This window comes from Cucumis melo, chromosome 8 (genome assembly GCF_025177605.1).
Source record: "Cucumis melo cultivar AY chromosome 8, USDA_Cmelo_AY_1.0, whole genome shotgun sequence".
NCBI classification, from domain to species: domain Eukaryota; kingdom Viridiplantae; phylum Streptophyta; class Magnoliopsida; order Cucurbitales; family Cucurbitaceae; genus Cucumis; species Cucumis melo.
In genome coordinates this window covers 32,943,176-33,087,354 of record NC_066864.1, presented here as the reverse complement: position 1 = coordinate 33,087,354, position 144,179 = coordinate 32,943,176, and the positions used below count along the sequence as shown (strand labels likewise).

The window sequence follows — 144,179 nt, the reverse complement described above, 5'->3', positions numbered from 1 at the left end:
TTAATAACCTTATATTGACGCTTAAAATATGTCACCATTATCTATACCTTGACACAAATATATTGTCATTAATACCCTTACATTGACACTTTAAATGTGTCATCGTAATCTGTGACTTGACACAAATATATTGTCATTAATATTATTACATTGACAATTTAAATGTGTCATCGTCATCTATCACTCGACACCAATATATTGTCATTAATACTTTTATAACGACACTTTAAGTGTGTCACCTTTCAATATAACTAGACACTAATATATTGTCGTTGTAAATATTTCGTGACACAAAATTGTTATCAAGAAGGTGGGAGTGAGAGAGAAAATTGGGTGAGTTGAGGGAAAATAGGGAAGAGACTGATATTCATTTTCTTTTTATTTTTGTTTTTGTTTTTAAAAAGAAAAAGTTAAATTCAATTTCAAATCCAACTTTCAAAATAAAATAAAAATAAAGTAAATAAATAAATAAAATAAAATAATAAATAAAGGACAAAATGTTGTATCTACAACTTCTTAGAAGATTACCCCTTCCTTGGATCAACAAATATTTCTCGTACACAAAGATAATCAATTGAATTTTGCACTTTAGTTTTCTGAACATAATGTATCTTGCATACTAATTAAACAATAAAGAGCAAATTAAAAGATCGTTTCATAGAGATCACATGGAATTGAATTCGTTTTTGAAAAAAAAATTAAAGAATCAACATGCTAAATTAGAAGAAAAATGAGAGAAACTCTCAAATAAATTAAATACCCATGATCCTCTTACCTCTTTGAAGATTACACCTCTATTGGAATAAAAGATTGATGGAATATCTTGCTAGAATTTTTTCTCCATTGAAATAAAAAGATTGCCGGAATATTTTTTAGAGAAAAAAATGACAAAATGAGATAGGATTCTGAAAAAATGATATTTAAATAGAATTTAGCTAAAAATTGGAGTTGGATTTATGAATGGATCAAATATAACTAAAAATTGATTAAGATTTACGGAAAATGAGTTATATATAAAAAAAGAAATGAAAATAACCGCTTCATGGGTTTCGAACTCATAACTTCAAGGCTAGGCGCGCACTCAATTTGAAAGAAAGGAGAGGATTTTTGGAAAGTTGTTATATATTAACAAGATTGCCATTGAAAATATGTGAGAAAAAATGATTTGCAGGCTATGAGATTCGAACACAGGACATCAAAGGCACGCGCGTGAGGAGAAGACGACACGTGGCATGCGCAGATTGGCTGAAGAGCAGAGAAGGTGTGCGCATGAAGTCTTTCAAAAATGGGGAATAAAGGAATCCGCTTGGCTGGGATTCAAACTCGTGACCTTGAGGTGTTTTATGCGCGTGGAAGTATTGAATCTTTTTGGTTATTTACCAATTGGTCTATGATCTTCGATTTACCCATTTTTGTTTGTTCGAACTTCCTTTAAGTGTTTTTCATTACATTAGGTTCGTAATAGAGTCTAGATTCTAATTCTGTATAAAATTATAAAAATAATGAATATATGCATGATAGAAGTAGAGAGAGCTTAGGCTTTCACGTTTTTTGTAGAGAGAGAAAATGTTGAGAGAAAATATGTTATTGTCATATAATTTTAATTGCGTGAGAGAGGGAATTAACAAATTTTGAAATTTGAGGTTTTTTTATTTCGAAATTTTTAAATGACACAAAAAATTTGTTGATAATTAACGACGCTTTAAAAGTGTCATGAAAAATTAAATTGTCTCAATAGAATTGTGTCAATAAATTATTTTCAATGACACAATTGTACCTCACCTTAACTTTTTTATTTTCAACGACACAATATCTTGATTAGTAGTGTCATTAAAACCCATTTTTCTAGTAGCCGGGGGAGAAGAAAAATCGGAGCAGCCAAGATTCTTCGACGACAGTCTCTTAGATTGGTGGGTTCGACGGCAGTCCCTTAGACAATGTTTGCTTGTTCGATGGTGTGAGATTAATGGGTTTGATGACAGTTTCTTAGATTTGGAGATGAGTTACGTTGTTTCCCATTTTTTGGTAGAGAGAGAGAGAAAATGTTGAGCAAATTGTAAAACTTTTTTTGAACGTCGTGAGAAGAGGGAATTGGAAAATTTTGAATTTTTGGTTTTTTTATTTCAAAATTTATTTAATGACACAAAGAATTTATCGTTAATTAATGACACTTTAAATGTTTCAAGAAAAATTAAATTGTATCAAGAAATAGTGTGTTAGTTCTATTTTCAACGACACATTTTACTCCCACCCTACCCCTTTTTATTTTTAATGACACAATGTTTTGATTTGTAGTGTCGTTAAAACCCAAATTTGTACTAGTGGACAAATAGGACAACATGCCTTGGTTACTATACAAGATGCATCCTATCCTAACTTAATTCATAGATTTATTGTTGGTGTTTTATGTATGTGACTCTATCTAGGCAATAAGACATGGTTATGCTTTAAAAGATGCTAACTATGCCTACGTGTTGCTACTTCTAATGATAGTCTGCGTTGAGTACAAGTTTTCCTCTCGCTTGTTCAAGTGTAAGTAGCAAGAGGTTTTCTAGGTAAGCTAGGGTCAAGCACAGGGAATTTCTTATCAAACCTAATTATAATGCCTAAGTCAATTTCATGCAGTTTGTTTCTATACAATACTTTATATTCATAGCTTCGCATAAAGTAAATTTTATTATTCACACTAACTACCTTAGTAGAAGGGGGAGTGGAATGGATGTGTGGAATGCAAATTAACTTGTGTACAAAGAAATGAAGGAAGCCCTTTAGCTTTATGCGACATGAGTTTTAGGTTATGTCTTTAATGTGATAAAGATAATTTAGTCATCTGTTTAAGGTGAGCAGCCTTCTGGCACCTAAACATCACACTTGTTTTCCTTTCAACTAATGAGAATGTGTTTAAACTATATTTATGTCACATCCCGCCCTAAATGTTACTCCATAAACTATATTTATGTCACATCCCGCCCCTAAATGTTACTCCATAAACTATATTTATGTCACATCCCGCCCTAAATGTTACTCCATGTAACCATATGGCGGCATGCTACCTTGACATCCATCGTATACCTCCTCGCAAGATGATGGGTGAACGCCTAGTAAGCGGAACAACTCTTTCACTTGTCTCTTTGCAAAGCTCATTCCTTGAGCCTTAAAGACTTTCAAAATTTCTTGTAGTGTAAAACAACTCTTCAACTTAGCTTTGTCACCTAGCTCTTAACACTTAACTCAGCAACTTATAGGCGGTAAGCGGAAAGATTTCATTATTAACTTAATACTTTTACAAAGTTCATTCCTTTTCTTTCTCGTATAGAAATGAAACTGAAAAATGGTCTACATGCCCTTCTTCTTCCACAAAGGTGCTGCTCTTCGCACCAATGTTTTTAGGAGTATAAGAACTCTAATCTCAATCCTCTTCCTCAAGTCATCAACAACCAAACTCAAGGACAGCCTTCATCACCTCCTTTTCTTTCTTCACCACTAAACATTACTCTTTGTGGCGGGTATGTCATACCCCCTCCCGGACCACCTGCTGTCTTAGCCCGCAAGACGGCGTGAAGCCAACAGACATCGTCTGCTCTAACGATCCCTACTGACCCTACTGAACGTTAAGCCTGATAAACATACCAATCTTAGATTTAGAATATTCAACATGGAACACCACACAGAGGAAACCACGAAAACCTTCCCAACATACATAAGATGCAACCCTGACATCACTTGGTTTGTAAAATAACCTGATATAAACATCACGACCAACAAAACGTCTGTAGTATCCGGCCAGGCCTAGGAAACTACGTACCTCTGTTGCACTGGCTGGTCTCTGACTCTGCCTCTGATAAGCACTACCTGAACTCATCTACCTCAATGGTTTGCCACCCGATCGACGCTTGAAGTCTTGACAACCTAAAACATTCACTCCAAGTGTGAACCTCCGTTGCTCTCGACCTCGAATACCACTAGTTGTTAAAACTCCTCGACTAAGCTCCATTGCCGACTTTTCTTTTACAATACTCTGCTCCACACGTAAAGCAGTCTCTACTAGCTGGGAAAAATTTGTCCACTTGGCAATAGCAGTCAATGGGGTACATATCTCAAAACGTAGCCCTCTCTTAAACCTGCGACACCTGTCACTCTCAGATGCCACAATCATTTCAGCATACTGCGAAAGCTCGGTATACTTCCTCTCGTACTCGGCCACCGAAAGTAACCCTTGTTTAAGCTCCAGAAACTCATCTCTCTTTGCCTCACAATATGTGGTGGGATAATACTTTTCCTCAAATATGCCTATGAACGTCTGCCAATCTACTGTACGTGCATTATTGCACCTGGCTATAATGGATTTTCACCATCCCTTGGCCTCTTTCTGTAACAGAAATCTGGCTAATCTAACTTTTCGCTCTTGAGGACAACTCATTACATCGAAGCATTTCTCTAGCATATTTAATCAGACCTCGGCGTCAGCTGGATTCGTGGAACCGTCAAAGACTGTGGCTTCTAATTTCTTCAACCGTTCAATCTCATACATCTTTTCCCGATCACTAGGCTCTGCTTTCTTTGGCCTACCGATCTCCTGTGCAGATCTAGCAAATTGCTCTCTCCCTGCCTCATTTTGACCTCTCGGGGTACTAGATCCGCTTTCAGATTGACCTTGGGTAGGATCCTGCGTCCCATCCTGATTCTGCCTGCGTCGTCTGCTGGTACGTGGTGGCATGACTCCTATAACATACCAACATATTAGACATGCTATAGATACTTAACTCAGATATTTGATACTAAACTTGTAACCACATTCTAGTCCTGACTGGACTCTCTCTCAATAATACTCAGACCTTACTTCGCTTGTTCTACCTGAACTGACCCAACGTCTAACTATTTACTTCCTGGATTTTTCTTAACACTAACTACCATGTCTCTTTTCCCATGGAGCTAACTCTTCTGATACCAAGTTTTCACACCCCCTCCCGGAGCACCTGCTGTCTTAGCCTGAAAGACGGCGTGAATCGAACAGACATCGTCTCCTCTAACGATCCCTGCTGACCCTACTGAACGTTAAGCCCGATAAACATACCAAACTTAGATTTAGAATATTCAACATGGAACACCACACAGAGGAAGCCACGAAAACCTTCCCAACATACATAAGATGCAGCCCTGACATCACTTGGTTTGTAAAATAACCTGATATAAACATCATGACCAAAACCTATACAACTAGAGTTTTATAACCACGACCTCTAAGACGATATTATACAAACCTTACAAAACATTTCAACATGGACAGACTCAAAATACAACTCCAACCACGTACTGGAGTTTGATCCGGAACTTTCGCAGACGTTGGCAGTGTATCAGGCACCGGGAGCTCAATCTCTACCTGAAAAGTGGGAAACATTTTGAAAAGAATGAGCTACGAGGCCCAGTGAGTGACTAAATTTAAAACTCTAAATCCGGACGTCAGAACATGTGATAAACCTTTAGACATATAAATATGCTCAAACAAAGCATTTAACATAAACGTGTAATAAATAAGGTTTCCTAAAATATCTTCCAAGTTCATCATAAAACAAAATCTAACAAAGCATAACAAGTACATCAAACGTTTTAACTAACATGATCGATCTACGTGGTGTAGGACACGCCCAATACAACCAACGTTTACTAGTCCTACGATGTAGTGAGGTCCACCTGGCACTCCCATCGTCTTTGTCGTAGTAGTGCCCGCCCAGCACTCACGACATCATCATTGTCACAGAGTACACTCAACGTCGACAACGAAAATATAACCTGTGTGCACACGATACCATATAGCCTCAGGCTCAATATCTCATGAAAACATTTAAACATGCCTGTTTATCATTATACAATATTTGCCAACACATGCTTTACTTTAAAAGATGTCGTTTCAACTACTTTTCATTAAGTCATTAGCCATGTGCTCGAATGTAACCCTCATTAGGAAATTTAAGCTTAAAACTCATGTTTGAAACCGTTTACAAAAACATGTATCATTCATAGAAAAACATGTAAAACATGTAGTTATGAATAATTGTTTAATAACATTTTAGAAATTGTTTTGTCACTCACAGTCTTATCTAGTTCCCCGGTTTGTAGACTCGGCCTATTTCCTCTTGGCCTGACGACAACCAAAATCGAGCATTAGAACCATAGATAGCTTTTGTTCTTCCATGCTCATGAATTTCTAAACAATTAGATTAAGAATCACATTACAACCCACATTTCCAGATTTTCAAGATTCGATATCCTAACTTCCAACACCCATAACTTCCTCTAAACTTAACTAAAATTAATGAAATACACATAACAATCTTCATTTTCGAACACTCTACAACTTACCTGAAGAAAAGAAAACGAGATTCTCAACCAATTCGTCCAGAATTGCCCCAAACAAAGACAATATAGAATTCATGATTCTCTACCACTCCTTATCTATCTCCTGCCATTAACCCCACTTAAAGTCATTTTGGGCTCACAAAATCTTCATGACAGTTTTAGGATATTGAATAAGCTTTCCAACCATATCAAATAGAGCTTCGGATTCGACTTGTGCACTTCCAAAATACTCAAAGCATCAGAGAACACCAATAATCGTCCTGGTTTGCTCGAAAATCCTGTACTCTATTTTCCATTTCAAAAACCATTAACTTCTCATACTATTCAGCTCAAGCTTCCTTCATGAAATTTATTAGAAAATGAACTAAATTTCAAGAAAATTAAACCTCACCTCTTAGTTCCTTCTAGATAGCTCAAACCGAACAAAACAACTAAAGGTTGACAGTTGCACCCAGATTCTGCAATGGCTGGCTTTGCATGAACTTTTTCCTATCTTATTCAACCTCAAACCACGAAATTCTTCTTCTTCTTCTTCCTTCACTCTCTCCTAAAAGTGCTCAAAAAGTTTGGATGGAAAATGAAGGAGGAAAGAAATGAAATTAGGCTGAAAAAACAAATGGGCTTGCGGTGGTGGGCTTGCTGTCCAATTCCACTTCCTTTCTTTTCTCTCTTTTTTTTTTCTCTCCTTTTAGCTTAGTAATCCCAACTATGATGACAAGAGAAAATGATCCTAGAGAAATCTCGGGTTTACAGGGTACCTAAAGGTGCAAAGTCATCACCACATCCTTTACCTTAGTCGCTTAACCTCCCAACCTTGCGGACAACGTTTAGGGCTTCGTTTCCCTTACTCAAGTCTTTGGCTCTCTGGCTCCTGGGCTTGACCTTACCAACCTGGGTGTTGCATTCACCTTCCCTCTAAGTTTAGTCATCTGCGCTACGGAGCGATGTGCTTCCCGACCGACTCCTTAGACGTGAGATAAGATAAAACGACTATCATGTCGTATAAGGCTACAGAGTAACTTTGCCTACCCTCTTTAACTAGGCTACAACGCCTGAGATCATCCCTTTGCTCAGCTTCAACACCTGACAACCTAGAGAGGGAAACTTAAAACGTAAGTTAAATAGACTTAGTGAGTGATGGGTTTAAGAAAACCTTTTGGAAAAAATATAACAGATTCAACAATAGTAAGGTCAAATCGCAACATATAAATCTCATCACATCAAACTACAAACAATCAACTATCAGTACAACAATATCCACAATCGCCGCGTGCTTAGATCATCTCGCAAATCATGCTCATCACGTAGATTTAAGATTCTCCTCTCACCTAGACCTGGAAACATTCACACTCAACCAGCGGCACACAAATTACCTGGGATTTTCACCAGCGCCTCGTCACATTCAATCTTTCTCAGAATTGAGATTCACAATCAACTAGTATCTCATCATAATCTTTCCTAGATTTAGGATTCACACTCAACCATCATCCAATGTCAACATCACAACTTGCCTCAACCTTGGATTCTCCCCTCATCTGGACTTGGGATTCACACTTAACTAGTGTCAATGAGTTAGTTGGAATTTCCACCTGCATCTTGCGATAAGCACACATTAACTATTTATGGAAATCATTCATAAAACATTTCTTCCATTAATGAAAGATTCATAAATATTTGCTTATGAAAGTTACTAAAAAAACAAACATTTGTTACAAAGATTTCTAAAAAAGATACTCGTTTTGTTTAGGAAGAATCACTCACGAAAATACTTAGCCTCAACTCATTCCTTCTCAACTTTTGGATTTTTTTCTCGCCTAGTAGTTCTCATTATCGGTCGCTCAACACTTAGAACTTCCACTCGTTATCTTTAACAGAAAATCTAACATTTTCAAACAGAAACTCTCCTTTTCCCTTTGGTCTTTGGCCCTATTTATAGTAACCTTTCATATCCAGGGTCACTTCTACGCTTTACAAGTGTCACCTTACTTTTGGGTCGCGTCATGCAGTCAACCCAAACTCAACACATAGGCTAAACATCAACGATGATTAGACATTCCTTAAGACGCACACCTTATCTTTTTGGAAAACTAAACTCATTAATCGCCCGACTCTCTTTAACTTCTCGAAAAATAATAGACATTTACTTTCCTCAACGACTTGTCAAGTCACCTCAACAGGGCACTTACTTTCTCGCCTCATTCTCTTGGGCATAGGTACTTCTTCTTGCTTTACTACACTAAACGTCAACTCTTGGCATCCAACGCAAGCTTCTCACTACAAGAAGTGAGGTGACTTCTGACATATAAATACGTCGACGTAAGTGTTAATAACGTCAGAAACTAAATTTTGGACATACAAAGGGACGTCGGGAAGACCATCAAAAGAAATGCATCCAGAGAAAGATTCTTGACACGTCACCAATAAGGCATCGAGAATACACTTCTCTCGACGTTATCGTTACCGACGTCTACGGTGCACCGACGACAAGGCATCTCTGACGTCCACAATTCTGACGTCAGCTATGCATCGAAAAAACTATTAGCGACGTTTATATATCTGACGTCATCCATGCATCGACAATAACCATCCTCGACGTGACATTTGCACTATATTTCCGACGTATGTACTGCGTTGGGAAATATTTTAAATATGTAATTTTTTATTTTTTTTCCTGAAATATTTTTTTGTAAAATTTATTTCTTAAAATAGTCGCATTCATTTTTTATTCAATTAAAGAAAAGTCAAATAAATTAGTAAATTAGTAAATTACAAGATACAAACAGAAATTCAACAAAAAAATTAAATGTTCATAATACAAAGAAATTCAAATTCATAATATAAATAAAAAATATTCATCGTTAAAAAAAAGCACAAAGAAAGTCGTACGTCTCCTAACGAGCTTTGTACGCCATCCTACGTCATGGGTCCTATAATGATACAAAAGTGGCTAAGTTCAGTACATAATGCATATCAACACTGGATCCTGTCATTTTAAGAACTTAAGAATAATAGAAACATATAGACATACCGCAAAGCTAGAGATCATGTGGTGGTCCTTGTTGTGCTCGACTCATGTCTTCTATGAGTTTCCACATTCGTTCCATTTATGATGCTAATGCATCGTGATTTCTTGTCTGTTCTTCAATCTGTAGTATAGCTTCATCAAGTGCAGCCCTTAAATGAAGCTCTACCATGGACTATGAACATGAGGTCGTGGTAATGCTTGCACTGGCCATCCTGCGAGCCTTGGACTTGGGTCCCAACCAATGCTTTTTTAGTAGTTCGATCGTCTACCCAACACTGTCTTGCATATCTCGTCCCCAGAGAGTGGCTGAGTACCCTCTGCGATAAGCTGAGATTGAATTTCCAGCATTTGATTCTACAACAAATTTAGAAACTAAGTCAATAAGTAAAAAATATATTATTAAAGGGGACAAATAAGGGCAGAAGTGTTCCTTGAATAACTTACATGTGCATCATCTGCAGCCTACACACGAACGTCTCATCTTGAACGTGTGTTTGTCGAAAAAATTTCACACGGTTGACTGACTCCCTTCTTTGCTCAGCGAGCTCGTGCTATTGTTGTAGAACAACTTCGATCCACTGCTATGATTGTAAGGCTACTTCGGTCTAGCAACCTTGTTCATCCGTGATTGTTCTTGCATGAAAACAATTATATTATTTATTTCTTATACATATGAAAATTTGAAATCATAATTAACCATGACAAAGCGTTCAGTTGCTTACCTAGAATGCATGACTCATGTAGTAGTCACAGAGGTAGTGTCAATCCTCATCACGTCCCACCAAAAGGTGTGGTGGGTTCGCACGGCCTCCTTAAAGTCACTGTACTCTTTGAGTGCCTGTGATAGTCGCCTCGGAATCTTTAAAGGTGTTGAACATCTGATGCTCAACAAACCTATTCATTGCTTGATCATTGAAATCAATCACAAAAATCTGCTACACATTACAAAAATAACACATTAGCTTGGTGGTCAGCTTTAACTTAAATATGTTTCAAATGAAAACATAAATATATAGTGGACTTACATGGAGGTCTGCCTTGACGACCTCGATGTATTATTTGCTTACGTTTGTCCACTTAAGGCAGCGGATGGAAAATGTGTTTCGCACACATACGTCTATCGTCTGGCTAAAGCAAATGATGTATGGGGAAATAGGCTTCTCCGCCACCAAGGGCGATCATCATCGGAATCCACCCATTCGCTACAACGTAACACTCATACTTTAAGAGTTGAGACTGCGCACGTCTCATAGGACTTGAAGTCACAGATGGTTAAAAAGTACATGCTCAATAAATTATAAGAACATACAATGTTAGAACCAAAGTTCAAATAACCTTAAGTTAAAATGTATACCATTATTAGACTCACCCAAATTATCGCCCACTGACTACGACCCTCCCACAGGGTTATCTAGCACCTCTGTAAACTCGAGGAACATGGCATCGATCTCGTCAAAACCACTCAAGAATGACGATATAAGGCCTGTACGCATACAAAAAACATTCAATAAGCAAATACGAACGTGCAACACTTCGTCCAGAATATTGTAGAAATTATTATCACCACTTCCACTTGCATTGCTTTCACCAATTACCATCACTTCACTATTTTGTGTCGTACGCCGGAAATCTCGTTCTGACGTGTGAAATCCCAGCCCACTCACGATGCATCCATTGTAACAACGAATGTTAAATGATGGTCTCATCACAAGTGAGAAGAAATCGTTAGATAGGTTTTCAGACTCACGCAGTTCTATAACTTGAAATCATGTGACAATGATTATACACATTCACGTGCTTAAATATGTTAGTGCATACATGTCACTCGAAAACTTGATATATACATGTGCTCGAAACCATTCAGGGAATTCTTGTTGATGTCTTTTGTAAAATCAATAGCATTTTGAGTCTGTCGACGTATTAGCCTCAAATGTTTCGTGACGAAGATGATTATGAGTTCAATTTGTGTAACAACTATGTATAACAAATACTCAACAACTATACCTAAGAAATACAAACATAAGGAATGCTTACTTGTGATACTCCGATATTTCGCCTACATTATTGAGGATGTACCAATGGAAGAGGCGTTTCTCTTCCTATGATATAGTACAAAGACTTGAAGAATCTGAGGCTCGTACTTTCTGCTTGAAAATTTCAAACTCACCAATTACCTCGTTCTCTGGAATAGTATCGTCATTTCGCTCCTCTCTTATGAATCTCTATACCACTTAAGTAACACGAACAAAAGGTGCTCGATTCATTCATCACATACGCTTCTACAATGGACCCCTTAGGATGTACTTTGTTTCTAACATACTATTTTAAAGTGCGTATACTTTTTTCAATAGAATGCATCCAACTGTAAGAAACCAGACCAGTAAGCTTAGTTTTATATGGTAAGTGAACGGCTAGGTGTACCATAACGCTAAAGAAGGCAGGTAGATATATTCTTTCCAACTTACAAAATATGATTATGATGTTTGCTTGCAATCTGTCTAAGTCACTTACTCTTATCATTCTGACGCACAAGTCACGAAAAAATTACATAGTTCGGTAATAGCAATGTACGCATTTTTTGGTAAGAATGCTCAATACCAATAGGTAGCAGTCGATGTAACAAAACATGACAATCGTTCGTTTTGAGTTCTGATATTTTCCCCTCTTTGATGCACATTTAAAAGCTTGAAAAGTTTAGAAAATGGTCAAAAGTCAACATGTTGATTTTAAACTTTCACTGGATTTATATTCAAATATGATTTGAATTTTAGAAAAATGAATACGGATTCATACTCGGGAGGTTAGAATTAGTCAAGAAGAGAAAACTAGTAAAAAGTCGACAAGTTGACTTTTGACTAAGAAAGTCAAAGTTTGACTTTGACTTAAGTTGGTTAAATGACAAAAATGCCCCTTTGGCTAATTACTTTATTAATTAACGGTTAATGGGAAATGTGGCAAATTATTATGAATTTAAAGCCACTAATTTCATTAAAGAGTTAATGAATTGATTAGATGTTGATAAGATATGAAATAATTTACATGCAAATTTACATGTAAATTTCATATAAAACTTCACATTACCGAATGAGAAAAGCATGAGGTTTTCTCTAAAAAAAACACCTAAACGATTGACTCTCATCTCTCTTCAAAAAATCTCTTCGCATAACCGAGTCCCACAACTTCGTTCTTGGTCCTGAGCATAGTAGGTCAGCTTGGTGGTTGTCCTTGCTCGTGATTTTCAGGAAGAGAAGAAGTTTTGCACTAAAGAATTAGTTGAGAACTACAAAAGTAAGTACATCGTTTACCTTCCTCTCTCTTCGTTTAGGTTCATCACATGGTAAATGTATGTTAACTTCTAAATCGTTTAGATGCATATAGAGTAAAGCATGATCCTTTAAATTCTGCTGCTGCATGTCTCTGCTTTGTTTTTCCATCAAAGACAGCCTTTTTGAATGAAAATCTTGAGGAGAGTATCTATATGGCTCAACCAGAGGGGTTTATTAAAAAGGGTTAAGAACAAAAAGTTTGTAAGCTTCAGAAATCCATTTATGGTTTGAAACAAGCATTTAGATCCTGGAATGTAAAATTTGATACTGCAATCAAGTCTTATAGCGTTGAACAAAATGTTGACGAACCTTGTGTTTACAAAAAGGTCGTCAATTCCATTTTAGCATTCTTAATATTATATGTAGATGATATTTTACTCATTGAGAATGACATAGGTTATCTTACTGATATCAAGAAATTGCTAGTTACGCAATTTCAAATGAAAGATTTGGGAGATGCACAATATGTTCTTGGAATCTAAATTGTTCGAAACCATAAAAATAGAACACTAGCCATGTCTCAAGCATCTTATATTGACAAAATGTTGTCTAGATATGAAATGCAGAATTCCAAAAAGGGTTTGCTGCCATACAGATATGGAATTCATTTGTCAAAGGAACAATGTCCTAAGACACCTCAAGAGGTTGAGGATATGAGAAAAATTCCATATGCTTCCTCTGTTGGAAGTTTGATGTAAGCAATGTTATGTACTAGACCTGACATTTGCTTTTCAATAGGGATGGTCAGTAGGTATCAGTCCAATCCTGGACGTGATCACTGGACAGCCGTTAAGAGTATTCCAAATGGATAAAGATGCTAGAAAGTCTACATCAAGATCAGTATTCACTCTAAACGGAGGAGCAGTAGTATGGAGAAGCATAAAATAGAGTTGTATAGTCGACTCCACAATGGAAGCTGAATATGTTGTAGCTTGCGAAGCAGCAAAGGAAGCAGTATGGCTAAGGAAATTCTTAACTGATCTGGAAATTGTTCCAAATATGCATCTGCCAATCACTTTATACTGTGACAACAGTGGCACAGTTGCAAATTCATGAGAACCTAGAAGCCATAAACGGGGAAAGCATATTGAACGCAAGTACCATCTTATCAGGGAAATTATACATCATGGTGACGTTGTAGTAACCTAGATTTCTTCCGAGCAAAATATTGCTAATCCTTTTACAAAAGCCCTCACGGCTAAAGTGTTTGAGAGCCACCTACAAAGTTTAGGTCTACGATGTTTGTAAACTAGGACAAGTGGGAGACTTAACGGGCATATGTCCTAGTTTGTAATCATATGTATTATTCTCTCTTATGTTTAAATTCGAATATTTTCATCCCACTAGAAGTTTTAGTCCAAGTGGGAGTTTGTTGGAATTAATGTTCTAAAACTCGTAGTTTGTAATCATATTCTTTTCAATAAAGTCGTTATTGAGAAATTGAATACTATATTCTTGAAACCAATAAACATCGATCTCAAGATAATTTTTTTAAGTAAACTTGAACTTTATGTAGAGACATAAACATGGATTAAGTTCGAGTATATAGTCTAAATAGTCTATAGTATATCATTAAAGGTTGGGCGCTTTATTCAGAGATACTATGGATGCGGCCCACTTTGTAAATAATACCAATGATGTAATTCTGAATCGTTCATGTAAAGACATGAAAGAGGGGGCATCTTATGTAAAAGGTTTACATAAGACAAAACCATGAAATAGTCACTTTTACATAATAATGTCGTTTACTGTTTAAAACTGACTACCTCATTTTTTAATAACCTAGGTAACTTAATCTTAATCCTGAGCTAACTGTGAACTCCTGTTCACACGAGATTATTCTTAGATCTTCATAGGTGAAGGCAACTCATTAGTGTTGGTCCAATAAGCCTCCCATTTCAGGGATAAGATCGGGTGAATAGTTGGGAACATAGGGTGCAAGACGAAATGCACTCCTACCCGTTCTAGGGTTAGTAGATAGGTTGTTCCCTTAAGAACTGAATCCAAGTCTTGAACATAGGGGCCCCAACCTCTCATTGGCTTGAGAGGGATTTGGTTTATAGATTGGACTTTAAACCAAATGTTCAATAGTGGATCAATGGGACTTAAAGAACAAGATGTAGTCTTAGGGGTAAAAACGATATTTTGACCCAGTCGTGGTTACGAAAAACCTATGAAGGATTAACTTACTGATCATGGTTATATCAGATGGATAGAAATATATCTATAGTGAGGGGAGTGCAGCTACGAGACTTTAGTGGAATGACTCGTTAGTTAACGAATGTTGATTAGCTTGGTCTAAAAGGGTTTAGCCAGTTAATCTCGGATCGTTGGAGTCCATGATCTATAGGTCCATTAGGTTCCCTTGCTAGCTCATACGGAATTAACTTAGAATAACATGTTGGAATAATTCGAATTGTTCGAATTAGGTAAAGAGAGATAAACCGATGAATATATGTGATATAATCATCGGTTATATGACTTTATATTCAAATGTGATTTGAATTTCAAGAAAATGAATGTGGATTCATGTTCGGGAGGTCGAAATTAGTCAAAATGAACCAAATAAAAAGTCAAAATGTTGACTTTTGACTTGAAAAAGTCAAAGTTTTACTTTGACTAAAATGGTCAAATGACCATTTTGCCCTTGACTAAAATTAATGGGAATATCCAAAATTTTCACTAAATGGAATGGTGAGTAATTCCACTAAATTTTAGTGGAATACAAAGTGTTAAGAAATTATCCAACTAATTACATGCAACTTTACATATAATTAGGTTATAAATAGTTCTTCTTTTTCATACTGAAGAATGATTGTTTTTTTGGCTAATTTTTATCAAAACTTCATTCCATACCTCTCTCTAAATTCCTTCATTCGACGGGTACCACAACCCAGTTCTTAGTCCAAAGTATAGCGGGTAATCTCTAGTGGTGGTCCCGGGTGTGTGGTCGTGAGAAGATTTGAAGCATCAGGCAGCTTCAAAGGTAAAGAATTTCTTTTAACCTTAATCATTGTAATTAGAGTAGTCTTAACCATGTTAATTACTAAAGTGTTTAATTGCATATAGAGTAATTTTTTGATCCTGTTTCCGCTGCGTTGGTATAATTTCTAGCACTTGTAACAAAGCCCATAAAGTTAGCAACTTTTTAAATATTCCAAATTTGTCCTAACATATTTTTCTCTTCCTCGCGATGAAATTGTCTTCTTCCTCGCGATGAAATCGTCTTCTTCCTCCTGTGATTTTTTTCATCTTCTTCTTCCTGCGATTTCTTTTATCGTCTTTCTTCTTTTCCTCTTCTTTTTTCTGTAATTTTTTCCATAATCTTTCTTTTTATGTCGTTAAATCTTTCCACGTTTTTCTTTCTTTCTTATTTTTTTTCGCTGCGATTTCTTTCCATCGTCATTCTTCTTTTCTGATTTTGTGATTTCTTTCAATGTCTTTTCTTCTTTTTTTATTATTTTTTACGTCGTTTAATATTTTCTTTATATTTCTTCTTTTCCTTTTTTTCTGCTGTGATTTCTTTCAATCTTCTTTCTTCTTTTCCTCTTCTTTTTTTACGTCGTTCGAATTTGGATAACCAAATATAAACGACCATGTACAAAAAAATAGCAAATCTAAACAATCGTATATAAAAAATCTTGAAAAAATATTTAGATTGGAGTAGCCAAATGTAAACGATCGTATAAAAAAATAAATCATCGATAGACAAATCTAAACGATCGTGTACCAAAAGAATTAAAAAAATCATTTAGCCAAATCTAAACGATCATGTAGACAAATATAAACGATCGTATAAAAAAATAAACGATCGTGTAGCAAAATAATTTTAAAAAATCGTTTAACCAAATCTAAACGATCGTATAGACAAATCTAAATGATCGTATAAAATAATAAACGATAGTGTAGCAAAAGAATTTAAAAAAATCATCTAGCGAAATCTAAACGATCATGTACCAAGTTTTGAAAACACAATCGTCCCCAAATCTAAACGATCTTGTAACCAAATTTAAACCTAACCAAATTAAACGATCGTGTAACAAAATTAAACGATAGAATTGGAAAATAAATTGTAGTCATATCTAAACGATCGTGTACCAAACAATAGCAAAATCCAAATCTAAACGATTAAATCTAGACATCACAAGCTTTCTTGGCGGATGAACCATCCTCATCCCGTTACTCTTCCCCCACCGCACTAAAGTTGAAAAAGAAATTCAAATTCGGAGAGAATAATTTTGCAGAAGTCGAAGAGGCACCGATAAGGAGGAGAGAGACTTTGTCCGCTAGGCCATTTGATGTGTCCAATGAAAAATTAGGACACTCCCGCACATTTGCCAAGAAATTAATTACGGGTGTTACTCCATTGAAAGAATGCCAAATGGCACCTAGTTACTCCCTAGATGTTCCATTTTCTCCATTGAATCGGTTGTTGCCTCCAAAGAATCGGCCATTGCCTCCAAAGAATCAGTCGTTGCCAATTGCCTAAGTAGAACAAATACTTTCTTCCTCAACTATCGATTCAAATCCTATCAGAATTCCTCCTGGTAAAATCCCATCCACCTCTTCATCTTCAGCCTCTCTCTCCTCTACATCTTTCTCTTCCTCAACAAAATCACAGTCCAATTTTAAAAACAAAAGAAAGTAAAAGAAAATCTCATTATCTTTCGGATCAAAATAACTAGGAATCAGGATCAGTGCAATTGAAAATTGACATCTCTACTTTCTTGAATTTGCTCCGTTCTAACGTTGCATCTCCTACTCCAACTCGTGCAACTTCATTTGTAATTGCAATCATTCTTGTCAGCATTTCCTTCTCATTCGTACTTTCGCTTGCACGATCTCAATCTTGAAATCCATCAACAACTTCTTCATTTCTTTGGAACTACGTTATTGACTATTTGCTTGTTTATTCAGTCGTTCCACACTCTTCGATAAGGATTTCATGGATTCCTCCGTATTCGAAAGTTTCTGATTTTCCACACGAATCACCGAAATTTCGACTTTGTTTGCCTCAATCTTCTCCTCCAATCATTTCTTAGGTTTGATTGCTCTGATACCGATATGAAAGGTATCCATCTTTATTGTAGTAGTAATGGATCAAATAATAGAATTACCCTAAAATAACTAGGGCACAATCACAGATGATCGTCCCTAACTCCCTATCTTTCACCCTCGAGAAGATACTTTCCAATGTTTAACTGACTCAATGCACTTTGGGAATATTATACTATTCTCCCGAGTGGTCCGCACCTCTTACAATTCCCTTGCCCATACTATTCTAGCCCATTGGAAATTTTTACCCTAAATATTCTTTTTTTTTTATCTCTTTGTACTTTTCTATTTATTCTCTCTTGTATCTATTGTAGATTATCAGAAAATAATAAAACTAAAAACATCGTGGTTTTTCTCCCGATTCTCGGGTTTCCACGTAAGTCAGTTTCGTGTTTATTACTTTTAATAGTTCATACGAGAATCTCTCACAATAGTTTAGAGCTTTTACTGCCAGTCTTTACTCTACCACAATACCGAAAAATATTCATATTGCTTTAGAGTGTCCTGAATGGAAGAATGTTGCCATGGAAGAGATGAAAGCTCTTGAAAAGAATAACACTTGGGAGATCTGTGCTCTACCCAAGGGACATAAGCCTATGGAATGCAAATGAGTGTTCACTCTCAAATACAAAGGAAATGGAACACTTCATAGACACAAGGCAAGGTTAGTTACAAACGGATTTACTCAGATCTATGGTGTTGATTATTCATAAACTTTTTCTCCTGTTGCTAAGTTAAATACTGTCAGAGTCCTTTTTGTTGTTGTAAACAAAGATTAGCCTCTATATCAGCTGGATGTTAAAAATGTTTTTTTGAATTGAGATCTAGTAGAGGAGGTTTACATGAGCATAGTAGAGGAGGTCTATATCAGCCTGGCTTTATAGCCCAATTTGGTTAACAGGTTTGTAAACTCCAAAAATCCTTATATGGTCTGAAACAGTAATTCAGAGCATAGTTTGACAGATTCACTACTTCTGTCAAGTCCCAAGGATACAGTTAGGAACACTCTGATCATACTAGTTTTTGAGACAGGGAAGATTGCAGTTCTAATAGTTTATATGGATGACATCGTGTTGTCTGGAGATGATCAGCAGAAATCAGTCAACTTAAGCAGAGAATGGGTCAAAATTTGAAGTCAAGGATTTGAGAAATCTAAAATATTTCCTTGGAATGGAGGTGGCGAGATCTAAAAATGGCATATCTGTGTCTCAGAGAAAATACATCCTTGATCTGCTAATCGAGATAGGTATTTGGGATGTCGTCCCACTAACACTCCTATTAAATTCAACTGTAAACTAGGAAACTCCAATGATCAAGTTCCAGTTGATAAAGAACAATATCAGCGCCTTGTGGATAAATTGATTTACTTATCTCATTGTCGTTCTGATATTTCCTCTGCTGGGAGTGTTGTCAGCCAGTTTATGCAGGCTCCCTATGAGAAACACATGGAAGCTGTCAAAAGAATTTTGAGATACTTAAAAATGACACCTGGTAAAGGGTTTATGTTTAGAAAGACAGATAGAAAGACCATGAGGCATATACTGACTCGGACTGGGCAGGATCTATTGTTGACAGAAAGTCTACCTTCATTTATTGTACCTTTGTTTGGGGCAATCTTGTAACTTGAAGGAGTAAGAAGCAAAGTGTTGTGGTTGGGAGTAGTGTTGCGGCCAAATATAGAGCTATGAGTTTGGGAATATGTAAGGAAATTTGGCTCCAGAAAATCTTGTCTGATCTTCATCAGGAATGTGAGACTCTATTGAAACTCTTTTGTGATAATAAAGCTACTATTAGCATTGCTAACAACCCAGTTCAGCATGATAGAACTAAACATGTTGAGATTGATTGACATTTCATCAAAGAAAAAACTTAACAGTAGGAGCATATGCATTCCGTACATCTCTTCGAGCCGACAGGTTGCTAATGTCCTCACCAAGGGGCTTCTCAGACTAAACTTCGACTTTTGTGTTAACAAGTTGGGCCTCATTGATATTTACGTCCCAACTTGAGGGGGAGTGTTAGAATTAGTGGACTTAGCTCATTGAGAAGATTTACCCTAAATATTCTTTTCTTTTTTATCTCTTTGTACTTTTCTATTTATTCCCTCTTGTACCTATTGTATGATTATTAGAAAATAATAAAACTATAACCATCGTAGTTTTTCTCCCGGTTCTCGAGTTTCCACGTAAACCGGTTTCATGTTTATTGCTTTCAATATTTCATTTTCTTGGCACTCAAATGTTGTGGGATCTGGCGGGTTATTCTGTGGGTTACTTGAGGTGCACATAAACTGGTCCGGACAATACAGGTATATTAAAAAAAAAACTATTAAAGCAGAGGGAACAAGCCAAAAACTATTGTCAACTTCCAGATCATTAACCAGGAAGACATTCTGATTCACAAGGGGATTTCAACAATCAAGTTCTTGATTCTTTTAGGTTAAAGAGAAGGTGATGAAAGAAGCTTTCGATACTCTATTCCTTAGTGGTGGTCATTCTCAACAGGTCAAGGACTGGAGGGTGATAAGTTATAACTATATCTTTCCAAAGGGTTCTATTAGCTGGAGAGAGAGCGATGTATGTGAGATGATACAAAAGTCCCAATTGCTTTTATACATGTTAAATTTTATATAATAAATCTGTTGAACGTCGAGCCAGAATAATTTAATTGGCAAAAGAAAATACTTAATGTCATAAGGCTTTGTTTTCACTTCCTTGAAGTATTTTTGTTCATTATTTTGTATTTGTAGAAATGAAGTTTTCATAATGTAATGATGCAGTGAATGTGAAGTGGTAATCTATGTTGTTATTTTCTAGAGTAAAAATAAATATTGCAATGGCAAATTGAAGACAAATTCATTTCAATTACATTCAAAGAAAAATACAGTATTTAAAGTCTTAAAAATAACTACCCACTAACATCATGACCCTAAACTTTCTCCACTAACATCATGACCCTAAACTTTCTCCACTAATCAACATGACCCTAGACTTTCTCCATGATTACCTTCCTATCTTGAGGTCTGTCAACAAGGATCCAAGTTTTGTTCTTCTCTATCATTGACAACTCCTCCTCCATTGCAGCTATCCACCTTTGATCTTTCTTTGCTTCTGCATAGTTTGCAGGTTCACACACAGCAACATTGCACCTTTCATAAATATCAGAAAGCAACCTTGTTCCTCTCACGGAAGCATCATCTACTATTTCATTCTGCCTGTCATCTTCCTCTTCAATGCTTGAATCAAAAAACTTGAATTTCATCTTTTCCAAGGTCTGACCTTTCTTCTCTGCATCATCAAAGTTCCACTCTTCATCTTCCTCGAAGTGAACATCCCTGCTCACGACAATCTTTCCAGCTTGTGGCTGGAAAATTTTATAGGCTTTGCTGATAGAACTATAGCCTATAAAGACACCCGGTGAAGCTCTCCTATCAAGTTTGTCACGCTTGCTCTGTGGAACATGAGTGAAACACAAACAACCAAATACTTTGAGAAATTTCAATGATGGTTTGTACCCATACCATGCCTCAAATGGTGTCTTTTCCTTCAATGCTTTTGTGGGAAGCCTATTTTGAAGAAATACAGCTGTATTTGCTGCCTCTGCCCAAAACTTCTTTGGCAAACTCTTTTCATGCAGCATGCATCTTGTCATCTCCATGATGTATCTATTTCTCCTCTCACTAACTCCATTTTGTTGAGGAGTGTAAGGAGCTGTAAGTTGATGTTTTATGCCTGAATCTTCACAAAACTTGTCAAATTCTGCCGAAACATACTCCTTCCCATTGTCAGACCTTACCATTTGAATTTTGCAACCACTTTCATTTTCAACTCTTGCCTTAAACTTCCAAAAGACATGAGCAACCTCTGATTTAAACTTCAAGAAAAAAATCCAGCACATTCTGGTGAAGTCATCAATAAAAGCAATATAATAGAGACTGCCTTTTAAAGAAGGTGTTCTCTGAGGACCTGCAACATCTGTGTGAATGAGCTGCAATTTTTGAGTGGCTCTCCAAGATGACTTGGGAAATGACTTCCTATTTTGCTTTCCAAAATGACACGCTTTGCAGCTTGAGATTTCTTCACTAAGCTTGGGAAAATCAAGTGCCAACTCCGTTAGTTGTAGCAGCCCTTGATGATGATAGTGACCGACTCTTTTGTGCCAAAGCTGTGTTTCATCTTCTTTGAGAGCAAAAACAGATTGCTCCTCCTCTAAAGGATTAAGTGAAAAACTTTTTCCTTTCATTTTTACTTTGAAAATATCTTGATTTGCTGCATCCTTAATCAAGCAATATTCATTTTCAAAAGTAACTTTAAAACCTTTTTCAATAAGTTGACCCATACTCAACAAATTTTGGTTAATGTCAGGTACAAAAAGAACATCTTGTATATGTTTTGTACCTTTACAACTGGCAATCGCAATAGTCCCCTTTCCTTTGACTGAGATGTAGTCTTCATTGCCAATTCTGACTTTGGTGATATTTGTTGGCTTCAGATCTTTAAACAACTCCTTGTCATGAGTCATATGGTTGGTACATCCACTGTCAATCAGCCAGCTTTCATTTGACTCACCACCCACGAAGCATGTTGCCACAAACAATTGATCCTCCTCCTCCTGATAAGCAATTTTGGCCTCTACACCTTGTTGTTGATTATTGTTCCTGCAAATTACAGCTTCATGCCCCATTTGGTTACATTTGGTGCACTTGGCGTTTGGTCTCCTCCAGCATTTAAAAGGAGGATGACCCTGTTTATTGCAATGTGAACAGGGAGGATAGGATCCCTTCTTGACTCCTGCTTTGTTGTAAGTTGAAGATTCTCTAGTAGAAGTTTGATTCTTCTTGAAAAACTTCTTCTTCTTATTGTTCCTAACGTTCTCATGATGCTTCGCTGGCAAGGCTCCTTCAACAGCACCTTCTTGCCTCATGGCTCTTCTTTGTTCCTGCGCTTGCAAAGCATTGAGTATCTCTGCAAGAGTGATTTGAGTCAAATCTTTGGTATTTTCTAAGGCAGAAATAGATGCCTCAAATTTTTCAGGCACTGATACAAGAATTTTTTCTACAATTCTTGAGTCCTTGAACACAGAACCAAGTAATCTGATTTGGTTTGCAATGTCCAATAACCTAACAGAATACTCTTTAATTGATTCTGTTTCCTTCATCTTCTGCAACTCGAATTCTCGAATCAAGTTTAGCACACGCATTCCTTTGATTCTTTCATCTCCCTCATATTCTGACTTGAGATAATTCCATATCTCATATGCTGATCTCAGAGTCATAATTCTAGTGAAGATAGTAGATGAGACTGCAGCAAACAGACATGCCTTTGCCTTGGATTTCTTTGTCTTCTTCTCCTTTTGCGCTTTGATTTGTGCCATGGTAGGATTGTCTGGAAGAGCAGGAATTTCATAATCCTCTTCCACTGCTTCCCAAATATCCAAAGCTTCCATATAAGCTTCCATACGAACTGCCCAAACTTGGTAGTTGTCTCCATCAAATATCAATGGAGAAATTGAAGTGAAACTAGAACTTGTTATGGCGTCCATGACACAACAACTCACACTCACAGATCCCTTAAGAAGAGAGCTCTGATACCAATTGTTATTTTCTAGAGTAAAAATAAATATTGCAATGGCAAATTGAAGACAAATTCATTTCAATTACATTCAAAGAAAAATACAGTATTTAAAGTCTTAAAAATAACTACCCACTAACATCATGACCCTAAACTTTCTCCACTAATCAACATGACCCTAAACTTTCTCCACTAATCAACATGACCCTAGACTTTCTCCATGATTACAAATCATGAATGACTAATTCCTAAGAAATAGGAACAAACTTGGACTAAATTAACTTAACAAAGATAAACACACATGAGCATGTTTCAATCCTAAAGCACTTTCTTAACATATGTAGATGATTTTTCTTACACTTGTAGGCAGACGGTGAAAGAGGACAAGACTCTTATGTATGGGGACTGGAAAGAGAATATCCTGCCTCTTATGATGTCTGCACCTCTGATGTTCAGTCCAGAATTTTTTGACGTCGAACAATATTTTTCTGCTAGGAGCCTCATTTCATCTAGATCTTTCAATATTGATGACTTTCATGGGTTTGGAATGGTCCCTTTGGCATATCTGTAAGTTAATCCATCTTCTATATTGTTATCAATATATATACTTCCTTGCAATTTCTGTTCTGTGCATCGCTTACCTATGGCCGATAGAGTGAGTGAGAGGTACTCACTTCTTAAAAGTCTGGCCAAATGGTAATCCCAAAAAAGAAACGACGGTTTAAGCCATTGTCTGCGCTCTGCCCATTTATGCCATTAAGGTCCAACGCAATTTTCTCTAAATCTTAGTGCCTTTTTAAGAATTCCACTTGAGGCATATATTCTGGAAAGAAAATCCGTCATAGAATCTGTAAAGAGAACACTAAGAAAGAGCCTTAAGACAAAGCTGAGCTGAAACGATCTACCAAAGAAATTACTTGTTGTGGAAGAGCCTTAACAAGCATATATCTGTAACAGAAAACCCATCGTTGAGTTTGAAAAGGCAACACTAGGAAAAAGCCTTAAGACGAGCTGAGCTGAAACAATATAGCTAAAGAAGTTGCTTGTTGTGGTGAGCCTCAACCGCTTTAACAGCAAGCAATAAACCACAATTATTTTGATTTTGGAGCCAAGAGTGGCTCGAGGGTCATTGGAGAAACTTGACCTTGAAAAATAAAAGGTTTTTGATTTCTCACTCTGTCAATTCAATGAATTCAGATTTAACCACAAGACCAATGCTGAGGATGTACATTTTACCTTGGTGTCTTCTGACGTCGAGTCCGATGATAGTACTTCTCAACTAAATGATGTGTATCCATATGACGACAAGTCCAAATGCTGGAATTCTCCTCTGGATAAAGTAGGATCAGATTCTCTTGTAAACGAGGCCAACAATGCAGATGATACTGACTCAGACTCTTCTGATCTCAGAGATGATCCTACAACGCTTGAGATGATTATGGTGAAGAATGTCAAAGCTGGCAATGAGGTTCAAATTCAATCTTTCAATGACTTTTTAATTAGATCTTGTCGATCTCTGTTTATGGTTGGTGGGAAAACATTATTCAGTCTAAGGTTGTTTGGAATAACTTTTTCGTTTCCTCTACTGCACATTAGGTGTGCAATACATATGGGTCTTTGAGAAATGCTGCTTTGCTTCACAGATACGGATTTACAGAAGCAAATAACCCATATGATATCGTGAACATTGATTTGGAGCTAGTTATTGATTGGTGTTCATCTCTATTTTCCAGGCGATACAGTAAAGCAAGAGTATCATTATGGAGAAAGCTGGAGTAATATGGTGTTGATAATGAAAACATTGAATATTTTGAGATATCATAAGATGGGGAACCACAAACTGAACTACTGATATCAATATACATAATGTTGCTATCAGAGGATGCATTTAATCACTTTGATCTAACTACATCAGTTTCTGGGAATTTTAGTGGTGTTATGTTGTATCAAAAGGGAAAGAGCATCTGGATTAAAGATTCAAAAATTAGGAAGGATGTTTTGCTTACCAAAAATGTTCATAAAGCTCGTGTCACTTGCAAATATGCGTGAAGCTTTATATGGTTCAAGTCATTTAGAAGAAGACCTTCAGACGTTGTGTGGCATACAAGATAATAGGAAGTTATATCATTCTTTGATGTTGCATGTAAGCGAGAGGACGATCCTAAAGAAACTCAGATCTTATGCTGTTGTGGCTGGTCAGTTATCAACTAGTGAAAGGCAGTCCTCTTTGAGTAAGAACACTTGAACAAGTAACTTCTTAACTTTTCAGCTCATTTATCTCCAAATTTCATTCAGTCACTTTTGATTTTTTCACTTCAATTATTCTACTTGTCACAGTGAGTCTTTTCTTGGATCTCCAACTTTATTCCTAATTTTATCATTAGTGATGCTAATTTATGGGATCTGTTAACGTTTAGCCGTGTAGCTACCCTACTTTCAAAAGACAGAAGGCTGAAAGAAGAAAACCTTGCATAAATAAATATCTAAACAGTTATTCATTGATTTTTGTTTTAAGAAGCAAAATGTTGTTTTCTTAACATCCTAAACCTCTTTTTTTCCTTTTAAAAAAATTGCTTTGGGTAGTTTCCTTTTATAAAAAAAAAACATAAGAATTTTATATAAAAGTTCTCATTAACAAGAACCAAGAAACGATGAGGTGATAATGGTGAAGTTTCATGAAAATAATAACGTAGAGTTGTACTTAGGTTCTAACCTTTTATTTGGATAATTGTCGGAACTAGCCTGATTAGGTTTTCATCTTACAAAACTAGATCCTTTTTTAAATCATTTACACAGTTCTTTTTTTTTCATCTCAGACAATATTGACCACCAAGGTTTCCGATGGAGATTCCATTAAAATTCTTAGAACTTTTGAAAATTTTCCAAATCTTATATATTTTCAAAATTATTGTAAATTCAATTATTTTGCCAATTGAATCCAATCAGATTCTTAAGTAATTTTCAAATAGTTTAAGTCAATTTCTATTTTGACGATGATATGAATTGCTAAAAGTTGCAAATGAATTTACCGTTTTCTCGATGTTAATATGCTTGAGATCTAACGACAAAATTTTATTTCTTTTACCTATCTTTTCTTTTATTATTGAAAAGTTAATCTTTTCTAAAATTTATGAACAATATGCAATCACTTGAGATCCATCTAAAAAACTATTTGTATGGAAATTAGAAATAATTGGGTTAAAGATTTAAAAATTACGTAAGATTTTGATATAACGTTGGTTAAAAGATAAATGAATTAAAAGAAATTAAAATATATAGGGTTTGGTATAATATTTGAGAATATTAGAAAAGAATTATTAGAAACTCATTATAATCTCTACTAAGATGGACGAAGGCACAAAACAGTTGATAAGTTGAAAAAAAGCTTATTTCTTAACCAAATCTCGACCTAAGATCAACCTAGAAGAATTTTTTAAAAGATTTTTCACAAAAGGTGCTGAGTTTACAAGATAAAAACTTAAACGTGCTATTTCTGACAATTTTTTCATTACTCTTAAATTTGTAGGAATTAAGACTCCAACTTTAATAAGCATCAATTTAGAGTGTTTAGCCCAAGGAGTTGTGAAATAGACATTGAGAAGTAAAAGTTCTAAATTTGCACTCTTAGACCCAAGGAATTGGTGGATCCCACTACTATAAAATATTGATTTATACATTATCAACTTCTTACTATGTGCCCAAGAGTTCACAATTTCTTAAATTTCATCCTTATTCCTCGCTATTCCACTTATCCAAAACACTTCCATAGTTTTTAATATTTATATTTTGTCACGATTTAATCTTTATGGTAAAAGTATATTTAAGATCCAATAATATTATTTTAAATGGTTGGTTAGTAAAATTGATACAATTTCCATGATAGGGACTATAATTGTTATTAAAAAAAAATTAAAAGATCTTTTTAAGTACAATTAGAAGGTGGGGAGATTTGAACCAGAGATCTCTTGTTCATGGAAAAATATAGATGCTAATTAAGCTAAGCTCACATTGGAAATTGTAACGAATTTTAGAGCATAGTGTCATGTAGTTGCTAATTTAAGGAAACTATTAGGCGTGCAACATTAAGGTGTTGTTGCTATCTAAAGAGTAATAAAGTAAGTCTTTAGAGGTTTTAGAATTGCTAGGGCACAAAGAAGTTTGTGAGAGTAAGAGAGAGAGCAACCAAAGTGAGTAAAAGAGATTGAGAGAATGGTTGAAGGAGCTTTATCGATGCTTCACATATATGATTATAAACAGCCCCTTTGGGCTATTTATAGACAAGCCTAACTAACATAGGGGCCTTTAACCACCCTTATATGGTTACTGATGGCAATTCTAGAACTTAGCAAATGATTCTACAAACATTCTATCTTATAATAACTTTCTAGACGCCACCAAAAAATTTAATTGCTTGCTACCTCTTGACTGTCATCATAGGTCTAGATCTTATTCATCACACTCTATTATGTTCTAGAGTCTTCTAGCCTTGTCTAGAGCCTTCACGAGCATTCTGGAATCACCAAGCACTGTTTAGAGTCTTATGGACCTATCTAAAGCCTTTCAAACATGCCTAGGACATAGGTGTAGCTGTTGAACTTGTTGTGCACATTCTAGAAGCTTATAGAGTCTACATGTTTTTTGGAGTCATTTGAACAAGGGTAATCATAAGGAACTCGCGCATTGTCAGAGGCACGCATATCACTCGGTCATGTATACATGGTCATGTGTGCATGCATGTGAGCATCTGCATGGTCGTGCGCATGCCCGAGCACTTGGCCAATGCCCTTAGTTGTGCAAAACATGTGATAGCACGGGCTACTCCAGATGCCTTTGAACTTTGTCGAGGCATGATTGTACTACTCCTTGGCTATGCTGGGGAGTTTTATTTGCAAAAATGTTTTGACTATTGTAGGGCTTATTTTGGCGCATGACACCCTCCTCAACTCAATATCGCAATGTCCTCGTAATGTCTTGCTTGAATTATTCAATTTTGTTTGAGAATTGCCAAAGTAAGTCATTATGTTTCCAACTTGTCACGCTTTTAAGCTAACCTTCCCATACAACTAAATATTTCATGTAGTTGGTGTAAACCTTGGATCTTAGGAAAACTTAAGTCTTTTGAAGAGCTTGCAAGAATAAGAATTGATTAGGGTTAATATTGAAAAGTAACTAAAAGTGTCATTAAAAGTGTGGCATGGTTATTGGAAAAAGAGAAAAATTTTGCTAAGTGTCAAGGGTTGTAGTGCTAGGCATTTAGAGGTTATTTTGATGGTGCATTGAGCAACCAAGCGAAGGAAATAACCTCTAAAGGGGTGTCATAAGGCGTTTAGGCTTGGCAAAGTGACTAAGGCATGATGGAAGGACATTAGGCGAGAAGAGAACCTCTAAATGGGTGACATGGGCGGCTAAGCATGTGTACTTGGCTAGGCAAGAAAGAATGTCACTTAGAGGTTATTTAGGATATTGAGAGGCTAGGTGAGAAGACAAGGCAACATGGTGTTAGGCAAGAAGCATGGCACGCGAGAAGGTCTTGAAGGTTAGCAATGCGTTGACATTGGGCGTTTGGGCTTGTCAAGGGACATTGGGCATTTTCGTTAGGCAAGATCATGAAGAGGTGGATTCAGTGAAGTACTTTACAGGTGTCCTTGCATGCTCAATTTAAATTTTGGCAAGTAGGTAGTGTCAATAAAGACTCATTCAGGGTTCAATATAAATAGGTCAATTTAGATAGACATTCTCCCAAACCACTCATTCGTTGTTGCTGAAATTACTTTCAAAAGATCAAAAAGTGAGTCTAGTTTTTAGACTAGGACTGTCAGACGATTTTGAGCAAAGGAAGGTTGAGTATGAGTTTAAGAAAGTGAGGAAGGTCAGTTTTCAGGTGAATCTGAGCAATGTGCACTTCCGGAAGGCTACAGAACATGTCTTTTAGACTTTGAAGCTGAGATTTTAAGGTAGGAAAGCTATGACATTTTACGGCAATTTTGTAGAAGAATTTTTTCCATTTGAGATCTAAATTTTAGAATACTAACCCCTAACATTAAGGTTCTGGCCAAAAATGACTTTCTAGGCAAGTTTGTAGTTGGCTGAGTGATGGACTATGCTAGGCAAGATGAGTGTGCGATTTGATGTGAGGCACACAGCATGCCTATGCGTGAGGTTAGCACGGACATGCTGGCGCGCGCAGCCAAGGCCTGTCGCCACCACCTGTGCACCAGCATGTACCAAGGCTCATTTTTTGGCCTCTTTTATCATTTTTGAAAATTTTAAGTACACTTTGGATATTTTCATGGTAAAAAAAAAGTTAAATTGATTATTTTACCATATTTTCGGTCAAGAAAAGATCAGGCAAATTTATAGACCAAGAACTTGAGCTTGTATCTGTGAGTGAAAAATGATTTTATTAAAGTGATTTCAAGCATGTTCTTAAGCTATTGTTCATGAATGATTTATCTTAAATGTTTAAGCTATTTTAGGAATGATTTTCAAGCATGTTATTGTTTAAAGTATTTATTCAAGAACTATAGTCTTTTTCCATGTGCTTGAAATCCTTTTGCCACTTTTTAAGAGCATGCCAACAATAAGAAAAACTAAAGAAATGTAGTTTATCACCTCTATTCTAAAGGTGTGGTTTTTTCTGTTATCTTTGTTTGTGTTGATGGAAGATTGGGATGATTTTGGATTTTATTAAGTGGGGTTTCATTTGTTTCTTGGTTGATGATTATAGTTCAGTTTTATTGCCTCATAATGGAAGAGTTATTGAGAAAGAAGACTTTGAAGAAGCTGCAAAATTAAAATTGTTTGTGCTATAGTTTCAACTTGAAGTGGCTAGCAAGGAATGAATGACACTTTTGTTTTGGCCTTTTAAATTTATTGCTATTCTTAGTTTATTTTTAGGTTTACTCTTGATGATCAGAAAACCCGAGTCTCTGTTGCATAATACTTTTGTGGAAAATATGGTGTATCACTCAAATTTTCATCTCTACTGACTATACAAGCTCGTAATTATGCAAAGCCCATTTATTTGCCTATAGAAGTATGTTCTTGTTCTCATATAGTTATATTAGTTTCTATTGTAATTCAACACTCTCAATGTGAAGTTGTGAATTTTCTTTGACATTTATTATATGCTATTGTAGTTCAAAACTCTCTATTGTAGATTACAGCCGATTGATAATGTTGATCTGAAGTGTATAACTTATGTGTTTTTATTAGGTCTTGCACGAATCCAATCTACTATAATGGTGAAGCTACCAAGTAAGTGATTTACATTTACACGACAATTATGAGTGTTATTTTACAACAAGTTATTGCTATGTTTAATGTTACTCTTATGAGTTTTTTTTTAATTTTTTTATTTTTTATTATCAGTTTTAATGACTTCAAAGTTTGACTGTTGCTTTGTCTGTTGTGGGTGTTTGCGCTATTTCCTATCTTTATAACAAGTATTACTTTGAGCTACAATCATCATTTTCTTTTCTTACTAGGTTTTGCAAGAATCCATTGAAGTAGTGAGGTGGCAATTCATTGATTTATAGACCTTTTTGTAAGTTTGGCAGCACAATTTTGGTTCAAACATACTTATTTAAATAGCTTGTTCGTACCAAAACATATATGTTTATTGCTTCATTGTACAAACACTTTACAAACAATTGTACATATATTAAACTATATATATTAAAGCGTTCACCATTTCTTTCCATATGGGTGTGTTGTATAGTACTTTGTGATTATATTGGTATGTGTAATGGCAGAGCGACAAGAAAAACAGGGACTGAAAATAAAATTATGACATTTGAATTTTAAAAAAAAAAACTGTCATGAAAAAGGTTTTCTTGATAGTTAATAAAGTCTTGGTAGGTGAAATGACGACAGTTAATAATGCTCATAAATTATAAATAATGACATTTATTATCTGTCATAAAAGATAAATAATGAAAGTTATTCTCTGGCATAAAATATAAACAATTACAGTTATTATCTATCATAAATATAAATAATGGCAGTTATTATCTGTCATAAAATAAGAAATTCGTGACATTTATTTTCTGTCATGAAAAACACCTTTCGTGAAAGTTTTTTCAAATTGTCATAAAATACTTTTCATGACTGCTGGAACAATGACTGCAAATAACTATCACGAAATCTTTCTATGACAGCATTTAACCATCATCGTTAGCCCTTTTTCTAGTAGTGAAACAATATTCTTGAATAAATATTTTAAACAATAACATGCTTGAAAATCATTCATAAAATAGCTTAAACATTTAAGATAAATCATTCATGAACAATAGCTTAAGGACATGCTTGAAATCACTTCAATAAATTCATTCTTCACTTACAGATATAAGTTCCAAGTCCTTGGTTTATAAATTTTTCCGATCTCTTCTTATCCTAAAATAATGGTAAAATAGCCCAATTAATTCCCTTTTACCAAGAAAATACCAAATGTATACTTAAAAATTCCAAAAACTTCCCAAAACGCCTCATGACATCGTCCGGCGCACATGGGTGGTTGACAGGCCTTGGCCGCGCACTCTGGGTTGCCTGCACTAACCTCATGCGCAGGCACAGTGCGAACCTCACATGGTCGCGTGCACCTTAAGCATAGGTTGTGTGTCCAACAATAGCCAAAAATGCATCACTGACCTGTTTGAACATCAAAACGCCCTCCCATCTCGCCTACCTTACCTTGTCACTCGCGCAACCACCAACTTGCCCAAAAACTCAATTTTCGTTCAGAAACATAACCTAACTTTGACAACTCATAACTAAAAATCCACAACTATTTTGAGGAAACTTCCTTCTACAAAGTTTCTTAAAATCATCTTAACTTTCTTACCTCAAAATATCAGCTTCAAATTCCAAAGGATAGGCTCTGTAGTCTTTTGGAAGTACACCTTACTTAGATTCACCCAAAAACTAACCTTCTTCACTTTCTTCAACTCAAACTCAACCCTCCCTTATTCAAAATTATCTGGCAGGCCTCACCTAAAAACTAGACTTAATTTTTTATCTTTTAAGAGTAATTTCAACAACAACACACGAGTGGTTTGTGAGAAATATCCATCTCAAGTGACTTATTTATACTAAACCCTACATGAACCTTTACTAACACCACTTACTTGCCGAAATCTAAATTAAGCATGTAAGGGCACCTGTAAAGCACTTCACTGACAGCACCTTTTCATCATCTCGCCTAACCAAAATGTCAATGCTCAACAACAAGCTAAAACGCCTTGTGCCAAACCCTTGCTAACCTCTAAGCCTTAATGCTTCTCGCTCAACATCATGTTGCCTTGCCTTCTCGCCTAGCCTATCAACACCTTAAATAACCTCTAAGTGACAACTTTTCTTGCCTAACAAAGTATATATTCAAAGCTTAGCCACCTATTTAAAGGTTCTTCCTTTTTTTGGTCGCCTATACACTTCCAACTAATCTCTAAACGCCTTAACGTGCTTTAAACGCCTAAAGACACTTATTTAAAGGTTATTTCCATCATTTTGGCTGCTTAAACAACTCTAAAATAACCTCCAAAACGCCTAGCCTTTTAAGCCTTAACACTTTGCCAAATTTTTCCTTCTTTTCCAATAACCATGACACACCTTTAATGACACTTTGAGTTACTTTTCAACCTTAACCTCAATCAACTCTTATCCTTTCAAGCTCTTCAAAAGACTTAAGTTTTCCTAAGATTCAGGGTTTACATATAGCCTAAATAGGGGTGCCTAATTACAAGTTAGACCCAATGTCGCCAAATTTTTCATAAATGTCCTAATGGACTTCAATTTTCACAAATGTGGAGCCCAAATGACCAAACTACCCACATTTATTATTAACAATATATTAAAGAAATAGAAAAATGAAATAAGAAAAATGGACGATTAATTATTTAATATTTATTTTCATTTAATTTTAAGATTGTCAATTATTAAATATATCATGTATATATGGTACATAATTAATTCGATTATGGTAAGATTCTAATCAAATTTCCCCCTCAATTATTTTCTTCCAGTAACGATGACATAATATTTGATATATTATACAATATATGATGTATATCATTCAGTCTCTTGGTAATCTATTTAAAAGTATATATAAAAGTATGATAGACATAATGTTTGATATATTATAGACATAATATTTAAAAGTATGATAGACATAATATTTGATATATTATACAGTATATGATGCATATCATTCAGTCTCTTCCTTTTCCTTGATACAGCATTTTGATATAAATTTGTTTTTCGCATAATGTAAAATTTGTTATAAAATTAAAATATAATGTAAAATATGCATACATACATTGTTATCTAGTATTATGTGAAGTATACAAGAGTATGTGATGTATTTAAATTGACAACAGTTTCAGTCCCGTTAAGATTTTACAAATTAACTTCTTATATAAAAAAATCAATGCAAAATTGATGAAATATAATAAGTAATGTATCAGAAATTATTAAGTTAAATGGTATATATGAAAAACAATGCAAATCGGAAGAAAATGATGCAGTATCTATACTTAAGTGAAAAAAATATGTACTCACCTAATAACTTGAAGAAAATAATTGGAATAAGAAAGATAGGACCGAGAGAGATATCAGAAATGAGATAAATCGAACGAATAAAGTGATCGGTGAAAGGCTTCAGAGAGGTGGACAAAGATGGTGAAAGTAGAATACCGAATGAAATTCAATCATTAGAAATTTATTAATCTATTTAAATTGGATCTCTAATAAATAATATCCTATAATTATTAAATGAAAATAAGAAAGTTATTGGAATTGGGAGATGATTAGATTAGCTATGTGAGCATAATTATTGAAGGAAATGAGAATACCAACTTACAAACCTTAACCACCCAATTCTTCTTTTCTTTTCTTTTTCTTTTTAGTTTGACAAAGACGGTGAAGTATATTTGTGCATTAGACCTTTAGATTGGTGATCACTATAGCAATACACATTTTGGAAAGGAGCGTAAATTTCAATGACTAAAAGCTTTTTTGCATTTATATACCCAACAAACTATGATGGGAATCAATAAATTTTGTGGTAATTACAAGAAATAACTGTCCATTTCTCTACATAGATATTCTCACGAGTACTGCAATTCCAGGGGTTGGTGTTTGGCAGCTTGTTCGCCATTGAGTTTTCCTTGATAATGAGCTCAAATTTAAACCTATTGTTGTCAAACATTGTAAATTTGTATTGATATTGGAGTCTTTAGCAGCATGTTCGTTTCTTTTTCCTTTTTTTTTTTTTTTGGATTTTTATAAAAGAAGAAATACACCATTCTTTCAGTCAAAGATAATATTTAAAATATTAAGACAATGTTTCAAGAGGAGCTGCTCCTACCTATAAACAACCCGAATCAAGATGGGTTGCCTATGCATTCAAAAACAAGAATAGCCTACCGCAAAATTCAAAGATCAAGCGAGATCAACTTGTTAATGATAACAAACAAGTTAATTGAATAGATCAAAATGAGCACGTAAGTATTTACCAAAGAGGCTTACATGGCAAAAGAATGCCGGTGAGAGATTAGTCACATCTCCATAGATGACGGTCTTGCCAAGGCTTTCGACTTCTTTTCTTTCCTTTTCTTGCTTCCATTTTTATTTATCTTTTTTTTCTTCGGTTCCTCAATTGGTTGTGTGCCCTCTAAATGTAGCTGAACAGCTCTCAATGGGTCTGCCTGAAACACAGGGTGATTAAGAACAGTACCCATTTGCTTTCTCTCCTTCAATCTGATAAAATGAACCATCATTACAATAATGCATAAATAAGGATAAATTGCCAAACATGTCAAATAATGCTAACAAGCAACCTACATGAACTTTAGCCTAGACTTGCAATTTAGTTTTAACTCCGCTGCAGAAGGTTTTTGTTTTGTCGCCTCCAATCCAGGAAGAAACTCTGAAAGTGTAGAAAGATCAAAAGCCTTCAAGTCTCTTTTACGTCTACGATGGTTTTTCTTCTGTTACATATATTCAACTTTAGAATAATACTAAAAGAGCAAAATGAAAGCATGGTGACAAAAAATGCATCAATTATTCTCTCCTTTTTCTTCTTTTTTGGGTTTGGGGGGATACTTTATACAAGGAATTAGAACACTGAACCAATAAAAATGCTCCTATCCTAACTAGACCCAACTCCTAAGTGCCTCGTTATAGACAATCACTTCATATTATTGAACCAGCAATAATGCTAGTAACTAAAACGACTATTTTCAAATGTTAAAATTTGAAAGTAGAAAGATTGAAGCACTCCACGACAAATTTATCATAGCAGAGGATGACAATTTCAGGGCATACCAATAAACCCTTGTAACTACGTTTATGTGCACTGATGGATCCATAAATTTCATTGATGGGGGATTTATATCAATGAAGGAAAAATTAAAAATAAATGCATGAGATCTAAACCTAGGACACATGCAATTATTAGTATTATATCAATTTTATCTATATATATTATGTAAAGAGCATAAATTTGAGGGAGCTCACATCGGTGTTTATGTGGTTTCATGATTAATTTTTGACCTTCCAATGTTTGGTCATATTAAAAAAAACTTGGCTTAACTTTGACACAAATTATTATTACATGGCACTAACTACAACGGATACATGAGGTTGATTGTGCTTATCAACATATGTCGTACATCAAAAATTTCAAGAAAATTAGAGCTACAGTCAGTTTAAAAGATAAAAAGGAGAAACAAAAGATTGTTCGGGAACTATTCACATAATAAAAATGGAAGAGTATAGCCACCAATGACAAAAATGAAAAGGAATAGTAAGAAAACTGAATGGCCATAACTAGTGAAGAAATATAGAGCCGCAAAGTAATAGAATGAATAACTAATTTTACCTTAGTTATACTCTTTTGAGCATTCAAGGTAGCAATACTTTCTCCAACTCCTGCATGTAGCCAAATTTAGCATTTAATTGTTTATGATACCACAAACAACGTTCAACATCCCAAGAGTTAAATTGAAAATTCTAAACAAGAAAATGGTATTGAATTCGCAATTCTGAAAGGTGACCTTCCATTTATTCGGAAATCAAAAAATCAACTGAAAACACATTGATATTTGCTATGGAAAAGTACAAAAACAAGTTTTATAATGAAAACTGACAACTGAAGTAAAATTAGGCTTGTATTCTTTTGATAACCTGCACTGGGTGACCAATTCTGGTCTGCATCTTTCGCAATTTGCATCCCGTTAGCAAGATGCTATCAAATATGTTTTGTCATTTGTTAATCTATATTTCTGTATTCAAATAATGTTTCTTTAAAGGAGAAGCTCCAGTTATTTCAAATCAGATAGAGTCAATAAAATGAAAAGTTTTTTGAAACAAAGACAGTAAAGCAACTTATGGAACAAACACCATCAAGTTTAATGTCAGAAATCCAAACTCACTCTCATAAAACTGGACCTTCTTCTCAAATTTGCGTTCAGCTTTAGATTTCACATCCGACCTTCATGGACAACGGACAAATAAACTTAGGATTGATGAAAACAAAATAAGAAGCTACACATAAGAGAAGATAACTCAAAGCATACAGCCTTACCGGGATACTGGTTTGCCCATAATAACAACTTATGAGTTTTCTGATTACTTGAATCAAAAGATGGAATTTCCTCACCGACACTCAAATCAAAAACTTCTGCGCTTAGATCACAAAGTAGGATGATATTAGGACCTCCAAGTATAAACTAAAGTGTTAGATATCCAACACAGAAAAATATATGAAAAACACAAAAGATAGCATTGCAGAATCAGTGAAGAAATAATAATGTACGTTAATAGCCTTTTGAGAGGGTTGTCTTTCTCCCACAATCAACCCGCCATGAACTAACCTATCAAAATACGACCTCCCTTCCAACGAAACCTAACTCCTATTTATAACGAAACTACCTCTATCTAATTACCATTACACCCTTACTCTACTACTGTTCCAAAAGTACCACTATTATGCTAGGTCACCCATTACTCAAGTGTATAAGAGGAGGGGTAAAAAGGGTAATTCAACATAGACAACATGGTAGTTAGAGAGATCGGTGGTCCTAGAACCACGTGGCAGAAAAGGGGAGGGAATATATATGTGGGTATTTTGTACTAGGGTTGGTTATCATCTTTGTTATGTATTTTGAATGAACTTTGTTCATTAGGGAGAGGACAGCCATCTTATTTGGCTGGTATCATTTGAAGAACTATTTTTTGGTGTTGAAAGAATTCAATACAATAGTTTCCTCCCAGAATTCCGGTTGTTGTGTGTTCTGGTTTTATTAGTTTTGCAGGTTGTGTTGAAGCTTAGCATATTAGTACCCTCACATTATCTTGCCCTTCAAACACACCTTGAGGACAAGGTGTGGGATATATAGCAAAGCAACCATTACGATTTACAAGCACAATCAAAATACTGTTAGGTATCAACTTCCCTGCACTCAGAGAAATACACAACAAGAACTCTAAACAGTAATAACCACTTCAGAAGATGATATTCAATGAAAAATGTCCAACGATTACAAGATAATCTCAGATACTCATATAAAGCAAGAACACAGCACAAGACTAAGAACAAGAAGAAAAACATAAAGAGAAGATAGGGCAGAATTCAAGAGCTGCCTCCCTCTCCAAAAGCCTCAACAAGAGCTCCCAAAATGATCACACCTCCAAATAATTTCCAGAACCCCTCATAAACCCCTCACAGATGGTCCCCACTCGAGTAACCATTTATTTCTGTGCCAACATTCACTTCCGTACCAATATTCCCCATTTTTCCTCTTTTTCCCTTTCTCTGGTACGTGTTGATGATTGGGGGCTTAACAAATACCCATACCCCAAACTAACACTAAATAGGCTGGCCTGCATGACCTAAACATGCCTTCTAGACTTAGACTATACTTTATTATCACATTTAAACAACACACTCGGTCACAACTTAAAAGAAGTTATACTTTTCCAAACAAAGTCAACATATAAGTATGTTCATCACCACAATTTCTTGTAACTCAACAACTCATCATGCTTTAACATCCAAAAACACAGCAACACATTCAGCTCAAAAATCATCATAAAGCATACGAAGCATACTCTAAACAACTACTAAACTATTGGATATGTCCCTAAAACAATAAGAACGAGATTCTAAGATTGTAATTTTGTTGAAAACCTTAGCTGAAGCCAAAAAGGTTCAGAGGGAATGTTCTTGATCAAAATAACCTTAAACTTTAATTCAAAAACTCCAAGTTGTGACCGAGAGGAAAAGAAGTTATACTTTTCCGAACAAAGTCAATGTGATAGCTGAAGCCAAAAAGGTTAAAAGTGTCCGAGTGAAACTGTCTCAAAACAATTTAAAAATAATTAAATATGACTTCAGAAATCAACCAACGTAAAAGTGTGAATCAAATTTCAAGATAGCTTTAAAACGTGTAAGTGATACATTTTACTCTCGAACCAACCTAAAATGTATCCAAGAAGTCCCTACTAAATACTTACTAAATACAAATTTTCAAAATATAGTGATCCTGCCTCAAACATTATTTCTTGGGTTGGGTCGTCAGATTGCATTATTTTTAGTGAAAATAAGAGTGTTTGTAGGTAAGTTTCGAAGACAATCTGACTGAAGCTTTTTACCCAATCTCCCCTCTCGTTTTCACTTAAACAAGGTGGAATAAAACCAAGTAGATAAGAGATGATAAACTACCAAAACAAAGGAAAAGTTGTACAATCTATAGAATATGTACTCACTCAATGCAGAAAACAAAGTTATTTACTTTGTCCTCGAGGAAAGTTGTACACATCGTAGCCGGCGGCAACACAACTCAACGCAACTATGATGGAGAGCCAAGTGCGAGCGACGATCGGAGACTTCTGAGAAGGAGAGACGATCGGAGGTTGAGAGACTTCTGAGAAGGAAAGACGGCCGAAGACTGGAAAGGAGAGGGATTGAACGCCGGCGACGGCGTGAGATGAAAGGCCGAGTCTCCCGAGCGACGATCGGAGACTTCTGAGAAGAAGAGACCGGCTGGAGACTGAGAAGAAAAGACGATTGAACGCCGGCGACGGCGTGAGATAAGAGGCCGAGATGAGAGGGTCACAGAGACGATCGAGGCAGCGTGAAATTAGAACTCTTAGGCGTGAAATTGAAAATTACGAAGAAATCGACAAAACGACGCCATTATTTTGATTTTATCTTTCAAAAATAGTATGGTTTTGGAAAATTAATTTTGTTTTTTTATTAAAAATTGAAAATAAAAGGATGCAGCAAATGACTAAAATACTTTTACAATACCAACTATTTCATAAACCCTAAATCCTCAAAACTTTTTTGGGAAATTGCCAAAAATAGCTTAAAAAGGAGTGTTAAATGACTTTTGGGATAGTTTTTGAAAATAAAGAGTTTTAGGACAATTTATGTGTGAATGGACAAAAATGTCCTTCATTAAATTTCTCCTTCTCCTTCCCTTTCCCTTCTCTTCCACGTAAAAGCTTTCAACTTTCGCTTTCCCTTCTCTTTCGCGTAGAGTTGTTTCCTTTTCCATTCTCTTTTGTGTAGAACACCTGAAGTAAAAAAAAAAAAAAAAATCGCTCTGCTCCGATACTTTGCTCTGCTCTAATGTCGTTCGAAGATACTCCGACCATTCGTCTCTTGTCGTTCGTCGATCCTCTAGTGCATTTCGTCGCTCCTTCTTTTCAAACCATTCAATCAACTTTGAGCGTTTTCTCTTATTTCGGTGAGTTTCATCTCTAACCCATTTTTAATTTATTTGCTGTAAATATTTGGTTTAGGTATTTGTTGTGAGTTTCATCCGTAAATGTCTGGTTTAGGCTATTTTGGAATGGAATTATTTGCTGTAAATTAGTTTAGTCAAAGTTTGGTTTAGGTTCTTAGAAAGTTCAATGGGTAGTGAAAAATGAATTGAAGTAAAAGATTTAGTTTGTAAGAGTGCACTTGCAAGGAGTTTCAAGCTGAGCAACTACCATGCTCACATGTCATTGCTTCAGCACGAGATCGCAATATAAATGTTTATAGATTATGTGTTAATTATTACACCAATGAATGTTTGTTGGCAGCATATGCGGAGGCCGTCTACCTAATTGTAAATCAGTCAGCTTGGAAGACAAGCGAAGACTATCTACATATGATTGTTTTACCTCCGAAAGTAGTCAAAAGAGTTGAAGTAAAGAGATAGGTCACAACAGATTAACGTGTACTAATACAATTTCATATACCGAGAAGTCCAGCATACAAATTTAAAAATTTCTCTACCAATGTACTAATTATTACACTAATTAATGAATGTTCCTTTTCTTTCAATTTGTTATTTATCTATCTGGATGTCTTTTCTTAATGATGTCTCCAAACATTCTTACTTTATGTGCTTCTAGATAGATGAAGAAGACGAAAATAACAGCTGGCTTATTCATTTAGGAACACAAAAAACACAAACGTATTGACATAGATTTTAATTTGTTTAATATACAAACTGGTTTCACGATCGTTTAAATATAACTAAACGATCGTTTAAATATAACTAAACGATCGTTTAAAATAACTAAACGATCGTTTAAAATAACTAAACGATCGTTTAATGTAACTAAAAGATCGTTTAACGTAACTAAACGATCGTTTAAAATAACTAAACGATCGTTTAATTGTATTAAACGATCGTTTATATATTTCACACGACTATTCGTTTAGTTTGTAATTCTTTAATTTATATATTTTTTAATTCTTTGCTACTCAACTGCTTTAATTTATATATTAAGCGATCGTTTATATGTAATCACACTAATGTAAAAGATCGTGCATATATCTTTAAGCGATCGTTTAGTAAAGTCTAAACGATTTTCTTAATAAACATAAAAAATATTAAGCGATCGTTTACCTACAAGTAGTTTTGCAAACAAATATGATATTTGAATGTCATCAATTGACCATTCATAAACTACGTCTATTCTAATTTATATAACATCTATACTTGTGCATTATAGAGAAGAATCGATACATATTTTGCAACATACATGATATACAACTCCTACAAATCTCGCAACAAAGTTCAATACATAGGAGTGTTGGTCCATAATCGAAATGCCAATTGTTTTCTAAAGTAGGACATGTTTTCTTGACATAATGTATCTAAATCAAAACTAGCAGCTATGTACTCAAAATACTTAATGGTGAATACGCCACAATCACTATTATTTCGTTGTAGTGGAATGGAGTCGACAATGATAACTGGCCAAGGATGAGAAGGATTAATCTTGTATGCGGGTCCATCAGTCGATGTCGATGTCATAATTGAAGCCTGAACAAAAAGGAACAAATGAAATAATAATTGCATAAGAGACTGACTAAACATGTCATAATAGCATGGTGAAAGTTAAAATAAATAGTGAAAGTTTGGAAGGTGCGAGATACATGTGAGATAAACCACGAGGGCCTAAGAGACTTAACAAACATCAATAGAATCACTCCAAATGGATTAACAGGGGTACCAATTTCATTTTGAAATAAATAGTGAAAGTTTGGAATGTGCGAGATGTGTGCGAGATACGCTCGAGATACATGCGAGATAAACCATGAGGGCCTAAGAGACTTACTAAACATCAATAGAATCACTCCAAATGGATTAGCAGGGGTACCAATTTCATTTCGAAATAAATAGTGAAAGTTTGGAATGTGCGAGATGTGTGCGAGATTCGTGCGAGATAAACCATGAGGGCCCAAGAGACTTACTAAACATCAATAGAATCACTCCAAATGGATTAGCAGGGGTACCAATTTCATTTCGAAATAAATAGTGAAAGTTTGGAATGTGCAAGATGTGTGCGAGATACGTGCGAGATAAACCATGAGGGCCTAAGAGACTTACTAAACATCAATAGAATCACTCCAAATGGATTAGCAGGGGTACCAATTTCATTTCGAAATAAATAGTGAAAGTTTGGAATGTGCGAGATGTGTGCGAGATACGTGCGAGATAAACCATGAAGGCCTAAGAGACTTACTAATTTCCAGCAAATAAGTCGATTCCAAAAAAGCCTAAACCAGATGGATGAAACTCACAACAAATACCTAAACCAAACATTTACAGCAAATAAATTAAAAATGGGTTAGAGATAAAACTCACTGAAATAAGAGAAAAGACTCAAAGTTAATTTAATGGGTCGAAAAGGAGAAGCAACGAAATGCAATGGAGGACCAATGAACGGCAAGTGATGAACGATCGAAGTATCTTCGAAGAGTAGAGTGTAGGAATAGAGCGGGAAATTTCAAAAGCCAACAAAAGACGATTTTTTTTTTTTACTTGAGGTGTTCTACGCGAAAGAGAAGGGAAAGAGAAACAACTGTACGCGAAAGAGAAGGGAAAGCCAAAGTTGAAAGTTTTTACGTGGAAGAGAAAGGAAAGGGAAAGAGAAATTTAATGAAGGACATTTTTGTACATTCACACCTAAATTGTCCTAAAACCCTTTATTTTCAAAAACTATCCCAAAAGTCATTTAACCCTCCTTTTTTAAGTTATTTTTGGCAATTTCCAAAAAAAGAAAAAAGTTGTATTTTCTGAAAGGGCAAATCTGACCACTTCCCCTTAATTAATAATAATAATAAAAAAAATCCCCTAAGACTGTAAACATGCGAATTGGGCAGCGGTTGATGAAACGCTTGGGCGGTTCTCCCTCACGTCTCATGGCCTCCCACCATCTTCACACTGCTACTGCTAGTGCTTCCCATATCTGCAGAAATTTCTTGGGATTCGTTTTCACCTCCAAATTTCCCGTTCCTTTTCGTTTCTCTACTTCTTCTTCGAGGATTCATTCTTTTCCCTCCTCCCTTCTGCTATCCCCAAAGGTATCCCACTTTCTGCTAATTCCTACTTCTTGTTCTTATTTGATTCTGCTATTTACGAACTAACCTAGTTTCATAACATTAAGAGCCTCAGTAATGGCGGGGTGTTATAGTGTAGATGTGAAATGGGTGAAGTATAATATTCTTGTTGCAAGTGTAGTTCGAGAAATCACTTTTAGTAGAATGTGGAAGATACCCATCGTTGCAATGACCTTTTAATTTATTGTGTCTACTCTAATTGCTGCGTTTGGTTTTATTCAAAGCAATGTGCAACTTTTGCCTTTGTTTTTTGCTGCAGTTTTGACTTTTGTTAAGGAATTTTCTCTGTTTCTCAGGGTTACTGCAGTTCATCCGGAAGTATAAATTCTTCCAATATCATAGATACTATTGCAACTTATCATGGTAGTTCTGCATCTACTAGACGCCAGTCAATGGTGCAATTCCAAGATTCATTGTCGAACTCGCTTACGTTCAAAGAAGATACTGGAATTGATAATCCTGCAGATGCTAGAGTCATGCTCATTGATGGCACATCAATCATTTTTAGAGCATACTACAAGCTTTTGGGTATGTTACACATGTCAGTTAGAATGCTTTAGTTTGACTTAGTTTGTTATTTAAGTTCTTATAATGTGAATATTTTATTAGAATGAATAATTTGTTTCATACACGAGGACAATACTCCTATTTATAAAGTTTTATTACAAGTGGGGTAAAAAGGAAAGTAACTTAGAATATTAACTAATTACCCAATTAACCCCTATTCTTCTTACATCATTCTACCCTCCAAAAAGAAAACTCGTTGCAAGTTTTATAAAGAAAAAAGTTGTGAAGCAAATAATGAATCAAATAAACTTGTTCAACGGTGTGAAGACTAAAGAGTCTTGGAGAAATCTTGGAAGAATTTTGGAGTAGGAAGAAATCTTGGAAGAATTATTGGTACATGTGGGGTAAAAAGGGAATTAACCTAGACTTTTATCCAATCACCCAATTAGCTCCATTCTTATTACATCATCTTAACATATATTTTCAATTTGTATTTTCACTGGCAATGGTTTATGTGCCAAGAGGATGATTGATAACAGAAAAGTAGTCCACTTAAACCCGTTGGTAAAGATAAGTATACATTAAATTCTGCCATTTATATTTTGTTGTTAAGAAACACAAACAATCTTCATTAATAAAAACAAGATATACAAAAATGGAGACGAGATCTCTCCCATCCATCAAATTAAGAAGTCCCCAATAGGCATTAATTTGCATCAAATTAAAATTACAGAACTGAGGGAGCAAAAAACACCAGGTTGATGAAACAATCTAACTAGCTCTCTGCATTCATCATGAGAGGATTGACTGCCTTAAAAAGTCCTGTTGTTACCCATAATAGCACTACCACTGAATTGAATCATAACACTCTAGCTTTGCCCCCCCAAAAAGAAGAACCATAAATTAACTGAAAACAAGTTAAATCCTCCGAACACCCGGCTTAAGTGCAATGCTTGGATTGACATTCTAAGTGTTTAAAAAAGTGTTTATAAGTGCAAAAAAGAGCTTTTATAAACATTTAGAAAGTCAATTGAAACGCATCCTAAATTTAAGATTTGGAAAAGACTAGATCAACCAAAAGGAACATACGTTTTTACAATATTTACTTCATTGATTTAATTTGTTTGTTTGGATTTTTGTTGTGGGAGCAGCAAAGCTTCATCATGGCCATTTATCACATGCGGATGGAAATGGAGATTGGGTGCTAACTATATTTACTGCTTTGTCACTTGTAAGTAACATTCTTATTAGGTTCCTGTTTTAAAATGTTATTTACTATTGTTTTCCAACAATGATATATATTTTACTAATCGTGACTCAAACCTTGGTGCTATCGTTTCTCAACATGTTTTGTTCTATCATGTTGAACTGGATTGTTGGCGATGCTAATGGCTGCCTTGTTATCACAAAATAGTTTCATTGGTATCTTACACTTCTGATGAAGATCATACAAAACTATATGGAGCCAAATTTCCTCACATATCCTCAAACTCATAGCCCTGTACTCGGCCTCAACACTGCTTCTAGCTATAACCCCTTGCTTCTTACTCTTCCAAGTTATAAGATTGCCCCATACAAATGTACAATAACCGGAGGTAGTTTTCCTATGAACAATAGACCTTGCCCAGTCTGAATCATTATAAGCCTCAATAGTTTTCTTGTCCATCTTTCTGAACATCAATCATTTACTAGGAGTTGTTTTTAAGTATCTCAGTATTCTATTTACAGCCTTCATGTGTTCCTCATAGGGAGTCTGCACGAACTGGTTCACAATACTCACAGTAAAGGAAATATTTGGTTGAGTATGGAACAAGTAAATCAACTTATCCATAAGGCACTGGTATTGTTCTTTATCACTTGAAACTTTATCATATGAATTTCCCAGTTTATTGTTGAATTCAATGGGAGTATCAACATGATGACACCCCAACATACCTGTCTCGGTCAGCAAATCAAGAGTATACTTCCTCTGAGATACGAAGATACCTTCTTTAGATTTGGCTACCTCCAGTCAAAGGAAATATTTCAAAATTTTCAAGTTTTTGATTTTAAACTCATCACCCATCCTCTTTTTCAATGGGATGATTTTAGCGGGGTCGTCCCCAGATAAAGCGATGTCATCAACATAAACAATCAATACTGTAGCCTTCCTAGCCTTGGAGACATTGTAAACAAAGTATGGTTAGAGTTCCTCTGACTATGCCTTAGGGACTTGACAAAGGTAGTAAACCTATCAAACCATGGTTTAGGTAGCTGTTTCAAACCATATAAACATTTTTGAAGTTTACACCCTTGATGAAGGAACTGAGTTTCAAACCCTGAGGGAGGGCTCATAGACTTCCTTCTCTAGGTTCCCATTCAGGAACAATGTTCTTAACATCTAACTGATAAAGAGGCCAATTTTTGTTCACAGCAACAGATAGCAGAACTCTAACAGTATTTAGTTTCTCCAAAAGTTTTTGAATAATCAACACAATAGGTTTGAGTGAACCCTTTTGCAACTAACCTCGCCTTGTGTATGTCAAGGATTCTATCTGCCTTGTATTTGAGAGTGAACACCCATTTGAAGCCCACAGTTTTATGTCCCTTGAGTAAAGCGCAGATCTCCTAAGTCTTATTCTTCTTGAGGGCGTTCATCTCTTCCATGACAACATTTTTCCACTCAGGACATTCTAAAGCAATGAGGATATTTTTTAGTATCACGATAGAGTCAAGGCTGGCGGTGAAGGATCTAAATTGAGGAGATAGGTTCTTATAAGAAACTTAGTTAGCAATAGAGTGTTTAGTGTAGGACTTGGTACCCTTCCTTAGTGCCATAGGTAGATCAAGAAACAGATCATACTTACTGAGTATTTTCTTAATGAACCCCCCTAATTTCATTTTTAGTAACTCTTGCATTGACCTCATTTTCATCATTTACCCTTTCCATCTAGGATGACCTCAGTATCAAACATTACCTTGTTCACCTATATTTTCAGGAATAGTTGTCTCGGACCTTTCACTTTCACTAATTTTACTGTCAATATGTAAATCAATAGAATCAGTCATACCTTGATCTCGTAAAGGTCCATAATCTTGGACCAGAGTCGGATGATTAATAGGAGATCCAACTTCCTTTCTAAGATTCTTTCTATAGTAGGTTTTCCAATGAACTTGGTTCGTAGCTATGACTATGTAGTGAGAATCTGGGCTTGGTATAGTAACGAGAGTAGGACTGGTAGACTCTAAGGATGTCACCTAGTTAGAGTTAGACTCTTCACTCTCACTCTCGCCCTGAAGAAGGCTAACGGGAAAGAAAGGACGATTCTCAAGAAAGATAACATCCATGGAGACAAAGTACCTACAAGAAGATGAATGAAAACATTTATAGCCTCGTTGATGCAGAGGGTAATTGTGGTCGGTTGCTTTTTAAATATAGTAGGAGAAATAAAAATAATGTCGCACGTGGGAATGAAGAAAGAAATAAGGGAGAGGGGACCACTCAGGTGGGACCGACAGTTAGTTAGAAGAAAGAGATAATAGAAGGGAAGGGAGGCAGATAAGGGGAGGAAGAATTTGGAGAAGTAGAGAGGCTGCATAACTCCTTGCGAGAGAAGGAGAAGCAGAGGATCCAAGTTCCTTGTTCATTGTTCTTACATCTTGAGTTTATGTTATTCAAAGAGTCTTCTTTGAATTCGTGTTACTTGAAATTCATTGTTCTTAGTTGATTGTTCCTTCATTGAATCTGTAATCGTCAAAACCTAGGAAAACAGAGGAAAATGGCGAAGAAGGTTGAAGAGAAGTTTGAATATGTCGATCAGGAGATTTTCGAGATGCGAGTATAGCTTTTGAAACTACCGACGATCGAAGAAAACTTATCCTCAATGGCGAAGAACATTGAGCAGATTGGATTAGAAGTCAAAAAACAATAGCAGCAACAACTACTAATGAAATACATCAAAGGCATAATTGGAGAGAAATCCACAACGACGAGAAATACAAAAGGTTCATCTAGTAAAGCGAAGGCGAGCGAAGGGATGGTACTTGAGCTTACTGAAGAATCGAAGATGAATAAGAAAGCTGAAGAAGGGAAATTGACTGATTGGAGTAAATTCAAGAAGGTAGAAATGTCAGTATTCAACGGCACGAACCTTGACTTATGGCTATTTAGAGCCGATTGATTCTTCAAGATTCGTAACCTGACGGATTTAGAGAAGCTAACGGTGGCAGTCATCAGTTTCGATGGACCGACGCTTGACTAGTATCGATCTCATGATGAATGGAAATCCTTTAAAGATTGGGCGGATTTGAAATAAAGGATGCTCGTCCGATTCTGATCAATTAGAGATGGAACACTGGTGGGAAGGTTCCTTGCAATCAAGCAAGAGACGACAGCAGAGGAATACCAGAATCGATTTGATAAGTTGCTTGCTCCAGTTCCATTTTTGCAGATGGTAGTCCTGGAAGAGACATTCATGAATGGGCTGGCTAAGGCCATGGTTGAAATCTGAAGTTGAGTGTCTAGAGCCCATTGGGCTGGCCCAAATGATGAAGTTGCACTGAAGATAGAGAACAGGGAAATGATTCGAAGAGAGGCCGGTCTCATAAGTGTATATGGAGGTAAATCTCAATTCAATTTACCTAATTCTAAAGCTACTGCAAACGTGAATACAAATGAAACTCAGGCAGGTGAAAATTTACCAAAGAGAACGATAACACTCAGAGAAGTGACGACGGGGGATAATCGCTCGTAAGGGCCAACAGAAAGATTATCAGATGCAAAATTCCAATCACGGAGAGAAAAGGGATTGTGCTTCAATTGTGAGGAAAGATATCATGCTGGGCATCGTTTTGTAAAGCAAAAGAATAGAAAGAATTGAGAATGTTGGTGGTCCGAGAGAATGGGGAAGAATTGGAGATCATTGAGGAGGAACCTTATGATGGAGAAACTGAAGTGAAGACAATTGAAGTAGGTACAATGGAGAACCTTAATATCGAATTATCAATAAACTCAGTGGTAGGGTTTAACCAACCCAGGGATTATGAAGGTAAAGGGAAAAGTAAAAAATGAAGATGTAATCATACTTATTGATTGCGGAGCAACCCACAATTTTATTTCTGATAAGTTGGTAAGCACCTTGAGTTTACCTATGAAAGAAACTTCAAACTATGGAGTCATTCTGGGATCAGGGACTGCCATTAAAGAGAAGAGAGTTTATGGGAATATAGAAGTAATGGTGGGAGAATGGAAGATAACAGATAGTTTCTTGCCATTAGAGTTGGGAGGGGTAGATGTCATCCTAGGAATGCAATGGCTGCACTCCTTAGGAGTAACTGAAGTGGATTGGAGAAATTTGATTATGACATTTCAACATGAAGGAAAGAAGATAGTGATTAGAGGGGACTCAAGTTTGACAAAAACCGGAGTTAGTTTGAAGAGTATGATGAAATCATGGGATGCGGATGATCATGGGCTTCTGGTTGAGTGCAGAGCCATGGAAAGTAGTTTGACTGTGGAGGAAATGTATGATGAGGAGCTGGTGCCAACCATTGATAATTCGATCCCTGCCCTGCTGGACAAGTACAATGATGCCTTCGATTAGCTAGAAAAGTTACCAATGAAAAGAGGGATTGAACATCACATTCATCTAAAAAAGGGAACTAATCCTGTGAATGTGAGACCATACAGGTATGCTTATCAGCAAAAGGAGGAGATGGAGAGATTGGTGGATGAGATGTTATCTTTAGGTATCATTTGGCCAAGCACAAGTCCATACTCTAGTCCAGTGTTGCATGGACTATAGGGCGTTAAATAATGTTACCATTCCTGATAAATTCCCTATACCAGTGATTGAAGAGCTCTATGATGAATTGAATGGTGGTAATATGTTCTCCAAAATAGACCTTAAGGTGGGATATCATCAAATTAGGATGCATTAGGAAGATGTGGAGAAAATGGCTTTTCCAACTCATGAGGGTCATTATGAGTTTTTGGTTATGCCATTTGGGCTGATCAATGCTCCATCTATACTTTTCAAGCACTGATGAATACCATATTTAGACTTTATATGAGATGATTTGTGTTGGTGTTCTTCGATGATATACTCGTATATAGCAGAGGCCTAGAGGAATATTTACAACATTTAGAGTTGGTATTGGAAATACTTAGAGAGTGAATTGTATGCAAATCTGGGGAAGTGCAACTTTGCTAAAGCTCGTGTGGGGTATCTGAGGCATATCTATCTGAGAAGGGAGTGGAGGTAGACCTAGTAAAGATAAGGGTAATTAAGGAGTGGCCTACTCCGACCAATGTATGTGAAGTGAGTGGATTCTTGGGATGGACATGATACTATAGAAGGTTTGTTCAGAATTATGGGAGCATTGTTGGGCCCTAACTCAATTGTTGAGAGTGAGAGTGTACAAATGGTCCGAAGAAGCAAATGTGGCTTTTGAGAAATTGAAAAGGGCCATGATGACATTGCCAGTTTTAGCCATGCTAGACTTCAATTTGCTCTTTGAGATAGAAATTGATGCATCGAGATATGGGGTGGGACCAGTGTTGACGCAAGTAAGAAAACCAATAGCGTATTTCAGCAGAACTTTATGTATGAGGGATGGGGTGAGACCGGTATATGAGAGGGAATTGATAGTTGTTGTGTTTGCGGTACAAAGGTGGCGATCATATTTATTGGGAAGGAAATTTGTGGTAAAAACGGATTAGAGATCACTGAAATTTTTACTTGAACAAAGAGTGATCCAATCGCAGTACCAAAAATGGATAGCCAAGCTGTTGGGATATTCTTTTGAAGTGGTATATAAACCAGGGTTAGAAAATAAAGCAGTAAATGCCCTGTCCAAAGTTCCACCTACAGTTCACTTGAACCATTTTTCAGCCCCAACATTGTTAGATTTGGCAATCATTCAAGATGAGGTGGAGAAGGATCAACAATTGAAGGAAATTAAAAGCAAGATAGAAGAACAGAAGCTAGAAGTACCAGACTTTACGGTACAACAGGGAGTTCTGAAATTCAAGGGAAGGGTAGTGATTTCAAAAACCTGCTCTTTACAGCCTACAATATTGCACACATATCTTGACTCTGTATTTGGCGGTCATTCTGGTTTTCTGAGAACTTGTAAAAGAATAATAGGGGAATTGTACTAGGAAGGGATGAAAAGAGATGTTAAAAAATATTGCGAAGAGTGCTTAATCTGCCAAAGAAACAAAATGTTAGCCCTATCACCAGCAGGTTTATTAATGCCATTATAAATTCCAGATGTTTATGGAAGGATTACCTAAGGTAGTAGGGTGGGAAGTAATCCTAGTAGTAGTGGATCAGATGAGTAAATATGCTCATTTCATAGCTTTAAAACATCCATCGAAAACTGTGGTAGAGGTGTTTGTGAAGGAAGTGATAAGGCTGCACGGTTATCCAAAATCAATTGTATCAGATTGGGATGAAGTTTTCATTAGCAATTTCTGGAATGAAATGTTCAGGTTGGCAGGAACCAAGTTGCATAAGAGTTCAGCGTACCATCCTCAATCAGATGGACAGAAGGAAGTGGTCAACAAAGGGGTAGAAGCTTATTTAAAATGCTTTTGCAAAGAGAGATCGAAGGATTGGATCAATTGGCTACATTGGGACAAATATTGGTACAACACAACGTACCACAGTTCTATTGGAGTGACTCGTTTCCAAACAGTTTATGGGAGGCTACCCCACTGTTAATACATTATGGAGATATGGAGACCTCGAATTCCACATTAGATCAACAATTGAAAGACAGAGATATTGCCCTTCGAGCTTTGAAAGAGCATCTCCAAGCAGTGCACGAGAAAATGAAAAAGTATGCTTACTTGAAGAGGAGAGCAACGGAGTTCCAAACGGGAGATATGGTGTTTTTAGAAATCAGCCATATAGACAAACATCCTTGAGGAAGAAATGGAATGAGAAACTATTGCCCAAGTACCTTGGGCCATATAAAATTTTAGAAAAGATAGGGCCAGTAGCATACAAATTGGAACTCTTAAACACAGCTGCAATAACACCCCGTCTTCAATGTATCATAGTTGAAAAAGGCATTAGGGGATCATACTCAAGTGCACTAGCTTAGACCTTACGTGAATGAGAATCATGAATGGTTAACTTAACCAAAGGTCTTTGGGTATCGAAAGAATCCAACTACAAAAGAATGGGAGGCATTAATTAGCTGGAAAGGACTACCTTCACATGAAGCTACTTGGGAAGATTGTAGTGATTTCAAACAACAATTTTATGACTTCCACCTTGAGAACAAGGTGGATTTGGAGGAGGAGAGTAATGTTATACCCACCGTTGCTTTTTAAATATAGTAGGAGAAATAAAAATAACATTGCACGTGGGAATGAAGAAAAAAATAAGGGAAAGGGGGACCACTCAGGTGGGATCAATAGTTAGTTAGAAGAAAGAGATAAAAGAAGAGAAAGGAGAGGCATAGAAGGGGAGGAAGAATTTGGAGAAGTAGAGAAGGTGCATAACTCCTTGCGAGAGAAGAAGCAGAGGGTCCAGGTTCCTTGTTCATTGTTCTTACGTCTTGAGTTTTTGTTATTTGAAGAGTTATTGTTCTTTGAATTATTGTTACTTGAATTTCATTATTCTTAGTTGATTGTTCTTTCATTGAATCTGTAATCGTGATCAATTCTCATTGAATCGCAGAAATCACTTATCATTATAATTTTCATAGAAATATCAATATATATAGACACTTTTGTGGTGTTATATCAGTAACCAACAAAAAGACAAGCCTAAGCCCGAGGGGTAAACTTAGATGGGTTAGGCCATGGTTATGAACATAGGCAGTGAACCCGAATACCCCAAGAGGAACATAAAAAATGAGGCGGGTAGAGGGGTATGACTCTTTAAGACACTCTAAGGGGGTTTGGAGATTTAGGACATGAGTAGACATTCAGTTGATAAGATGAGTTGCAGTGAGAACATCGCCCCAGAGATAGGAAGGAAGGAAAGTAGATAACATAAGAGAACGAGCGACTTCGACAACACAAGAGAATGAGAGACTTCCAAAAGGTGAGGGTTTTTGCGCTTGGCTACCCCATTTTGTTGAGGTGATGACATAGGAACTTTGGTGGACAATGCCTTTGGAGAACAAATAATTTTTGAAGGGGTGGTTTTGGAACTCACAACCATTATCACTTCGCAAAATAGCGATATTTATATTGAACTGTGTTTCTATGGTATTATAGAAGTCCTTGAAGATTGAGGTGACCTCAGATTTGTCGGTGACGAGAAAGACCCATGTAAGACGGGTATGGTCATCAATAAAGGTTACGAACCACCATTTCCCAGATGAGGTAGTTATCTTGGATGGTGCCCTGACATCACTATGAATAAGAGTGAAAGGGTGGGTTGGTTTGTATGGTTGTGAAGGAAAAGGAACCCGATGTTGTTTAGCTCGAATACATACACCATAAGATAAGGTAGACATATCAATTTTAGAGAAAAGATGAGGAAATAGATGTTTCATATATTGGAAATTAGGGTGGCCTAAACGAAAATGCCACAACATACAGTCTTGTTCAAACTAGTAAAATAGGAAGGTAAAAGACTAGTCCTAAAAATGGTACTAGAAGAGGTCGTCATCAAGGAGGTAGAGTCCCCTACTATGCTAGATAATGCCAGTCATCTTCCTCGAGTTCAAGTCTTGAGAAGAGACAAAATTAGGTAAGAATATTGCTTTGCAGTTTAACTCATGAGTAATCTTGCTTATAAAAAGCAAATGATAAGAAATTCTGGACACATGCAAAACATTATGTAAGGAGAGCCCTGCATTAGGAGAAATCTTCCCCTTCCCAGCAGTGGGGGCCAAGGAGCCATTTGCAAATTGTTTCGTTGCCAGTAGATGGAATACAAGACACAAAATGTTCAGAGGAACCAATCAAATGATCTGTCGCGCCAAAAATCCAGAATCCAGAATCGAGGGGTTCTTTCCATCAACACTAATAAGACCAAAGGGTTAAGGTATACTTGATTGGACAATGGCATCTAAAGTAGCAGGACTGGGATCGGTCTAATTCCTAGGTGGATTAGGTGGTTGAGAAGGTCTAGCAGACTCACTCATATACGCCCGCCCTGTGTTCTGTTTGTCGTTGAGAGAACGTTTCTTACCTTATGGGGGACGACCATGTAACTTCCAAAATTGTTCTTTGGCATGCCATTGTTTTTTACAATGCTCACAGACATGAATTGGTTTTCCATTGTGCTTGTCACTGGTACTGGTAGAGGATCGTGCACTATAAGTTGTGAAGTCAATAATAGGAGTTGCCAAAATACTCATAGCACTTGTGCGATCCTCATCGAGGCAAATTTTAGAATAGACTTCCATCAAGGGAATCGGTCTCTTGCTTAGTATACGCCCTCAACTACATCAAACCTAGGATTAAGACATCAAAAAAGTCATAAATCCTGTTAATCTCTTCAATTCTAGAGTATTGTAAACCATGACTAGGACTGCTTCAGACTAGTTCTCTGCATAGGTCCATTTCTGGCAGATATGAAAAAACTTATTAAAAAAGGATGTGACATCCATTGTACCTTACTTGCACTCATGAACTTGCTTCCTTAGCGTGTATAGGCAAGAAACATTCTGACGTTTGGAGTAGAGTGTGTCTGGGTCGTGTCCCGAATATCTTTGGCTGTTGTAGCATAGAGTAATGGCTTGCCAATATGGGGTTTCATACTGTTGATCAATATGGATGGAAGAAGAGAATCCTATCCCTTCCAGTATCGTTTTTGTGGGTCGCTCGGTGGAGGATGAGGTATTTCTTGTTAGAAAACTAAATTTATGTCGTCCTTCAAGGACCATTTCCACTGACTGAGACCATGAGAAATAGTTATTACCATTCAACTTTTCCCTTGAAAGATGATATCTTGTAGACTGTGCCACTGTATTAGTTGCATAAAAAGAGGATAAAGTGGGGAACGGGGTTACCAGACTTTTAGAATACATTGGTACAGGAGTGTTGGATGTTGTCCCTAAGGTAGCCTCAACTTTTGCAATCTGTTGTCGAAGCTCTTTCTATTGCTGTTGAGCTATACCTGAGGAAGCTTGCACGGTAGGGTAGGAATGAACTGAAGATTCGCCAATCTCAAATGTTGAATGAATTTGAGGATTCTTAACATCGGGGGATGATAACTAAGGTCAGTGGGTGGCAGGGCATACAGATTTAACGGTAGAAGCGATGGTGGCCAACCGAAATTAGGTGGTAGTAAATGAATCGGGGCGTGGGGAGCAATATAGGCCGTGGATGAAGAAGAGGGTTGCACAGATGGGATGGTCGGCACTGTCTGAGGAAGATGGACCGGCGCGTGGCGACGTTTGGCGGCACGGACGACGACAGAATCAATGAGAATGCATTGGTCAGCGTTGTCTGAAGGCGGCAGAACCATTCGTCCATAGTAGCACTGATCCGAGCATCGACGATGGCGGTAAAACCGGCGGCTGTCTCCTTTGTTCGATTTTCATCGATAGTTATGTTGTCTAGGGTTTGTTTAATGTTCCGCTTTGAAACCATATTGAAAGTAGAGACAAAGAACGCACAGATTTACGTGGAAACTTGAGTATCGGGAGAAAAACCACGATATTTTGTTCTTATTATTTTATAATAATAAAAAAGGTACAATAGAGGGAAAATTTATAGGCAACACGAGCCTAATTAAAAGATTAAAAAATTAGGGCAAAGTAAATCTTAACTACCCATGAGATTTCATCAAAAAAGCCCAAACCCACTATTTCTAACAATAACTTTTGAGTCGAAGTAAAGTCCTAACGTTTCGTTAATTTTTACCCACTTGACTGCACTTGTGTTTCTCAGTGTCTTACTGGATCGCTTTTTGTTTCTTAGCAAAAGAAGACGGGTTGTCCTGCCAATTTTGATAGACTTAGTTTATGATAGAGAATAATATTCTAAGATCTTATATCTATTATATATTTTTTGCTAAAAGCATCTGTGATTTTTCTGCAAGTAAAAGTTCTGTTTGGTATACTGGTTAATGTGCTTTGTCACTATTATTATTCTCTTTGCAGATTGTTGATGTTCTGGAGTTTATGCCTTCTCATGTGGCGGTAACTTTTCTTTTTCCCTCAACACCCTTTTCAATTAGTTATTCGAAACATTCACCACTCTTTGTTTGGTCTTTGAGATTTGACTTTTGGGTTTGATTTTTATTTGATTTGTTGTTGTAAAATTTTTGGGTTTCATTAATCCTTCCGTTTGGTTCTTATTTTTAACTATTTAGCTTTTCTTGGCTAAAAATGAGAGAGGATGGCATCGTTGGTGGGGAGGGGGAAATATGAGAGGTGACAGGGGATGAAGAAAGAATATTTTTAAATAATTTTTGCTCACATCAACAAAATTAAACTAGAACATGGACTATTATTGTAAGAAGACATATACAAAAGCCCATTGCATCTTTTTATCAAGGAAACTAACAAACAGTCAACATCAGGTAACAAATTAGAATTTTTTTTGAAACGGAGACAAACTTCTTTATTAAGAAAAAAACTCAAAGTACAAGAGAGTTATACAATGTGTGTAATAAAGAAGCTTAGAGAGCAATAAGCAAGGGGAATGAGATGGTGCACCTGGACATCTCAACTAGGTTGACACCCCCATTAGCACCAAAACATCATATCTCTATAGATCTCCAAATTGGAGCATTATAGAAACATAAATGGGAGAAACATCAGATTTTAAAACTTAGAGACAAATTTGATATTAAACTCAAAAAGTAGGGATCAAATGGGTATTCATCCCTTAAATGTTAGTTAGACTAATAAGCAAGTGATGATTCATATGATTTGGCAGGCAAGTCTTAGAATCCGTAATCCATCTTTAAGTACTCATAGTCTGATTTTGATGATATCTAATCAGTAACCAGCCCTTTACGTGGTTTGGTGTTTAGCTTGTGCCTCTCATAATTACTCTTTACCATATACGGAATAGCAATATTCATGTACGTATTCTCAATGTTGTACAGGTTGTGTTCGACCATGATGGTAAGATATGGGATTCAAAATTGTCACATTACTGATTTCTACTAGAACATGTATGTGGTTGTATTCATTATTTTTCTTGGATATGCAATTTTCATTTTTATCTACTTGCGTGTACTTCACCTGGTGTTTTAGGCACATTGAAGTGTTTCATAGAGAAATATTCTCATTTAGCCTTTTTTTTAAATAGAGACGAGCCTCTTTATAAATAAAAGTAAACGAGACTAATGTTCAAAGTATAAGAGAATTATACTAAGAGCAAAAGAAGTAAGGAAAATGCAGCCTACAACTGAAACAATGGATATACCCAAGCAACAAAAATATGAAAATGACTTAAAAACGATGATAGATGAAAAAACAACGACCCATCTAAAGCAACAGAAATTCGAAACATCAGTAAAGAGCTTGATACAGTAAAGAGCTTGATACAGTAAAGAGCTTGATACAGTAAAGAGCTTGATACAATGTAAAACTTATAAACCCTTTGATTCCTCTACACCAGCAGGTCCTCACTGTCCTTTATACATAATGGGAACACCGAGGGCAAAAGACACTTATTGGGGATCTTTCTTTGCATAATCAAGGAACAATTTAGAAGACCGAAGGCCATAATCCAGATCAATATATTAACTCTCCTTGGACTACTGGATTTCCATAGAGCTTTGAAAGTACCTTTATCCAACGGGGATGATGGAGAAAGATGAACCAAAAGGGACTTAACTCAAAATCTTCCTGACTTATCAATTGACAAGAATTTACTATCATCTGACTCTATCTCTTAGAAGAGAGAAAGTATAACAAAGATAAGAAATTAGAATTTTCGTCTCTTTTAACAGTCTTTGAAACACTATTGACCTAGACATAGTGGAATTGTCCCATTGAGTCGCAAATGAACCCTAGGAAGCATAGATACCGACACGCGACATGACGACACGTCGACACCGACATAGCAACATGCCATTTTTCAAAAAAGTAGGACATGATACGTTGGGGACACATCGATTTTTTCGTAAAAAAAAAAAAAATATATGTCATACATATAAACATATTACATAACAAGGATTTCAATTAAAAACATCAAAATAACAAGTTGAACCATAAAACATATGAAGTTTTAGTAGAGTAGTTTGTTCAGCACAACAAAAGCCAAAAGGTAAAAACTACAAAACTACAAATAAAATAAAAAACATGTCTTTGTTCTTCTCCAATGTTCTTTTGAGAATCCTAAACTTGAGCCTCACCACCAACATCGGTAAAAACTATAGCTTCTAATTCTGGTTCGTCCAAAGATAAACTAGCCACCTCAAGCATTCCCGCATCTTCAAATAAATCAAACGAATCCCCAACAATGACCCATATTTTTGTCTCTTCTTTGAGATATATTTAGGAGTTCTTCGTGATAAAAGACGTAGATTTCTATGGATCCACTCTATCAGAGGCTTTTTCAAGGTCAATCTTCAGAATCCAGCTCTTTTTCTCTTTAGCCCGATAATCTTCAATTGCCTTATTAGCTATTAAAATCTGGAATTTGCCTTCCTTCAATGAATGCACTTTGGAGTGGACCTATGATCGAGTCCATAACCAGTTTCAAATGTTCCGCTAAAACTTTGGCCACCACCTTGTAGGTTAGGGTAGCGAGACTGATAGGTCTGAAATCTTTAACGTGGACTGCTTCTTCCTTCTTTTGTATCAAACAGATGAAGTTTTCTTGGATACAAGCATTTAACCTTCTATTACTGTGAAAGTTATCAAGCAGATTTTTAAAACTGCACATGAGCTTAGGCCAATGCTTAACAAGGAAATCCGTGGTAAATCCATCCGGACCTAGAGCTTTGTTTCTTCCGAGAGCCTTTACTTCCTTGAAGATTTCTTCATCTGAGAATCGGGTAACAAGTAGCGTATTTTGATTGGGGGTGAGGCAAGGCCAGTGAGTGATAAATGGAATGAATCTGTCCCCTGGAATCCTTTTGTAAAGAACATCAAAGAAACCCAAAGTAAGCCTTTCAATGTCCTGAAAGGACTTCGTTGCTGCCCCTTGCTCATCAACCAACTTCATAATTAAGTTCCTCCTCTTTTTCGCGTTTAGGAATCGGTGGAAAAAACCAGTGTTATCCCCTACAACCAGCAAATTCAATTTACTTTTCTGAATGTAGTTCCTCTCTTCAATTCTATATATGCTTAGTCATTCCCCTTGCAGGGAAGATTTAAATGCCAGCTCATCATCATTTAAACCAACCGGTTCTGCAATTGAGTCGCAAGTTCCCAAGTCCTTCGACAAACTGTCTTCTTTTTGTTTAAGAGAAGCCTGAAAAGAAGCATGCGGAGCTTTGACTACTGCTTAAACGTTTCTCAACTGTTCATGTAGAATGAAGTCGTCCCAACCATTACCATTGGGACTGTTCAAGACACCTTCGTTTACTTGATTACAATCTTAGATAAAATGGAATCGTCCCGTTTAACATATATTCCCAATAACTTGCTGCCATCAATACTTAGGTATTTAGAGATACGACGACTTGATGACAATCTTTGATCATCAACCAACTATTACAAAATCTGAAAGGGGAAGGCCCCAATAAAACCGCTCCAGCCTTTTGGCTTCTAGAACAATATTTTCTTCCAATGGACCACCTAAGTTGAAAGATCAATATTGACACAATAATGTAGCTTCATCGTCTTCTATTTGAAAAGCTTCGTCTTCATGCCAAATGCAGAAAAATAAACTGTCAAATTTGCAGCTTTTTTCTTCCACCCTTTTATGTACAAATGATTGCTAGGTGGCCCAAACTTTATTTAGAAAGATGAAGAGGATAGCCTGGATAAATCTCGACATATACTAGTGTCTACCGGAGAGGAGAAGGGCCTAACGATGATGTTGAAGGGAAGGAGGAGGAGGAGAGAGAAAAGAGGAGAAAGGAAGAGAGAACTTACCTCTGCATGCAAAAATAATTGATTCTATGGAAAGCAATTAACACCAACACGAGGCTTACGTGGAAACCCTAGAACTGAGAGAAAAACCACGATATTTTAGTTTTTATTATTTTTCTTATGAATGAATACAATAGGTATAAATGGATAGAATAAATAGAATACAATAGGAGTAAGAAAGGAAAATATATAGGAAATAAAATCTTCCATATTATTCTATTATCCTTTCCAAAAATACTCTAAGGGCAAAGCCCTACTAATTTTAACACCCCCCTCAAGTTGGGATGTAAATATCAATGAGTCCCAACTTGCTAACACAAAGGTCGAAGTGTGGTTTGAGAAGCCATTTCGTGAGAACATCAGCAACCTGTTGGCTCCAAGGAATGTACGGAATGCATATGCTTCCACTGTCAAGTCTTTCTTTGATGAAATGTCGATCAATCTCAACATGTTTGGTTCTATCATGTTGAATTGAGTTGTTAGCAATACTAATAGCGGCTTTATTATCACAAAAAAGCTTTAATGGTGTCTCACATTCCTGATGAAGATCTGACAAGACTTTTTGGAGCCAAATTTCCTTACATATACCCAAACTCATAGCTCTGTATTCGGCCTCAGCGCTGCTCCTGGCCACAACACTTTGCTTCTTACTTCTCCAAGTTACAAGATTGCCTCAATGGTCTTTCTAAACATCAACCCTTTACCAGGTGTATTTTTCAAGTATCTCAGAATTCTGTTAACAGCTTCCATGTGTTTCTCATAGGGAACCTGCATAAACTGGCTGACAACACTCACCGCAAAGGAAATATCAGGACGGGTATGGGATAAGTAGATTAGTTTACCTACAAGGCGCTGATATTGTTCTTTATCAACTGGAACTTGATTATCAGAGTTTCCTAGTTTACAGTTGAATTCAATAGGAGTGTCAGCAGGATGACATCCCAACATACCTGTCTCGGTTAGCAAATCAAGGGTGTATTTTCTCTGAGACACGGAGATACCTTCTTTAGATCTGGCCACCTCCATTCCAAGGAAATATTTCAGATTTTCCAAATCCTTGATTTCAAATTCATCACCCATTCTCTGCTTTAGTTGACTTATTTCTGTTTGATCATCTCCAGTCAAAACAATGTCATCCACATAAATTATTAGAACAGCAATCTTCCTAGTCTTGGAAACCTTTGTAAATAAAATATGGTCAGAGTGCCCCTGACTGTACCCTTGGGACTTGACAAAGGTAGTGAATCTGTCCAACCATGCTCTAGGAGCCTGTTTCATACCATATAGGGATTTCTGGAGTTTACACACCTGCTGACCAAATTGGGCTTCAAATCCTGGCGGGGGGCTCATGTAGACTTCCTCTGCAAGGTCTCCATTCAAAAAGACATTCTTAACATCCAACTGGTATAGAGGCCAATCTTTGTTCACAGCAACAGATTGCAGGACTCTAACAGTATTCAACTTAGCAACTGGAAAAAAGTTTCTGAATAATCAATACCATAGGTCTGAGTAAATCCCTTTGCAACTAACCTTGCCTTGTGTCTATCAAGAGTACCACTGCCTTGTATTTGAGAGAGAACACCCATTTGCATCCTACAATTTTGGGTTCCTTGGGTAGAGCACAGATCTCCCAAGTTCTATTTTTTTCAAGAGCCTTCATCCCTTCAATAACAACATTCTTCCATTCAGGACACTCTAGAGCAGTGTAGATATTTTTCAGTATTATGGTAGGGTCAAGGCTTGCTGTAAAAGCTCTAAATTGTGGAGAGAGATTATCATAGGAAACATGGTTACAAATGGGATGTTTAGTGCAGGACCTGGTACCTTTTCTCAGAGCAATGGGAATGTCAAGAGAGGGATCATACTCATCAAGTTTCGCTCTATAACCCTGTTCATCTTCATTGTTACTAGTCTTTGTTCTGACCTCAGTCTCATCGTCACGGTTTTTTTCTTCTACATTTTCAAGAACATCAACATCAGACCTGTCATGCTCACTTATCGTATTATTAGTACAAGGTGCTGTAGGGTTTTCCACACCTTGATCTCGGGGAGGTTTGGAGTCTTGAACTGGAGTCGGCGGCTGACTAGTAGGGGACCCAACTTCTTTTCTGAGATTCCTCCTGTAATACGATTTCCAAGGACTTGGTTTGTGGGTAGGATTATGGGATGAGGATCAATGTCAGACACAGTACTAGGAGTAGATTCGATAAGTTCAAAGGTGCTATTAGACTCTTCACTCACACTCTCCCCTTAAAGATGGCTAACAGGAAAGCAAGGTCGGTTCTCACAGAAAGTAACATCCATAGTGACAAAATATTTCTTGGACGGCGGGTGAAAATATTTATACCCGCGCTGGTGAAGGGGATATCCAACAAACACACAAGCCTAAGCCCGAGGGGTAAATTTAGTCTGATTAAAGCCAAAATTATGGACATAAGCGGTACACCCAAACACACGAAGAGGAACCTCAGAAACAAGACGAGTAGAGGGGTAAGATTCCCTAAGACAGTTTAAGGCAGTCTGAAGGTGGAGAATACGAGAAGACATTCTATTGATTAAGTGAGTGGCTGTAAGAATAGCATCTCCCCGCAGGTATGATGGAGGGGAAGTGGAAAGCATAAGGGAACGAGCTACTTTCAGAAGGTGACGGTTTTTTCGTTCGGCCACTCCATTTTGTTGAGGAGTGTAGGCGCACGAGGTTTGGTGAACAATCCCCTTGGAGGCTAGAAATTTACTAAGGTTATGGTTTTGGAATTCTCGACCATTATCACTCCGAAGAATTGCAATTTTTGTATGGAATTGTGTTTCAATAGTATGATAGAAGTTTTGGAAAATGGAGGAAACCCCAGATTTATCTGTGATAAGGTAGATTTAGGTAAAATGGGTATGGTGATCGATGAAAGTTACAAACCACCGCTTCTCCGATGAGGTGGTGATCTTGGAAGGACACCAAACGTCACTATAGATGAGGGTAAACGATTGCGTAGGTTTATATGGTTGTGTGGGAAAAGAGACCCGGTGTTGTTTAGCCTGAATACACACATCACAAGATAGAAAAGAAACATCAAGTTTAGAAAAAAGGTGGGGAAATAAATATTGCATATATGTAAAGTTTGCGTGGCCCAGTCGAAAATGCCATAACATACAATCTTGTTCAGAAGTGCTAAAGTAGGAAGATAGTAAACTAATTCTAGACAAACTACTACAGGAGGTATCATCATCAAGGATGTAAAATCTCTTGCTATGCCGAACAGTGCCAATCGTCCTCCCCAAGCTCAAGCCCTGAAAATGAACAGATTCAGGTAAGAAGATATCTTTACAATGCAACTCACGAGTGATCTTGCTTATAGATAACAAATTGTAAGACAGTTTAGGGACATGCAAAACATTCTGGAGAGCAAAATTGTCAAAGGGAACTATTTGTCCTTTGCCAGCGATCGGGGCTAGAGAGCCGTCAGCTATCCAGATTTTTTCATTATCGGCGCACGGGGCATAAGAAATAAAGTGTTCCGAAGAATCAATCAAGTGATCTGTAGCCCCGAGTCTAAAATCCAGGGATTCTTTCCATCAATGCTAATAAGCCCAATGGACTGAGGCATACCCGACTGAGCAATGACACCCAAAGTTGGAGTCTCTGTCTGGTTTGCAGTAGGACCAGTTGATTGAGAAGTGCTAGTAGGGGTAGTCTCACTAATGTAGGCACGTCCTGAGTTCTGTTTCTTGTTGGAGGACCGTTTCTTACCTCCTGGGGGATGACCGTGGAGATTCCAACACTGATCCTTGGTGTGCCATTGTTTCTTATAGTGCTCACACACACTGATAGTTTTCCCATTATTCTTGCCACTATCATGATTCAAGGACCAGGCGCCAAAGGCAGCAGAGTCAATGGTAGGGGTAGTCAGTACACCTATAACATTAGTGCGATCCTTTTCAACGCGGACTTCAAAACACACTTCCATTAGGGAGGGAAGAGGTCTTTGTCCGAGTATACGACCACAAACAATATCAAATTTGGGATTAAGTCCTGCAAGGAAGTCATAAATATGGTCAGCCTTTTCAAGTTTAGCATATTGTGTACCGTCATTTGGTGTGTCCCAAACTCTCTTTGCACAAATCCATCTCTTGCCAGAGAAGAGAAAGCTTCTTAAAATAGGTAGTCACGTCCAGGGTCCCTTGTTTGCAATTATGAACCTGTTTTTGCAGTATATACAATCGAGAGGCATTCTGTCGTTTCGAGTAAGGATCTGAGTTATATCTCACAAATCTTTTGCTGTGGCTGCATATAGTAGAGACTTGCCGATCTGAGGTTCCATACTACTAATCAACATGGATCGAACAAGTGAGTCTTTCCCTTTCCAGAGTCGTTTCAAGGCGTCACCCGGTGGAGGACGTATAGTCTCTCCAGTTAAGAAGTTGAACTGGTGGCGACCTTTAAGGAACATCTTTACTGATTGGGACCAAGTGAAATAATTTTGCCAATTTAATTTTTCACCTGGAAATTTTCCTGTAGATGAATCCAAAGAGCCATTTATATAATTTGACGGTGAATTAGGGAACGAAGTTACCGGGTTCTTGGAATATATCGGCAACTCGGTTGGTTCGGAATGCGTCGAAGACTTGCCTGCTTCAATGTTCGATCTGTTCTGGGGTTGATCAATCCCGTTAACAGAAAACAACGGTTGTTGTAAAGGGTCAACATACAGTGGATGCTTACGGTACAGATTTGACAGATTTACAATTGACGGTTGCTGTCCGGAGGGCATAGGCGGCGTGTGGGAATGCGGATGATCAAAAGGGTATGACGGTTGGATATCCGACGACGCGTAGAGAGGAATAGGCTAGGCGGTGAGATGAAATGGCGTCGGTGCGTGGGTCCACGCACCGTATAGTAGCGGCACGTGAGGCACTTTCCGGTTAGATGACGGCGTGTAGGGCTGCTAGACTACTCTCGTTGGGTAGATTGGCGGTTTCTGTAGGTTTTGGAGCAATTTCTCCATAGCGGCGGCGGAGATCTCGATGACGGCGGCGGTAATGAGTTCAGTTTCGATCTGGGTTTCTCTTAGGTTAGTTTCTAGGGTTTCGTTATTACTTTGCTCTGATACCATATTGAAAGCAATTAACACTAACACGAGGCTTACATGGAAACCCGAGAATCGGGAGAAAAACCACGATACTTTAGTTTTTATTATTTTTCTTATGAATGAATACAATAGGTACATAGGGAGAGAATAAATAAAGTACAACAGGAGTAAGAAAGGAAAAGATATAGGAAATAAAATCTTCCATATTATTCTATTATCCTTTCCAAAAATACTCTAAGGGCAAAACCCTACTAATTCTAACAGATTCCACTCAAATTTTTTCAAAGTCTTTATTATGAATCAAAAGTTAGCAGTACAAAATATTATTCGTCTCCTGGTAGAGAATTGAAAAGTAAACGAATCATAATCCTAATTAATTAAAAAAACTAATCATAATCCTAATAAACTAAGTAAACTAAGTCCTAATGAAAATCAATTCTAATCCTAATCAATTAAGGATTTAACCAAGATACCCTAGTTCACTCTAATCTTATTACATCATTCTCTCCCTCCCAAACAAAACTTGACCTTGAGTTTCAAAAGAAAATGAATATTATAAGAAGAGTTTCAAAAGAAAATGAATATTATAAGAAGAACAAATAAACTTCCTAAACATCAAAAGACTGTAAAACATAAAAGAAATTCATATTATAAAACTTTTTAGAAAGATCTTTCACCTCAGATTTATTTATCATTAAGTAGATCCAAGGTAGACGTGTGTGATCATCAATAAAGGTAACATATCACTTTTTTCCACTATGAGTCAAAATTTTAGGACTCCAAACATCACCATGAATGAGGTAAAACAGTTTGGAAGCTTTTTATGGTTTGAGAAAACAGATTGATTGATGACTTTTTGCAAAAAATGTAACTTTCACATTGAAGAGAAGACAATCTATATTTTTTAACAAATTTGGAAACAAATGTTTAAGATAATGAAAGTTGGGATGTCCTAATCTAGGATGCTGAAACATGATTTGTTTGATGATCGAAAGGAGAACTAATACTACTAAGACCTTGACTTATTTTACTACTAAAAACATCTTGATCAAAGTAGTGGAGACCGTCAAGCATCCTAACATGCCCAATTTGATGTCTCGATTCCTAATGCAAAAAATACAATGAGAATAAAAAAAGATAACATGAAAATTATAATCTCGACAAAGTTTACTAACATGCAGAAGGTTACATGCTAGTTTTTTTTGAAATGGAGACAAACTTCTTTATTAATGATAAAAGCTCAATGAAAAAAGGTAAGGTTCTCTCCCCTCTCCCCTCTCCCCTCTCTCCTCTCTCCTCTCCCCTCTCCCCTCTGGTAGCCAACCCCCTCTGGCCACCACCAACTTTCTCAGAATGGAGGTTTTTAGGGCCCGTTTGGTAACATTTCTGTTCCCTGTTTCCTGTTTCCTGTTTTCTGTTTCTTGTTCCCTGTTTCTTCTTTCTTTAGAACAAGAAACAGGAATATGTTTGATAACTGTTTCTGTTTCTTGTTTCTTTAAAAAAAGAAACAGAAACAGAAAATGTGTTTGGTAACTGTTTCTTGTTTCCTGTTTTTATTATTTATTGTTTAATAGTTTTGTTTGATTGCTCATCTTCAAGATTTATTTTTATTTTATTCACATGTAATTCAATTAAACATTAAGTTAAAATTTATGTCCTGCATTAAACATAAAAATGAAAATTATCAAAAGTACTTTATATCATTTAATACAAAAAGTCCTAGTGCACAAATAAAAGAAATAACATAAACATAAAATTGTATCTATCCTTCAAATGTTGCCCAAATTTGATTTGCAATATCATCTCTCGCTCGGGCCATTTCTCGTAAATGCTGTCGACTCACATCTAATTCAATTATATCCCTCTGCAAATTGGCCGAAAAATTATGTGTATCTTCAACGATCATTAATTCATTGCTAAAGTCATTGAAAAGATCATCTTCACGATCATTCAATCTAATATAATTGTGAACTGTGCAACATGCTATCGGTATATATTTTTGTGTCTTGATCGGGTACGGAGGCATTTGCTTAAGAATAGGAAATCGAGCCTTCAGCACACCAAAACAACGTTCGATGACATTTCGCAGTGAAGAATGTCGATAATTAAACACTTCTTCTCTACCTCGAGGGCGATGTCTCCTTTCTCTAAAATCTCGTAAATGATATCTTTGACCTCGAAATGGTGCTAAAAATCCTGGCATATTTGAATATCCTGAGTCGACAAGATAGTATTGATCTGCATGTAATAAAGCAAATAAAAAATTATCATAAACTCAAATATGGAATTAAAGTTTTGAAAAACACATAATTACTTACCTCTCTTAGGCATAGGAAATTTATTCTCGGGATTCTTGATACATTCTTGGAGTATACGAGAATCATTGGCCGATCCTTCCCAACCAGACATGACATACGTGAATAACATATCAAATGAACAAACACACATTATATTCCATGTTGTGTTAGTTTTTCTTCCACGAAACGGTATTTGTTCATTTTGGGGAATGCTTGCAGCAACATGAGTGCCATCAATAGCACCAATACAATCCTAAAGGATAATAAAAAAACATAAATATATTTCTAAACATTATATTTCTGAAAATAAATCAAAACGTTAAGGCATTACCTTAAAGAAAGGGTAATATTTTGAATTTGATACGATCTCCGTTGCTACAGTGTCCATATTGGGTGGACGAATAATTTCTCCACCAAGCTTGCAAACTTTCCTCAAAACCTTGTTAAAAGCTAGAGAAATAGTATGACCCGAATGTTGAAATCTTTCTGCTGCTATACGATTGCTTTCATTATGTGATATGATTAATAAGAATATAGCAACTTTTTCTTGAACGGTAAGATACCTAGATGATTTCAGATTTGTCTTTGATTTTAAATCTTCACAAAACCTTATGAATGTAATTCTTTTCATTCTAAAACAATCAAAACATCTACTATCGTTTCCATTTAACAACTCAATCACATAATCATGTCCTCTCAGTGCAGAGGTTCTACATGGTTGTTTTGAATATTGTATCCTGTTGAAGCTCATGTAGAATAAAGTAAAAAGGATGCAAATACCATCATCATCGTCGTCAGAATCAAAACCGTCATCAGAATGATTATCTTGAATCAAGTCCATATCAATTCACTAGTATATCCCTAAATCAAACACAAAAAATGTACAAATCAAAGACTATTTATGACATAATCCATCTCAATACATCAAACGTAGCCATGTTAAAAAACAACACAAACCATAAAGTCAATTGAAGTCCATATCAATTCAAAGTCAAACATACAAAATCCATGTTTAAGTCTAATATTAAAAAGTAAATGACATAATCCTAAAACATCCCTAAGTGACATCTAAAGACTATTTATGAAATCTCTCTTCCTTGAATCGGGCATGCGCAAAAATAGCTTTCTCCAAGCAAGATCTCCGTGCAAGAGTTTCAGTATTTTGGAATAAGCCTCTCCATCAACATCCTCCATTGTATTTAAAATGTCTAAACATTCCATCAACTCTTCATGGAGATCATCTTTTTTGTTTGATGTTTGACTCTCATCAACTTGACTAGATGTACAACCAAAAGATCTTTTCTCAAGGATGTCATTCTTTCTCTTTGCATTCTCCGCATATACATCTAAGAATGATGAGAAGAAACTGCCAAATTCGTCTTTCTTTCTTCGAAATCGTTTTTTGCTTTTTCCTTTATTATTCTCTTCAACACCAACGTTTGTGTTGCTTGCAACATCATTTTCATTTTCATCTTCAGAATCTGAAATAAGTCTTGTTGATGGGCAAGCATTTACACCTGTTGCAGTAGTATCTCCAAAAATCCTTACGAGCTTTTCATAATGTGGGCAACCACTTTTTCTAAACTTTTTAGCTCTCTTATTCACCTATAGAAAATGAAAACTGTTTAGCTCTCTTATTCGCCTAAAGATGATTAGCAATTGAAAAAAACTGCAACTATTATACCTTAAAAAGCTCATTCCATTGCTCCTCTTCAAGATTGATGGTACCTAATAATGGATCCCAACCATTTCCTGTCATATCACTCAATATCTTTTTGAAGTCTTTGTACATTTGTCTTAATTTGTTAAACTTATTTTTCAATTGATCGTGAGAATAATTATATCCTGCACTAGCAATTAGTTGGCTTCTCATATAATTCCAACTAGTCTTTGTAAATGTTGTAGTTGGTCGATTGCCTTTTGCAACCTCTTCATCCATTAAGTCTACAAACAAAGTTTCACTTTTATTTGACCATGGTCCCTCACCTTTTAATTCATCAATCTCAACAACGTCATCGACACAAAGTTGTTCAGTTGATTTTTGTGACATCCTTTCTACATAATGACAAATCCAAAAATTAGTGGCAAAATTAAAATAAACAAACAGAATGTTTATAGTTTAAACAACATATATCAGTTCAGTTCAAACATGGCTAATTGCAAAAGCAAAAGAAAACATAATAGAATTAATATATAGTTTAAACAACATATATTTATGTAATTAAGCTTTGAGATTGACAAGTTAATAGATTTTTATATATTTTTGTAAATACTGTTTCATGAACATTCATGATGAAATTATTAAGTCATGGCAGAAATCATAACTTAAGTTCTATTAGTAACAAATTAGATATATTGGTCAAGAAGACTGAACATTCTTGTCTCGAAATCAAATTCTATATTCAGTTCTCTTCTCTAACATTTCCATGGAATCATTGTACAATAACACTATGTTTACATACATCACAAATAAGTAATGTTTTTCAGTTTTCTAAAAAACAAAAACCATACATGTGGACCAAATATCAACACTACAAAGAGACTTCCCAACTTCTTGACTTTTAGGTTCCCTTCAATTTAATTACGATGTTGATGGAAAAATGGGAGTGATAGAGAAAAGTCTTTGGATGAAATTGGAAGCTGTACTGTTAAATATCATATGTTAAACATTCATATTTTATACAGAGAATGAAGTTAGTAGATGCATTCATATTCCATACTGGCTTGTTAAGCATACCAGGAGGATCTATCCATTTTCAACAACTTCTGTTTTCACCAAAATTTTCCTTTGAACTGAACAAACCAAGGTGAAAACAGAGCAGCTGGATGTATGCTATTGGTTTCAATCATGACTAATTGAATTCAAATCTCAGTTGGTGGGCAAAGACAGGACTGAAGTTTTACTGAGTATTAAATCTCTATGCAACCAATACATGTAACTCGGGTAAATCTAATTCAACAGCATTCGAACTTTTGTACTAAATCAGCATCAGAAATGGGAATTTGATATATCATGTTCAGCATGAGAAGAGAAATTGTTTCATTCGAGTTCACTAAATTTAGAAAAACCATAAAGACAGCATTTCTTGCAATCTGCAGTCCAAACATTAATTTTCCCATAAAATAACTAACAACAGGAGAAGATTATCCAATTGCAGGACTCTAGCATCTTGTAGTGAAACGAAGATCAATGGGCAAGGATTTGGAAAAGCCCACAAAAAAATCAAATACCTAAACTCATCCCAACTCTCAAAAAGGTATGATAGAAAGTATGCTAAGAGTTTGAACTTGAAAAGAAAGCCAAAGACAGAAAGCAAAACAATTCAAAGCGGCATTATATCAAACACCTACCATGCATATTAATAAGCAAATATTTTATCAAACAAGACAATGTCAGGAGAGAATTGAAAACAATAATACTCGAATTCGTAAACATTAAAAACATCCCCAATAGATAAAGAAGGAACAAACATACAGAAATTAAAGAACATAGCCCAAGAATCATGATCCTCTATTCTTTACTAGCTACCATAACGGCAATAAAACACAATTTGAAAGGCGGGAAGCAAAATAATTAAAGAACTTAAAATGAAGAACCAACCCAGAATACCAGAAGATTTACCCCAATAGATACTGCTAAACGCCGAAGCCTGCAGGAGTAAAGGGCATTCGCCAGCACAAAAAGTTGCGGTTTTTAGAGAAATCTGTAGTCGTTTTTCTTAGACGAGAGAAGACAAAACCGAAGAGAACAGCTAGCCGGAGAGAAGACAAAACCGAAGAGAAAACCTAGCCGGAGAGAAGACAAAACGGAGAAGGGAGATGCCTAGCCGGAGAGAATGGAGAAGACGAGTGGAAGAGGAAAAGAGAAACAAAAAGAAATAAAGATGGGAACGAAACGAGAGAAACTTGTTTTTTTTGTTCCCACAAATTCTTAGATAAAATAGAAACGTTCCTTATTATTTTGAGAACAAGAAACAGGAAACTTTATCAAACAAATTCGTTTCTTAAAAATTAGAAACAGAAACAGGAAACGAGAAACAGGAACGTTATCAAACGGGCCCTTAGTTGCAAGATCAACCACTCTCACCACTGTATTTGGAAGGAAAATAATTGCTGCATCATTGAAGACATGGAAGCCCAAAAGATTCCATCCCTTTCCAATGACCAAATTCGATGGTTCCAGGAAGCCATTGTCGAACTCCTCAATTTTCCAGCTGACTGTTTCTTTAAAAAGCACACATACATCGACAGAGGCCGGCTAAAAGTCTCTAAGTTCCAAGCAAATTTCGGATGAATCCTCAGTTGTGACTACTGGCCGTATTCAGGAGGACATTCCAACAATAAAGTTCGTTCTGGTGAAAATTTGCAAGGATGGTGGTCCTTTTGTAATATGCTGATTAAATTTGTAGAAAAGGTTAATTACATCTGCTGGTTTTTAGGTAATCCCCCAAAGTCCTTTCCGCAGTTTCCCGTGAACGGTCACTTATGTAGATGTGGTCAAGTCTAGTAGCACTACCTTTCCAGCAACAAGATCCAGGAATAAGGACCCCAGTCTCCGTAACAATCCAATTAGAACTCATCAAGTTCCTGTTTGTCTTTCTCCCCCTAAACACAAGCAGTGGCTAATCAAGAATCACGAAGTGGTCAAGGTTGACTTTGATGACCTTTGGATTATTACAAAATTTTTTGCTTCAGATGATTGGAGGATGATTTGCAAACAGCTGGAAATGCTTTCCCAAACAAAAATTGTAATAAACCCCCTCTACGACGATAATGCCCTCATCAGTTTTGACAAAACTCCATCCATGGACTTCATTGGAGAGGAAAAGAAATGGTAGGCTCGGGGCAAATTTCACATTAAATTTGAAAAATGAGATTCAGCTCGACATTGTAGGCCACTTGTGATCAAAGGTTTTGGGGGTTGGATTAAAATAAAGAATCTTCCTTTAGATTTCTGGCAAAGAAGCACCTTTGAAGCTATAGGAGACTGCTTTGGAGGCTTAATTGACATTGCCATAGAAAAACCTTAAATCTCACAAATTACAGTGAAGCTCGGATCCTGGTCAAAAAAATGTTTGTGGCTTTGTTCCTTCAACAATTGAAATCTCTGATCATAAAGGGGTAGCATCTTTTTGCTCTATGGTGATTTTGAGTTTTTAAATCCACCTAATTTAAGTATAGCCCCCAGTTTGCAAGGGAATTTCAGCAATTCAATTAACAGGTTACGAAGGTTTTGTCTTATCCTCTTTTCCCCCGGTCATTAATGTCCCAAAGTCAGTTTTTGCTGTTCTTCCCAGGGCTAGGGATTCGTTCAATCTTCAGAAGACTTTTCTGGTCAGCTCACCGGTGCCGGTGAAGATGAAATAATCCGTTGCACAGCTGGCTGAAATTTCAAATGGGCAGGCATCTGAACAGTTTGTGCCAGTCACCAATCCCTTGCAGCACAACCGTATCCAAAAAGTTACGAGGCCCACTGAAGTTAAATTAAACCCTATTATTACAGTTGCTAATGACCCATCAGGAGAGAGAAAAATTGCAAAAGCCTCCTTAATTACTTCCACGAGTAATTATGATCGTCCCTCCTCATTAATTAAAGCCTTTGACCTACCCAATTCAGCAGCCAACTTCTGAACTGCCCACTGCCACTGCAACTCCCTCTTCATCCTGCTCCGGCCCCACCAAGAATATCCTTTTTGTTCTGGTATTCTCCAAGAACCTTGCAGCTCCAACATTTTTAACTCTTCCAAAGGTGGTAAATATTCTAAAGCTCCGAAAATAGTAAAACATTACATCAGAAAACATACTTCTTTCAATAATATCTGGACAACCTTACTAAAATCAGAACCTCTTGTACTTTGAGATCTTATCGTTAATAAAGAAGTTTGTCTCTTTTTAGAAAAAATAATAAGAACTCAATGTACAAGGGAATTATACAAAAGCGTAATAAAGAAGTCTAGACAAGCGAAAGAAAAACTAGAGGATCAGAAGGTGCACCCGGACATCTCAACTAGGTTAACACCTCTTTAGCACCAAAATATCATATCCCAAATAAGACTAGCCTATTACAGCAATGAGAATGAAATCCAGTCTATCACATTGAGATCGAGATCCAGCCTATTACAGCAAAACTAAAAAGTTAAAAAGTCACCAAAAACTGGTAAAGAAATAGGGCAGACGCACAATGTAAGACAGTACAAAGGCTGAGCCTTCTCAATACAACAAAATACTACAGTGAGAATCAAATGGAAAGCATAGAAATAAGCTCCATGGAACTCCAGGGCACACCACGTCATCCCAATCTTTGTTTATAAAGAACCTATCAAGCAATGATCTGGAAGGGGAACTATTAAAATGTTATTCCCCTTGACCAAGTGAACCTCCCATTTTGTAAAGGTTATTCCGTGACCAAGTGAACCTCCCATTTTGTAAAGGTTATTCCGTGAGGTTAACTGCTGCAATGAATTTATTAAAATGATGCATGCTTCTTGTGTTTCTTCCGAGAGGAGATTTTTCATGAGCCCATCTTGTAATGTTAAAATCTCCACCCAAACACCATGCCTAAGCTGAGCATGAAGCAAGGGCTGACAGTTCAGGCCAAATCAGTTTTCTTTCTCTATACCCGCAGGGTCCATAAACATTACTAATCCAGAAAATCTGATTACTTAAGGAGAGGCATTTTATTGATAAGGAAAATCTCCTTTTAATCACCTCAATAACTGAAATGAAACTGCTGTCCCACACTGGAGGCACCTACTGATTCCACGAATTCCCAGCCGCTGTCTCTAGAACTCCATAATGATTTTATATGGACAGAATTGATGACTTCCATTTCTTATTCTTGTATCAAGACAATATCTGGGTTGTGATTTTTTATGAATTTCTTCAAGGCTGCTCTTTTTGTGATGTCATTTAAACCCCTGGTGTTCCAAGAAATTATTTTCATTAGGCTGGATGAGAGGGAGGAAGGCTTATCAAACTTTCATTAAACTAAAATGATGCCACAATCATTGCCCTGACTAAGGGATTTCCGAGGGAACTTTGATGGAAACAACTCTGGCTTCATCAAATAGAGAAGAGAGGTCAACCCCTTCAATTTCTTCTTTAATCTTGAGATCAAAACCATATGGAAACCCCAAGGACTCTTCACTGTTGACATTAAATGGAGACTCCAAGGTCTTGGAGGTCGGTTTGTCAATGGCGGCAGGACAAGAGGAGCCTTGCAACAAATTAACGTTAGAGTTAAAAATGGGGAGTTTTAAGTATTTGAAATGCTTGATAGGAGAGCCTGAGTTTACTGACCTGGAAAGGCAATTAGAAGTCTGTATTTTGGAGCTGCAAACCTCCAAGAGGTCAAGATTGTTTGCTGAAATAGAGTGCTTTGAAGTGCTTCGGAGTGGGGGCTGAAAATGGTAATTAGATGTCACAACCTCCATTCAACTCAGATTTCAATAAGGCAGGCCACAAATTATTGAAAGATGTATGCTTCCGAGAATAATGCTTCAGAATTTTCGGAGCATGTACTTGGAGAGCTCTGTCACCTTGTGATAAACCATAAACTGAAAGAGAAGGATCTGTGGAGGCCAAATTAGGAAATTGCCGTTGCTGGAGGGAGAGCTGTTGTCTTTAATTACTTTTGAGGAAATTTCATAATTCTGCATGATAGTAATTAAAGGGGATTTACCATTTTTTCTCTCTACTTAGATTTACAGCTGCTGAATTAATGGGAGGTTGATTAAACTCCGTGGGCCCCAGTTTCCTTTTAATACAGTTGTGCACAATAGGATTTTCATTAATTAAAAGTGGAGAATGTTCAGGTTCCCGCCCAATGGAGTTGGCTGCCACCAGTGTAACAGAATTTTTCACCTTCTCCGGCGTCGGAGAGCTGGCTGGAAAATGTTGTAGAGATTGAAAAGGGTTTCTACAAGGGAAGGTTGCAAAAACCGATCTTGGTACATTAAGTACCGGTGGGAAGGAGGAGAGATCACACCCCTCACCGAGCAAAGCTTCTCTTACCCTCATTCGGTCAATGGAATTGTTGTAAACATCTTGTACACCGGGGGATTTTTTGGAAAAAGGAGGGCTTAGAAACTCAAAGTCTCCAAAACGTAGAAATATGTTTGTTAGAATTAGTAGGGCTTTGCCCTTAGAGTATTTTTGGAAAGAATAATGTATAAGATTTTATTTTCTAAATATTTCCTAGATCTTTTCCTTTTTTACTCACATTGTACTCTATTTATTCTCTCCCTTTGTACCTATTGTATTCATAAGAAAAATAATAAAAACTAAATATCATGGTTTTTCTCCCGGTTCTCGGCTTTTCACATAAGTCTCGGGTTGTTAATTGCTTTCAAAATGTTATCAGAGCAAAGCAATAACGAAACCCTAGAAAATAACCTAGGAGAAACCCAGATCGAAACTGAACCTGTCACTGCCGTCGTCGTCGGGATCGCCGCCGCCGTGGACGCCGCCGTGGAGAAACTGCTCAAGAACCTACAGAAACCGCTGATCTACCCAATGGGAGTGGTTTCACAACCGTACGTGCCGCCGTTTGACCAGAAGATGCCTCACGCGCCGCTTCTGTCCGGTGCATGGGCCTACGCGCCGTCGCCGTTTCATCTCAGCGCCCAACCCATTCCCTTCTACGCGCCTTCAGATGTCCAACTGTCAAACCCTTCCGGCCATCCGCATCCTCACGCGCCGCCTATGAGTTCTGGACAGCAACCCTTGACCGTAAATCTGTCAAATCTGTATAGTAAGCATTTGCTGTACGTTGACACTTTACAGCAACCGTGGATTTTTGGTAATGGAATTGATCAACCCCAGAACAGATCAGACATTGAAGCGGTCGAGTCTTCGACACCAAACCAACCGAGTTGCCGATGTATTCCAAGAACCCGATAACTTCGTTCCCTAATTTACCGTCAAATTATATAACTGGCTCTTTGGATTCGTCTACAGGGAATTTTTCAGGTGAAAAATTAAATGGGCAAAATTATTTTCTTGGTCCCAATCAATAAAGATGTTCCTTGAAGGTCGCCACCAGTTCGGCTTCTTAACTGGAGAGACTGTATGTCCTCCACCAGGAGACGTCTTGGAACGACTCTGGAAAGGAGAGGACTCACTTATTCGGTCCATGCTGATTAATAGTATGAAACCACAGATCGGCAAGCCTCTACTATATGTTGCCATAGCAAAAGATTTGTGGGATACAACTCAGACCCTTTACTCGAAAGGACAGAATGCCTCTCGATTGTATACACTGCGAAAACAGGTCCATAATTGCAAACAAGGGACCCTGGACGTGACTATCCATTTTAACAAGCTCTCTCCTCTGGCAAGAGATTGATTTGTGTAGAGAGACAGTTTGGGACACATCAAATGACGGTACACAATATGCTAAACTTGAAGAGGCTGACCGTGTTTATGACTTCCTTGCAGGACTTAATCACACAGATCGGCAAGCCTCTACCATATGCTGCCACAACAAAAGATTTGTGAGACTACCCTTGCCAGCACTTCTCAATCAACTGATCCTACTGCGAGCCAGACCAAGATTCCGACTCTGGGTGCCATTGCTCAGTCAGGTATGCCTCAGTCCTTTGGGCTTATTAGCGTTGATGGGAAGAATCTCTGGATCTTAGCCTCGGGGGTACAGATCACTTGACAGGTTCTTCGGAACACTTTATTTCGTATGCCCCCTGTGCCGATAATGAAAAAATCCGAATAGCCGATGGCTCTCTAGCCCCGATCGCTGGCAAAGGACAAATAGTTCCCTTTGACGGTTTTGCTCTCCTAGAATGTTTTGCATGTTCCTAAACTGTCTTACAATTTGTTATCCATAAGCAAGATCACTCATGAGTTGCATTGTAAAGCTATCTTCTTACCTGAATCGGTTTATTTTCAAGACATGAGCTCGGGGAGGACGATTGACACTGCCCAGTATAGCAGGGGACTTTACATCCTTGATGATGATACCTCCTGTAGTAGTTTATCTAGGGTTAGTTTATTGTCATCTTACTTTGGCACTTTTGAACAAGACTGTATGTTGTGGCATTTTCGACTGGACCACCCAAACTTTACATATATGCAATACTTATTTCCCCACCATTTTTCTAAACTTGATGTCTCTTCTCTATCTTGTGATGTGTGTATCCGGACTAAACAACATCGGGTCTCTTTTCCCTCACAACCACATAAACCTACACAACCGTTTACCCTCATCCATAGGGACGTTTGGGGTCCTTCCAAGGTTACCACCTCATCGGGAAGGCGGTGGTTTGTAACTTTCATCGATGACCATACCCGTCTTACCTGGGTCTACCTTATCACAGATAAATCCGAGGTTTCATCCATTTTCCAAAACTTCTATCATACTGTTGCAACAAAATTTGATACAAAAATTGCAATTCTTCGGAGTAATAATGGTCGGAAATTCCAAAACCATAACCTTAGTGAATTTCTAACCTCCAAGGGGATTGTTCACCAAACCTCGTGCGCCTACACTCCTCAACAAAATGGAGTGGCCGAACGAAAAAAACCGTCACCTTCTGAAAGTAGCTCGTTCCCTTATGCTTTCCACTTCCCCTCCATCATACCTGCGGGGAGATGCTATTCTTACAGCCACTCACTTAATCAATAGAATGTCTTCTCGTATCCTCCACCTTCAGACTCCCTTAAACTGTCTTAAGGAATCTTACCCCTCTACTCGTCTTGTTTCTGAGGTTCCTCTTCGTGTGTTTGGGTGTACCGCTTATGTCCATAATTTTGGCTTTAATCAGACCAAATTTACCCCTCGGGCTCAGGCTTGTGTGTTTGTTGGATATCCCCTTCACCAGCGCGGGTATAAATATTTTCACCCGCCGTCCAGGAAACATTTTGTCACTATGGATGTTACTTTCTGTGAGAACCGACCTTGCTTTCCTGTTAGCCATCTTTAGGGAGAGTGTGAGTGAAGAGTCTAATAGCACCTTTGAATTTATAGAACCTACTTTTAGTACCGTATCTGATGTTGATCCTCATCCCATAATCTTACCCACAAACCAAGTTCCCTGGAAAACATATTACAAGAGGAATCTCAGAAAGGAAGTTGGGTTCCTTACTAGTTAACCGTCGCAATACTTCGAACCTCCTTAAAACCATGGTATGGAAAACCCTACAGAACCTTTTACTAATAATACAAGTGGTGATGAGACTGAGGTTAGAATAGAAACCAGTAATGATGAAGCAGAACAGGGTCATACAAGGAAACTTGATGAGTATGATCCCTCTCTTAACATTCCCATTGCTTTGAGAAAAGGTACTAGTTCCTGCACTAAACATCCCATTTGCAACTATGTTTCCTATGATAATCTCTCTCCACAGTTTAGAGCGTTTACAGCAAGCCTTGACTCTATCATAATACCGAAAAATATCTACATTGCTCTAGAGTGTCCTGATGGAAAAATGCTGTTATGGAAGAGATGAAGGCTCTTGAAAAGAATAGAACTTGGGAGATCTGTGCTCTACCCAAGGGACATAAAACTGTAGGATGCAAATGGGTGTTCTCTATCAAATACAAAGCAGATGGTACGCTTGATAGACACAAGGCAAGGTTAGTTGCAAAGGGATTTACTCAGACCTATAGTATTGACTATTCAGAAACCTTTTCTCCAGTTGCTAAGTTGAATACTGTTTGAGTCCTGCTATCTGTTGCTGTGAATAAAGATTGACGTCTATACCAGCTGGATTTTAAGAATGCTTTTTTGAATGGAGACCTTGTGGAGGAAGTCTACATGAGCCCCCCCGCCAGGATTTGAAGCCCAATTTGGTCAGCAGGTGTGTAAACTCCAGAAATCCCTATATGGTCTGAAACAGTCTCTGAGAGCATGGTTTGACAGATTCACTACCTTTGTCAAGTCCCAAGGGTATAGTCAAGGGTACTCTGATCATACTTTATTTACAAAGGTTTCCAAGACAGGGAAGATTGCTATTCTAATAGTTTATGTGGATGACATTGTTTTGACTGGAGATGATCAAACAGAAATAAGTCAACTAAAGCAGAGAATGGGTGATGAGTTTTAATTCAAGGATTTGGAAAATCTGAAATATTTCCTTGGAATGGAGGTGGCCAGATCTAAAGAAGGTATCTCCATGTCTCGGAGAAAAGACACCCTTGATTTGCTAACCGAGACAGGTATGTTGGGATGTCGTCCTGCTGATACTCCTATTGAATTCAACTGTAAACTAGGAAACTCTGATGATCAAGTTCCAGTTGATAAAGAACAATATCAGCGCCTTGTAGGTAAATTAATTTACTTATCTCATACTCGTCCTGACATTTCCTTTGCTGTGAGTGTTGTCAGCCAGTTTATGCAGGCTCCCTATGAGAAACATATGGAAGCTGTTAACAGAACCCTGAGATACTTGAAAAATACACCTGGTAAAGGGTTGATGTTTAGAAAAACTCATTGAGGCATATACTGACTCGAATTGGACAGGATCTGTTATTGATAGAAAGTCTACCTCTGGGTATTGTACCTTTGTTTGAGGCAATCTTGTAACTTGGAGGAGTAAGAAGCAAAGTGTTGTGGCCAGGAGCAGTGCTGAGGTTGAATATAGAGCTATGAGTCTGAGCATATGTGAGAAAATTTGGCTCTAGAAAGTTTTGTCATATCTTCATCAGGAATGTGAGACACCATTGAAGCTTTTTTTTTTTTTTTTTTATAATAAAGCCGCTATTAGTATTGCTAACAACCCAGTTCAATATGATAGAACTAAACATGTTGAGATTGATCGGCATTTTATCAAAGAAAGACTTGACAATGGAAGCATATGTATTTCGTACATTCCTTCAAACCAACAGGTTACTGATGTTCTCACCAAGGGGCTTCTCAGACCACACTTCGACCTTTGTGTTAGCAAGTTGGGACTCATTGATATTTACGTCCCAACTTGAGGGGGAGTGTTAGAATTAGTAGGGCTTTGCCCTTAGAGTATTTTTGAAAAGAATAATATATAAGATTTTATTTTCTAAATATTTCCTAAATCTTTTCCTTTCTTACTCCTATTGTACTCTATTTATTCTCTGCCTTTGTACCTATTGTATTCATAAGAAAAATAATAAAAACTAAAGTATCGTGGTTTTTCTCCCGGTTCTCGGGTTTCCACGTAAGTCTCGGGTTGTTGTTAATTGCTTTCAATAATGTTTCCTCTCTTTTGGTTTGAAATTTCGATCGTTGAAGGAACGAAACCACACTGGTTTTTCTTGACCTTAATATGAGCTTCACTATAATTGGTAAAATTAAGGGTTTCAATGGCTATTTCTGTGAGTTTTCCCAAATGGTCTTTAATTGCTTCGAAAATACTTCTACACCAGAAATCAAGGGGAAGGTTCTTCACTTAATCCAAGCTCCATAGCCTTCAACACCAGTGACCTACTATGTTTTGAACTATCCCATTTTTCAAATTTAAGGTGGAAATTTCCCCCTTCCTTCCATTTATCTACTGCACCTATGATGTCACTAAGGGAGCTTGATCAAGACCGATAAGAGCATTGTCATCATAAAGGGGGTTAATAACAATGCTGGATTGGAATTTCAATTTCAGAAATTTGCAGATCAATCTCCAATCATCAGAAGCAAAAAGTTTCGAAATAATCCAGAGGTTATCAAAGTTAAGCTTAGTCACTTCATGGTTTTTAATTAACCATTGTTTTTGAATTGAAGGGGGATGACGAACTGAGACCCGAGAATGAACTTTATGGTTGAAGTCGAGCATGGTTCCATTTTTCCGGACCTAGGTATTGATTGATATGTGATTTTTGATTTAATAGTAGGAGCATAACTATGTTTTTCCACCGAAGTTCGGAAGGAAGCTTTAATAGAAATGGCTGAGAACCAACGGGAGTAGTCTACTATGTCTACATATTTTTCCAGCATTCTACAGAAGGAGGACCAACCTTGCATATTGACTCCTGAGCAGATTCTAAGGGTAAAGTAACCTCCTGAATAAGGCTAAACATCACAGCTAAGGATCCACCCAAGTTAGCTTGGAACTTGAAGATCTTCTTTCGCCCTCTGTCAATTTCACCATCTTTCTTGAAGAAGCGGTCTACTGGACTATTTAGTAGATCAGAAATATTATGCAAAGTCCATCGGACTTGAGCTTAAGAGATTGATATAGATTTGTTAGCTTCCACATCTTCAATAATAAAATTTTCTCTCTTTCCAAATACAATAATGAGATTGAACTTTGCAGCTGGCAATTTCCATGTTGAGGGGCTCATCGGAGAGGTTGGCTAATCCGGGGAGAATGGTGGAGGAGGAGGGAGGAGGGAGGAGGGAGGAGGGAGGAGAGATGAGAGATGAGAGATGAGAGATGAGAGATGAGAGATGAGAGATGAGAGATGAGAGAGGAGAGAGGAGAGAGGAGAGAGGAGAGATGAGAGAGGAGAGAGGAGAGAGGAGAGAGGAGAGAGGAGAGAGGAGAGATGAGAGAGGAGAGAGGAGAGAGGGGAGAGAACCTATCTTCCAATCTATTTTTGGCTCTTGTTGTCTATTAATCTTCCCCTTTTGTATTCTTTTCAAAAGGTTTCATGCTAGTTTAGGAACGTGGAGAACTGATTGCAAAGAAAGTTTATCAGTCAATTCAATGGTCCTTTGCCAGCAATGGGAGATAAACTGCCATCTGCAACTTTAACTTTTTTATTTTCATAAGGAATAAAATATGAATCAAATAGATGAGATGAACTTGTCATGTTCTCGAAGGCTCCAGAGTCAATAATCCACATAGATGAATTCTAACAGGAAAAGGTGTGAGGGTAGTTACATATTTGTGCCAAGGAAACACAAAGGTTACCAGATGAGACATTGGGTTGTAGCAGTTGCGGAGTTTGATTAATTTGCTCCATACTAAGGTGAATTTTAAGTTACAATAACCTAAAAAAAACCACGTTAGTAGGCAAAAAAAAAAAAAAAAAATGCTTTGATTATTGATGCCAACTCAACTCTAACCAGAAGTAGGATGCATTGATAATTTTGGCAGTTTAGGTGGAAGCGGAAAAAGTTTACGAGGCAAGGGTTAGTGTTCAAAAAAAATTCTAACAGATCTGATCAGATATGAAAAAGAAGAAAATGTGAAAGAGCGGAAAGGTAAAAAGTGGCCGGTGGCGGCGGACAGCAACGGAACCAACAGCGGATGGCACAGAAAGGGGCAACTGAAGATGAAAAATAAGAAACCTCACCACCACCTTACAGCAAGAAAACGAAAGAAAAAACGGCTTCCGGCAAGGTCTAGTGGCGGTCCGGCAAGCTGTGGTGGTGGTTAGAGTACAGTGACATGTGGTGGCGTTGACCCTCAAGGCGGTGGACGTACGTGGCAATGGCAGCGGCTGGCTGTAAGGGATTTAGGGGTTTTTAGGTTTTTAAAAAAGTTGGGTTTCTAGGTTTTAAAAAACATTATTGAACCAAATACTAGGTCTTCTTATATAGAGAAAGACCAACAACAAATAAGGAAAAAATATATGAGGAAAAAATAGACATAAATAAAACAATAATAATACAAGAGAAAAGGAATTAATGTCTTACCTGGATTCTTTTGGCATAAGGTCGTTAAAAACCTGATAGTTTCCTAATCAAATTTTCTGAAAGATAGTCAAGCTGTTGACCATCAAGAAATTTCTTTTTCATGCAGAAATAGGACGTGAAGGTGCTTTCTTTGTTTTTTGGTTGGCTAGCTATTGTTTTAGCATTTCTTTAAATCATTTTAGTAATTTGAAAGGTCGAATTATACTTTAGATGTTGGATAAATGATGTGACTAAATATTAAAAAAGGTAGAATAGTTCTGACTCAGTGTATAGTATTTTGACCTATACTCCAAGCTTTTTTTCTTTGATTGGGTATGTAGAACTGCACTTGGAGTTTTCTTAATTCTATTTTTCCTTCGTTTACATTATGTTAGTTTTCTGAAAATTCAGAAATCGGCCTCTTTGTTGATGCTGATATTTTTGAAAGACTTTTTTGAGCCTATTCTGGTTTTGGACTACTTTGGCATGATAGCTTCGAGGTTGCCGGTTGCACCTTATTGCAAGTCTCTAGATTTGGATGGTTTCCTTGTGAGAGAGATATTTCATTATGCTTTGTATTCAAATCTTTTCGTTTTGGTTCTGTTTAGCTTAAATTTTTCTGTTGGATTTTGCTTTATTATCTTGTTCTTTGTGATTATTTGTTGGTTGTTTTCCTTTTGTATTGCGCAAGTTCATCTTTGTTTAGTTCGTTTGGATGATTGTCTTTTTCTTGTTTTGCTCTTAGTATAATACTCTTGTACTTTGAGCATTAGTCTCATTTATTTTTATTAATAAAGAGGCTTGTTTCCGTTTCAAAAAGAAGAAAATTCAGAAATCGTTCTGTTTAACTTCAATCTAGGGTTTCAATTTCGTGGACTTTTAGACAAGTTAGTCAGTACTTATTAGTGATTTTTAGCTAATTTCAAGACCGGGCTTCGCACTTCGATGACATACCAATGAGTAGTTGGCGATTTAATACCCCGCGTTAAGTTAAAAATTGATACAATGACCTTACTTGAACATGATTTGTTCTACAGGTCAACAATTTTGTCCTTGAGTTCTAAAGTTAAAATTGGTGTCTGTCTATCAGGATGGGAGTTTCTTGGGATCTAGTTTCAATTCCCTTCCCAATTGTCGTGGGTAAGTCATTGAGGAATTTCTAACATGTGAGAATGAACTAATCCTTTTGGTAAAAACAAACCTTTTCTTTCAGGATACTCATATGGTCATACTTATATTTCATCCAATGAAAATTTCGTGTCAAAAGGTATGCTCTTCATCTTTGAAAGATAGAGTTAGTAGTGACATTTCTTTCTCTCCATTAAACCAAGAGTAAAATGATATAACATGTTAGAAGTGAGGAAATCAATATTCGTTACACTTTTTAATCTAGATGACTTTTATTTGAATCCTATTACTACAAGTATTTTGGTTGCTTTTGTATGAGAATAATTAGGTTTTTTCATATTTCTGAAAATGGAAACCATACTTTTATTTTTCATTAAATTTTAAGCTTCAATAAAATTGGTCAACCTTTGGCTTTCTATAAGAAATATTTACAGAATTTGTTTTGTTTTGTCATTCCCACCATGCAATTCCATGTTCGTATTTTATGAAATTTTTTTTAAAGAAAACTAGTGGTCTTGAGATCTCAAAAGATTTTGTAGTTATTGCTGAAGCGTTGGCTTCTTATTCTCTTTGGGTTACAAAAGACCAAAAAGTGGTTAAATTGAATCTGTCAGCTAATGGTTATTTCTAGATTGTTTGCTCACGACAATTGGAAGGAGATTAAAGGTGCTATGGAAGATCATTTTTAGGATTCTTTTTGCCCCGATAATCCCTTCATGGCAGACAAAAATTTAATATATTTTCTCGTTTCTTTGGAAAAATAAAAAGAACTCACTGAGGGCACTTGAGTTTGAAAGGAAATGAAGACTCTATGGTGATTTTTGTTTGTTTATTGAAAACTGGCCTCGAGAAAAGCACAATCATCCAATTCCTTTTGAAGGTTATGCTTGGCGATCACATGATCCAACCTCACTGTGGTCTAAGCTAGTATCAAAAAATTGAATGGGGTAAAGATGGTATATGTTAGCTCTCAAGTGGAAGACGGGTATGCCAATGACAAATTCACACTCATTGCCATTCCCATGACTGAAGACAAAAGTTCTAAGGATAGTGCTTCTAAAGAGAACTATCAAGTGTTCGACAAGCGTTGCAATGTCATGCCTCATAACCTACCAAAGAGTCTACCACCACGTAGTTAAACATATCATTAGACCGAATTGTTGCCAGGGGCGAATACTGCAAGGCTTCTCCTAAGTTGTGTAAACATTGGAAACAACTTCATGAATTACACAGTACCGGGTTTCTCTAGCTAAAAATTTAATACAATAGACTGTTTTGTTTTTAAACCGAAACAAAGCTTTTCATTAATGTAATGAAAGGAGTCTAAAGCTCAAAGTACATAAAGTCATCAAATATAATTTTGTTTTATTTTATTTTTTACTTTGAATTATGGCGCTCTCTATAGCTTCAGTATGAGAAGGCTTCGTAGGCTTTCACATAAGAAATTCAATTTAAGTGATAGCTCTTAGGGGTGTACATAAGCCGGGTTGGAGGAAAATTATGGACCAACCCAAAGTATTCGGGTTGGCAAAAAATGAACCCTATCGGTTCAATTCGTAAGGGTCAACCCAACCCAACCCAAAAAATTCGGGTTGGGCCGGGTTTGGTTGGCGGGTTGTTCTTTTTTTTTTTCATCTCTCCATAATTTATTTAGACAAATTTTCATATTATTTTTCAATATGCAAGGTGAACAAATTATTATTCAAGGTACAAGGTGACAAATATATATGTGTTATACATTCAAATTTCAAGTATAGAATGTTAATTCAAAATAAGGTTTACTTTTAGGTTTTAAGTGTATATATATATGTATCTATATATGTATATATAATCGGGTTGGGCCGAGTCAACCCTACCCCTAACTTGCACAACTCGACAACCCGGTTCAACCTTTTTTTCTCTAATTTTCTAACCCAACCCAACATAAAATTTAACCCAACCCAACCCTTACGGTTTGGGTTGGGTAATCTGGGTTGGTCGGGTTACCGGTTTTTTTGAACACCCCTAATAGCTCTGTCTCAAGTTCAAGACATGAAAAATTTGATGGAAAAATATTTTTTTGCATTATTTAAGAAACCATATTTACATTTAAACCTACTTGTATTAATAGTCTGTTCTCTTCAAACTAATTATCAACTAAGTTGCTCTATATTTTTTATTCTGAAAGGAGACAAAACTTCTTTATTAATAAGAACTCAAAGTACAAGAGAATTATACAAAGAGATAAATAAAGAAGTTGTTCTATCTTCTGTATTGTAGGATCCACTTTTCGTCATACAATTTACCCTGCATACAAGAGTAACAGGGCACCCGTACCTGATACCATAGTCCAAGGTCTCCAGTACTTGAAGGCATCCATAAAGTCCATGTCCGTAAAGGTCATTGAGGTAATAAATTGTCGGAATTTCTACTATTTATGAATGCTCGCATATAATGTTGATTGTCAAATATTTGGTCTTTATTGTCTTTATTATTTTCTGTATTTTTAGAGAGGGAGGGAGAGGGAGACTTGAGAGAGAAAATAATTCTTTTTTTCTTAGGGTTTTATCAGCTGCTTCCAGATTTTCCCTGTTTTGCTTTTGCATTTAAGGATGTAAGATTTACTTTTAGCTTTTCTTTCCTAAAATCCATACAGTTGAGATTACCTGTATTATTTATCATCTTCTAGAATTAGTAGTATTTTTTCTTTGTTTTATTATTCAATGTACGATATTCTGGAAGTTGACTTTATTATACTCAATGATAGGTACCTGGAGTGGAAGCCGATGATGTAATTGGCACATTGGCTTTGAGAAGTGTTGCGGTTGGGTGTAAGGTGATACGCTGAAATGATATTTGGGAAGGGTCTTTTTAAAATTTATTTTGCATGCTTGCCAAAATTTTGCACTGTTATGGGGGTATATTTAATCATCCACTACTTGATCTTGTTGACTGTCAAACAGGTTCGTGTTGTCTCTCCTGACAAAGACTTCTTCCAGATTCTATCTCCTTCATTACGTCTTTTACGGATAGCTTCACGTGGAATTGAGTAAGAACATGTGAATTACTTTCTTATTCATTAAAAATGAACTTCACGAATACTTGGGTATGGATCTATTATGATATTGTTGGTTTGCATCTGAAACATTAATCTAGATTAGATGGTTTCAAACCATGGGAGAATGGTGTGTTGTAGGGGTGGACCGTTTGGTGGGGAAGGTCTTATATTATCATCCACTAAGGTGAAGAAAGATAAGGTAGATGCTTGTTTTACTACGAGCCTATATTGCTCCAGATCGGGACAATCATTGAACGAATTCTTCCTCCTATTGAGTTTCTTCATCCATTAATTGAATGCCACTCGGCCTTTTGGCCCCACCAAATCTCCAAAAGCTGTAACTCCAACCGTGCCCCTGCCCAGTTTTTCTCATTGTCTATCCTCTACCTCTTCCCTTCTCTCTAATACTTCTCATGGTAAATCAGATAGCATAAAAAAATGAAGCACCTTAGTCGCTCTGCCCACCTATTAAAAGGGACTCCTAACGTTTCAAGAAATATTATAGAAAAAGTTGTACTTCCTTCTGCAATGCTTGGACAGTCTTGGTGTATTCGAATTTTTTAGAGGAAAGCCGTGTGAAGCCCCATTCTGATGTACTGATTGAAACCAATTCTTCCTACTAGTTGGTTGAATGGTAAGTTCTCTCCCTTCTCTCTCCTCTCTCCCTTCTCCTCCCCTTTTCTGGTAGTCGGTTTATTCAACAGACTTTTCTGACAAGTCTCAAAGCACAGCATGGAGGTTCTCGTGTTGCAAAATTGATCAGTCCCATTACTGCATTTGGAAAGAAGAAGATAGTTGTTTCACTGAAGATGTGGAAGCCTGCAGAAGCAGTTCTATTTCTGTTGGCCAACTAAGATGGACTTAGTCAGTAATATATGATTTACTCAAAACTCCAGTGGATGGCTATTTCAAAAAATTTGGGGACATTGACAGAAGAAGATTGAAAATTTTGAAGTTCCAAGCAAAGTTCGGTTGGGTCCTAAGCTGCGATCACGGGCCATATTTTAGGGGGTTTTTTCAATATTAGAGTTTGCTCAGGAAAAGATCAGCAAGTATCGATGTCGTTTTGCAAGATGCTGGAAAAATTTGTTGAAGAAATGGACTATGTTAGATGGTACTCTCAGTGTTTTAAAAGGCGCGCTGAGGCGCGCGTCTAGACGCAAGGTGTCACAATCGTAACCTTTCAAACACGATTGTGCAACACTTGTTCTGCTTGATCAACAAGTCAGCCGTTCAATATTCGAAATCTGCGGACAAACTCGCGGTATGATGTAGTCTCCCTCCACATTCTCGGGAAAATGTTTTTATAAAATGGGAGAGAGAAAGTAAACTGTTGGAACATCATAAAAGAAAGCATTGAAGACTGTCAATTGCAAGGAAAATAGTTTAGATTGCAAAAAGTGCGACAAGGCTTGGATGGGGGTTCAAGTAGTGTGCTACCCTTATAGTACATATTGAGATTTTTGGCCTTGGCAGACTTGCATATGAAAAATCCGAAATGTACATTGTGGCTCGGTGACACAAAAACGAAAGAAATAGACTAAACTACTTTTAAGACATAAAGATAAAGCGATTTAGGGGTATTCGGGCATATGACCATAGGTAAGCAACACCTTGGACAAGTATGCCCGTGACATTCTCCCCCACCTAAACGGTTGACATCCCCGTCAACTGGCGAAGCTGGAGCTCTTCGGTCTTCTGCTTCCACGCTTCAAGATCTTCAACACGTTCTCTGCTTGTTACCTCCACGAGGGGATTCTTCCACTTCACTAGGAATTTATGTATCTCCCTCGTGGGCCTTCTACCTGTCTTTACTCTGTCAGCAAGGGCTTCATTGATTTCTCTATCTTCTTCCTGTTCCAAGTTAACAGATAATCGTACGGCGTTGTTGCGCCGTTGATCGGCAGCTTGGTCATCCACTCGAACTCAAGGGGGCATCGCTTTTGATCCACCCTCTCCTCCATCGGCCTTGTAGCTTCTTCTAGGCACACTCGAGCAATGTCAACCATCTGTTCCCATTCCTTTTCAACTTTGTGAACTTGAGGGCTGTTCCCTATATAAGGATCATCAGTGAGTGGCGGCAATACATAATGCCTACTACCTATAATCTCAAACTGACTTCTCTTGGACAAGTATGCCCGTGACACAAGGCGTACACCTTGCGCTTATTTTTGCTTCTGCCTTCCATTCCTTTCCGTAGAATTTCGACTTCGTGCACGGCTCGACCCTTTTCTCTTCTGCCTTCCATTCCTTTCCGTAGAATTTTCGCCCCTTTCTGTAGAAATTTTGTCACCGGCTTCTTCTTTTTCCATCCAATCTTATTAAAAAAAAAAATTTGATTGTGGACATTGATGTACAAGATTATGGTATCGTGGATGAAGATGAAAGGAGTGTTAGTGTAAATAACAAAGAACATCAAGTGGCTCGAGCTTGAAGAAGCCAAGACAAAAGGGTCCAATGGATGCATTTTTTACTTCCAATTCAGAATCTGTGGTTCAAATTACAAATAACGACAAAGGAAAACAAACTTCGTTGAATGCGGCGTACAAGAAGGAAATGAGGGAGCACACCATCCAAAGAATTGCTCGATGGTTTTATGATGTAAAAGTGCCTCTAAATGCTTGCACATATGATAGTTTTGCCCCTATAATTGCGTCAATTGGACAATTTGGTCCTGGATTGAAACCACCAACATATCATGAGTTGAGAGTCCCATGTTTGAAGAAGGAATTAGAAACAACGAATGAGTTGATGAAGAGCCATAAGGCAGAGTGGGCTAAGGTTGGATGCACTGTTATGGCTGATGGGTGGACCGATAGAAGAAATAGGACATTAACTAACTTTTTAGTTGATAGTCCTAAGGGCACCATGTTTATTGAGTCCATCGATGCTTCATCTTATGTGAAGGATGGAAAGAAGATGTTCGAGCTACTTGACAATTTTCTAGAGAGCATTAGAGAAGCAAATGTTGTACAAGTAGTTACTGATACTGCCTCAGCAAATGTGATGGCAGGTGAGAATGTAAACTATTATGCTAATAGGGAGATTGTTAGATTTAGTGGGTTCTATGCTAAATGTGTACTTATTTTCTTTGTTAATAGGGAGATTGTTAGAAGCAAAGCGACCACAATTAATATGATCTCCATGTGCCGCTCATTGCTTAGATTTAATGTTGGAGGATATATATAAGATCTCCAATATTCGCAAAGCATTGAAAAGAGGCATGGAGATTAGCAACTTCATATATGTTCGTCTTGGATTATTAAACATGATGCGACGATTACTAACCAAAATGAGTTAGTTAGACCAACTAAGACTCGCTTTACTACTGCTTGCATTACATTATGGAGTATACATCATCAAAAGAACAACTTAAGGAATATGTTTTCTTTAGACGAATGGAAGGATAGCAAATGGAGCAAGGAGCAACAAGGAAGGCGAGTAGTTCAGACTATTTTGTTGGCTTGTTTTTAGACTACAATTGTGTTTGTTCTTAAAGTATCTGGCCCACTAGTCCGAGTTCTTAGATTGGTTGATGGCGAAAAGAAGCCACCTATGGGATATATTTATGAGGCCATGGATAGAGCTAAAGAAGCTATTGCTAAGTCGTTCAATAATAATGAAGAAAATTACAAGGACATTTTCACCATAATTGATAGAAGATGGGAGCTTCAGTTGCATCGTCCTCTGCATGCAGCGGGGTATTATTTAAATCCGTCATTCTATTATTCGAATCCTAATATCCAAGGGGATGATGAAATAGTTAACGGGCTCTACTCATGCATAACAAAAATGGTTGCTTAATTAGACGTCCAAGACAAAATACTTGCACAACTAAGCAAGTATAAAAGAGCTGAAGCATTGTTTGGACAACCTTTAGCAATCAGACAAAGAGACAAAATATCTCCAGGTAAATTTCAACTAAACGATTAGACGATTACTCAGCAATAAATTATTTTATTAATATATATTTTTTGTTTGTATGTTGTACCCAGTGTTTTTAAAGGCTCAAGGCGCTCTAAGGCACAATGGTCCTCTGGGGCCTAGGCGCAAGGCGCACAAAAAGGCTCGGGTTTTTTTCATAAGGCGCACTATATATATATATATATATATATATATATATATATATATATATATATATATATATATATATACAAAATTGAAAGGACAAACAATGTATAAAATATAAGTAAATAACCAATGTAGAAATGAGATTTAACTCTAATGTATAAAATATTATAATATTAGTTTTCTACCCAAAAAACAAAACACAATAGAAAACTAGTCAGAATTCAACAACAATCAAAATAAAAGTTCATTCCTAAAGATCAAACTCATCATCACTAAATTGATCCTCATCTTCATTCACTCCTTCGTTGGACTTATAGCCATCGGTATCTTCTTCTTCCTGATCAGAGTCATCCAAATTTATTTGTTTGGGTGTAGGTTGTGTGGTAGACGAGGATGAACATGAAACATTAGTCGCTCCTGAGGCCCTAGCTCTAGAATAGAAGGTTGGTTCTTTTGCTCCGGCAGCTCTTGAAACATTACCCCACGTTAAAGTATCATCGTCAAATACCAGCTCATCCTCCTCAGAATCATCATCCAATCTTCCAATCAACCATTCGTTACTATCATCAATATCTCTTAAAGAGATGGGGTCGACGATATCTCGAAGGTTGTATCGACGTTTTAATGATATATTGTATTTGATGAACATTAAATCATTCAAACGACTTTGAGCAAGCCTATTTCGTTTCTTGCTATGAAGCTACAAAATTAGAAAATTCATTGTCACTGCCAGTAAATCAACAAAATTACATTCGCATGTAGAGGAGAGGAAAGCTAACCTGCTCAAACACACTCCAATTACGTTTGCATCCAAAAGCACTACAAGTAAGACCTAAAATTCTCATAGCAAACTTTTGCAAGTTTGGAGTTGATTGTCCAAAATTGTCCCACCATTCCACTATAGGCAAAAAATATATATTAATAAAATAATTATTGTTGAGTAATCGACTAATCGGTTAGTTGAAATTTACCTGGAGATATTTTGTCCCTTTGTCTGATTGCTAAAGGTTGTCCAAACAATGCTTCAGCTCTCTTATACTTGCTTAGTTGTGCAAGTATTTTGTCTTGGACGTCTAATGAAGCAACCATTTTTGTTATGCATGAGTAGAGCCCGTTAACTATTTCATCATCCTCTTGGATGCTAAGATTCGAATAATAAAATGACGGGTTTAAATAATACCCCGCTGCATGCAGAGGACGATGCAACTGAAGCTCCCATCTTCTATCAATTATGGTGAAAATGTCCTTGTATTTTTCTTCATTATTATTGAACGAGTTAGCAATAGCTTCTTTAGCTCTATCCATGGCCTCATAAATATATCCCATAGGTGGCTTCTTTTCGCCATCAACCAATCTAAGAACTCGAACTAGTGGGCCAGATACTTTAAGAGCAAACACAATTGTAGTCCAAAAACTAGCCAACAAAATAGTCTGAACTACTCGCCTTTCTTGTTGCTCCTTGCTCCATTTGCTATCCTCCCATTTATCTGAAGTAAACATCTTCCTTAAGTTGTTCTTTTGATGATGTATACTCGATAATGTAATGCAAGCAGTAGTAAAGCGAGTCTTAGCTGGTCTAACTAACTTCTTTTGGTTAGTAAATCGTCGCATCATGTTTAATAATTCAGGACGAACATAGATGAAGTTGCTAATCTCCATGTCTCTTTTCAATGCTTTGCGAATATTGGAGATCTTGTATATATCCTCCAACATCAAATCTAAGTAATGAGAAACACATGGAGACCATATTAATTGTGGTTGCTTTGCTTCTAACAATCTCCCTATTAACAAAGAAAATAAGTATACATTTAGCATATAGTGGAATGGTGGGATTATTTTGGACCTATAGTGGAATGGTGGGATTATTTTGGACAATCAACTCCAAACTTGCAAAATTTTGCTGTGAGAATTTTAAGTCTTACTTGTAGTGTTTCTGGATGTGAACGTAATTGTAGTGTGTTTGAGCAGGTTATCTTTTCTCTCCTTTACATGCGAATGTAATTTTGTTGATTCACTGGTTGTGACAATGAAATTTTCTAATTTTGTAGCTTCATGGCAAGAAACGAAATAGGCTTGCTCAAAGTTGTTTGAATGATTTAGTGTTCATCAAATACAATATATCATTAAAACGTCGATATAACCTTCGAGATATCGTCGACCCCATCCCTATAAGAGATATTGATGATAGTAACGAATGGTTGATTGGAAGATTGGATGATGATTCTGAGGAGGAGGATGAGCTGGTATTTGACGATGATACTTTAACGTGGGGTGATGTTTCAAGAGCTGCCGGAGCAAAAGAACCAACCTTCTATTCTAGAGCTAGGGCCTCAGGAGCAAAGACTAATGTTTCATGTTCATCCTCGTCTACCACACAACCCACACCCAAACAAATAAATTTGAATGACTTCGATCAGGAAGAAGAATATATCGATGGCTATAGGTCCAACGAAGGAGTGAATGAAGATGAGGATCAATTTAGTGATGATGAGTTTGATTTTTGGAATTAACTTTTATTTTGATTGTTGTTGAATTCTGACTAGTTTTCTATTGTGTTTTGTTTTTTGGGTAGAAAACTAATATTATAATCTTTTATACATTAGAGTTAATTCTCATTTCCACATTGGTTATTTACTTATATTTTATACATTGTTCCTTTCAATTTTGTATATATATATATATATATATATATATATATATATATATATATATATATATATATATATATATATGTATGTATGTATGTATATATATATATATTTATATAGTGTGTCTCATGAAAAAAGCCCGCGCCTTTTTGTGCGCCTTGCGCCTAGGCCCCAGAGGACCATTGCGCCTTAGTGTGCCTTGAGGCTTTGAAAACAGTGGATACTCTGGTAATATCTCGAAGTTTCCTTCCCCCCAAATGGTAGAAAAGATAAGTTATGTTGATAAGGCTAAGTCCAGTAGCTCTCAACTCCTAGTTCCAAGGTTTGAAAAAATGGAAGTCAGCCAGGATTTTAGCCAAAATGGAAGTTACAAGTGCCCAGTCATCCTTCCCCTCCAAAACAGAAGTAGTGGTTGATCAAGAACCATGAAGTTGCTAAGGTTAACTTTGAAAACCTTTTGGATTATATTAAAATTATTTGCTTCAAATGATTAGAGATTGATTCGTAAGAGGCGAAAAGAAATTTTTCCAAATGAAGATTATAATAAATCTTTTATTTGATGAGAACGCCTTCGTTAGTATTGATCAAAGATCAATCATAGACTTTATTCGAGAGGAAGGAAAATGGCAGGCTTGGGGGAATTTCCACCTCAAATTCGAAAGATGGGAACAACATCAAACATAGTCGATCACTTGTTCTAAAAGGCTACGATGGTTGGCTTAAAATAAAAAACCTTCCTCTAGATGATTGGTGTAGAAGTACCTTTGAGGTTATTGGAAATCACCTTAGAGGTCTTATTGACATAGCCATTGAAACTCTGAATTTAACAAATTGTAGTGATTCCCGGATTCAGGTAGATAAGAACTTATGTGGTTTTGTGCTGTCAACGTTTGAAATTACAGATCTAAAGAGGGGAAATATTTATCTACATTTTGGTGACTTTGAATTTCTAAATCCTCCTAGACCTTCCAAAGTTCTTATTTTGCTGGATGATTTTAAAAATTCTATTGATCGTTTGAAAATTAGAGATGTCTTGCTAGATGAAGATTTGGATGTTTCCTCCTTCCCATCAGTATTGAATGCTTCGAAATCAGTTTTTGCAGCTCTTCCCAGAAGTAGAAATCATTTTGCTATTCTGAAGCTTTTTCCGGCCATCCCACCGGCGTTGGAGAAGAAGACAGAGACCAGCAATTAGGATGATAGTGAATTAATTGCGCAGGCATCTGAACAGTCCTCTTTCAATATTGCCGAATCTAAGATAAACAGCTGTTGCAAAATGGCAGTGGGGCCCACATCTATTGATTATGTTTTTAAAACTCTGGTAGATGAAGAGCCATCAAGTGAGAGGAATAAAGAAAAAAAGGTCCACTTAATTACCATTAAGAGTAATTTTGAAATTTGCTCCAAAATTGCTGATGATAACCTAGCACATTTAAAGCAAACGTTACAGAATGCTTCTGCAAATGAAAACTCACATTCTGTTAGTTTAGGGGCCCAACTTTCTCCAAATTCTTGATTTTCCAACCATTTCAAGTTTGCCAAAGGAAGTAAACTCACTCGTGCTCCAAAAAATCTCAAGCATTACATCCGCAAGCAAACCTCCTTCAATAATGTTTGGACTGGCCTAATGAAATCGGAACTAAATGGGGTTTGCGCCCTTGAATAAAGGTTGGATAAGGGTCTTGTATCTGGACTGGATATAGGAGATGAAGGAATTATCTTGGCAAAGGGTGTAGGGGTAGGTGCATTCTTTTCCTTTTTCTGCTTTCAACGAAGATCTTTAGTTGATCTTTTCTCTTGGGGTATAGCATGGTGCTGGTTTGGAACTTTGCAGGAGTTGTTTTTTGCTGCTTTCCAAGATTTTTAGCGTTTTCTTCAATACTGGGAGATCTTCACTCTCGCAGTGGGTTTGGTCCTAACATTTCTCTATATTTTCATCTATGAATAAAAAATTTATTTATTGTTAAAGGAAATATAAATAAATATATATGTAACTATTGAAATAGAAAGAATTTAGAGAGGGTTGACTGGTCATAAAGATAGAAAGAGGCTCTGAGAGGGATGCTTAGAGAGAGTGAGAATGTTTAAATGATATAATACAAAATGAAACTTACTAAAAGTGTTGTCCCCTCAGTTTAGGTTCAATTTTTTTAATTTAATTTAGGCATCTTCAACTTCAGGATTTACTGAACTCTCTACCCATTTCCAGGATGGTTTCATTTGGGTTAGAGGATTTTGCAGACAAATTTGGAGTTCTGGAACCTTCTCAGTTTGTTGATGTGATGTCTTTAGTTGGTGACAAGTCTGATAATATTCCAGGTGATTCATGAATCTCTCTCCAAATATGTTAGACAACCGTTATTATTTACTTACAATCGTTAGAAATAAGGGGAAGTTGGCACGTGAGCTGGAGGAGAGAAATGTGGGAGGAGGTTACCATCATGGTGGGCCCAGCAGCTAGTTAGTAGTGGAGAGGGAATTTAGGCCGTGAGGATCGCAGAAGGGAGGTGGGCAGAATTTTGGTAAAAGGAGAGGACTATCTCACTCCTTGAGAGATAGGAGGAGAAGTATCAACGTGTTCTTGTTATTTTCTGTTCTATATTTCATCTTGCTTTCAGTGTAATTATTTGTTTCTTTGTTTCGGATAGGGAAGGATTGAGATCCTAGTAGTGTTATTTGTTTCTGTTTCTTATTTTCACTGTAATTACGTTGAGATATCAATAAAGTAGAATCACCACACTGGTGTTCTATCAAAATACCTCCATAAATTTATTCTGCATCAATTTCAATGCGATTTCCATTTTGATGAGCTGGAATTGTCTTGCTGCTACACTTCGTGTACATTGAACCTGTTTGGACTTTAGACTGGATTAGTGGTGTACCCGAGAGTAAGAAACAGTATTAATTGTAATAGAAAGAGAGTTATGTATCTAGACCTACTCTTGGGTGGCTATCCAAAGAAGGTGGAGTTCTGGCAACCAGTTATTGATAAGTTACAAGGAAAGTTGGACAAGTGGAGAAGATATAATCTTTCTCGGGGAGAAGAGCTGCCTTTTTTCACAAATCAATTCTCTCTAACCTTCCTATTTATTACATGTCTTTCTTTTTGTTGATTGGTAAGGCCTTATCAAAGATAGAACAAGTTTTGAGGAATTTCTGTTGGGAAGGGAACAAAGGTGGCAAAATTAATCATTTAGTTAAATGGGACTTGGTCTCCAAAACACAAGAAGATGGTGTTTGGTTCGGGAGATCTAAAAGCAAGAAACTTGGCCATTTTAGCCAAATGGGGTTGGCAGTGCTTATACGAGGATTCATAACTTTACTCCTAAGCATTCATGGTCGAGACAGATTTTGTTGGCACACCTCGGGTAAGGTTATTTGCAGCCTTCGAAGCCCGTGGATAAATATTTCAAGATCGTTGTGGAGGCCTTAGCGGTGTTTAAACTTGGAAATGGGAGAAGGGTTGCTTTTTGGCTTGATCTGTGGATCGATAAAATCTCTCTAAAAACCAGATTCCTAAACTATTTCAAATTGCACAATGCCCTAATGGTTCGGTTGTGGATCAAATGAGTTAATATTCTGCTGTGGATTATAATTTTTAGTCATTTAAATTGCTCCTTGGTCTTAAGGTTCAGGACCGATGGCTGGTGTGGATTAGAACATCAACCTGATGCTTGAATTTACATGACACCTGTCTTCAAAAAAGCATTGCTGTCCCACACAAGAAGGATGGAAGTGGTGGTGGCAGCTCATCAAAACCAAGGGAATGGCCGACCATATGAGCAGGAATAAGCTGGAAGAAGGAGAGGTGGCTGTGCAACGAGAAATGGAAGAATTCAGCAAGAAGTACTTTAAGAAAGACTTCTAGGAATTCAAAGACAAGTCCAAGAAAATCCGAGAAGGCAACTAAATATTCATGAAATGCTATAAAAATAGATTTAGATTCTTCAAGCAATGATGATCAAGAAGAAGACTATTACGCAACAACAAGAAGAAGAGAATAAAGTTTCGAAGCTCACTGTCACAAGGTTAGAGTTTTTGTTAGTGATATATAATTAAATTTGCCTTCAACCACAAGCTTAAGCTTTTGGATGAATTGGTAGTTTAATATGGTATCAGAGCAGGTGGTCCAGGGAGGTCCTGTGTTCAAGCCCTTGCATTGTAGTTTTCTCTCCAATTAAAATTAATTTCCACTTGTTGGGCCTTTCAAATATTTCAAGCCCACAAGTGAGGGGGAGTGTTAGTGATATATAATTAAATTTACCTTCAACCACAAGCTTAAGTTTCTTGGTGAATTGGTAGTTTGTTAGTTTTCAACTAACCAAACGTGCGACACTTGACTCTGGCTACCAAAGAAGCCAAGTAAGCCTTGTTGAGCAAAGAGGTTAGTGCATTAGAGTATTTAGGACTTACAAAAGAGTAGGCAAGTGAGTGAGAAAGTGATGGTGAAACTGCTGCAAAACCAATTCAAGTCCCTGTGGAAGGTATACAAAGGCTTAGTACGAAAATATAAAGGCCCATTCCACATCATGGAAAAAGTGGGCAAGGCAGTCTATTGGTTGGAACTACCTTCTAAACTCAAGATACATAATGTCTTCCATGTAAGTATGCTAAAACCCTTTCATGAAGATAAAGAAGATCCTTGTCGAAGCGAGTCCTCCCTGATTGAGTTTGACAAGAAATTGAAAGAAATCCTAGCAAAAGACAAATAAGGTGGAGGGGAGTTCCAAACTACAAAGAATATCTGGTCATGTGGGGAAGGTTTGGCTGATAGCGAAACAAGTTAGGGACATGAAGACCTACTTTAGCAATTCCAAGAAGAAATTGAAAAGTTCAAAGAAGGCGCAGCGGGGACATTGCAAAACTAACTGGGGGAGGGTATCATGCCCCAAAAGATGCCCTAAAGTTATTTATAAATTAAGGCTCCTTAGCATTAGACCAAAAGGAGCTGAAGCCACGCCCACCTAGTCCAAAGTCCTACAATTCTACCAAGGGACACACCCAAGCCTTGACACACAACGTGCATAGGTGCGCGCACAGCCTTGCTGGGAGCATGCGCGCAAATGAACATGTATATATGTGCACAGGCCTAGGTTAGGTAAACGATGAGCGCATTCATGGCACGCGTCCAGAAGACCCAAGAAGAATCTAGAAGAGGCTCCAGAAGCTTCAATGATGGATGAGACCACTGTTTTAAAAGGCGATCTGAGGCGTGCGCCTAGCGCAAGGCGCACATCTTACGCTTATTTATGGAGAGGCGCGGCGCGGATGATGAGGCGCGCGCCTTCCTCCAGGCGCAGTAGGCCCAAAGGCACGGGTTTTTACATTTGGGCTGGGCTTTAATTAAAAAAAAATTATTATACCTGTTACATGTTTTACATATTGTTTTTTACCTATTACGTGTAACTTGGGTGTGAAGAAACGAAATGACTCTTACGCATCTTCGTCCACGGCTGACGGTTCGACTTCTTCGACTTCAAGTTTCATTCCTTTCTGTAGAATTTCGACTTCGTCCCCGGCTCGACCCTTTTCGCTTCTGCCTTCCATTCCTTTTCGTAGAATTTCCGCCTCTGGCACCAGCAACACCGGCCACCTTCTTCTTCTCTTTCCATCCGATCTTATTCAAAGAAAACCCTTTGGTGCTGCTGCTGCCATTGCTCTATTTTTTGGTGCAAAAACAGAGGAGAAGAGAAGACAAAGAAGCAAAAACATGGTTGATGAAAGTTCGAAAAAAGATCCAACATGAAAATATGGTCAATTGCAAAATGACCAAGATATAAATATGTTTGTTTGTGAATTTTGTACGAAAATAACAAAAGGAGGGGTGTATCGATTGAAACAACACCTCGTTGGTCGTTATAGAAATGTCACAGCTTGTAAAAAATGGCTGGATCATGTGAAGGAAGAAATTAAAGATTACATGTCCAAGAAAAAGGAGATCAAAGAACAAAGAAATTTGATTGTGGACATTGATGTACAAGATTACGGTATCGAGGATGAAGATGAAGGGAGTGTTAATGTAAATAACAGAGCAATATCAAGTGGCTCGAGCTTGAAGAAGCCAAGACAAAAGGGTCTAATGGATGCATTTTTTACTCCCAATCCAGAAACTGTGGTTCAAAATAGAAAGAACGACAAAGGAAAACAAACTTCGTTGAATGAGGCGTACAAGAAGGAAATGAGAGAGCACACCATCCAAAGAATTGCTCGATGGTTTTATGATGCAGGAGTGCCTTTGAATGCTTGCACATATGATAGTTTTGCCTCTATGATTGAGTCAATTGGGCAATTTGGTCCTGGATTGAAACCACCAACATATCATGAGTTGAAAGTCCCATGTTTGAAGAAGGAACTAGAAGCAACAAATGAGTTGATGAGGAGCCATAAGGCAGAGTGGGCTAAGGTTGGATGCATTGTTATGGCTGATGGGTGGACCGATAGAAGAAATAGGACATTAATTAACTTTTTAGTTAAAAGTCCTAAGGACACCATGTTTATTGAGTCCATCGATGCTTCATCTTATGTGAAGGATGGAAAGAAGATGTTCGAGCTACTTGACAATTTTGTAGAGTGCATTGGAGAAGCAAATGTTGTATAAGTAGTTACTGATACTGCCTCAGCAAATGTGATGGCAAGTAAGACTGTAAACTACTCACAAGTTACACCTTTAATTTGTTAGATTTAGTGAGTTCTATTCTAAATGTGTACTTATTTTCTTTGTTAATAGGGAGATTGTTAGAAGCAAAGCGACCACAATTAATATGGTCTCCATGTGCTGCTCATTGCTTAGATTTGATGTTGGAGGATATATACAAGATCTCCAATATTCGCAAAGCATTGAAAAGAGGCATGGAGATTAGCAACTTCATATATGTTCGTCTTGGATTATTAAACATGATGCGACGATTTACTAACCAAAAGGAGTTAGTTAGACCAGCTAAGACTCGCTTTGCTACTCCTTGCATTACATTGTGGAGTATACATTATCAAAAGAACAACTTGTTTACTTTAGATGAATGGAAGGATAGCAAATGGAGCAAGGAGCAACAAGGGAGGCGAGTAGTTCAGACTATTTTGTTGGCTAGTTTTTGGACTACAATTGTGTTTGCTCTTAAAGTATCTGGCCCACTAGTTTGAGTTCTTAGATTGGTTAATGGCGAAAAGAAGCCACCTATGGGATATCTTTATGAGGCCATGGATAGAGCTAAAGAAGCTATTGCTAACTCGTTTAAACTCGTCATTCTATTATTCGAATCCTAACATCCAAGAGGATGATGAAATAGTTAACGGACTCTACTCATGCATAACAAAAAATGTTGCTTCATTGGACGTCCAAGACAAAATACTTGCAGAACTAAGCAAGTATAAGAGAACCGAAGCATTGTTTGGACTACCTCTTGTAATAAGAAAAAGGGACAAAATATCTCCAGGTAAATTTCAACTAAACGATTAGTCGATTACTTAACAATACTTAGCGATAAATTATTTTATTAATATATATTTTTTGTTTGTACGTTGTACCTATAGTGGAATGGTGGGATAATTTTAGGTCTTGTAGTGTTTCTGGATGCGAACGTAATTGGAGTGTGTTTGAGTAGGTTAGCTTTCCTCTCTTTTACATGTGAATGTAATTTTGTTGATTCACTGGCAGTGACAATGAAATTTTCTAATTTTGCAGCTTCATAGCAAGAAATGAAATAGGCTTGTTCAAAGTTGTTTGAATGATTAAGTGTTCATCAAATACAATAGAGCATTAAAACATTGATACAACCTTCGAGATATCGTCGACCCATCTCTTTAAGAGATATTGATGATAGTAACGAATGGTTGATTGGAAGATTGGATGATGATTTTGAGGAGGAGGATGGGCTGGTATTTGACGATGATACTTTAATGTGGGGTGATGTTTCAAGAGCTGCTGGAGCAAAAGAACCAACCTTCTATTCTAGAGCTAGGGCCTAAGGAGCAAAGACTAATGTTTCATGTCCATCCTCGTCTACCACACAACCCACACCCAAACAAATAAATTTGGATGACTCCGATCAGGAAGAAGAAGATACCGATGGCTATAAGTCCAACAAAATAGTGAATGAAGATGAAGATCAATTTAGTGATGATGAGTTTGATCTTTAGGAATGAACTTTTATTTTGATTGTTGTTTAATTCTGACTAGTTTTTTATTGTGTTTTGTTTTTTGAGTAGAAAACTAATATTATAATATTTATACATTAGAGTTAATTCTTATTTTCACATTGGTTATTTACTTATATTTTATACGTTGTTGTTCCTTTCAATTTTGTGTGTATATATATATATATTTATAGCGCGCCTCATGAAAAAAAGCCCGCGACTTTTTGTGCGCCTTGCGCCTAGGCCCCAGAGGACCATTGCGCCTTAGTGTGCCTTGAGCCTTTAAAAACACTGGATGGGACCCGCACACATGCAAGAGACCCAGATGGATCGAGAACCTTCCTGAGCATGCTAAGCGTGCTTGGAAGCATTTGGAAGCTTCTATGATTGTTTGGAAGTTTCTGTGTCAGTTCGAGAGTGTCATGAAAGCCTTTTTTTTTTTTTTTTTACATGGAGAGAAAACTTCTTTATTTATAAGAACTTAGAGTATAAGAGAATTATGCCATGAGAGCAATAAAGAAGTCTAAAAGAGGGAATTTGGGGATCAAGAGGCACACCCAGACATCTCAACTTGGTTGACACCCCTTTAGCGCCAACTACCAATCATCATATCCTGAGCATACAAAACCAAAACTTGCGAAAGTTAATTACTATCCAACTTAATGCAAAGGGCCAGAAGACAATAAAGATCTAGAAGAAAATCTAACACGTGGGAAGGCCAAAAAACATAAAACACAATTTCTAAGGCTAAAAAAGGAGCAATACACCAAGACTTCAGAATACAGAAAGAGGCTTGATGTGAGAAACATTCAGATTGAATAATCTGCATACTAAATCAACAACTAAAATGCTGGTTGAGAGAGAAAAGCAGTCCAGTTGAGGCAAATGTCTTGAGTGGAATAATTTTGAAACTCCTTATTTAAGGAGCACCAAGCTGCTGCATTAAGTTCTACTGAACAAACGATTTCTGCCCTTGGTCTTTCTTTATCATGAAAAATTCGTTGATTATGCTTGAAGCATAATTCTGCGAGGAGAGTTTTTGCAAGTTTTCCCATATTAAAAGTGATTTCTTAGGTAGGGTTGGGCTTGCCCAAAGCTGAAACACATTTGCGCTTAGGGATCGAATAGTAACCCAATCAAAGTTGAACACAGAGAAAATCCTACCTCAGCAGAAGGATGAAAAAGGCAGGTCATAAGGAGATGAAGAAGATCCTCATTAGCCTTCATACATAAAGGACAGATTGAAGGAAGGAGGCATTTGTTAGGAGATTTCTTTTGCAAGATTTCTGAGCTGTTAAGGGACCCAAACACCATTATTAAAATCAGGATATTAATTCTCCGTGGGCTGCTTCATTTCTATAAAGCTGTAAATAAACATTTGTTCAATTGGGAGGCAGTTTTTAGGTGAGCCGAAAGGGACTTAACTGTGAACCGGCCACGGTGATCCATGGACCAAAATTTGTACTCATAAGAATTAGTCACATCCTCAGATGAGTGGTGGGATAATAAAGATTGAAAATCTGCAATTTCATCATCTTTCAAACATCTTCTAAAGGACAAGTACCAAGATAAAGTTTCAAAGTCCCAATGTGCTGCAACCGAGCCGTTGGGCAAAAGAGCAATTCTAAAAAGCTTGGAAAATTGCTCCTTAAGAGGGGTGACACTAACCCAAAGATCTTTCCAAAATCCGATTCAACGACCATTGCGAAGTTTAAATAAAGCTACTGAGTCCACCGACCTCCACACTTTAGCAACGCTTACCCAAGGACTCTTTAGACTGTTACCAGACTTTTCTTTTGTAAATCAGTCAAAAGCCTCTTTACCATGGATGCTGCTAGTTATTTGCCTCTAAAGAGATGACTCTTTTTTTTAGAATCTCCACCCCCACTTAGCAAGCAAATTAGTGTTATGAACTTTAATGCCACCCAAGCCGAGACCCCATCTTTTAATGGTGATGAGACCTTGCTCCAATTTACAAGGTGGTTAATTTTGCTACCAGCATAACCTTCCCAAAAGAAAATCCTCATAATTTTCTCCAAAGAGGCAGCCACATTTTTGGGGATTGAAAACAAAGATAGATGGTAAGTGCGAAGACTAGCCAGAACTAAATTGCACAAGCTATGTCTACCTCCTCTAGAGATGTTGAATCTTTTCCACCTATCAAATTTATTGTGGATTTGATCAATAACTGGTTGCCAAAACTCCTTTTTCCGTGGGTAGCCTCCTAAGGGGAGACCTATATATAAAAAAAAAGGTAGCTTTTCTGCTGATGCAGTAATGCAGAAACTTTAGGGAATTTTACTGAATAATACTTCTGATGTATTTTATTAATGAGAGGGGGAGCCTTTATATAGGCTGAAAAATCATAAGAGTTGTTGAAGTTAGTTATTTTAGAACTAACTTTTTAGGATTGAGTTAGTTTATTTTAGAACTAACTCAAGATACAAGAATTAACTAAGAGTAACGAATCTAAGATACAAGAATTATCATTCAAGATATTCAAGAACTAGCTAAAGAAATGTTAAAGAACTTTAAAGAAACATCAAGAAAAGGGATGTTGTACATCATTTGCCTTGCAACCTAAACGATTCGCTGTTTGGACAAAGTCATCCTCAACCACATTAACATCGTTAAGAGCTGATTTCTCCCAATCTACTTTCTACCCGGAACACCATTCAAAAAGCCTATAGCATCCTTAACTATCACGTGTTGGCCCTTTTTTCCCTCTTCTGCTATACTATCGTATGATAGGGGGTCTATCATTAAATTCCTTCTCCAAATTCACCTTGTCCTCAAGGTAAAACTCTAGAAAGAATTGCTGAATTTCATCCTATGCCTCCCATGTGGCTTCATGTCGTGGCAGCCCTTTCTAATTGATAACACATCCATCCTCCCATCTTATTCTTCAAATACCCATACACCTCTTCTGGTATTGCCTTCCACTCATGATTTCCTGTCATGTACGGAATGTCCTGTTGAGCTTCATTCAGCTTGTATGCCACTGGCCTTGTACGTTCAATGATCTTATAGGGACCAAAGAATTTAGGAGATAGTTTCTCATTTCTTTTCTTTCTTAAGGATACTTGTCTGTAGGGTCTTATTTTCATAAAGAACATATTCCCTTGATACTCCACCTCTCTTCTCTTGAAATCTGCGTATTTCTTCATTTTCTCCTGTGCAATTCTCAGATGCTCCTTCAACGCCTCTAACGTTACATCTGTCTCTTTCAGCTGCTCGTCAAGTGTTGAATTTGAAGTTTCCCTGTCCCCATAGTAAATCAAAGGAGGTGGTAATCAACCATAAACCGCTTGGAACGGTGTCACCCCTAATGATCTTTGGAACATTGTATTGTACCAATACTCCGCCTAATATAGCCATTTCACCCACTCCTTCGACCTTTCTCCACAAAAGCAAGGAAGGTAATTTTCAACTCGGTTAACTACTTCAATCTGGCCATCTGATTGTGGATGTTATGCAAAACTTCAATTCAACCTTGTACCTGCCAATCTGACCAACTCTTTCCAAAAGTTGCTCAGGAACACCTTATCTCTATCAGAAACTATAGAATGTGGATAGCCATGGAGCCTTATGACCTCTTTAACAAATAAGTCAGCAACTGTTTTAGCTGTATACGGGTGTTTCAATGCCAATAAATGACCATATTTGCTGAATCGCTCCACCACAACAAATATTACTTCAAACCCATTGGCCTTGGGTAATCTCTAAACGAAATCCATCGAGATATCACTTCACACACTATTTGGAATTTCAAGAGGTAATAGTAAACCCGCAGGTGATAAAGCCAATGATTTATTCCTATGAAAAATTATACATTCTTCACAATTCATCTTGCTTCATCCCTTCCCAGTATAACTCTCCGGTCAATTATTTGTAAGTCCTTAGGAATCCCGAATGACCACCAAACTGTTCTCCAATAACCTCAAAGGTACTTCTACACCAATTATCCAGAGGAAGGTTTTTGATTTTGAGCCAACCACCATAGCCTTTTAGAACAAGTGGTCGACTATGTTTGATGTTGTTCCATCTGTCGAATTTGAGGTGGAAATTCTCCCAAGCCTGCCATTTTCCTTCCTGATGGATAGAGTCTATGATTGATCCTTGATCAATACTAACATTGGCGTTCTCATCAAATACAGGATTTATTACAATTTTCGTTTGGCAAAATTTCTTCCCACCTCTTACGGATCAATCTCTAATTATCCAAAGCAAATAATTTTGATATAATCCAAAGGTTTTCAAAGTTAACCTTAGCAACTTCCTGGTTCTTGATCGACCACTTCTTCAGTTTTGAGTCTTTTTTTATTTTTTTTCTCGCTTAGTAAAGGGTGCTGTACTACTTGTTTTGTTTTGGTCTTATGATGTATCCTTATGCAGTAGCTATTTTTTAGCTTGAGATGGGATTTAGTCATTATTCATAGTTCGTAAATGATGTGCGCACTAAGGGGTATACTGATCCTTAGTTCTCTTTGCTCTTTATATAATTCTCTTGTACTTCTCGTATTATTCTCGTATCATTTTATTAATGAAGAGACTCGTTTCTGTTTAAAAAAAAAATCCGGTGCTAAGTTTATGACCTTGAGATAGTCAAGATTAGGTGACGCTTCCCAAGTAACCGAAGACTGAAAATATAGCAGTAGACTGTATTTCTATCATTATTGATTTGCAACCTTTTATTTACTTGATTGTGCTTGATGTTCTCATAACTCTAAATGCAGGAGTCGATGGAATTGGAAATGTCAATGCTGTGCAACTTATCACTAGATTCGGTAAGTAGGCTTAAGAGGCCAATGGCTTCACTAGAGAATTATGGACTACAATTTATTCAATCACATGTTTGCCCACCTTCTGTATTGATGTAGGAAGTTATAACAAATTGATTAGTTTCAGGCAGATTGTTAGTCCTTAATTTTCAACCAACCTTTAGATGATTATTAGGTTGTTAAGATAGTTTTGCTTTCTGTTAATTAATTGTAACAGTTTTATTTTTCTGTTGGTTAGTTATAACCAACCAACCTCTTGTATAAATAGGTCTTTAAGACCATTACATAATAATAAAAAGATAAAGAATTTTCCAGTATTCTTGAGTGGAAGATTCACATCACCGGAAATCCTTATCCTGAACTCCAAATGAAAAAAGAACACAATCCAAGAAACTTATATCAAGCTAGATTCAGACCTCAAGATCACCACAAGTGGGGTTTCAGTGCTGGAGTCTAATTTTTCCAGTGAGGGTGACAACTATTACCATCCTGCCCAAGGTCAAAGCGCTTTTAATCAAAAGAAGACACAACGCTCAACTTGCAAACACCGAGTATAAAATGAAGATTGACTTACCCAGTCTTGATGGCCGGATAGATACAGAAGAATTTCTTGGTTGGGCTTCAAAGGTAGAAATTCTTTTTAATATGCAAACATTCCGGATGATAAGAAGGTCAAGTTAGTGGCCTTCAAATTTCAAAGAGGTGCTTTAGCTTGGTGGGACCAACTTGAGACTAATCGACGATACTATGGCAAGAGTCCCATACGTTCTTGGCCTAAACTTTTGAAATTAATGAAGAAACGGTCCAATCAACTATCAACAACTCTACAACCAATAGCAACTTTGTAAGCAAGGGACCGCTCCATCTTTGATTATACAGAAGAATTCCATCGTTTAGGTGCGCGAAACAACCTACCGGAATCCGAACATCAACTAGTTTCAAGATTTGTTCTAGGCCTTCGAGATGATATCAAAGAAGTGGTCAAATTACACCCTGAAGCCTACCTTTCTAATGCAATTTCTTTAGCAACTACCATAGAAGAAGCTGCTGCCCCAAAAAAGTATCAAGACCTACCAAAGAAAACAGCCTTGGGACTCCCAACCACATTCTTTTCGAAAGAATCCCATAGACAATTCTCCATCAAACTACCCCTGATCTTCATCGATCCAAGACAGCAGAAAATAAAAAAAAACTCAACCCTTCCTAAAACCAATAATACAACCACCCAAGAGAACTACTAACCCATACCAAAGGACTACAATTGGCAAATGCTACCGTTGTGGACAGCAAGGGCACCTTTCTAATGAACGCCCTCAATATGAAACCATTGCTCTTTAAGAAACCAATAATGAGGAGGAATCTGATGACAACACTTATCGAGATGAACCTGTATTTTTGGAACCAGATGAAGGTGACCAGCTTTCTTCTGTGCTTCAAGGTGTCCTTATCGCACCAAAGACTTAAAATCTTTGTCAACGACATTCCCTTTTCGGCACTGGATGCACAATCAATGGGAAAGTCTTTCAAGTGGTTATAGACAGTGGCAGTACAGATAATATTGTGTCCAAGAAATTGATTACTGCCCTCAAACTCACAACAGACCCACACCCCAATCCCTTCAAAGTTAATTGGATAACGAAGAAAGGAGAGACTACCGCCAAAGAAATTTGCATTGTTCCTCTCTCCATTGGTAATCTCTATCAAGATCAACTTGTTTGTGATGTCCTAGAAATGGATGTTTGTCACTTACTTCTCGGCCGCCCTTGGCAATATTACAGAAATGTTACACATAATGGTCATGACAACACTTATGAATTTACTTGGATGGGCAAAAAGGTTGTTCTTTCCCTCGGCTCTTCCATTTCTTCACAAAAGGTACATTTTCAGATTTAAGGCATTCACATCTAAGCCTTCATCTTTCAGAACTTGATTGATTCTTGCTAAGTTAATCGGATTTGAGAAATCCTTGATATAGAGAGCATTTGGAACGACCGTAGGTTCTTCAATAACTTTAATATCATCGAAATTAAAATAGAAATTTCCTCTAGATTCATCCTTCAATTCGATTGTTGCCGGTAAAAATCCACTGAGGTTTTTTCTTACTTTAATTTTGGCTTTCGACACATTATTCATATTCAATGTGTCTAAGGATATGCTCTCAAGTCTTCTAAAGTAATTCCCAATTGCAACAAAGACATCCTTTTTCCAATAATCAAGCGGTAAGTTATGAATGGATATCCATCCTCGAAAACATCGAATAACTTCAGGCTTGCCATGTTTAAACTTATTCCATTTTTCAACTAGAATATGGAAGGGGCCAAAACGCTGCCATTTACTAGGAGTCTCAATCAAATTTTCCAAATTCCCTCGTGGAAGACGGATTAAAACTTTATCCGCAAATAAAGGGTACTTTAGTTTTAATCTGCAAATAAAGGGTAGTTGAAAGTGTTCCTCCAAAATTTTAATGATATCCTTCTAGTCATTATAAACAAATTAGCCTGGAAATGATCCATTGACTGTTAAAATCTTCCACAAAAATCTCATAATTCTTGTGAACCCAGCAGAAGAGCTCTGGATACTCATGTTCAAGATATACATGGGAAAATTATTTAAAGGGAGGGAAATAGATGAGAAATACTCTAACTAAAAAAATAAAAGAATACTTAAAACACTTCCTGCAATGGCTTTGAGTAGATTTTGTATTTTGTGTCTGGGGTGTGTGTGTTTTTTCTATTTTACAATTTTTGGAAGTGAAATACTTGGATTGTAATTTTTTCTATCCATGGAAAATTGTGTTTCCTTGCCCAAAAATATATATATATATATATATATATATATATATATATATATATATATATATATATATTAGGAACAATAAACACTTTCTGCAAAAGTAATACTAGAATAAGGGGGACCGTTGAAGGTAAAGTTAGAGCTGTATTATTCCATATAAAATGAGAACGCCGTGATACTATGTTTTTGTGTTTCTTTATTACATTTCTGATCTTTATCCTTTATTCTGTTGTCTGTGGTGCCTGAAATGTGATCGGTTGCTGTACTTATTTACAAATTCTTACTGATCAGGCACATTAGAAAATTTGTTGCAACATGTTGATCAAGTCGAAGATGAACGTATTAAGAAGGTATGTCTATCATAGTACAATAATTGGCTTCTGAACCAAAATATTTACGAAAACACTTAGGATTATTTTCAGTGTATTATATGGGGTAAACTTATACATTTAAGGATTTTTTTAAAAAAATTTAGTTATGTTGTTAGGAGCTGGACTTGATTGCATTCATGCTTTTAGATGTCTGAATTGAAATCAGATTTTTTTTTGAATGGAATCGGATCTCTTTATTAATAAATAAAAAAGTGACGGTAGTTCTATGTAGATAAGGGTCATACAAGAGCTAACCAAGAAAATAGGGATCAATAGTCGCACTTGGACATCTCAACTAGGTTGACACTCCTTGAGGGTCTCCTGACGCCGTCATGTGTCGATGAAGATTGGAAACGGCGTCGGAGGAGGCTACTCCGACATTCAAAGTGACGTCGGGAGAAATGCGTAGGGGGACCCGTTCCTAACGTGCAACCAGCACAGGATCGAGAAAACACTTGTCCTGATGTCGTTATGGCCGTCGAAGATAAAACGTTGGAACAACCTAACCCCCGACGTGACGTCTATACGTCGGCAATAGGGCACCGCCGACGTCCTCTTTAGGCGTCGGGAAAAGGCTTCTCCTGACGCTACGTGAAAAAATTTCCCATGACTTTTTTGATAATGCGTCGAGGTAAGGGCATCGATTCCGACGTTTTATGTGTGTCGGGAGATAATTTAAATATATATTTTTTTATTGAATTTTTTTATTCAATCTTACAATATTCTTTTCGGTTCCAATTCAGTTTAAATTGAATCAAATTGTACAAAATAAGCAACAAATTAGTAAATAATTATATAAAATACCAAATCCAAAATAAGTATATTATAATTAAATGTGACATTATTTAAGAATGTTTCAAAGAAATTACATAGAAAAGAAAAAGTACATTCGTCTCCTAATGGCCGCGGACGCCATATTACAATAAGTCCACACCTACAATAATATAAAAGTAAATTTAAATATACATATCACTGAATAATGCAAAGTAAAAAACTTAATGATTGAAAAGTACGTACAACAAGTGCTCGGTCCCTTTTGTGTCCGACTCATTTCTTCTACCATCTTCTTAATTTCCTCCATTTGTTGTACCGCTCCGATGTCCTTTATTCTTCAATCATGCGTGTAGCTTCTTCAAGTTCAACTCTTTGCTGCTCAATCAGGATTTTAGCTTCTTCGACCTCCCTAGCTTGGGAAAATGAGGTCAAAGAACTATTAGCACAACTCTTGCGCAAGATTTGGGCTTGGGTCCCTAATGAAGACCTTTTGATTAGCCTGGTTGTCTACCCAAAATACTTTCTTGCATATCCCATCTCCAGAGAGTGGTTGAGAACCCTCTAAGGTGGGTTAGGACTGGAGTTCCAACGTTTGATTCTGTAACAAATTTTGTAATTAAGTTATGAAGACAAATAAAAGTACAATATAAGACTAAAGTACCGCTTGAACTTACATGCGCATCCTTAGCGGCTTACGATACGAATTAGCCACTTCGAGCGTGTGTTTTCTTGAACTCCACACGGCCGATTGGCTGACCTCGTTTCTCATTGAGCTCATGCTGTCATTTTGTTTTTAAATGAAGACAAAAACTTCTTTATTAATAAGAACTCAAAGTACAAGAGATTATACAAAGAGAGCAATAAAGAAGTAGTAATTAAGGGAGTCCTATAGGGATCAGGAGACGCACTCGGACATCTTAACTAGGTTGACACCCCCTTAGTACCAAGCATCATATCCCAAGTACAAACAAAAACAAACCAACATAGAAACAATAATAAAAGCATCCAACTTGTTACAACGGTCCAGGGAACAAAATGGGACCGGAAAAAACAGCAGGAAACAAATGGGGAGGCCAAAAAAAAAAAACAATCTCAAAATTAAAGACTAAAACAGGGACAATCCTTCAAGTTGTGTAATCCGCAAACAATGAATCTGATGCAGCAACAATTAGCCAGTTTGAGAAAGAAAAGCAACCCAGTTAAGGTAAATGTCTTGGATAGAATAATTAACGAACTCCTTTTTAAGGGAACACCAAGCTGTAGCATTAAGATCTGTAAACCGCATAATTTTGGCCCTTGGTCTTGCTTTATCATGGAAGATACATTGATCTCGTTCAAACCATAATTCTAAAAGTATGGCTTTTGACAAATTTTCCCATATGACACTTGATTTTTTGGGCAAATTCGGTCTCGAAAGAAGTTGAGCCACACTAACATTTAGTGAATGGTCAAATACCTAAGCTAAATTGAACAAGGAGAAAATCTTTACCCAACAAAATGAGGAGACAAAACCGTTCAAGAAAATACGAGAAAGATTCTCACTAGCCTTCAAACATAGAGGACAGATCGAGGAGGAGAGGCTTTTATTAGGGGCTTTCTTTTGCAAGATTTCTGAGTTATTGAGGGATCCGAAGACCATAATCCAAATCAAAATGTTAATTCTCCGTGGGCTGCCTGATTTCCAAATTGCTGAAAAAAGGCGTTTATCCATTGGGGAGGCAGATTTTAAGTGAGTTGAAAGAGACTTAACGGAAAACTGGCCTTGAGGATCAATGGACCATGATCTATAATCGTCAGAGTTACCCACTTTCTTTAGAAGAGAGGAGGGAAAGTAGTGATTGAAAATCTACAATTTCATCATCCTTCAAACTTCTTCTAAAGGCCAATGACCAGGAAGAGGTATTATTGTCCCAATGTGCTGCAACTGAACCAGTGAGCAAGAGCAATTCTAAAGAGCCTAGAATATTGCTCCTTGATGGGGCATTGCCAATCCAAGGATTTGACCAAAAGCCAATTCTACGGTCGTTACCAAGATTTTAAAGGAGTTTAATGAGTCAACCGACCTCCACACTCTTGCAATGCTAACCCAATGGCTCCTTAGGCTATTACCGGACTTCCCTTTAGTGAACCAATCAAACGACTCCTTACCGTGGATGCTTCTAATTATTTGCCTCCAAAGAGCTGACTCTTCGTTTGAGAATCTCCTACCCCATTTAGCGAGCAAAGCAGTGTTATGAATTTTAATTCCTCCTAGGCCAAAAACCCCATCTTTTAGAGGAGTTGAAGCCTTGTTCCATTTATCAAGGTGGCTGATTTTGCTGCCAGCATGACCTTCCCAAAAGAAATTACACATGATTCTCTCCAAGGAGGCAGCCACACTTTCAAGTATTGAAAATAAAGATAGGTAATATGTGGGAAGACTAACTAGTACTGAGTTGCATAAGGACATACCTCCTCTAGAGATGTTATATCTTTTCCACCTATCTAGTTTCTTGTGAATTCAATCGATGACTGGTTGCCAAAACATTTTTTGCCGAGGGTAACCTCCCATTGGGGGATCTAAATAAATAATTGGAAGCTTTTCTACCTTGCACCCTAGCAAGTTTGCTCTTTGAATCAAATCATCCTCTCCCACATTCCGCGACATTGAAAGGCTTGTGCTACAATTTTTTGACTCTTTATACAAGAACTTCGAACTGATGCGGCTGCAATCGGAGAAGCAACAGCAAATGCTCTTAATGTTGATGGAGTCGAATCCAAAAGAATGTTCAATGATGAGCGAACGATTGACTGAATCGGCAATACGTGATTCCACGACGGCGAAAGGGAAAGAAAACGAGGCGACATCCAGCCAAGTTGTCGAAACAGACCGAAATTTCGAGGATGGCCGAAATTAGACAAAAGCCGATATTGATGAGAATGCTGCAGATCGGAACAAATTCAAGAAGGTCGAGATGCCTGTGTTCAATGGAGAGGATTTGGATTCATGGCTATTTCATGTTGAGAGGTATTTCCAGATCCATAAACTCACTGAATCTGAAAATTTATTAGTTTCGGTAATAAGTTTTGATGGACCGGCCCTAAACTGGTATCGATCACAAGAGGAAAGAGATAAGTTTGTGAGTTGGTCGAATTTAAAAGAAAGAATGTTAGTTTGGTTTAGATCCACTACAGAAGGAACGATTTGTGGTAGATTTCTATGGATTAAACAGGAAACAACAATAGAAGAGTATAGAAATTTATTCGACAAGCTAGTAGCACCACTATCAGATTTTCAAGAAAGAGTAGTGGAAGAGACGTTTATGAATGGGTTGTTTCTCTGGATCATGGCAAAAGTAGCGTTCTGTCGTCCTAAAGGACTGGCCAAAACGATAGAGATAGCACAACTAGTCGAGAACAAAGAAATGATCAGAGGGGAGGCAAATTTGAGTGGTTTTTCTGGTGGGAAATATCCTCCTCAAGCTATCATGAGTGCTAAAACAGGAGCAAATTATGCTACAGGAGATAATAAGGGAAACACTATGTTTCCGATCAGAACAATCAGCTTAAGAAGCTCTAATGTTGTAGAAGTCCATAAAGAAGGTACTTTAAAACAATTGCTTGTGCAGAGTTTCAAGCTAGAAAGGAGAAGGGCTTGTGCTTCGGGTGTGATGAAAAATTCAGCTGACCATAAATGTAAAATGAAAGAGCAACGTGAATTAAGAATGTTTGTAATGGGGAATGAGACTAATGAATATGAAATTATTGAGGAGAATGGAATAGAGAGAAAGGAGTTAAACAGACTAGAAGTCAAGGGAGACAATACAACCTATGTGGAATTGTCAATTAACTCTGTAGTAAGTTTAAATGACCCTGGAACCATGAAGGTAAGGGGCAAGTTGTAGGATGAAGATGTAATAATATTGATTGATTGTGGCAACTCATAATTTTGTTTCAGAGAAGCTGATGAAGAAGCTCCAATTACCTACTAAAGAGACAGCACACTATTGGGTAATATTGGGCTCAGGAACTGCCATTCAAGGCAAAGGAATTTGTGGAGCTCTGGAGGTGCAGTTGAAAGACTGGATTGTTATGGAGGATTTTTTGCGATTAGAACTTGGGGGTGTTGATGTTACATTAGAAATGCAATGGCTCTACTCCTTAGGGGTGATAGCAGTGGATTGGAAAAATTTAACATTGTCATTTTCCTCCCAGGGGAAACAAGTTTGCATCAAGGGAGACCCAAGTCTTACCAAGGCAAGGGTGAGTGAAAAGTATGATTAAGTCATGGGGAGAGCAAGATGAAGGTTTTCTGATTGAATGTTGAGCAATAGAAGTTGAAGGGTTAATCAGAACTGAGTGTTGTAAGGTTGATGTGAATCCTAAAGAAGTCAGACCTATGCTTTCTCTTCAGGATTAGTTCACAGACGTCTTTGAATGGCCAGATAAGTTACCGCTAGAAGAGACATTGAACATCAGATACACTTAAAGAAGGGAACTGATCCAATCAATGTAAGACCTTACCGATATGGTTATTACCAAAAGGAGGAGATGGAAAAATTGGTAAGGGAGATGATCACATCAGGAGTCATTCGGCCTAGTACGAGCCTCTTTTCTAGCCCTATACTTTTGATCGAGAAAAAGGATGGTAGCTGGCGTTTCTGTGTAGATTATAGGGTTGTAAATAACTCCACTATCCTGGATAAATTTCCAATACCTGTAGTTGAGGAGTTATTTGATGAACTGTGTGGTGCATTCTTATTTTCGAAGATTGACTTGAAATCTGGGTATCATTAGATTAGAATGGCTGATGATGATATTGAGAAAACTGCCTTTAGTACTCATGAAGGGCACTATGAGTTCTTAGTTATGCTCTTTGGGCTAACTAATGCACCGACCACATTTCAAGCATTGATGAATGCAATTTTTAAACCCCATTTGAGGAAGTTTGTCTTAGTAATTTTTGATGACATACTGATTTACAGCAAGGTTGAATATTTGGGCCATGTTGTTTTCGGAGAAGGTGTAGAAGTTGATCCAGAAAAGATAAAATCTATAGCTGAATGGCCGAAGCCCACCAATATCAGAGAAGTCAGGATTCCTTGGGCTAATTGGCTATTACAGGTGCTTTGAGGGTGGGGGGGGTTCAAGTGGAATGAAGAGGCTGAAAAAGCTTTTGAAAAATTGAAGCAGGCAATGATGTCTCTTCCCGCTTTAGCTATGTCAAATTTTAGCCAACCGTTTGAAATTGAAATAGACGCATCGGGTTATGATGTTGATGCGGTTTTGATTCAGTCTAAGAGACCAACATACAGCCACACATTAGCCATGAGAGATAGGGCTCGGTCGGTGTACAAGAAAGAATTGATGGCAGTTGTTTTGGCTGTCCAAAGATGGAGATCGTATTTGTTGGGAGGTAAATTTCTTGTAAAAACAAATCAAAGATCATTGAAGTTTTTGTTGGAACAGAGAGTAATACAACCTCAGTACCAAAAGTGGATAACGAAGCTATTCGAGTACTCCTTTGAGGTGATCTATAAGCCTGGGCTTGAGAACGAAGCCGCTGATGCTCTCTCGAGGAAATCAACAGATGTGCAGCTTTGTGGCATATCAATACCAGTTACAGTTGATTTGAAAGCTATTAAAGAGGAAGTAGAAAGTGATAATTGATCTAAATGAGTCTGGAGAACAGAAGGAGGTTAAATACTCCATTCAGAACGGTATGTTGAAATACAAGGATCGCCTAGTACTTTCGAAGAATTCAGCTCTAATTCCTGCAGTCCTGAATACTTATCATGATTTAGTTGTTGGTCATTCAGGATTTTTTAAGAACCTATAAGAGGTTGGCTAGTGAGCTATATTGGGAAGGGATGAAAATGGATGTAAAACAACATTGTGAGGAGTGTTTAACATGCCAATGAAATATTTAGACTTTGGGGTTTTCCCTCCACGGTTTTCCTTCATCAATTGTTTCAGATAAGGATAAAATCTTCCTCATCCATTTTTGGAAGGAAATATTTAGACTATCGGGTACTAAATTGAATAAAAGTATTGTCTACCATCCGCAATCAGACGGCCAGACAAAGGTTCTGAACAAAGGGGTAGAGATGTACTTGCGGTGTTATTGCAGTGAGAAACCTAAAGAATGGGTGAAGTGGTTACCTTGGGCAGAATATTAGTATAATACCACTTTCCAATGGGCCTTAGGTGTATCTCCTTAAACCTGAAGAAGTTCTTAATTATCAGAAGAATAAGTCCGGGCAATGGGAAATATTGATCGGCTAGGAGGGGTTGCCAAGGCATGAAGCTACCTGGGAGGCCTATGAAGAAATGCGACGTCTTTATCTAGATCTTCACCTTGAGGATAAGGTGAGTTTGGAGAGGGGGAGTAATGTTAGACCCCCTATTAGGTTTTTTATAGTAGAAAAAAGAAAGAAAAGTCACACGTTTCACACGTGTGAAGCTAGTAGTTAAGTCGGTTAGCATTAGTATAAACAGTAGTTAGTTTGGGCGGGAAAAGGATTATGAATTTGTTAGTTGAGTTTATTTCTATTATTACTTCTTGAAAGACAGAAGAACAAGAGAGCTATGTGTTGAATTGAGATTTCCTCAATTCATTCCTATTGTAACACATTTCATTATACAAATAAAGATCGAAATTCATGCCAGAAAGTAGAGTTCTATCAAGATGGTGGATGGAAAATTGAGACATTTTGAAGAAGAATCAACATTTGCTGACCTGATTAAGTATTTCGAAACCTGAATTTTAGAGCTGTACACTTCCAGAAGGTCCGGGTTATTGGCAAAAACAGAGTGCTTGCTGAGGTGGTTCCGAAGAGAGTCCAAAGAGGGATTTTCAAGGTCACAAACCCCATTAAATTCAGATTTTAGAAGGGCAGTCCACACATTGTTGAAGGAAGTTTGTTTGCGGATATAATGCTTAAGAATTTTTGGAACATGAGAGGCTTTGCTACCTTTGGTGTTCTTGAAACGGTTAGAAAAACCGAAATCTGAAGAAACTTGACTCCTTGGACAAAATTCGTTATTATTCAAAGAGTTATTGAAGTGGGCTCTTTTCTTTATTCCCCTCATTTGATAATTCACAAAATGCCTCTTCAACTGCCGGAATAATAAAATTAGAGTCATTAAAAGTGGACCCCACTGCATTTTTACTACCGCTGTCTGACTTGGGTTCATCAAAATTAAAGAAATGGGGCTGTACAGCTGGCCTCACATTTATTTCCTCTACAACATGGCTACCGGCTGCTATATTAAGTTGGAGAGAATCTGAGTGGGAGAGCTTGATAAACCGTTTGTTGCAGCATTAAATGGCAGGCTGACTGTCTTTCAATCTTCAACTGATTTTCTCTTTCTTCTGGTGCTTCCTTTTTGTCTTCGAGTGAAAAGACCATCTGCACGCTGATTTGAATTATTCCATCTGAAATAGGGCTTTTCCGGAAAAGATTTAAGGACTGGTTCACTTTCCGGCCGGTCAAGATCTTCATCTCTGTTCCCTAGCTTCCTAGGTGCCTCGAATGGGTTCCTTGAGATGGAAGGAGCATTCTGATTGAGGAAGTTCCAATTCTCTGGAAGACCATTCCCTTGTAGCTCTTCATCAATAATCACTTAATTTAGTCTACATAAATCAATAGGATTGGAAAAATCACTAAGAAATAACTCATGTTAAACAATTATAAGGGCTTCTAATGGTTCAAAATCCCCAAAATTAAGCCAAAATTAAGGAAGAAATTTCCTCGAGTCTCACTCCTTCTAGTACAATACATGTCAGCGGACCCTTCTTGAGATACAAACAAGTGCTGTAATCTCGGTATCAACGAAAAGTGGTGCAATATCTTATGCAGAATTTTTTTCCCTCTGTTAGGACTAACCTTGTACCGAAATTCAACACAAGACAATGTTGAGACTCCCGAATTCTTGTAGTGATACTAAGCTATGATAAGGAGATGTGGTGGTCGGCAAACTCTGAAGGGCCAACGACGATGGAGGACAGTGGCTATCAGATGAGGACAGAGGCGGGTTAGGGTTTCATTGTTATTTCTGCTTTTTTCTTATTATTAAAAATATGCAAAGTAGGTCTTCTTATATAGAAGAAAGACCTCTTACAAATAAGAAAAGAATAAAAGCAATAAAGGATAAATATTTGAACAATAGTAAGGATATACAAATATAGATATATGTCTTGCTCTGTGATAATTGCATTTACAAGATATTCAAATGGTGTGATACTTATAGAACCGATCCATCAGTTCTTGCAAATGCAACAAATTCTTAATCTCTTTATTTTCTTTCCTTTTTCGTGTAGATGTTGGTAACAAATGCTGAACAAGCTATCTTGAGCAAGGACCTGGTAATTTCCCTTGGCTTTTATTGGGGTACCTTTGTAGATTTTTTTTTTCTTTTTTGCTTGTACTAGATTTGGTTAATGTTCTGGGATAGTTCTTTTTTTCTTCTGAACCACGATACTGTTTAACCCTTTTTCTCCTTGGTACTCTACTCTTTATGGTCTTAATCAATAACCATCATTTTGGAAAGCGTGCCTCACAAGATGGCCGTCATTGACATGTTGTTCATGGCCCTCAACTTTAATTGCTTTTTATGATTTTTTTGTAAATATACTAAGAAATATGTTCCGAAAACTGTAATTTTCTAAACGAATATTCATTTAATCCCTTGAAATTGTCGAGGGGTTAGGTTAGGCAGGGGGTGGAATTCTAAGTGAGTACAATTTATCGTTCCTTATTATCATATAAATGCAAAAACCTATATATTTGACTTGATATAACTATTGGCATCCACCATTTTACTTTGACTTGTTGCTTCATCCATATTATTTATGCTGCAGGCAACCTTGCGATCTGATCTTCCATTCTATATGGTACCATTTACCACCAGAGACCTTTTATTCAAGAAACCGGAGGTTTGTGCTAATAATGCTAGGCACTCTTGACTCGATTTTCTACCTTTCAATCTGGTGAAGCATTGCCAGAACTTATTAAAACTTTAGGGAAGGACAATTTGACCCACCAATTGGGTCTCAATTTGGCAATTTATTGATTTGAAAAATGACACTCCAGGGTAAAAGTTTGCGATAATTAATTTAACTATAACTTATAAACTTAAGTTTTTGGGTTGATTGGTGGTTTTAACATAGTATCGAGCAAAAGGCGTTGTGTTTGAACTTTTTAATGTTATTTTTTTAAAATCAATATTTTGGGCCCTTTACAAATTGTTCAATTGAGGGGGAGTTTAGAGTATTGATATAATTAAATTTAGTGTAATCGAAAAACAGTGACGTTTGAATATTCAGCTATTTGTAAATCTGTTCACTTTTCAAATGCTAGATGGCATTTATTCTTCTTGAGTTCCAGTTTGTTTACCATTTTAAATATATATATCAACAATGAAAGAGTCTTTTGAGTTTTTGCTCAAGGGGAAAAAATGAAATTGAACGATTTAAATATTCAAACGTGTACGCATACCCTCTTATCTACCGTTGTTCTCTTTATAAAAGGATTTAAATATTCTCACTGAATTCCGTAGTTTTCTTTCCACGTGATTTGTACACTTTTCTTGTTGGTCCCAAATGCCATAGAATATTGGATCATATAGAACACTTTAGAAGCACTCAACTCTAAATTGTGACTGAAATTGTTTCTTGTGTAGGATAATGGGGAGAAATTCACAAGCCTCTTAACTGCTATTGGTGCATATGCAGAAAGATTCTCTGCTGATCCAATCATTAGGAGAGTACTCTATTTATGGAAGAAGCTAGACAAAAATTAGTTATTGGTAATCAATTAATCTATGTCTCCACTTTGTTTCTTTTAAGTTTGGTTTTGTTGTGTGGTTGGAGATATCAGTAGAGCTTAGAAATCACATCATTCTTTTTTTTGAAAAAAATGAATACCCCTCTCCCCTTTTTCTTAATGTCCTTTTAACAAAGAAAATGTGAAACACAAGAAGTTTCAGCTTAATGAAATAACTCAAATGGGGTCTTCTCCCCTTGGATTGCTTCTTTGAACACTCCAATCATATGATTGATTCTTTGGAAGATGGAGGCATTTTTGTGGTTGTATATATATGTATATGTATATTAAATTTATCCTAACTCATTCACGTGAAAGATGGGTAATTTGACAATTGAAAGATGGTTCATCTAACAAGAATGGGTTACAAGTATACAGAGATAAATGACCTGCAAATTAATGATTTTACACTTTTCCTCTTGATTTAAATATTGTTGATTTAGAAGATGATACATCATGGATATGGTTTTCTGAAAATATAAAAGGATAGTTTTAGGGAATGAAAGGGATTAGTAATTATCTCTGATTAACATATTAGCATTCTGAATGTTATTATGATTGTTCTTTCTATTGTTGTGTACTGTGTATGATGCTTTATTGTAAAATATAAAGACGGCATATAAAGATTATTTGATTGAAAAGATATTTTATTATTGTGCATAAACTTATGCATCTGATAACTTTGAATTGAATATGAGATTGATGAAGTCTATATATCTTATTATTGAGAAATATATTAGCAAAGTTGGTTTTGGGAAGTGGGCTTGGGAATATTCTAGGATATAAAATAATTAATTATTACCAATATCGTGAAGGAGTCCATAGGGTTCCTTGCTGCATCAATTTCCATTAGACAATTACATTGGAATTGGTTTTGTAGATGATGTAAATTAAAGCATCTTCTATGAAGACTCTTTTTGACTAATTGGGCTAAGGGTGAGTTGTGACTTGTGCGAGCAACATAATCAAATCAACAAGTTTCACGGTGGGAAAATTATTTACCACTAATAATGGAGATATAGACAAACTATGAACGAAGTCCAATGATCATATAAATCAATTACAATGGTTTTTTATTTTTATTTTTTTCCTTATTTTGTTAATTATGTTTTGTTTATCTTGGTTGATTCTATTAGTACTGAAGAATTTAAAATTATTGACCGAGATAATCATATTGTGGTCAACATGATTTGTAAATCGTTAGTTGTCGTTCCTGGGATTTTGAGAAAATCTCATGAGCTCATCCATGTGTTTTCTTTGTAGTCTTAACTTGAATCCATATGCGTTTGCATCTAACTATTATTTGTTCGATATATTGTCATCAACTTTTTAAATTTAGTTTCATCCAAATGGAAATAATTCTTAGTGTTCCTATGCAAATGTGATTGTATGACCTTCAATTGCTAATACTCAAGCAAGAAGGTCTAGAAAATAAACATTATTGTCAATTGGTGAAGAGAGAAGCTAGAAGAAGGGACATTGTTGCCATCAAGTTGGTTACAGTCGTAGGATATGTAAATTTCTATCAATTGTACAATATGATGTATAGATATTGAAGTTTTTTGTCATGTGAATGAAGAGATATTGAAGTTTTTTGTCATGTGAATGAAGATTGAAGTTTATTGTTTACATGTTCTTATTGCTGATATCTGCCCTTCTCCGAGTGTTATGCATATTGGTCCTTTGATTCATTTAAGACAAACTCATATCTTTACAGATGTTTGACAAAGGGATTTGACGCGGTAGAGTTGAGTTGTAAACTTCCCTTCTTGTTTGATCCAAGGAGTTTATGGGTCAATATTTAAAAACGTTAATTTTATATTATATTAACTTATCATACTATGGGTTTAAGATTTCAAAATTTCACTTTTTATTCTAAACACTCCACTGTGTTATGCATTTTTAGTCTTTAAGAAAAATTAAATAATTAAATGTTCATTATCACACATTAAGAAAAATTAAATAATTAAATGGACTATTTCGCTTATAAAATTTGAGAGTTTGAATATTTGTAAAATTAAACGCATGTTAAATATGTTTGATAATAAAGTCATTTTCTTAAGAGTAAATGAGCAACGACGTAAAAGAGTTAAATTTAATAATTGTAATTAGAATGAGTAACTAGAAGCCTAGTACTAGGTTATTTTTAATAGTCATAAGTTTGTAGCTATTGAGAGCGAAAAAACACATGTAGATAGAGAGAGAAAGAGTTAGAACAATTGGGATTTTAGAAAGAAACATGTTCCATCTAGCATCGCTTTTCAGCCATTTCAGGGTCGATCCTTGGTTCGATTAAGCTAAATTTTTGATAACATATGGCACGAGGATATTCAATCTAGACGGTGGAGATTTTGTTTGGACTTACCTATAGTTAGACAAATGGGTAATTGGTTGTCAACGTCAAGTGAGATCTTTCTAACTACTTCATTATTATTTCGTTCGTTGCAGAGATTGTTAATCTTGAGATATGTATTGTGTACACCTCTAGTTGTAACTAGAAAGATTTTTGTTGTACCCATTGTTGATTATAGTAGAGATTTGGACTTAGGTATGTGGTTTTTTACTCCTCAAATCAAGAGGGGTTTTCAAAGTTAAAATTTCTTATGTTCACCCTTAATTAATAGAGTTGTTTCTAGTTGATTAATATTCTACTAGATTCACATAAGAATGGGATATTTGATCCAAAAATATAATGCTTATCTCATCAAAGTGGTATTAGAGTGTTGGTTAATTAATTTGATTGTCTTCTATTGAATATGGATATACTAATTCAGCTAAGATGTTTACCATTACTAATGGGTCAAAACAATTCCACAGGGTAAGGTAGTGGGCCCTTGTATGTTGTAGGAGTTGCTTTGGTACACCATCCATGGGCTAGCTGGCACGAGGTTAGGCTTCTTCTTCCTTGTATTGCCAAACTCTCGACCAAATGATGGTATTGTATGGGACATAGTTGTCATGAATATACTTAAATCACTCAAGGAGATGTATGGCGGATACAAGTCATATACAAGAATTCAACCTTGGTTGATTTCGATCACCAACATCACCCAATGTTAACAAAAGTCTATCAGGCTATAAATGTAGTTGACTTCCCCCACTCTGATTGGTGATTCTTTTTCGGATCAAGGACAAAATCCATGTGTGTGCCCTCCTTCCGTCATACCAATGTGGTATCTTCCTTCGTTTTGTTGGCTATCTCTCTACAAACACACATTGTCCTCCTTACTGAAGTTTATATGAATTTATAATTCTAAAAACATAATGAACTTACAATAGTTGAAGCGTTATGTGTGTTTGACGTATTTACATAATAATACTTACATTTAAAAGTATTGCTATGTATGTGGTCAACAATTTATCATATTAGATTATGTAATTAGATTAAGCCTATTATGCAATCTAATTAATGAAGGCTCTACATTCCTAATTAAGCATGAACTAAATGCTCATTTTAGATTGATTAAGGTTTAATGGTTACCCTAATTGAACTAGTATATAAAAGGTCTTAGACTATAGTCCTCAATATACCAAAACAATATGCAATCTTTCTTTATCAAGAGAAAGATCTCACTGAAGACATTCGGGTTTTAGTTGAGGAAGATAAATAGTGTCACGTCCCATCCCAAAAGTTACTTATTACAACCTTGTGGAGGCTTACCACCTAGACCTTCCACTCTCACCACACCGTGTAGTAAACGTTGAACGCCCGGTAAGCAGAACAACTTCTCCTTTCGTCCTCAACGCAAGGCTTTAAATGCTAAGCTTTCTTAATGCATCAGTGCAAAAACATCAATTTAAAATTCATTAACTTCATTTCAACAATTTTTTGTTCACTTTCACTGCTACACCATCAATTTCTCATCAGTTTTAGCTCAACACATGCTTCATAAAAGTTGTTAGAAATTAAAATGCCTTCCTAATTCAACCAAGCTCAAAACACCAGGCTGCTATCAAGAAATCTGAGAAACTAATATGCTTTCTTTCTTTCTTTTCCTCTTGCTACAGCTTTTGGTTCATGGGTTTTTACTTTCCTTGGAGCGAAAATGATGGAAGTGAAGAAGATGAAGAAGATGAAGAAGATTAAGAAATTACCTAAAGAGTCGATTTTCCTTTTCTCTTTTATTTTATTTTCTTTTTTTTATTATTATGTAACTAATCCACTAACACCAATTTGCTTTGCTTGGTGTCACAATCGTAACCCTTCAAACACGATTGTGCGGTACTTGTTCTACTCAGTCAACAAGTCAGCCGCTCAAAATTCGAAGTTCGCATACAAACTTGCGATATGATGTAGCATCTTTTCACGTTCTTGAGAAAATTATTTTATAAAACGTGAGAGAGAAAGGAAATCATTGAAAACATCATAAATGAAAGCATTGAAGACTATCAGTTGCAAAAAAAAAAAACTTAGTTTGCAAAGAGTACGACAAAGCTTGGTCAGGGATTCACAACTACTATGCCTTCCCTATAGTACATTTTAATATTTTTAGTCTTGGCAGACTTGTATATGAAAATGCCAAAATTTCACACTCTAGCTTGGCGACACAAAAATGAAAGCAATAGACTAAACAATAAAGAAAACATAAAGATAAGTAAATTGGGGGTATTTGGACATGCGGCCATAGGCAACCAACGCCTTGGACAAGCATGTTCGTGACATTCTCCCCCACCTAAACAGTTGACGTCCCTGTTGACTGGCGAAGGTTGAATTCTTCTATCTTCTGCATCCAGGCTTCTAGATCTTCAACAAGTTCCCAACTGGTTTCTTCCACAGGAAGGTTCTTCCACTTTACCAGATACTCGTGGATCCTTCATATGTGTCTTCTGCCTTTTCTTACTCGTTTAGCCAGAATTTCTTCAACATATTTGTCTTCTTTCTAACCAAGGTTGATGATTGGGCGAATTACGACATTCCACTGCAAGTCTTCGGTATCTTGATGGTAGGGCTTCAGGTTACTTCCATGAATTACTGGGCGGATTTTCATCCATGTGGGTAACGCTACTCTGTAAGATGTATTCCCTACCCTTTTCAACACTTCTATTGGTCCTTTGTACTTTCTGACAAGGCGCTGGTCTTTGCGTCCCCGAAATCTGATCTGTTCTGGTCGTAGTTTAACGAGTACCTGGTCCCCTGCCCGAAACACAAAGGGTCGTCGCTTCTTATCCCCCCACTTCTCATCCGTCGCGAGGCTTTCTCTAGATACACTTGGACGATGTCTGTTGTCTGTTTCCACTCATTCGTAAAATTATGGGCTTGGGGGTTCTTCCCTACATAGGGATGATCGACAAGGTGTGGCAATATAGGTTACCTACCAGAAACAATCTCAAATGAGCTTCTCCTAGTGGATGAACTCGTCTAAGCGTTGAAACAGAATTGGGCTACATCCAACAGTTGGACCCAATTCTTTTGCCTTGCATTTACAAAATGATGCAAATATTTCTCAAGCATGCAACTGAATCGCTCGGTCTGACCGTCAGTCTTGGGGTGGTAGCTTGAGGATATGTTCATACTCGTCCCCAAGAAGGTAAATAACTCCGTTTAGAAGAAGCCAATAAATCTACCATCATTGTCACTCACTATACTTATCGGGACTCCCCATAACTTAACGACATGTTTGAAGAACAATTGAGCCGTCAGTTCGGCTGAACATTGCTTGGTAGTGGAGATGAAAATGGTTTATTTTAAAAACCGATCAATGATGACAAAGATGACTTCAAAGTCACCTACCTTGGGAAGATGAGTGATGAAGTCCATAGAAACACTCTCTCAAGGTCTTATTGGAACTGATAGAGGGTCGAGAAGTCCGACAACCTTCACTTTCTCTACTTTATCCTGTTGACAAATGAGACATGTCTTTGTGTACTGCATGACATCATCTCTCATGTTTAGCCAAAAGTAGCCCTTCTTCAACAAAGCATACGTCCGCTGCCATCTGGGATGCCCAGCCTATAGAGTGTCGTAACACTCATGCAACAATTTCTTCCTCAAGTCCCCTACTTTAGGGACGTACAGTCGATTACCCTTTGTTACCAACAAGTTCTCATCAACCCAAAACTGTCTTGTTTTCTTCGCCTTAGCTAAATTCATGACATTCTGAGTGGAATGATCTTTCTGCAAGAACTCTCTCAAGACATCTCTAACTGACCCGTCAATCTTACTCGTTTGGAGATGAGCTAACATGCACATAGCTGCATGTTCATTTTTCTAACTTAGGACATCAGCAGCCCAATTGCTCGATCCCTTCTTATGTTCAAATTCGAAATCAAACTCAGCTAGAAATTCCTGTCATCTTGCTTGCTTCGAAGTCAACTTTGGCTAGTTAAAGAAATGGCAGGTTGCATTATTGTCCGCCTTCACCATAAATGAAAAACCTAGTAGGTATTTCTTCAGGCCCTCAAGCAATGTACTACTGCAAGCATCTCTTTTTTCAGATACTGTATACCACTTTTCAGCTGCATTTAGCTTTCGACTTTTGTATGCGATCGAGTGTCCATTCTGTAGGAGAACACCGCCCAACGCATAATTGAACGTATCCATCTCAACCTTGAAAGGTTTGGTCACATCAACAATTCCCAGAACTGGCCCCTCCATCATGACTTTCTTCAGGCCATCAAAGGTGGCTTGACACTCGAGGGTCCAACTCCATTGAACGTCTTTTTTCGGTAACTCAGTCAGCGAACTTGCTCGTTTGGAGAATCCCTCCACAAATCGTTGGTAATAATTTGCTAACCCGAGGAAGGAGCGTAATTCCAAAACTGATTTTGGTATTACCCAGTCACGTATCGCAGCAATCTTTCCTTCTTTCATCCCAATTCAACCACACTCTATTATATGGCCTAAGAAGTTTATCCATTCTTGTGCGAAGGAACATTTTTCTCTCTTGATATACAGTTGATTCTCCTTTCAATTTCTAAAAAATCCTTTAAAGGTGATCTATGTGTTCCTCCATGGTCGAGCTCTAGACCACTATATCATCGGTAGACTACTACAAACTTGTCAAGATATTCATAGAAGACCTGGTTCATCAATATACAAAAGGTTGCAGGGGCATTGGTAAGACCAAATGGCATTACGAGGAACTCAAACGCTCCATATCTGGTGACACAGATTGTCTTAGGCTCGTCTCCCTCTGCAATTCTTACTTGGTAATATCCCGACTGCAAGTCTAACTTCAAAAAATACTTTACCTCATGTAAGCGGTCAAACAAGTCAATAATTATGGGAAGTGGATATTTGTTGCGAATCGTGAGCTTGTTTAAGGCACGATAGTCGATACACAATCATAAACTCCCATCCTTCTTCTTTTGGAAAAGAATTAGGGCCCTATATGGAGCTTTTGCAGGCCTAATAAACCCTGCATTCAATAACTCATATAATTGTTTTTGAAGTTAAGCTAACTCCAAAGACGTCATATGATAGACATTCTTCGTAGGCGGTTTTTCTCCTGGCACTAACTCGATCTCATGATCAATCACCCTTCAAGGCGACAAAGACTTGGGCAAACTGCCAGGCATCACGTCACGGTACTTCTCTAGGACGCACAAAATGTCCTTGGGTACTGTCTCCCCCGGGTTCTTCGACGAATCAAGTGGAATTGGCATAAATGTTGGTTCATCTCGAGCTAGACCCTTCTTTAATTGCATGGCCTAAATCATTTTCAACCCGTTTGGCTGGCGAATTTCAGTCTGTACAACAGTAGAGGTAGATCCAGTAATCACCAAACATTTGGCAAAGGCATTGAGATCACATGATGTTCGAGTAGAAACTCCATTCCTAGTACCACATCAAAGTCATCAATTTTTACCACCACAAAATCTACGAGGCCGTTCCATCCTCCTAACCTTACCACCGTTTGTTTCACTAGTCCGACGATAGGTAGGGCAGCAGAATTCACGACTTTCATTTTTCCAGTATCCTTCTCCTAACGAAGATTTAATCGCTTAGCTTCTGCCTATGTTATAAAATTGTGGGTTACACCGGAATCAACCATAGTGCTTTTGATTAGTTTCTGGTTGATCTAGGTGTCAATATACATTAAGTCTCTTTTCACTGATGTACTTGTCTCCCCTACCTTCTTTTGAAGAGATGACAAGACTTTTAAGGCCCCCATTCGAGTGTTATCACCTTCCTCCGTCTGGTTCATTTTCCTCTTGGTTTGACCCAGTTTATCATATGAATCTGAGGCTAAGGAGGCGTGGAAGGCAAGCAGTTTTGCTCGGACATTCTCTGGCCAAGTGTGGTCTCTTACATATGAAACAATTGAGAGGATGATTGGACACATTCTGGTTATTTGGTCCTTGCCAGGTGTTTCCTATATTTTGTTGGTAGAGCCTGCGATCTCTATTAGGACGTTTGTCCCCTCCAACAGTTTTGGGAGAACTCGGACGATTGTTCTTATTTCCCCCAAACGTGGATGACGTCTCATGTTCTGAGAGTCATTATACAGGTCAAACAACCGCTTGGTCGCAGCGTACGCTGATGTGAGGTCTTGAACTCTTTGTTAATATAACTTTTTCTTTGCCCATAGCTTCAACCCTTCAACAAAATAGAATACTTTGTCTTTCTTGGACATATTACGTATGTCCAACATCAACTCTGCAAACTATTTTACATACTCACAAATATTACCAGTGTGTTTTAGTTTGTGTAACTTTTGTTGAGCGAAGATTTCAACATTCTTAGGAAAAAATTGCGAGCGGAGTTCTTTCTTCAAAGCATCCTAAATGTCTATCGTGCAATGTCCCTCTTGAATGTCAACATACCAGGACCTCCACCATAACTTGGCATCCTCAGATAGATGCATTGTCGCCAATGTGACTTTGTCTTTCTTTATAACCGTGTTCATGGCCCTAAAGTACTGCTCGATGTTAAAAATATAGTTCTCTAAGGTCTTTACATCCCTTGCCTCACAGAAGGGCTTAGGTTCCGAAATCTTTACTCTGCTAACTGGAATTGCTCCTCCAGTTAAAGCTTGGTTTGCCATTGTTCGCATTGTGAGATTTAGTCTCGTTTTCACATCTACGATTTCATTTCTAACGACATCAACGGTAGCTTGAAAATCCTCCAACATGCCGTTTATCATCTCCAAAAGTGTCTTTTGAGAGCTATCTAGCTCCAAGACACATTCCTCAATATGGGCAATAAAGCTCGTCAAACTGTCCCTAAGTTTGTGGCTACTAGTTCTTCCAACCTTTCCTTCTAGAGTGTCGACTCTTGCCAACAACTCTTGTATTGATAACCCTTTGACACGGTCAGCCAACGCATCGATCGTGACAGATTTCTCAGAAATTTCTTCGAGACGAGACTCTAAGAAGCGGATGGAGTCGGGAACATCCCTAGGTAGAGCATTTGCTCTTCCAGCTCTACCAGTCGGTCTTTCTGGGCCTTGTCCGATGGATTCATCGTCGACATATTTCAGTCTTATTGTCAATTAGTCGATTTGGCTCTGATACCATTTGTCACAATTGTAACCCTCAAAACACGATTATGTAGTACCATTTGAAGTCTGCGTCGCAATATGATGTAGACTCCCTTCACGTTCTTGAGAAAATTGTTTTATAAAACGTGAGAGAGAAAGAAAATCATTGAAAACATCATAAACAAAAGCATTGAAGACTGTCAATTGCAAAAAAAAAAATTAGTTTGCAAATAGTGCGATAAGGCTTGGTCGGGGATTCACAACTGCTATGTCTCCGCTATAGTACATTTTGAGATTTTTAGCCTTGGTAGACTTGCATATGAAAATACCAAAATTTCACACTCTAGCTTGGCGACACGAAAATGAAACAATAGACTAAACAATAAAAAAATAAAAATAAAAATAAAGACAAGGTAAATCGGAGGTATTTGGACATAACTCAAATTTCCTTCCAATTAAATATCCAACTGATGTTTTTTACTAGAATTTTCTTTCTTTTTTACTTTAACGTGTCAATATTAGCTTGAACTTAACTTAAAGTAAATGAGATAATTTACCAATATTATAAAAGGAAACAATGGTGAGGTTTACAGTTCTTACGGCTGCGGCGCTTGACCATCACCGACACGGATGCCACGACGTTGCTCCAAAATGGCAGTTTTTGTCTTTCGGTGCCGGACTTTTGAGAAATTACAAAATTGCCACCGTGATGTTTTGGCCCCTTTTGGCCCGAATTACGATTCGACACCCAAGCGGAACAGTTTCGGCAGCGGTGCGAGTTCTTCAATGAACTGGATGGTGCTGCTCAACCATCGCCGGCGTAACCCACGCACGAAGGAGGTTCCTTTCTTCTTCGACGGCGTTACGACGGCATCGCACCCACGAGCGTCGGCAACTTCAATTTCCGGCGAATTCCGGCGTTTGCCTTGAATGGTGGCGTGTGTAGCTTCTTCTCCCTTTCTTCTGGCGAGTCTACGCTCCAGCGGACTCAGATGTGAACTCCCACACAGTTTCAACATTGTTCCAGTGGCTGTTCTCCAGTTTGTACAAGATTCGACACTATCCCATTCTCAATCAACTTTAAATTAGTAACTGAACGCCTGCAAATTCTACAGGGTTAAGCATTTTTGAACACAAAGCTGAACTGTTCGATGCTGCTTGGTGGCATCCCGAAGGTACTGGTTCGCTCTAAACTCATTTCAAACTCATTTAAGTGTTGTAGTTTAGATCATAACTTTTGGACACTTTATGTTTATACCTTTGGATTGTTAGCAGATTCGTTTGAACACTTTTCAGCAATCACCAAAGCTCGTTTATGAGCTTTAGGTAGTAAAGCCTTGTTAAGCTTAATTTAGATTGGTGAACTCTCTTTCTCTCGAACTCTTGGAACTCTCTTTCTGTAGTTCGGCCTTGATTCAGAGTTTTGAAATTAAAAACTGAGGATGGTTGGGTTATAAAATATCTCCTGTACACTTGTTCACTTTTAAATTAGTACTTAGACATTTGAACTCAAGTTTGCCCTTTAATGGTTGTCTTTATTGTTTACGAACCATTAGCATTGTTCCAGGAGAATACAATATAGTAGAATTTTCCATGTTGAGTCTGTTTCTTGTGTGGTAGCATTCTGCAATATTGTGGTGATGCTCTAATCACTAGCATTTTGAGGAGATGTTATGTGATCTTGTGACTGAGGATGTTTATTTGTTGCTATGCTTGAATAACTTTATGATTAATATTGAGAGCATGTTTTTAATGGATCATGATTTAGAACCATGTTGTAGGTCACATGCTTTTCGGTGAGACTGTGTGAGAAAGAGGTACGAATGTCTCGTGCAATTATAAAAGAAAGTTGGGTGAATATCAAATGTGTCTTGAGTGAGTAATGAAGAAGCTCCAATATGCCATGCATAGTTTGAAAACAATTGCTGAAAGTGCTTCTCAAGACCTCCTTGAATACAATCGCTTGCTTGCTGAGCTCAAGCGTTCAAGTCGCTACATAGACTCTTTGCAACTCTTTACTCAGATCCATTCATCATATTGCTCCAATATCAAGCCTGACCACTACAATCTCTCCACTACACTCGCTGTTTGTGCCAACTTTCGTGACATTGCTTTCGGGTCTCAGCTCCATGGTTATGCTATTCGATCCGGGCTCAAATTCTACCCTCATGTTGCAAACACCGTTCTCTCACTTTATTCCAAAATAGAGGATTTTGTGTCTTTGAAAAGGGGATTCCAAGAGATTGAGAAACCAGATGTTTATTCTTGGACTACGCTGTTGTCAGCTTGTATGAAAATGGGTCATATTGAATATGCATCTGAGATGTTTGATATAATGCCAAAAGGTAATGTTGCATGTTGGAATGCTATGATAACTGGGAGTGCAGAAAGTGGACATGATTGGGTTGCCATGAACACCTTTTATGAAATGCACAAAATGGGTGTTAAGCCTGATAATTACTCTTTTGCTTGTATCTTGAGTTTGTGTACCAAGGAAATTGAAGATTTGGGAAGACAGGTCCATTCTTCAGTGATTAAAGCTGGATATCTTAGAAAAACTTCTGTGATTAATGCTTTGATTACTATGTATTTTAGTATTGAGAATCTTGAGGATGCCTATGAAGTTTTTGAGGGAACTGAATCTGAGGTTCATGATCAGATTACGTATAATGTAATGATAGATGGTTTGGTCTGCATAAGAAGGAATGAAGAGGCCTTGATTATGTTCAAGGATATGAAAAGGGCATGTCTAAGTCCTACTGAGCTCACCTTTGTAAGCATTATGAGCTCATGTTCAATTATACGGGTTGCCCAACAAGTACACTCCCAAGCCATTAAGCTAGGGTTTGAATCTTTTACTTTAGTAGGTAATTCGACCATAACCATGTACTCTTCTTGTGGGGAGTTTCAAGCAGCAAATGCAGTTTTCCAGATGCTAATAGAGAAAGATCTCATCTCATGGAATGCCATAATCTCGAGCTACGTCCAAGGAAATTTTGGCAAATCAGCTGTTCTTGCTTTTCTACAAATGCAGAGGACTGGAATTGGGCCAGATGAGTTCACCTTTGGAAGCTTATTAGGAGTTTCAGAGTTCATTGAGATACTGGAAATGGTTCATGCCTTTGTATATAAAAATGGGTTGATCCTCGTAATCGAAATTTTAAACGCATTAGTTTCTGCATACGCAAAGTGTAGGAAGGTTAAACAGTCTCATCAAGTATTTAGTGAAATCAATTCAAAAAATTTGATCTCTTGGAACACCGTCATTTATGGATTTCTGTTAAATGGGCTTCCATTCCAAGCATTGGAGCATTTTTCTAAGCTCATAATGTCAAAGCTCAAGCCAAGCACATTTACACTCAGCATTGTCTTGAGCATTTGTGCAAATATTTCAACCTTGGACATCGGAAAACAAATTCATGGGTACATTCTCAGATCGGGAAACTCTTCTGAAACTTCCCTATGCAATGGCCTTATTACAATGTATTCTAAATGTGGGCTGTTAGGTTGGTCTTTGAAAACTTTTAATGTCATGATTGAAAGGGATATTGTATCATGGAATTCTATAATATCTGCTTATGCGCAACATGGGCAGGGGAAGGAAGCTGTGCATTGTTTCAAGGCTATGCGAGACATGCCCTCAATCATGCCTGATCAGGCCACATTTACCACTATTCTTTCAGCTTGCAGCCATGCCGGATTAGTTGAGGAAGCCTGTCAGATTTTGGATACAATGTTGATAGATTATCATGTTGTCCCTAGTATGGATCAGTTATCTTGCATTGTCGACCTTATAGGTCGTTCAGGTTACATTGATCAGGCTGAAAGTGTAATCGAAAGTGCACAATATGGGGAGCATACACACGTTTGGTGGGCGTTGTTTAGTGCCTGTGCAGCTCATGAAAACTTAAGGCTGGGAAGAATTGTTGCGAGAATCCTTCTAGAGAAAGAACGGGAGAATCCATCTGTGTATGTGGTTTTGTCAAATATATATGCTAGTGCTGGGTGTTGGGAAGAAGCAGCCAATGTGAGGGAATTGATTAAGAAAACTGGTTCAATGAAACAACCAGGCTGCAGTTGGATCAGGTAATTGTTTCTTGCGTTTCTAAACTTCTTTTACAAAGGCTTGGTCCTTCATTGGGGTGGATTTGACATATTGTTTGTATGGTGGATTATGAAGTCAATTATGATTAAAGATCTAGTTTCCATGCCCATTTATTTCACTACAATTAGTTAAAAAAGTGATAGCTTTTTAATGAAAAAAGGGAAACACTGTTCAATGGTCAAGGGAAAGAAAAAAAAAGGAAAAAGAAAAAAGGAGAAAGCATAAAGGGTTGGCTGTGGATTTAAAAATATTGCCAGTCTGCATGCTCAATAAATTGTTGACGTTCAAATTTTCATATTTTTATGAGTAAATTTTCTACTCAAGTTGTTCAGCTAAGAGTTGAGGAAAGACCACGATCAAATCGACTACAAATAGGGAAATGCATTTGTCTTGGAGTTCATAGAGATCATACCTGATAATCGAGTGTGATTTGTTTGTCATAGATATTGAGCAATCAACCATCGGTGGTTGGAAACTCGAGACTACTCTTCTTAGAAGTATGAGGAAGAACGTCACACACAAGGTACGTTACACTATCCTTACTTTTGCTTAGCTCCATGCAAATATAAACTTAATTATCAGAGTGTAGCCCGAGCACCATACTATTTCTTGTTTTTGCATGCGTTATCGATAACTTTTTATTTGAGATAACACTATTGTGATTTAGCTAGGCCATCTGGCTAAATTTGTGCATGTCATGACGTCATTTGTGGTAACAAATTGTTTTCTAACATGTGACAACTCATTCTAATCTCGTGTCGTCCCATAAAGAGAATCTCGAGCTTGATCCCACAATGGCCATACTATTCTTGAATTTTATTGTTGGGTCTCTAATATTGATTTGGTGAAGAGTAATGTTGGTTTGTAGGTGAGCTGCTGTCAATGTTGAAGATCAAAGGACACGAACAAGTCAAGGAAGGCATTAGATGATGTTTAATTCAAGAGCAGGAAAGTAAAAGATCAGAAGAATGGACGAGAATAAAGCCTTAGACTTGGTATTCTTGGCCTATCATCTAAAAAATAAGATGAGAAAGTTCTTGATTTAATCTCCTTATGTTTTTGCTTTGCTTTGTACTCTACAAAAGTTTCATTATTTTTTTAATGTGGGGCAGATGGGTTTCGATAAAGATTCAAACAAAGAACCTGTGTAATTTTTTTTAAATCGTGCCAACAATTTTGGGAACTTTGTCTTCATTCCTTGACCTCTTGCTTCTAAGGTTGCTTTCTCTCAACCTCCCTCAACTAATGTGTTCCCATCCTTTCATGCAATTCACCTTTTCCCCTAGCCTTCTTCTCTGACAACCATAGCTCGACTTCTTCTGCCATTTCTAGTACCTTCGACCACTGTAACTCGGCTGCGACTACCATAACCAGCGTTTCCACTCTCATCAACCTCTCGTTAACTCCTTTCCGCGTAGTCAACAATGATTCAATCTACCAAGGTATTTACCATCCCAACCATTGATCTGCCAACATTTTTCTCCATCTCAGCCAACCATTTTGTGCTTCTTTAGCAAGAACCTTTTCCTCATTCGAGTCTTCACTTCTGGTCTCACAAGCAATCATTGTTGACCTTCCTCTAGTTTCTTCTTGGTCACTCTTCGTTGATCTGTTCACCATTTCTATGCAGCCATTGCAACCACGTTATCCTCAAGAGTTTACCTTTGACCATGCTAGTTTTCTTGGTTTCCTCTTCCTCTTGTTTTTATGTATCTCCGTTGGTATTAGGTATGTCTTTCCAACTTTCTTCCTCCACTCATGCTCGTGTTCCTTTTTCATCGTGCGAACATGCTCATCTCCTTGGCCATTTAAATTTGATAAGATCTCGATCACTCTCCAATTGATCTCTCTCCAAATGCCTTTGCTATGATATTTTTCTCTATCCTCGACCCTTCTCTGATTTTTCTTGCCTTCTTTTGTCTTGTTCTGATTTATCTTTGAAAACTTGCTTCGATTGTGTCCAACAATATCTGTCTCTATTTTAGGCATTTCTTTGACCAATGTTAGAGTTTCTTTTGATTCTTCGTCTTCCTTGTTTCCTTCACACGACTCATTCCCTAACATTGATGCAAAGGCATGAGGATCGATCAATAGCTTTCTAATCTTCTTTGTTGTGCACGGTTGTTCCACCATTTGGATGCTCAATTGCTCAACATTCGTAGCCAAGGATCTCAACTTTAATCACCAGCAATGTCTACACATTCGTACAAATTCCAGCAAATTCTTGATCAATCATATTTAATCGTTCTTCCATCCATTTTTGCACCATTTCTTTTGCTTCCCTCCCAGGTTGTTGCTCTAACTATTTGTAAGGATACTTCCTTAACAAGAATCAAGACCTAAAATATATTGAGGATTAAAGAAGAAACTGCAATATAATCCAAGTATAAAGGAACTTGGAACCTCTCTCTTGATTGCTCTCACCCAAGCCCTATATCACTCCACAAAATAGACTTCCTTTACTCAATCATCCTCTTACTATTTATACAACATCCAGTAACTAACTTTTCAAATAATGACCACCAATATATCCCTTAATATTGACATTACCCGTATCCAACAATGTAAAATCCATCGTCTATTATTCTACTTTTGTCATATGTGTTGGGGGAAACTTTGAATATAATATAAACTGAACACGTTAGTGTAAACCCAAGCTTTTTTCTTTTAAAACAGTGGTAAATTGTTCATTTATTTATTTAAGTTAAATTTAACTTAAGGTTGGCAAGCAAAGTAAATTGTAATTTTGAGTGAAAAAGTGAGGATGGCCACTAAAAGTGAGGGGAAAACTTGTGTCAAACGGTGAATTACAAGTGGAAGAGGTCGTGTTAGCTATGAAAGAAGTAAAGAAGCTGAAAACTTGTGTCAAACGGTGGAGCCACTTTTTCATCATTTTTCAACTTGCTTTCTTCAGGAAACTTTAAAGGGATAGCTTGAAGAAGGTGGATCTGGGCTGCCTTGAAGATCGTTGCTCGGGAAGCTAAAGCAAATTGAAAGAAATCAGCAAGCAAAGCAAAATTTCGGATCAATAAGTAGTAGACCGGTGTTTTGATAATTTTGAACTGTGGAAGCGGGGTTAGAAGCTAATATTGGTCAGGTTAGATATCTATTTTGATTACTAACAACTTTTATGAAAGATGCTCGAGCTGAAAATAAGGAAAAGCGATGAAATTGTAGGTAGAAGACAATGGACTAGTTAATTTGCGAATCTGGAGTAGTCTCTGATGTTGGAAGCGGTTTGAGCTGAAATTTTGAGGTTAGTAAGTTAAAGGTCTTCTCTATGAAGGATGAAAGTGCTGATTCTTGATCGAAATGGCTGGAATAATAAGGGACATTATTTTGTACAGGACTTTGGGTAAAACAGAACAAACTGGGTTTGAGGTTTTTTTCTTTCTTTTTTACCTTCTTTTTATCAATCCAAGCAATTCCAAAGCTCCAAATTTATAGGTTAATTAGTTAAGAGATTTCTTATGGGTTCTATGAAAGAAATTTGAGGTTATTTGGTGAGGCAATTTGGTTGAGGAATGAGGGAGATAAACCCGTTTTGGTGAATGGTTGTTGCTATAAAATTCATAGGTTTTATGCATGAGCAGTTCCTTTGCTTCGAGGAGGTCGACAACGTTTCAGATGTCCAATTTTTTAGGTAAACTTGTTCCAACTATGGGTTCTAGTTTATATAGGTTAGCTCGATTGATTTGGCTGTAAATGAGATGTAGAGATAACCAAAATCAAAATCTGTTAAACGAAATAAGGAATTTTTCTAAGCTAGAGGTTGAAGATAAGTCTTGTATGTCATTATTTGCTTACCACAAAAGTAAAATAAGAAGACTAGGAGGTTTAATTAGCCCATTGTAGTTTGAGGTCAAGAAGAGATTGGACAAATTTATAAATCCGAGAGTTCTAGATTCAATTAGTGAGTGATAAAATGAGTTTAAAAGTTGTTTTCCAAACATGTTTTAAAAGTTGAATGTTTTAAGCATGCCTTGAGTTCAAGTGTTTTCTTTGTACACTGATGTTTGAAAATTACTTTGAAAGCATGAGTTTAACATAGAATTTGAGAATGGTTGAAAGCGTGAGTGTGATTTTAGAAATGTTTTCAAGCGTTTAAGAATGAGATATAATTCAAGTGAGCATGATTTATGTTAAATAGCATTGAGCTAAAGATTTCTAGCATTTAAGCATAAGCTAAGTTGAGCTTGAGGTTTGAACAAGCATATTTATAGCAAAACATATTTTGAAAGTTTTTTGTGAGTTTTTTAGATTCTTATTAGTTGCATGATTGAGATATTGAGTTCAATGGTAGTTTATTATGCGTGCACACAAAGATGTTTCCATTGTGGATGTTGAGTTTACTCTATGACAACGATGCTATTGAGAGTGTTGGGCACTACTACACCAAGACGATGGTAGTACTAGGCATGCCTTACTACACTGTATAGATTATTGTATAGCTAGAGACATCGGAAGTACTGGGCGTGTCTACAACCTACAAAAGTCATGTGCTTGCTTTATTTTGTAATTGAATTGCAAAATTAATTCGTGAATGTCATGTTAGGTTCTAAGTATGCGATTCGAGTAGATGACTAGGCTAGAGTTATGCAATAAAAGGGACACAATCCTACCTATGTTTTGCTAACTTCATTAATTCAACATTTTAGTACAAGTTTTCATCTATCTTGTCCATGTGTAAGTGAAAAGAGAGGTTTCCTTGGTAAACTAGAGTTGGACATAGGGAATTGGTGATCCTAATGGGTTAATCGCGCGTTTTAACCTTATGTGGTATCTAACAGTATATTGATATGAACATTATGTATTTTCTGCTATGTATTTACACTACTGTGTGATGGGGTAGTAAGATAATGTTCATTTTCTGCTATGTATTTACACTACTGTGTGATGGGGTAGTAAGATAGAGGTGGCGATGAGATGAAATGAAATGTGAACTTCAGTATTAGGCGATGACATGTATTAATATTTAACTAATTAAGTGTAATGCAAGAATAATTTACATGTTGAGGTGATGCAAAGCATTTATTAACTTCAGAATAGTTGCTCGGTACTTTCGCCATACTTGCTTGCTTTTCAGAACCAAAATACTTGAAGTTAAAAGATACTTTGTATCTAATCTTTCTGAATGAATTACAAGCAACCTCTCGATGCCTTCGTCCCGCACACTCGCATATGTATGTTAAAGATATGTTTGGTGGCTAGAATGTATTGTTATAATCTCTTCACCACTTGTTTAGCTAAATTCGAGTCATCATGCGTCAAGTTGTCACTTTGTCTTTTTCTCAAATAGGACAAGACATAAATGGTTGCATTTAACTGAACAAGACAAATAACACAAACATCTAGATTCTCTAGTATTAATTATGTCTTTCGTAGTTTACACTGAAGAAATGGAATTCCCAAAGTGGAAGCGTATGAACATTGTGCAAATGAAATTCAACTTATAAAACCTAAAAACAACAATTCAGAGAAAAACAAAACTAAAACTTAAGCATGCATCAATGGGGGAAAAGGGAAAGAGAAACTAACCTTTGTAGGACTTCTAAGAAATCTTCTCAATTTTTCAAAAACACCACGAAGGCTTCTTCGTTATTTTCAAGGAAAGAATCTAATGGAGAGTTGTGAAGCTTTTGTAATTTTGGTGAGGGAAAAGTTTGGGAGATAATTTATTTTTCTTTTTGGAACACAGAGAACCAAGAGATTAGAATGATAATACGAATACCGAGTAATTTTGTATATCTCAACCAATTTAAGAGAGGTGGAGGAAAGTTATCAAAATAACTCTCACTCTCTACACGAGAGTTATTTTATTAATTAAATATATATTAATAAAATATAATTAATATAAATTTAATTTATATTAATATAATATAAGCAATGGTTTAGATCTCTCTTATAATCTATAGTGCTAATATGAATCAAATCCATATTAATTTAACTTATAGTTTATTTATGAATCTTATTCATATTATTATTATTATTTGAATCATATTCAAATATTAACTTCTCTCATAAAAACTTTATATTATAATATATTAAATATATTATATTAATTGTATCATATACAGTTTATTTCTTTTAATCAATTTGAAAAATTCAAATTAAACCAAAATAAATTTGATTCTTATTTATCCTTATTTAGCTAACAAGGAGATCTTATGGACCTACAGATTAAAGCTCCAATGAAATGAAGTTAATTAATTAAACTTTTTAATTAAATTAATCTCTATTTACTAACTATTAGTCATTCCACTAAAGATTAATAGTGACTAATAGTTGCACTCTTCTTATTGTAGATATATTTTTGTATCCATTAAATATTATCAATAGCGCAATGACCCTTCACAAAGTGCTCGTATGTACAGCTAGACCAAAAATTACCATTTTGCCCCTGTAATTACATCTAACTTCTTAAGTACCATTGATACCTATAATGAATAATAACTATAGTCTTACTATAACTGAACTTCTCTCAGGCTGAGAAAGGGTGTGGTGCCACATTGTTCAAGCCTTGGAATCAACCCTTAAGAGAGCAATTTCTCTACTTACTCTATCTATAGAGAAGGAGTGAATTCCTTCTTGTGTAGTTGTGTTCCCAGCTTTCCAATCAGACGAATTCCCAAAATGGTAGGCATATTGAGTCGGCGACATAGGTCACTCTCACCCATCCAAATCAAAGGACCGCCTTCATAGGCAGGAGTTCACAACTCACTCAGGATTCAGGTCAAGTCGCCTATAGTCATCCTGGTGAAATGTAGTCTCAACTAGTTACGGTGTTAATAAGAGAGACTATTCATTTCATGGTCTAGTTTTATACAAACTCTTTGTATAGAATACCCCGCTCTAATGTCTCGACATGAATGATTAAGATCAAATCATTTGTAGCATTTTAAAACAATTATAACAACTACAAAGCAGGTCGTATTCGTAGTGTCACCAGGATAAGGTATCCAACCTTATCTATTTACTACACACCATTTAGGTTATCACTTAAACATGATCCACTTGTATGTCTCCACATACATTTTTAGGTTACATAAGATAACCTTAGATGTTAGTTTATTGGTTTTGTGGGTTAATACAACTAAATGTCAAATAAAATAAAACACTTTATTTTATTCGATAAATAAAAATTTGTATAATATATACAATTACAAACTATAAGACCACGAGATTTAGGGCATCAACCCCAACATACACATGTTTACTTAAATGTAAGTGGAGGGGCGATATAAGAAAAAGAGAGAGTGAAAGTAGAATTGTATGACATTCATAATCAAATGTTTAGACCTCTCAACCATGGAGTTTTCATTACAAACTAATGTAGAAAAATTGCAAATGAAAATTCATAGAAGTGAGGCGAGTCGCAGAGTATGATTTCTAATACTCTTTGGCTTTGATTTTTGCCCTTTATATTAAGGGCAAGCAAAATGGGGATGTCTCTCTCTATGTTCTAAGCTCTCACCTAAAACAAAGGGAAGAGATGGAGGTTGGAAGCTTGGTCTCTGGTGAAGATTTTTGCATACCTTGTTCTTAAAGAGGTAGTCGCTATTTATAGGCAAGGTGTGATGGGACGTGACATAGGTTGGGCTTCATTTAATTTTCTGATAAAGTTGCTCTGAACCGTAGACGTCTTTTTCGTCCTTTTCTGACATTGGTGCCAACTAGCCAACCATTTTTGTCTGTTAGTGCTTAAGAACACCTAGCTTCATTCTGCTAGTCGCGTTGTCTCCACCCCTGACGTTTCGTCGCTAGGTTACTCTTCTGTTTATTTTCGAAAAGTTTACATAAAGACATGCAAAACGCAATAAACAAGGAGAAATACTTTTTGTAATCCATAATGTACAACCTAACCAATATATCTAATTTTCTACACGTTTTCCTCCTATTTTATGTGTTAAGGCCTCAATATTCTACCTAAAAGGCTACAATAACTTGTATTTCTACAAGTTATCAACATGCTAGTTATGTTTGAATATGAATTGCTTTGCTAGAGATTTCTTATTGGGAATTTATTAAGAGATTTCTTATTGAGATTATTTATATAATATGTTTTAGAAAGCATGTTTTTATTTAAAAGTTAGTCACGCACTGAGTTTTAGTTCACACTCTTCAAAATGCTTTCCCACTTTCAGTGAAGATCGTAGACCCGTAATGATAGAATTGCAGCCTCAAACTACTTGGATATGGCAGAACACTTAAATATTTGCTCTCAATTCAACTCAATAACAAAAGAAAGAAAGAAAGAAAGAAGATCGTAGACCTGTGATGATAGAACTGTAGCCTCAAACTACTTGGATATGGCAGAACACTTAGATATTTGCTCTCAATTCAACTTAATTTAGTCGTTATTTGATTGCAATCGAACATAGCTCATTCAAATTGAGGAAACTATAAATTTAACTTTAAAACATGTTAAATATGTTTTCAATTTAAAATTGCTTACAAATGAGCTTAATTTATACAATTGAATCCGTTTCATGTTTCAATATTCAATGATCTTCGATCTTAATCTTGAAAACAAGCATAACGGCAAAATTGAATAGTAAAGTTTAAATAGCCCTCCAATGAAAATCCTAATGCATTGTAAAAAAACTAAATTAATCCTACTTAAATGTTATAATTATATTATATTAATAGTATGATGCTTTAACGGTATATATCGCGAAGTCAATTAGTGGTAGTCAAATTTGAGGTCAAGTGGACCAATAACCAACAGAAGAATGCAAATCCTTATGCTAAACCAACCTCTAATGTGTTATAAATGTAATTGATAGAGATTGATCAACTAATCACCCGAAAAAGGTATAGAGGAGGAAGCTTCATGTTTAGATGAAGAATAGATTGTATATGGAGATGAAGGAGATAGAATTTCATGTTTTGTTTAGAAAATCCTTTTAACTCCAAAGAAAAACATCACATATCAAGAAATTAAATTTTCACAATCCATCGTACGGTTGGAGTTAGAGTTCTAAATCCCGTGGTTTGTAGTTTTTATTGTACACAATTTATTTATGTAATAAAAGAAGAGATATTTATTTGACTTTTAGGCAATACTAATTCAACCCAATAAACTAAGATCCAAGATTATATAATGTTACTTGAATAGTATGTGGTTGACATATAAGTGGTTCATGTTCAAGTTATAACCTAAAAGGTTTGTAGTAAAGGGATAGAGGTTGGGTGCCTTATCTTGGTAACACTGCGGATATAATCCACTTTGTAATTGTTACATGAGATGTAAATGTCATGTTATGAAATCAATAATTAAGCTAGAAGAATATAAAGATCGACACATAGATATACGTGATTCATTAACAGTATGAGCTATGTCCACGAGAGGAGGGAAAACAAATATTATTTGAGAGAATGTTACTGAATATAATACGACATCACTAGGTTAGAGAGTTCTCTAAACTCCAGGGTTAAAACTGTAAATAACTACATATACACAATTATGGGAAACTAAATAACTACCTTATCTTTCCTATCAGCGAAACCTAGTAGTGGGTTGTTCGTAGAGTCACATGACGAATTCAAGGCATTCCAACATGTTACAAACAATATGAACCATATTGTTCATGTATAGACATATGAGTGGGGGTATCCTATATAAAGTATTTTATAAATAGACCAAATCACGAAATAATTGGTTTCTCTTTATAACACAATTACTTTTAGGAACCAATATTTCATTAGAATGACTATAAGAGACTTGACCTTAATCCTAAGTGAGTTGTGAACTCCTATTTATGACAAAGTTCTTTGATATGTATGGGTGAAAATGGCCATGATAGCCGACTCAACAAGCCCACTCAAAGGTTTGCTCCCTCCTTTACCTTTTACGCGACTGGTAGAAACTAGGTTCTTTATTACAAGGATAAAGAGAAATAGGTCAGCCATTCGCCGAACCATGGATGAAAGCCTCTCATGCCCTTTGAAAGTCATGAAGGAAAGACAAAAGCCTCCTTTCTTTTGTTCCTAAGTGCGCCTTGTTATGGAGATTTCAATCTTTCCGTACTTCTAAAAGGAAGAGCTTTCTAGCTTCAGGTGATTCAAACAATATAAGGATGTCTTGGTTAGGTTGAAACTTTCTCTTCTCTTTCATCCTCCCTTCCTTCAACGAGGACACCGACGGAGCGGTACATCCCGCAGACAAGAACTACTACGAAAGAAAGAGAGAGATGGGGCCTTCTCTTCTCTCCTCCTTACGAAAACAACTTAGCTAAAAAGAACTAAAACCAAGGAAAAGAAAGCCCTATCTTTTCTTATGTGCATCAAACTGATTTATGGAATGGTTTTGTGGTTTATCTAAGTAAGGAGATGGGAACACAACTACATAAGATGAAATTCACTCCTTTCTATTCCTTGAAATAGTAGATGATTGCTCTCTTAATAGCTAATTACAGGTCTTAAACTATCACACCACATCCTAGACTCCTTTTTCTAAGTCTAAGAAACAGTATGAAGTTGACAAGCACTGT

At 36.9% G+C, this 144,179-nt stretch overlaps 5 protein-coding genes and 1 long non-coding RNA gene across 19 annotated transcripts; 4 read left to right on the top strand and 2 right to left on the bottom strand.

The window, feature by feature from the left end:
- The first annotated feature begins 23,727 nt into the window (after window positions 1–23,727).
- Window positions 23,728–31,035, top strand: LOC103491500 (uncharacterized). Of its 3 annotated transcripts, none has more exons than XR_007822941.1 (4): window positions 23,757–24,801; window positions 25,067–25,564; window positions 30,549–30,590; window positions 30,821–31,035. XR_007822941.1 is itself a non-coding variant. In XM_051088425.1 (3 exons), the coding sequence occupies exons 1-3, from the start codon at window positions 23,728–23,730 to the stop codon at window positions 25,076–25,078; spliced, it is 456 nt and encodes a 151-aa protein (XP_050944382.1). In that variant the 3' UTR covers window positions 25,079–25,831. The 3 variants fall into 3 exon arrangements, 1 of the variants encoding a protein (XP_050944382.1); XR_007822942.1 differs by having other exon boundaries at window positions 25,067–25,582; XM_051088425.1 differs by lacking the exons at window positions 30,549–30,590; window positions 30,821–31,035 and having other exon boundaries at window positions 23,728–23,900; window positions 24,531–24,801; window positions 25,067–25,831.
- A 3,597-nt stretch (window positions 31,036–34,632) lies between these two features.
- On the bottom strand, window positions 34,633–39,568 carry LOC107992279 (uncharacterized). 3 transcript variants are annotated; one of them, XM_051088299.1, is made up of 6 exons: window positions 39,099–39,568; window positions 36,916–37,011; window positions 36,764–36,822; window positions 36,211–36,260; window positions 35,172–35,317; window positions 34,633–35,087 (listed from the first exon to the last, which is right to left on the bottom strand). In XM_051088299.1, exons 2-6 carry the CDS (start codon window positions 36,933–36,935, stop codon window positions 34,886–34,888), a joined length of 477 nt encoding a protein of 158 aa, XP_050944256.1. In that variant the 5' UTR covers window positions 36,936–37,011; window positions 39,099–39,568; the 3' UTR covers window positions 34,633–34,885. The 3 variants fall into 3 exon arrangements, with proteins under 3 accessions (XP_050944256.1, XP_050944254.1, XP_050944255.1); XM_051088297.1 differs by having other exon boundaries at window positions 36,916–37,016; window positions 39,099–39,517; XM_051088298.1 differs by having other exon boundaries at window positions 39,125–39,517.
- A 111-nt stretch (window positions 39,569–39,679) lies between these two features.
- Window positions 39,680–40,668, top strand: LOC127150576 (uncharacterized). The gene is made up of 2 exons (XR_007822980.1): window positions 39,680–40,084; window positions 40,425–40,668. It is a non-coding gene; the product is annotated as an uncharacterized LOC127150576 (long non-coding RNA).
- A 2,313-nt stretch (window positions 40,669–42,981) lies between these two features.
- Window positions 42,982–120,368, top strand: LOC103491482 (uncharacterized). Its single transcript, XM_008451454.3, has 15 exons — window positions 42,982–43,203; window positions 43,536–43,767; window positions 44,898–44,977; window positions 55,804–55,842; window positions 56,757–56,775; window positions 83,834–83,887; window positions 86,008–86,135; window positions 86,495–86,563; window positions 86,691–86,776; window positions 95,714–95,823; window positions 106,371–106,421; window positions 109,500–109,558; window positions 118,656–118,700; window positions 119,196–119,270; window positions 120,017–120,368. The coding sequence occupies exons 1-15, from the start codon at window positions 42,988–42,990 to the stop codon at window positions 120,134–120,136; spliced, it is 1,383 nt and encodes a 460-aa protein (XP_008449676.1). The 5' UTR covers window positions 42,982–42,987; the 3' UTR covers window positions 120,137–120,368.
- On the bottom strand, window positions 68,058–69,143 carry LOC127150457 (L10-interacting MYB domain-containing protein-like). The gene is made up of 2 exons (XM_051088228.1): window positions 68,763–69,143; window positions 68,058–68,683 (listed from the first exon to the last, which is right to left on the bottom strand). The coding sequence occupies exons 1-2, from the start codon at window positions 69,126–69,128 to the stop codon at window positions 68,147–68,149; spliced, it is 903 nt and encodes a 300-aa protein (XP_050944185.1). The 5' UTR covers window positions 69,129–69,143; the 3' UTR covers window positions 68,058–68,146.
- A 9,848-nt stretch (window positions 120,369–130,216) lies between the features above and the next one.
- On the top strand, window positions 130,217–142,186 carry LOC103491437 (pentatricopeptide repeat-containing protein At3g49740). Of its 10 annotated transcripts, none has more exons than XR_007822965.1 (7): window positions 130,217–130,621; window positions 130,697–130,756; window positions 131,363–133,667; window positions 134,011–134,209; window positions 134,555–134,681; window positions 136,601–136,783; window positions 136,864–137,272. XR_007822965.1 is itself a non-coding variant. In XM_017045151.2 (2 exons), the coding sequence occupies exon 2, from the start codon at window positions 131,464–131,466 to the stop codon at window positions 133,669–133,671; it is 2,208 nt and encodes a 735-aa protein (XP_016900640.1). In that variant the 5' UTR covers window positions 130,218–130,756; window positions 131,363–131,463. The 10 variants fall into 10 exon arrangements, 1 of the variants encoding a protein (XP_016900640.1); XR_007822966.1 differs by having other exon boundaries at window positions 131,350–133,667; XR_007822968.1 differs by adding an exon at window positions 141,831–142,186 and having other exon boundaries at window positions 130,218–130,756; window positions 136,864–136,942.
- The last annotated feature ends 1,993 nt before the right edge of the window (window positions 142,187–144,179 follow it).

What these genes read in the sequence shown, in the direction of transcription:
- LOC103491500 (XM_051088425.1), top strand. Translation starts at nt 23,728, where the DNA reads ATGTATGGGGACTGGAAAGAGAATATCCTGCCTCTTATGATGTCTGCA. An exon ending in ATGGTCCCTTTGGCATATCT is followed by an intron (nt 23,901 to 24,530) that starts GTAAGTTAATCC and finishes CAATGAATTCAG; the next exon opens with ATTTAACCACAAGACCAATG.
- LOC127150457 (XM_051088228.1), bottom strand. Translation starts at nt 69,128, where the DNA reads ATGTCACAAAAATCAACTGAACAACTTTGTGTCGATGACGTTGTTGAG. An exon ending in AATGGAATGAGCTTTTTAAG is followed by an intron (nt 68,684 to 68,762) that starts GTATAATAGTTG and finishes CATTTTCTATAG; the next exon opens with GTGAATAAGAGAGCTAAAAA.
- LOC103491437 (XM_017045151.2), top strand. Translation starts at nt 131,464, where the DNA reads ATGAAGAAGCTCCAATATGCCATGCATAGTTTGAAAACAATTGCTGAA.
- LOC107992279 (XM_051088299.1), bottom strand. Translation starts at nt 36,935, where the DNA reads ATGGGCAAACCAGTATCCCG. An exon ending in ATGGGCAAACCAGTATCCCG is followed by an intron (nt 36,823 to 36,915) that starts GTAAGGCTGTAT and finishes TTGTCCATGAAG; the next exon opens with GTCGGATGTGAAATCTAAAG. An exon ending in AAGTCTAGGCTAAAGTTCAT is followed by an intron (nt 35,088 to 35,171) that starts GTAGGTTGCTTG and finishes TCATTTTATCAG; the next exon opens with ATTGAAGGAGAGAAAGCAAA.
- LOC103491482 (XM_008451454.3), top strand. Translation starts at nt 42,988, where the DNA reads ATGCGAATTGGGCAGCGGTTGATGAAACGCTTGGGCGGTTCTCCCTCA. An exon ending in AGCATACTACAAGCTTTTGG is followed by an intron (nt 43,768 to 44,897) that starts GTATGTTACACA and finishes TTGTGGGAGCAG; the next exon opens with CAAAGCTTCATCATGGCCAT. An exon ending in GTGTTGCGGTTGGGTGTAAG is followed by an intron (nt 86,564 to 86,690) that starts GTGATACGCTGA and finishes ACTGTCAAACAG; the next exon opens with GTTCGTGTTGTCTCTCCTGA.